Source organism: Miniopterus natalensis, chromosome 8 (genome assembly GCF_054644295.1).
Source record: "Miniopterus natalensis isolate mMinNat1 chromosome 8, mMinNat1.hap1, whole genome shotgun sequence".
Lineage (NCBI taxonomy): Eukaryota > Metazoa > Chordata > Mammalia > Chiroptera > Miniopteridae > Miniopterus > Miniopterus natalensis.
This window is the reverse complement of record NC_142088.1, coordinates 46361748-46505926: the sequence shown is the minus strand read 5'-3', so window position 1 is coordinate 46505926 and position 144179 is coordinate 46361748. Positions and strand designations below refer to the sequence as shown.

General features: G+C 37.6%; 1 protein-coding gene across 1 annotated transcript; it reads right to left on the bottom strand.

Moving 5' to 3' along the window:
* Positions 1-36107: 36107 nt before the first annotated feature.
* Positions 36108-133597, bottom strand: GRB14 (growth factor receptor bound protein 14). Its single transcript, XM_087819811.1, has 14 exons — positions 133410-133597; positions 132075-132207; positions 77420-77576; positions 61150-61271; positions 58909-58983; positions 56067-56204; positions 51808-51918; positions 51519-51614; positions 45878-45958; positions 40208-40324; positions 40048-40120; positions 39824-39911; positions 37706-37799; positions 36108-36490 (listed from the first exon to the last, which is right to left on the bottom strand). The coding sequence occupies exons 1-14, from the start codon at positions 133595-133597 to the stop codon at positions 36344-36346; spliced, it is 1620 nt and encodes a 539-aa protein (XP_087675937.1). The 3' UTR covers positions 36108-36343.
* Positions 133598-144179: the final 10582 nt, after the last annotated feature.

Here is a 144179-nt window from a genome sequence, read left to right as displayed (position 1 = left end):
TTGAGAAGCACAAATATGAGCGAAGAAAGACTTCTGTACATAAAGTTTTTTTCCTGAAAATCAGGAAAGCCATCTGAATATCAGCATTTCTACAAAGTCTCAATTGTTTAGCTCATGAAATCCCTGCTCGAATGTCAATTTTTAAAAATCGATGAATCAGTGGCTTGCCAATATTTTGATTCAGACCCTCAAGGATGTCTTCTCTGCTTCAGCTCAGCCAACTTCGATTATTCTTTTTTATGTATAATTTATTATTATCATTATTGATTTCAGAGAGAGGAGTGGAGAGGGAGAGAGATAGACACATCAGTGATGAGTCATTGATCGGCTGCCTCCTGCCGATCCCCTCCTATTGGGGATCAAGCCCAAAACCTGGCGTGTGCCCTGATCGGGAATCAAACCCTGACCTCCTGGATCATAGGTCAGTGCTCAACCACTGAGCCATGCCAGCAGGGCTTTATTATTTTTTAATGCAAATTACCACCCTACCCTTATTTGTCCACACTCAAAGACTATGATATCACTGGTCAGTACTTAGAATGTGCTGTAAAGCTGTTCTCATGTACCTGTCCTTGCATTTGTCTTCCCAATTAGATTATATGATCTTCAAGAGTAAGAGCAATTCATTTTATTTCTTTTGCTATTTTCACTTACCTATGTAGCCTTTTACCTGATGTTGAGCTCAGCAGACATCAAGTCTACCGCCCATCTTATTTCTTATTGGGTTAGATATGGAAGTTTGACAAGAAGCTGAGATATTCTATACTAATTAAATATAACCTTGAATTTAAAACCTGTACAGAGTAGAGCAGCCTTTTTCAACCATGTAACAATTTTCTCAATTCTCCCAAGAACAACAGTACAGAGCAAGTTGCATTCTAGATGCATATGAGATAAGTGAATTCATTACATAAGATGAGCATTAGGGCTTAATTCTCAGAACTTGTTGAGAAGCCTGGTCTAGATTGTTTTTACTGATTCCTTCAACAAGCTCTCAAAATCATTAACAAATAAGAAAAGTCCTTTCTTCTTTCATAGGCATTGGTGATGTAACAGCATCCTTCCTGAAAATAAAGTGCCAACCAATTTTTCAAGACATCTCACAATGCCACCTCCTCATAATCACTTTTGTAAATCCAAACACCATGGCACCTTACTTGTGCTAATGGCACACATTTCGCTCTTTTGTCAGGTACCACTACTAAATTATGGGCATGCTGGTAGCATAATTCACTTATGAACACTTTTCTACCCTGTCAGCACCTAGCACTTAGCTTTTAATGTGTGAGAGATTACAGTAATTAGTAACTGAATAAATGAATTAATGAAATCAAGAGAATGATCTAGTCCTGCATTTTTTTCTATTTCTCAATCTCCATTTTTAAATTTAAATATGAATGAAAATAGCTGCCCAATACAAGAGTACCCATTAAGGGTTTATGACACATTTCTTTCTTATATGGGCATAAAAATTTACATTTGCAAACAGATTTCTGATCTTCCCATCTTAGTTGATGGCAATTTCATAGTTTCAGTGTCTTAGGCCGTGACCTCTGAGTCATCCTGGACCTTTCTTTCTCTCATACCCCTTATCTTATCCCCCATCAACAGATTATGTCAGCTCTTCTGTCAAAATAGATCCAGACAATTTCTCACCACCTCCATTACTATCATCTTGTTTCAAGGTACCATCATCCATTCCCTAGATTATTCTTTTTGCCTTCTAATGTTTCTTGGTTTACTGCCAGAGATACCCTTTTGCAGTACCACTTGGTTCTAGTCATTCCTCTCCCCAAATTCTCCAATGATTCCCAATTTTCTTAAAATGGCCTACAAAGTCCTACAAGATGTGCTTACCCCTCCTCCCCCTCCTGTCACCAGGCATTCAGGCATCCTTGCTTTTCCTCCTACCAAGCACCCTCCTGTCCATGAAATGCCCTTTGCACATGCTCTTCCCTCAGCCTGGACAGCACTTTGCCAATATAGATGGAATTAGAGATTTAATCCCTCACTTTCTTTAGATTATTATTCAAATAACTCCTTACTATTAAGACCTTAGAGATATATGAATCTCTGTGTGTTTTTACAACTAGTTTAATCTCCCTGATTTATAAGGCAGTTTTAAAATGGAGAAATCACAAAAAAGTTGTGAACTATTTATAGAATAGCACCATATTGGAGGAAAATCCAAATGTTGACATAGTTTGGGTGTATAATATGGGCACACGGTATAGAAATGCTATGGATTCCTACAAGGAGACTGCTAAAAATGCATTTCCCCCTGCTGTTTCTTTCTGCCTCAGCCCTTTCACTTTTCACAAATGGTAAGAATGGCTGAAAAGGGTTGTCCGAAGGTTATTGACAACCAACTGAAATGTTTTCTACCATTCCACATTAGCTTTGAACACTGATTCTGTCAAACTTACTTTTCTAGAAAGAATAGGACAGGAAGGAAGGAAGGAAGGAAGGAAGGAAGGAAGGAAGGAAGGAAGGAAGGAAGGAAGGAAGGAAGGAAGGAAGGAAGGGAGGGAGGGAGGGAGGGAGGGAGGGAGGGAGGGAGGGAGGGAGGGAGGGAGGGAGGGAGGGAGGGAGGGAGGGAGGGAGGGAGGGAGGGAGGGAGGAAGGTTAAAAGAAAGAAAAAGACTTTCGTTTACTAGTTCTTTATACTGGGATAAATCAGACTGACAAAAATTTTATTGAGTAGCAAAAGATTTCCCTCAAGTTTTTGTTTTTGTTTGTGCCTTTATTTTTCACTGGTTCTTTCCATATGCTATAACGACAAGGAAGCAACACAGCTGATAACAGCTGTTGGCATTAAAACAATTTTTGGAAAATATTTCAGTCCTGTCAAATTCTTACAGTGTAACACGTTATGGGACCTGGAGACCAAAACTAATTTTTGAGGTTGAAGGAAAAGACTTGGTAGTAGCAAGCCTGATGAAAGGTTTCACATATTTAAAAAAAAAAATTTCCAAGGATTCCTAAAAAGGATTCCTAAAAAGATTAGGATTCAAAGGCTTGGTGAGATTAAATGATCTGCCCAAGGCACAAGATTTGTTACCAGCTAGCTGAGAATAAAATTCAGGCTCCTTGACATTCCTCGTTCCTCTGCTTTGCTGTGTTTGTGCCTTTTTCATGACTGTGCCATTCTGGCACTCACAGTGAAAATCCAACTGTCAGCCCTACTGCTTAAGAAGTTGTAATCTCTAACTTGCAACCAAATGGATAACATGAAAATAATCATAAATTTAAATTATAATGATAATATATTTTCCAGTTTCCAATTTATAATCTTCAAAGTGTTTTTTGAAATCTATTGCCTCATTTTATTCTCAAAAGAACACTCCAAAAATTATAAAATAGCAAACGTTGCATAAATATTAATAGGTATCATTTAAATACTCCAATGTGCTCTCTGGGGGACAGTCAGGAAAGAAAAGTCACTGTGGTTTCTTACATGTATGAACAAGATGATGCTCTCACCACATATGCTAGATGCCACTAACTTGGTTTTATGATCAGCCTTTATATATAGATATATGTGTGTGTGCATAAGTGTATATACACATATGTATGTGTGCATATATGTGTATATATACACACACACATATATATATAATTTCTCTTCTCTTTTCTCATAGTTATACTTGAAATCCACTAATGCTCTTTGCTATATCCCATGTGTCAGCACAGACGAAAGCCATCTCAGGGCTCTGGAAATGGCAGAAAGTGAATAATTAAGATCAGGCATCAAGACATTGACATGTCATTCACTGGTAACACGGAGGGACGGGATGCCAATAGTACTTTCTAAATATGCCACCAAGGGAGGGATTTCCTAGATCCTTAATAAAATTGGCCCCCATACATAATGGATACAACCAGCCAGTGCCTGCTTTCCAGTGCATAGCTTATGTCAAAATTATGAAGGGAGAAAAGAAGAAAAAGGTGTTGTCCACTTGCTTATGGAATAGACAACTGTCTATTTTGTGAAATTTGAATGAAGTCAGGCAGAACCTCTGGCCAAAATTATATCCCTCAATGCCTGTCATACTACCCGAAACCCCACCGTTACTGACTCTGTCCTTTGTCTCTTGGATCTTTTTTAGGCCTTAAGCAAATGCATTAAAATGCATATACTTTTAAAAGGGCCACAGTCTCCCCAGAGATTAGGCCCTTATTAAACGGGACCCAGGATAAACCAGGGTGAGGAGTGTTTTAAAAATAATACAATACAAATACATTTCTGGATATGGAAAATTTGCTTAGAGCTGTTATATGTATCAGAATAGTGAGTGGGACCCTTCTGGTTGCCTCCTAAATGGGTGCTAGGGTGCACATTTGAAAACAGCACCACAAAAATTTTAAAAGGAATCACCAACAATGGGGCCAGGCAGACTGGTCCTGAGATTGCAGGGCTTTGGCACCCTTAACAAAGAACTGAAACCTGGTTTTGGGGAGGAGACCCAGAGCAGATCTTCCATAAACACTTTAAGCCCCTGTGTCCCCTTGCTGGTAGGAAAAAGTCCTGATTATTATTTATTTATTTATTTATTACTTACCTGCATGAGTCCCTGTCTGAGATTCTGCATATCCCTACCAACATGAGCTGGCTACACAGTGATGCATGTCCCTTATTTTTTTTCCATAAACGTCAAATGTCACGGTAGGCTCACCAACAGGGAAGACCTAATTCTAACTGACCCAATATCATAAATGCTCAAATTTCTAAAACCTGCTAGATTTAACTAACATGCTAGAGATTGGATATAGACAGACAAATCATTTTGTGTGCGATTAAGAAGGTATTATGGGGAAAGTGCTATGAAAAATCCCTAAGGAGGAACCGGCAGCAATGTGATAGGAGATCTGCTGTGACCCCAGCCACTCCACAGTACCCTATGAGCCGGCAGCCCACTGTGTGTGCCAGGACAAGCCAAGACCAGTGTCTTCACGTTTTATTGCATCTGTTCACATGATCACTGGTAAGTGGGAGGAAAAGGTCATCCAGATTCTCTGTAGGAAACCCATCTTATAATTGGATAAAACCTTGGCTGGGTTGAGGACACCTCACAGTATCACAGAGAGAATAGAGAAAATCCTAAATGCAATAGCACCTAATACTCTTTCTGACAAAAGCCTGTCAGTTGGGCTGAACCATGATGCATCCTGGGAAGCAGCAGCTCATTTGTAAAAGAAAAAAAATAGATGTCTTATGACCCCCAAAGGTACAGCATTGCCACCCGGGACAGATTCTACAAACCTAGATAGACAGAATGGGGAACAGCTCTATTCGCTCACTGGAATTTCCTGACACTTCCATAAATGTCAATAAACACTAGTCGAAGGGGTCTATGATGTTTCAATATATTTTGCTATAAAAGTTGTAACCAGGAGAGTCTTAAAATAAAAGTATTGGAGGGAAATATGTGCCTCTGTTGAGAAAGGTTAGGCGATTCTCAAAGGCAACATCTGACTGCAGAGGGGGGTTTGAATCCCCGAAGCCAATCAAATAATCTGTTTCATTGATACAATTAATAAATCATTGATTAGTGTGCTGAGTGGTCTCTATGGGTGGTCTTTATCACAGGTGAATTGTAGCCATTGCCAGCTGTTTCTTTGGCAAGTTTTCAGCTACAGAGAAGCTGGCATTGTGCCCAGATGCAGCCTGGGAGACCCACTGTTTCAAAGTGTTTTTTCTTTCCCCAGCCAGTGCTCCCCCTGTCATTACATGGTTTCCCTGAGCTCTCATCATTACAACAATAGACTCCATAAAACCAAACACTGAAATAAAAGGATAACTTATTGGCAACTAATGAAACACAGAAAGATTGTTCAAGTGGTGTAAATGCAAAAGGCTTTGAACCAGTTTAAACAACCTACTCGTTGCACCCCGTGGTTAACACAGGTGCGAAGGCAAGTGTCTGGGCTTCATAAAAATTACACCTTCTCCGTCTTAAAGGTTTGCTCTCTTGTTGCTCCACATCTCAAACTCTTTTTGGAGTGCTGGTTTGTTTTCTGTCCACTTGTCCAATTTCTCTCCATCTGTCAAAACTGGCTTATCTCTCAGCTTTTCTAAGAAAGTTTTCTGGAACATGAAGACTCTCCTGAGCTTTCCTTTCTCTTCATTCCTCCAATGATTTAGGCAGGCGCTAGGACAAGAATGGGAAAATTCAAGAATCTGTGCTACATCACACATAGACCAAGGCACTTCCCTCTGATCCAAGATGTGCACTCAGAAACTTTCTCAATGGACAACCTAATTGGCTCTATCAATTACTCAACATTGGCAGCTGAGATGAAACTTGTTTGCCATTCTTGGTGCTCAGGAAATAGGACAAACCTTGGCATCTGAGGAACCGGTATCCAAACCCCAAATCAAAAGTTTACTATGTGTGTAACCATGGATTTTTTTGTTTCTTTTTAATCCCCTGAGCCTCAGTGTTTTAATCCAAAGAACAGAACTGATATGATCTTTTTCACCTGTGAGTTATGCCCAGTAGCTGGTATAGAGTAAACACCTAATATATAAACCATGTCCTATCCCTCGTTCCCCCATCAAGGGCACTCATTGCTGCACACCGCTAATCAGGTCTTCTAGCTCCAGGTAGGTTGTAAGTTCCTTGAGGAAAGGGCTATGGAAGATTCTCTATGCTAAGGCTAAATCTGTATACATAGACTATAAAGTTTTTGGCCCCTTCCCCTAAACTAGTAGGTATAGATTGGAAGAACTTTAAGTGCCTTTATGAATGAAAATAGGGGATTAATGAGCTAGCACTTTCAGATAGTTGATTCCAGCATTATGCTCATTTTCTCTAGATTCCATGATATAAAAATGTTATAGAATAAAATAAAGTCCTGTCCATTTTTGACCCAGAGTTATAACAACATTCATAATCTGCTTGTAGATTCCTGTCTGGGAGAATTCTGATGCATCCTTTTAGTGTCTCCATAGAGTCTGCTCAAGTAGGGAAATGAGCAACCCCGGTTGGGTCAGGCAGTGTTGATAAACATCTACCATATTAGCTTGATGCATTCTGCCAAATTGTGTTTGAGAATCATTTTGAAAGAAGATTGGTGTCAGCACAGAAAGCAGGTTATTCTTCTGAAAGAAGATCTAACCTATCATGAATATGAAATTGTGCTTCTAACCAGGGCCAGCAGGATTTTTAATGCTTCTGTGTCCTGTCCCCATAATGTATCGCTAAATGGGCAGGTTGCTATATATGGCCCAAAATATTAGAGGTCAATTTTTCAAATTCAAATATCTCTGTTCCATCTCTCTTTTGTAATCCAGCTTGTAATACAAATAAAATTTCAAATTTTCCAAGTTAAAAGCCCCCTTTGCTTCTGCATATAGTAAATGGAAAACCTCCAGTCACTAAGAAATAGATTAAGTAATCACAGAATCATAGACTTTTCAGTGCTGGAATGGACCTTAGAAATCATGTAGTCCAACCTTCTCATTTTAACAGATGAGGAGACTGATGTCAGTGGAAGATTATAGCTTCAGGGGCAAAACAGAGTTCATTAACTCATCTTAGAAAAAAAACCACCTGTTTTTGTTGTTAGAAAAAATGATTAAGTGATTCCAATTTCATGCCATTTCCTTTATTCAGAAAGCTTACTATTCACCTTTTCCTTTTGTCAGTGTAACCATGACAATTGCTAGAAATAATATAGCTATCAGTATAAAAATAGCCTCATTAGCATCAAGAAGGAGCTCACCAATCAGCTTGGACCTATAAAGGGCTGATAACCACCTTCCCTGCCTTACAGTTTGCAACACACACACTCTCTGGACTCCTTTCTTAGGCTGGCTCTTTTCTCTAAGGCTCTGTCCATCACATTTTGACAGCTAGGATTTACAAGTGGAATCCTACCTGAGAAAACCCTGTTCTCAAGCAGGCTCAAACGATCTTACCCTGGGATTTCTGTCCTGCCTCTGCTTTCAAGAGCCCCTAATGTCATATCGAAAGCAAACGTGAATATTTTCCCTCTGTGTATACAGTAGAAGACAGAGAAAAAATAGACATAATTTAGAAATGGACACATTCATTAGTAGGAATTCTTTAGCGAGGGTTTGATTTTTTTTCCGGGCTCTTCATTTGATCTTTCCACTGCCACTTCTTTTCCCACCATGAGCAATTTGATAATTTATGCCAGTTTCTAAAGGTTTGTATGTAATAAAATATAGTATTCAATGTATTTTCATCACATCTGTACCCCACCCCAAATAAGCACAACCAAGTAAAAGTGAAAACTGAAAAACAAAACTAGCAAAGGGTAGAGAGAGAGACTTTAACACCATTTTAAATTGGTCAAATTCACTTTAGGTAAATTTCACTAAAAGATAAAATTAAACTGAGTTGGCCAGTTGAGCTATATAGAAGGAGGGGGAGACTGATGGAATGGGACTCAGCAAACTGCCTTGAAAATTAAAATGTTACAAAATATGCCATAGCCTTAAAAATAGATAAATGGATCAATGGACCAGAATGGAGATTCCAGAAAGAAGTTCACACACATATGATCAATTAATTTTTGACAAAGGTGCAAAGGCAATTTAATGCAGAAAGAATTGTGTTTTCAACAAATTGTGCTGGGGCAATTAAATATTCATACCCCCAAAGATGAACATTTATCCATATCTTTCACCATATAAACATTTTTACTCAAAATGGATCAGAGTTCTTAATATAAAAGCTATGGAAAGCATGGAAGCATGGAAAAAACTTTGTAACCATGAATTAGGCAAAGATCCATAAAATATAAAATTGATAAATTGAACTTCATCAAAATTAAGAACTTCCGTTTAAGGCATCATAAAGACAGTGACAAGACAGCTACAGACAGGAAGAAAATATTTGCAAATCACATTTCTGAAACAAGATTTGTATCCAAAACATATATAAATAACTCTTAAAAGTCAATAATAACAAAACAATCTAATATAAAAAGGGGAGCAAAATAATTTTAATAGCCACTTCACCAAAAAAGATATAAAGACATCAAAGAAGCACATGATAGCCATTAGGGAATTAAAATCACACTAAGATACCACTATACCACTTTTTAAGTGGCTAAAATAATAAAAATCAAGCATACCCAGTGCTGGTAAAAATATGGAGCAACTAGAACTCTCATACACTGATAAAATGGCACAACCACTTTGGAAGGCAATTTGGCAATTGCTTAAAAAGTGAAACCTACCATATGAGTTAGCCATTTCACTTCTATTTCCCCAAGAAAAATGAAAGCATATGTCCATACAAAGACTTGTATTTGAATGCTCAAGGCAGATTTATTTCTAATAGTCAAAAAGTAGAGACAACTCAAATATCTCTCAACAGGTGAATGAACAAATAAATTGTTATATCTCTAAAATGAATTCTATTCAGCAAGAAAAGGGAATAAATTATTGATACATGCAACAATGTGAATGCTGCTCAGGTAGAAAAGATGTCTTTCCTGGGGTCAAAATGTTGACCTTAAAATAAAACTCAAAATAATTATGCTGAGTGAAAGAAGCCAGATCAAAACCACACACACACACACACACACACATACACACACAAAGAGTACATATTTTATGATTCTATTTATATAAAATTCTAGAAAATGAAAACTTGTCTATAATGACCGAAAGCAGATTAGTGATTATCTCGGGATAGGGAGGGAGTTTGGTGGGAGTAGAAGATGGGAGAGTAAATGGAGTGATTTCAAAAGGGCTCAAGGAAACTTTGGGAGGTGATGGACATGTTTATTATTTTAATTGTGGCAAAGGTTTTATGGGTATAAATATATGTCAAAATTTATCCAATTTTACAGTTGTTTAAAAAATGAAGAGTTAATAAAAATAAATATACCATGGGCCACTCAATTGATAAAATTCCCTTTGATGATTATAGAATGTCACTTTTGAGGTAATGGGGAAGCATGACTAAGGAATATTTAGCAAGGGGGTGATACAATATTGCCAGCTTAGTTATGAGGTCCCTTATTTCGGCTTAATCTGGGAATCATTTTCTAGAGGACAGTTTCTGAAAGAAGCCTTTCCAACTGTTCCTTTCTTTAATTTCTCCTTACCACTTCCAGCATTATTCATCCCGGAGCACTTCCTCTGTGCCAGCATCCTACTAAGCACATCGCACGTGTTTTCTCATTTAATCCTTCCAGCAAGTGTTACTGTACCCATTTTACAGATGAGTAGACTGGAGCTCGAAGAGTTAAATAAGAAGTTCAAAGTTACACAACCAGTAAATGTCAGACAGAACCAGGATTCATAAGCAGGGCTGACTGCAAAACCCCGAGCTCTAAAATGTTGAGATTTATTGAGAAGAGAGAAAGATTACATTGGGTGTTAATATAACATCAAATTATTTTGGCTTACTTAATCCATCCCCTTGAAGGGGATGCCCTGCCCAAGTACATGATCTCCTCTCCATGCAGTTCAACAAAATGCACTTTACTCCAAAATGTTTAGTGAAGTTTCCTCTTCAGGGTTAGGCAGACTGGGGAAAGGCCTGCTTCTCTTTGATGGTAGAATTTAAAGACATGCAATCATGGATGAAGATCAGTAGAGAGAGGTTATACAGATAAGTAAGATAAAGACACGAGACATAGAGCCATGAACAGACGTCACGTACAGCTGGACAAATGGTTCACTGCACGAAGACAAGGGACAGAAGGGGCAAGAGGGGCTTTGCACCCTAACTTCATTCACCAAGCCTGAGCTTGCACCCTTGCCCAGGGCTTCCCTAAAAAGGGGAGGGCGCTTTAAAAAAAAAAATTGCACAAAACTACAGCATGATCTAGGAGTGGCCGTGATGAACAGATTCCTTTGTTTGCCTTTTGTTCCTTTACTGTCTTCCAAGTTTGTGGCACGTTTCTCTGGATTTTGCCTTGTCAAATTTGCTAAATAATATGTCCTAAAAGGCACGATCCGAGCCAAGGTAACTCACATAAAAAAGAAAAAAAATAACAGCATAAATGATAAATGAAATAAAGATTTTTAAAGAAATTTTATGGTATTTAATTAATCTACCAGTTTTACTAAGTTGCTTTCAAGTGAAATGGCTCTTTACCAGTGCCTTTTGAAAAGGTTAGAAGTGAATTCCCTGAGCTACCATCATTAGCATATAGATGTCTCTAAGTGTTAATTTCTGTTTTCACTGAATGAATGTAATTTAAAATGAGGCCCTTTCAAATCAGTTAACTTCGGCCATTTGAGAAAGATAAGAAAAATGGACTCAAGCATAAACCCCCAGCAGAACCTGCTTCCTCGGGATAAGTACTACATGCCACAGCCTCGCACTACTTGGGGAAATTACAGACCCGCTCAGAAAGAGAAAGAGGGGTTGAGGTGAGCAGGTTAAAAGGACCCCAAACATTTGCTTTCGATTTAGTTAATCATGAAAAGGAAATTGAAAATGAATGAAGAAATAAATTTTGGAGAATATGGGCCCATAATATTGTTGATGAAATCTAGCAATGCCGCCTTCTTATTTGTGCACAGTGCTTGGCACATAGAAGTTACTCGACACACTTTTGCTGAGTTGTTATCATTAATGGGAATATATGTCTCATAGATATCTCAAAGGTCATGAAGTCCTTTATTTTATTCATGCTCCACTTTTTATAGCAATAACCCTTTAAAAATATAAATCAGATCCTGTCCATCCTATACTTACAACCCCTTCATTGACTTACTTCTCTTTGCTCTTTCTTAGAATAAAATTTAAACTCATGCATAGCCCGTAAGACCCTACATGATCTGTGTGATCCCCTCTCACTGTCATCCCTACTCAGCTACGCTCCTTTCTCCCAGTGTTTCGCACACACATCCCTGCCCTACTTCAAGAACTCACTTTCGCTCCTCTCTGAAAGGAAGGCTATTCCTCTAAGCGTACCTCCAGGCAGCTCGTGATCATCCCTCAAGCCTCGGGTCATCCCTCATCGGCCCCAACCCCAGCACCTCAGTGTTTCTACACTTCAACATTCTCCTTCTGTCATTCTACCTTTCAAAATCTGACATTATAGTTATTTACTGTCTGTTTATCTCACATGAATGTAAGATCATTATGAGAGCAAGGAGCTAGTTTCTGTTCTTCACAGCAATACCCTTGGAGCCTAGCATACTACGTACAGTGCCTGATTCTGTGTAAAAGATCAAAGAACATTTCCTGACTTAATAAGTCAAAGACACATGGATTTTCCAAGCCCCTCTAGAATTTTGTAATAGCACATCGACCTAAAGATGCATAAAGGCCATTGCTTATGCAGAACAGATTAAATTAGAAAGATTATAGAATCACTGCCTTTAAAGTGCTATTTTTAAAAGACAAGTATTACCTGTATTCCCACTAACACACAGTATCACAATGACACTTAACACACAGTGTTGACCTGTGTGTTAGGTCAACCACCCTCACACAAGACTTACCTATTTATGGGACCACTCTCATACTCTAAATTCTAATATGTGACCGGAAAGAGATAACATCTGGTTCAACTTTGTATGCCCCAGAGTGCCTTGCACCTAGCAAATACACGTTAAATATCTTATAAGTCCCCACCTTCCACAGAGTTCAGACATGCTGCCATTTGGAGGCCTTCTCTAAATTGGCTTCCAGAACTCACTATTAGCAAGGAGAAAAAGACCAGTCTTAAAACGATGGATCCTCATAAGCATATGAAGTTATTGGTTTAGGGCTCCAGTTCATGTGACTGATTCACCTAATAGATCTCTATAAGACTAGACTAAAACTATTGATTCATTCAGTCATTCTTCATTCAACAAATGCTATTGAACTCCTACCCACACAGTATGTTCTAGACAGTAAGCTAAGTGTTGCCTACACAGTGATAAACAAAGCAGAAATACAAGAGTCTTCTTGGAGCTCACTGTCTAACAGAGAAGAAAGACCATACGAAGGTAAAAACAAAAGAACAAAAAACCATAATTCAAATTATAAACAGTTTTATTAAGATATATGTAGGTCTAATGATAGAAAATAAGATGGAGAGAGGTAAGGTGGATGGGAAAGACTTCTCTGAGATACTGTTTAAACGGATATCTTAAAGATGAGAAGAGAGCATTCATGCATACATCTAGGGGGAAGTGTTCTGGGTAGAGGGAACAGTATGTGTTGCAACCCTGATGCAGGAAACTCCAGGTGCCCTGAGGGACTTAAAGAGGCCCCTGGGTCTGGGATCATACCTAGAAGAAGTGTGGATGACATTGCAAAGGGCAGCAGGGTCTGGAACTTGGAGGACCTTGCAGGTCATAGCAGTAACTTTCTACTGTATTCAAAGTGCAGTGGATGATGGAAATCATTGGAGAAATTTAAACAGAGGCAAAAAGTCTGTATTCTCATTTTAACAGGTTATTCTAGTTGATAAGTGGAGAATTGATTGGTCATGGAGATTTTTAAGTATCTCTTCTTCACATGCTAACATTATATTGTATCAGACAAAACTTTTCCTTAATTAATGGGATCTCATCCAATATTTTCAGAAAACCCCACCGGGGTGGGGGGATTGCCTCACATTTCTGGGTGTCTCCATTGTACACTGGGACATTGGTGTTGAGCATAGTGGTGAATCCTTCATGTTTTGACAGAGTCTATAATAGGTTTCCTGGTGGACAGTGTCATTCTTTTGAGAGGAGATAATTTCTTTTTGGCTTGCGTGCTTGCGTATTTGTTTACACAGGTTCCAGTTTTATAACTAAAGGTTATATTTTTAAAAGCAGAAACATCAGAACTATGACTCCTGTCTCCCACTCTAGTGCCAAGCCAGCTCTCCCAAAACTTACTGACAAAGGTGACGCCTGGGCCACAACTCTGAGCGCGCGCGCGCACACACACACACACACACACACAGTCACACACAGTCACACTAGGGGCAATGGATAAAGGGAACCAGGAGTTTTTTAGTTTTGTTTTCCTCTTTTCTAGGGCAAAACTAGAATAATATCTTGAAGGTCATGCAGCATCTCAGGGGCTCAGATCACCACTCTACAATAGATCCTTCCCTCTGCTTCAAGGAGCTATTTAAAGGACTCAGTTCTCTCAATGTCCATCTTTCCTTTCAGTTCAGCAAACACCAGTGTATTAAAAAAATATCCATTCCCTGTGCCCTAAATAATATCTTAGGTAGCCTGAATTGATATGTGAACTAACATTGCAAATGCATTACCAAGCAGGACCCTAACCTGAAGATAACATAGATAAGAAAGGAATATGTTTCTGTGTTGAAGGTTAAGCTACAAAGTTCATGAAACAAGTGTGTCACTAGTTGGTAAATTCAGAATACAATCTGGCTCAACTATGCCCCTCATAGCTCTATTTATGCAACAAATGCTTATCTACCACTATGATTCAATAAATTCAGAGGAAATAGATAATAGTTATTATAACAGCTAATCCATATTGATCACCTATAATGCCCTTAATCCTTCTCATATAACGTTATGATGAAGCAACTATTATTATCCCCATTTTGCAGATGAGAAAAATTGAGCTCCAATAGGTTAAGTAATTTTCCAAGGTCACATTTTGAGTAAGTGGCAGATTCAAATTAGGTCTGTGGGGGCTCAAAAGAAAGATTTCCTGGGCGGGAGAAGGGTTTTAAGAGCAAGTAAAGTATGCAGAATCTGTGCCAGTATAGCATGGAGATTACAGTACCCTGCACTGGAGATATATTTCCTGAGTTTTAATCAAATAACCTGGCTTAGTGTTCTGGTTCAAGTTACTTAAGATGCCAGTGTCTCAGTTTTCCCATCTGTCAAATGGGAATGAGAATATTACATACTTTACCAGGTCAATAAAAAGGTTTAATGAGTAAAGTGATGTCACGTGCTTAGAACAGTATTTGTCATATCCTAAGCATGCAATGAACGTTACTAATTTTTATATTTATCAAAGAAAATGTCAGAGGTTAACAGAGTGGATTAGATGGTGGAAGTAATAGCATTTTAAACTGAAAAAAGGCAATTGCAAAAGCCTGTACAAGAGAGTGTGACAGAATCAAAGCATTCTGAGGCATTTTGTAGGTTGGGGTTTAGGGTTTCCACATGTACAGAAAGGAGGTATCACTACAAGACAGAATAGGGAGGAATGCAACATGTCATTAAAATAGTCTTGTATGTAATTTTCAAATTAGAGATGAACTTGGTGTTCTCACCAGTAAAATGGAAGGATTTGATTAAATTATAATATGACCCCCCCTTGCAGCTAGAAATAATTACTGAAGTCTACAATTCTTATAATACCCATTGTAAATTTCTTGTGGAATTTATTCTTGGTTCTTTTAAATCTAGCTAGCCACCTGGAATTTTTATTACAGAATCCTTAATCAGCTGATACAAATTCCTGATTTACATTTAATGTCATCATTAGTAGTGCCCATAGCCCTATAAATAGATCATCTTGATTTTGGCAACTTTTTTATTTTGGCCAAATTTTTGACAGTTAAACTTCCTCACTTAAATATTGTCAGGGAATTTTTTTTAAATCTGTGAAAAAAAATATATTCTCTAAAAATAATAATAATGAGAAATACTGAGGACATAAAGTGCTAACATTAGTTAATGCCACCCAGCAATGTTTACTTAGCAAATAGGAACAGTGTGCTTGACATTTCTCCTGGTATCAATTTATTTTATTTAGTTATTTTTTTCCCATACTTATGGTAGCATGAGTGCATTTAAATAGTAAATTTGCTTTGTGCCTAAAATGTTCACATTAATAAAAACATATACATTGTGTTTTAATAGTTTGTTGACATATTTACTGAAATGAATCCAGAGCCCAATATCCATTCAGAGGCCTGTGATTAGGGAAGTCATTTGTTTCCAGCCAGTCCAATGCCGCAAAAACAGGAATTGCCATTGTGCTGTAGATCAGACCATTATGTTATTTATAAAGTGCTGCAGTGGATCAGAGCAATGCCATCCATCAGTATCCAATCAGCAGTGAAGCTGGCAGAGGAAGCTGGGGTGTACAAGAATGCATTGGCACAGACCATTTAAACTGGCAGATTCTGAAGCTTGAACTTGGCAGTGGTTTTTAAAACTAATTTATTTGTTATTTGCGGGAAAGGGTTACCATTTTGAAACACACTCAAAAAGTTTCCAATTTCAGGACATTGAAGAGTCAAACAATGCAACTAGCATTCTTGTGTGATTTATTCCAGGACCCCCTTCACCCTGTCCACAAACCTGATAAAATGTCATTTCATTCCCTGCCATGGTGATATTTTTTTGCTCATTTCTTATTTCTGTTTTTAAAATTGAATCCTCTCCAAATTCTTTTCCATTTTAAACACCACCTGCTCTTCTTTCTAAAGTACCTCTCACACAGGTTCACATCTCCTGAGAGTCCCATTAGATTTGGAAGTAATACATACATTCTATTTGTGACTTACCATTAAAGACTGGAGTATGTATCAATTCTTTATTCAAGTGTATTAGCATTATGTAGACAAAGTCACAATGCCATGTGCATCTGTAAATTCAATGCAAATCTGATCAAAAGCACAATAGGATTTTCATACACTTTGACAAACTGATTCTTAAATCCATATAAGGAAATAAATCTCTAAAAGGAGCCAAACATGTTTGGGGGGAAAAACAAGGAGCAGGTGGGCTTTTGGTCAAGATGAGGGAGTAGGTAAACGTGGTACTCACATCGCCCCACAACCATATCAAAAAACAACTAAACTACAGAACAACCATCCTTGAAAATCACCTGAAATCTAGCTGAAAAGAAGTCCTATAACTAAAGATATACAGAAGAAGCCACATAAAGACTGGTAGGAAGGGTGGAGATACAGAAAAGACTGGTCCCACACCCAGGTGTAACTCTTAAAAGTCAGGAGGGATATCTCAGCTGGGGGGACACCCTGGAGCAAGGAGTCCCAGCCCCACACCAGCATCCCCATCCCAGGATTCCAGTGTGGAAAGAGAAGTTCCCATAATTCTGGCTGTGAAAACCAGTGGGGATTGTGGCTGAGTGATATATAAAACTGCTGGAGTCCCAGACATTCCACTTAAAGAGTCTGCATAGACTTACTCACTATGAGTCCCAGCACTGAAAAGGCACCAGGACATATGAGGAGAAACTGAATTGTCCAGCAAGGGAAGGCACCGAGGTCACACGGAGAGAAACTGAATTTTTCAGTGAGGGCTGAGGGACTTTATCCCAGACAGAAGCACTAGTAGAGGCCATTGTTCCATTTCTGAGCCCTCCCCCACAGAGCCAGCAGGAAGACACAATATCTAAGTCTCCATCAATCTGGTTAAAACTGTTTATCCACCCTGGTGATTCCCTGAGACCCCACCCCACCCAACTTTTGGGCCAACCCAAGCTATTTCCAGTGGATTTTCCATACAAATGGCCTGTCTTGGCTCATGCTCTGGACTTTTCTAAAATCTCTCAAAGATTCACAAACCCCAAACAAGCAGCATCTAGGCCCTGTGTGTCCCATACTTTTTGCTAAGTGGTCCCAGGCCAGGCACTAGGGACAGCCAATTATGGTTCAAAGCTTGACCTCTCCCAGATACCTTCATGCCCAGCACAGGTAGCAGCCACCTGAATATCACTTTGTAGCTCATGTCAGGTGGCCCTGGGCAGGGCACAAGCAGAGACTGACCTTGGCCTGCACCTTCCTGGAGGCCCAGGAGCCATGCACCCTGTGGACAGCCTCAGACCACGCCGGAGCACCACACAACCTCCTCCAGGAGGGAAAGACTCAAGGGGTGGGCTCAGTGGGCACCAGAGCTCCTGTGAAGGGACTCTTGTTCCATGGGGGTCAATTCCTGCACAACAGATCTTCCTCTTGTCCTTGTAGCTGATCAGCGTGAGGGTAAATCCCTTCCATTAATGTGCCAACAGCAATCAAGGCTCAATAGCAACAAGAGGGTGCACAGAGCTCACATGGAGGGTGCACCTGGAGGACCCAGCCTGGGTGACACAGCACCAATGAGCCCTACAGGACACTGACTGCATAAGGCCATTCTACCAAGACCAGAAGATAATCCTCACTTGGAACTATTCTCCCCTTGCAGTCAACCACAGAGCTCTGATATTCTACCAACCGTATTTCCTTGGGTAACAATACTATTACTTCTGATCACCCTTGTCTTTGTCTTCTCATCTCCTTCTTTCTCACCATCAAGGTGTCGCTGTAGCTATTAATATTTTTATATACATGGAATTGTTTAACACCTTCCTAACTTAATGGGACAGCCTGCTAAGATGAAGAGGTTTTGATGAGAAGAATAAGCATGGGAAATACCCTGTGTCAGATCGTTTATTAATCAGGTGGGGCTGGGTTTTGCTTACTAGAGAACAAGTCCAAACAACTCAAAAACTCTAATTGGTTTAACATAGAAATATTTCTCTCTCACTCATGTTGTACATGATCTTTTTCGTCCAGGAATCTAAGCCAAAGGCTTCACCATCTCCTACTTATACTATCTGGCAGATGTAATCTTCTCAGCACCATTGGTGGGTCAAGAGCAAGGGGGAAAGGCACACAAGCTTTTCACCAACACACAGTCTTCTGGCCAGAACAAGTTACAGGGTCCACTCAGCCCAGGAGTTGGTCTTCTATATGCCTGGAAGGGGAGGAAATTGGATGTTGGTGACCACTAGTGATGTCTATAGGCTGGGTTGGAGCTGGGTAGCTAAAGAAGGCATCCACAGAGGAGAGTCAATGCAAGGTTGAGAAGAGGGTTGAGAAATACAGAAGGAGCTGATTTCCCAGTTCCTGCCTAAAAGTATCCCCTAACAGATTCAAATATTTGATTAACATACAGAGAATGAAGGAAAAATAGTTTCAATCCAATGCCTCTAGTGTAGAATTCAGTGTAATAGTTACAACACGCACTGAATCAGAAACACAGAATAGGCATTTTCAGGACTTTTTTTTTGTTTTTCCAGACAATTCAAGCCAGATATCTTTTACTCTGCTGATGACTACAATTGGCAAGTAGGTGCTAAACCATCCATGGTTTGATATGTTTATGGGAAAACACTAAAATCAAAGAATAGTCATTCATTCTCATTCTTTCACTTCTGTTTATTGGATCCAGTACAAGAAAATAAAAATTTGTTGAAGTCCAAAAAACACTTTGTGAAGATTTTTAAGGGGATTATGTTGTTTATCTTCAACGATGCTACGGTTTGTGCAATTATGCCTAAAACTAACCTCATTAGAATGAGGCTCTTGATCAAATTTATTTACTATCCTTTAACTCCCATAATATATTTGATTCTCTTCTGGCCATAGCTCAATTGTAATCATCTGGGCTGGCAGATCCCTATGTGAAGCTCCATACTAAGTATTTTTATGTCCAAGGCAATTTAATGCCTAAATGTATCTATGTTCTTCTGTATCAAAGATTCTAGGTAAATTTAACAGAGATAGTCTGCTTTTTTTACCTTTTATAAAAACTATCTGTAGTTGCAAAAATAACATAATCTGTCTTCAAGTATAGTATTTAATTATTCACTTATAATTTTAAGTTCAATGCAGCAACTATAATGAGTTTGTATTCAGTCCTGCATTCAGAACCAAGATCTAGGGATTAAGTAATCTTCTTATATTTCTATTCATAACTAAAATCCAAAGGCACTATCTCTGGTTGATAAGATATAGAGCCTCAAGGAAATTGCTGTGGTAATCTAGAATCTGTAGTCTTAATTTTGATAATAGAGATAATACGATGAACTTTTTTAGGATTTTTTTTTCTTACATTGTATTTAGTAGACCTACTGCATTTCTTTGCAGATGTGTCCTTGACAGCAAACCTAGAGGTATTTTTCTGCCTCATTTTTCCCTTTTGACAAAGACAAAAAAAAAGTCAGGAGTAATCCTTTTCCTAGAACAAGAGCAGCAGAGCCTTTTAAAGGACCTTCATTACTTTATGTGGTAAATGTTCACAGCTCTCAAATTTATTGGCATAGCTGTCAACATGTATATTCAGTTTGATAATAATGTTCCAGCTTAACGAGGCCTCTTGGAATTATTTATTATTAAATTTCATTACTTTCTGCAAATGTTCATGCTGATTAAGCCCACCCTTTCAGCTTCTACCTTGCATAGACCAATCGCAGTGTGACGGGATGGTGAAATTTAAGCTAACATGCTTTCCACAGGACCTGTCTTGTCAAATCTTTAAATATAATTTAATGAAATGTCTGTTGGCATAACTATGGAAAGTGGAAAAACTCATTTATAAAATCAACCAACCATACCTGAAGAACATTTGCACTCTCTGACATGACAAGAATTACTTAAACATTTGGACTGCCTTTATGCGGGGAAAAAATTGCCACATGTGGCATTTGCCAAATATTCTGTCCATTGTAGTCTGTTATGAACACGGTACATCTTGCTTAGAAAACGTTACTACCATGGCTCAGATCTCCATTAAAATGCTGCAAAGGGCATCAAGTGATATAGAAATATCACAGATGTTTACAGTAAGAATAAATCTTGTCCAAATTCTTGATGATTTTGTAAGATAATACGCAAATGCCACAGGAGTATATGCTAAATTATCAATATTGCCATAGGAGGAGATCTAGATGGTAATTTCATGCACAGAATGGAGAAGGACTGTGAATGAAATATATATTTGTACACACGTACACACATATATTTGTAATTTCCAAAGTGGAATATAAGTGTTAAAATTTTCTGAAGTCAGTTCAATAGGAAAGAGAAGTGTGGCCATATGAAAAAGGGTGTGGGCCCACTACATCAAGATCTTCATGGGGCAAGTTGTGAGATAATATTTTTGAAAGAGTGGCAGTTGAAAGCAGGTTGAATTTGCCCATTTGCTTGCCTCCATCGTATTCCTGATTTCTATCATTGCACCACCCATAATTTTGTCCTTACCTGTTACTGGCTTTGTCTTCCTCACTTTTCATGGCTCTTTGAGGACAGGGGCCTTGTCTCATTTGTGTTTCACTTTCTTAGCAACTATAACAGCATCTAAGACATAAGAGGTGATCAAAAGACATTAAATAGATTAACTGGAAGTGGAGTAAACAATTATGGCCTAAAACTTTGAAAATTTTCTTACATACAAATTGGTGTATAATTATTTTCATATTCCTCAAGAAGAGAAAAGAGGTGCAGGTGAAAGTGGAGGTTTTTTCCAAAATCCTGGAGAAAGGCTATGTTATATTCTTTCTTTCTGATATGGCTCAGTTGGAAATATATCTGGTGTTTAAATCAGCATATATGTGAGTGCCTGCCTTACTAAGTAGCCCTGCGAGGGCGGGAGGTACAACATGAAATACACTGCTACTCGGGAGGCGGCCCGGGCAGGGCCTTCAAACGCATGCTAATTTTACAAAGCCCCCTTCAACACAGTCTCAGAGATGTAAAAATTTCAGAGAACTGTGTGCTGTGGGGATCTAATATTTTTATCTGGGAAAGTCTCATCGAAAAGGTATATTTCAAGTTGTACTTTGAAGTACAGCGAGACTGTGAATAAGTGAAGGCCTTGGGTAGGGAAAAAATTCTCCTACTTCTGGGGAAGTAGATGTGGAAAGGAGGGCCGAGAGCCTTCCCAAATAAAGAGGCAAGGATTGGCAAAAGGGGAACTCACAGAGGTTTTGGAGACAACAGGCTCACGTCGAAAACAATTTGGGAGGCAGGGCATTAGAAGATTATGATAAGAATAGAAGTAAAAATCAATGGGTTTGAAAGTTATTCATAGAGTAGCAGTCATTTATCCTTTTAATCAAAATTTATTGAATGATCATTATGTTCACATAGAAAAGATGGGGGGGATTTTTAAATTGTACTTATTTATTTATTTTTGTTTTATTGAGCACTTTTGTGCCAAGTCTTAGGGCCTCAAGTTTTATATATACTATCTCAATCCTTATGATAATTCCTTTTGTAAATGGAAAGTGAAGTACAGAGAAGCTCTTTGTGCCAAAATCACAGAGCTGTTAAGTGGACTTGAACCCCCTGTCTTTCGGGACCAAAAACACATGTTTTTTTCATCTTTCATATCCTGCTTCTTACATATGTACTGCCTCCGACAGGTCACTTCGACCCAAAACATCCAGTGACTGGGTCCTCTACACAAAGGCCTTAGAGTTTGGTTTGGAAAAACAAATGAGATATATAGATAGCTAGATATAGGTATAGATATAGATAAATATAAGATTACTAAATAGCAATTGAAAAGCAACACACTAAGCAACTGCAAAATAAAGTAGTTTTATCAAGAGCCTGGGCCAAAAAAAGGTAACACAAACACTGAAATATAAAGAAATAGAAAACAAATTATACCACCAACGTACTTATAAATGCACATCTGCTTCTAAAAATCCAGAACCTTTGTTTTTAATCATTTAACCTATTTTAAATCATTTTACAATTGCTATTTTGTTGACTCACAACGTTTACCCGCAGATATAATTATGTCGTGCTGAGTTTGGAATGACGCTAGAGCACATAGTTAACAATAACCCCAGCAAAAACTGGAGATATGAAAGCAATCTTCAGAAAAACATCTCCTGCAGGGGTAGGATTGATATTCAGCCCCAAACAGGTGATGTCCAGGGCCTAACATGAAAATAATTGGTAAGTCCCAGCGTTAAATCCAGAATCTTAAAATTGCCTTGAGGTTATTGTTTATATTCATGTTTTTTCCATCTCTACATTAAGATTGAAAATCTTTTCTTTAATAGTTCTTCTTCTAAGGTAATGAGCCAAACTTAAACAATAAACATTAATGTTCTACACAACTCTGACTCCACAGTCTCTAAAGTGTAAGGAACTAGATTCAGTCCTATGGGCGGGCACAGACAGAGCCCCCTTCAAAGGGCCCTGGAAGAGTCATGTCAAATATTTTCTGTCCAGGAGCATTGCAGCGTCAATGGCACTCACATTGCCAGCTTCTTAGTCAACTTTCTACCCATGGAACATACTCGAGCCAATGCCTGGGCCATGCCTGAGCTTTAGAAAGCAAGGCAACAGCAACGTCTACTGAAAAGAGCCGTTGTGAAAAAGACCTTAGGCATTTCAGTCAGACACTGGAGGACTGAAAGCAAGCGCCGGTATTTTATTTCTGTTTTCTGTTCTGTGATGTTAGAATAGCACAACGGACCTTCGGATATTTTTTTCAGTGATTAAATGAGGTAAACCATGCAAAGACCCTATGATAGATAGCACCTAACACTTAGCAGAGCCCCCCAAACAATAGTTATTTCTGGTGTTGTTTGATTTGCCCTATAACACAGCTAAGAAAGCAGAAGTATAATGAGTTTAAATGTTTTTTTCCGCTATCACAAGATGGAAAGACCTGGACTGACTCCAAATCTGTGCTCATAGCAAAAAAAGAATCCATGATCTGGAGAAAAACACATTTTTAAAACATGAATTTGGGGGTCAGAGTTGCTAGGGCAGTTTCATAATTTTATAATTAACTAAAAATAGCTTTATTGTAAGCCAAGGGATCTCAACAGCAATCCCAGTTTGATCTGGACATCTACACTTCACTGCTTATACTTCACAACAAGCCTTCAAATCAGGAAATTCACTGGAGTAATTAAGATTGTTAATTGGAAGAAAAAGTATACAATCCTCAAAATGTACTTAATTAGCCCTCAGACTACTCACTGATCCAACACATAATTTCCAAAAAAAAGCAGAATTCAATACATAGTCTTTGCTAAAAAGGGAATCACTTTATTAAAACAGAACAGCTAGAACTAACTTATAGGGTAAATGTACCCTGATCACATTATATTTGTACTTCTTGGCATTTAGCCCATTGCCTTTAATGTCTCATTTCTTTCTGTAATGCTTTCAAGCTTGTTTTTTATTAATTATACAAATCATTAGTATTAAAAGGCAATATAATGGTTTCAAGAAATAGCTTCACAGACTATCTGCATATTTAATCAACTGCCTCTAAATTTTTAATCATCTGAGTCCAGGTTCTTGTCTTGAAGCTTAACTTGATAACAAACCTACCAACTGGTAGAACTAATTGGTACAGAACCAGTCAATAATTTATAAGAAAAAGAAAAAATAATGGATGTTACTAAGGTATAAGACCATCAGCCTCAGTTATTTCTGAGAGGTAACAGCAAAAACAAGGCTTAGTTCTACAAATCCATGGCGCACTGGTGACATCCACTGGCTGTCCCTTAGCATCGTTCAGATTCTTTGGATTTTCACTGTGACTGACAAAACAAAAAGGACTGGGTTTTACACATTTGCTCTTTCATTCGTATTAACATTAGTTAGATTAACCTATACATCCATTAAATGCATCACATGTCTAAGTTTTAAATGCTTAAATTATTCTTGTTTTATGAGTTAGAGTGACTCAAATGAAGCTTGTCTCCTCTGTGAGCTGGAAAAAAGGCAAACTGAAACATAGTGAGAGGAGAAAACATCTTCCTTAGTTATATGATCAGTGAAAATCAATATTATCATTTTATAGTAATGAGAATTTGGTCAATTGCCTTGTTGCTATAATTTTGAAAACAGTGAGGCATCTGGCAAAGACTAGCACTGGGCAGGAATGGTCAAGAGCACTAAGATAGCGGCTCTCAGAGTTTAGCAACATCAGAATCATCTGGATTGCTTATTACAGACGCAGATTTCTGAGCTCTGTCAGAATCACTGAGAGAAGTTTCTAATGCAGTTGCTTCACAAACCACACTTCGAGGAACACTGCACTAAGAGAAAGGACCTCTTATCTTTAATTCTCCAAACATAGATTTCCACACAGAATGCAGAACACAATTTTGGACAACCTGTTGGGGGCAACATGAGAAGAGGTTCAACTTTATCAGCAGAACAATTCTTTAAAATTGTCACTTTCCAAAATTAAATCATTAAATCATTAAAAAGAAAAAGAAAAAAATATTCAAAACTCCTAGGCCGTGCCCATAAAACAGAAATAACTTGTGATTGTTTGTAAATAAAAGTCAGATACCCAGAAAAAATGAGGTTAAATAGGCAGAGGATAACTAGTGTGAAACGCTCAAAGGCAATAATGCGTAACATTCTCACTATACATGCCAAGGTGCTAGCAGTGTTTTATTCTCTGTTGGCGGCAAAATTACAGGCAAAGTTTTTCTGCTACTTTTGTCTGACTTTCTGCAATGAAGATGTGCTGTTTATGTATTTTTATTTTTTTTTACAAAAGTTAGGTAAACATACCCTGCAGGTACTGAGGAAGTCAGGTTGTGCAAGGAGGTCTCCACGAGCATCCAACAGGCCTGATATTTAACCAATCCTCATCATCATTACTATCATCATCCCCCTGAATCCCAACACTAAGCCTTCAATCAACCAGAAGATTCATGGATAATTTCAAGAACCAAGTTACTGCAAAAAGAGTTTGGATATTTACTTGGAAGCTATGATTTAATAACTTTAAGTTAATAATTGTGACCTGGAGTAAAGGACAATTTTGAGACGAACCAAAAAGGTAAGAGACATACGGCCAAGAAAGCGCAAAGGCTAAGCTGTGTTCTCTGAGGAACCAAGGGAAAGGTTTGATAGAGATGGGTAATAAAATGCTAAGAGCCGCAGAGACAGCCTCCAGAACTCAGGGAAAGGAAAACTCGTTGCCCGCTTTTTGAAGGGACTGAAAATTAACCAGATAGGTTACAAGTCCAGGTACGTTTTTTCTTTCCCTGTAGTAAAATGTCACAATGTTATAATGTAGAACAACAAAAAAGTAATGTCCTTTCAGGAAACATGTTCAAACAATCTTCAGGCTCCCAAGGACCTGTGTAGGTTTCCTACGTGTCCGGGGATAGTGTCCCTGGGAGAAGACTTGATAGCTGAAGCCACTTTGTGATCCTTACTAGTCTTTCAAAATAAAAGCTTAAAGCTAGCCTAGCTTCAGGAGATAAAAAACAGGTCCCTTTTAGTGAAAGTTCTCTAGTTTCTTTGAGTTTCAAAGACCACAGCCTGAAGAGAGAGCCTAAATTTAGACTTCTCTTCTTTCTTAAGGGAATTAGCAGGTATCTGCCAAGATGTGCGTTCACAGTCCATTGAGAATTAATGTGAAATAATGAATCCACGTTTTGGCAGAAGAGTAGCATGCTCAGACTGAAACACTAGATGGGAGGAACAAGGCATCCAGTAACCCACACGTGTATTTTATTAGACGAGAATGCCAGTTCCCGTTAAGAAATGGCAAACAATCGAAGTAGGTAAACTCAGAAAAGTGGAGAGTATAAAATGACTTAAAGTATTTTCTTCTGTGTAGATATCTATCTTTTTTCTCCAAATTGAAAAGAAATTTGTTTTCCTGATTATAAAACATAGACTCATCCTTTAAAAGCTATAAAAAACAGAAAGCCAAATATAAAGTCACCCCAAAATCTCACTAATTTTATACTATAGGGATGGCACAGTCAACTACTTCGACTATCATTTTTGTGACATCTTTCTCACACGTGCATGTCAGCATGCATGTGCACATGTGTGCATGCACCCACTTTTGCTCAAAAATTGGGGCTGTTTTTCCATCTCAATAATTAAAGATATATAATACTCCATTATGGTGATTGTGATCAGTCCCCTGGGTGTTTTCCTGTTTCCACTTTTTCTCTATTATAAATAATGCTGGAGCCAATATCTGCTCTTGTCCACTTCTAATCCATTATCCACAAAGCTTCAAGAGTGATCTTTTTCAAATATAAACCCTATTTTGTTTGCAGAAAGGCCACCGATGGCTTTTTATTACCCTTAAAATAAAACCCAAACTCCTCTTCATGGCCTCACAGGGCCCCTATGTCCTGAATGTTATCTGTCTCTTCACTGTCATCTGTACCACTCCGTCCTTACACACCAGGCCCAATCGTCCTGTCCCCCAAACATGTAATGCTATTTCCCCTTGAGCTTTTGCACATGTTCTTTTCACTGGTTGAGAAGCTCTTTATCCACGGGGCTCTCACCTAACTCTCTTTTAATTGCTTGTCTCCCCTTAAGTTATACTTCCTCAGGGAGGTCTTCTCTGGTGTTCTTATGTATTGAACATTACCTAGTCCCTTATTCTTGTTAGTAGTTCCTTACAAGTAACTGAAAGCTATTTTTTAAATTTGTTTTCCAGCTTTTTGTCTGTATCCTTGATCATAGCACAAGCTCCACAAAATCAGTGACTGCTGTCTTTCCTGTGCATCCAGTTGTTCCTAGTAAAGACTATAGTGGGTGCTAACACAGTATCTGTTGTGGAAATAAGGGAACAACTGAACAAATGAATTGATGGGTACATTTTTTTTATTTTTAATCTTCATAGGAAGATATTTTTTGCATTGTTTTTCAGAGAGAGTGGAAGCGAGAGAGAGAGAAACATCGATGTGAGACACATCGATTGGTTGCCTCCTGCAAGCACCTCGGCCAGGGCTGGGGATGGAGCCTGCAACCCAGGCATGTGCCCACGGCTGGAATCAAGCCTGGGACCCTCAGTCCACCAGCCGATGCTCTAACCACTGAGCCAAACTGGCCAGGGCAATGAGTACATCTTGATGTACATGACCGATTTTCTCCTTAGACTAAATTGCTAGAAATAGAGTTTCAAAATAAAAGGGAATTCACATTTCTTACTTTATATAAATATTGCCAAATATTATCCAGCTATAAAAAATAAATCCTGCTATTTGTGACATGAATGCATCTTGAAGGCATTATGCTGAAATAAGTCAGACAGAAAGACAAATACTGTATGATTTCACTTATATTTGAAATCTAAAAAAACCTGAACTCATAGATGTAGAGAGCAGATTGGTGGTGGGGGTTGGGAGATGGGGGTGAAAAAGGTGAAGGTGGTCAAAAGGTATAAAATTCCAGATAATAAGATAAATAAGTCCTGGGGATGTAATATACAGTCTGGTGACTATAGTTAATAATACTGTAGGTTTATTTGAAAGTTGCTAAAAGAGATCTTAAAACTTCTCATCACAAGAAAAAAATTGTAATTATGTTACAGATGTTAACTAAGCTTTTTGTGGTAATCATTTTGAAATATATACATATATCAAACCACTACTTTGTACACCTAAAACTAATATAATGTTATATGTTAATTATGGGGGAAAAAGTATTGCCCAACTGTTCTACCCAAAGTATGCAGCTCTTGAAATTCCCACCAGTAACATTGTGGAGATGTTTGATTTTTCTCCCCACATTCTTGACAATACTTAATACCAATCCATTGGGAAAACAAATAGCTAATTAAATTTAAAATTTAATTGCTGAATGCTAATGAGGCTGAACGTCTTTTTATTTATTTATTTTTATGGCTATCTCTTACTTTAATTACCAGTTCATTTCTTTGCCTTTTTCTATTGGAATGTATATGTTGCTTTTTGATATATAAAGGCATTTTGCATATTGAACTTATTTCTTATTAATAATGTTATAAATATTTTATCCAATTTTTTGTTATTAAGCCTTATTTATAGTAGTAATCTTTTTTGTATAGATTTTAATTTTGTGTGTCAAGTCTTCTTTTATTTATGGCCTTAGTATCATGATTAAATACAACCACAATTTTACACAAATATTCCTCCTTAATTTTTTCAGTTCTTTATAACAATATTTTGGGTTTAGGTTTTTGAACTACCTGAAATTTAGTATGGCAGTGATGTAGAGAGCTTTGGAATAGTAGTTGTCCCATCAAACCTAAAAAAGCAATGAGTCCCTTACTGATTTCTAAATCCATGCATATTCTAGATTCTTTTACTGGTTTCTCTTCTTCCCATTTTAAAGTAATATGAATTTGCTCAATGACACTTGAGTGCAACAAATCTCACCTTTATGAAAATCCAAGCCATGGTCCCAGATAACGTGGGCCCTGGCTTGCTCTTTTTGTCCATCAGCACCATTTGGTCCTTTTGCTAAGAAAGGTTGCTGCAATGGATCTCTTGCCATCAGGTCACTCTCGGTGCTCTGGGCAGCCTACTTCTGACCACAGGTTCTGCCACAGAAGCCCTTGTCTCTGCTCTCAAAGACAAAATACTTAAGAGCCAATTCTTACAGAAATTTTCCAATCATTCACCTATCCCCAGAGCTGTGGATAGGAGGGACACAGATTTCTGCTGCTGGAGGAAAACCTAACCACGTGCTTCTCAGTTTTGACCTCAACTATATTTCTCTCTCTTCTAGTTAAACCAGCTCTACTTCTTGCAACATAAAATCCGTTTCTCCTCCTTGAGAAATCTAGTTTTTCCTACCCTTCATTAGTCTTGAAAAACAAGGTTTACCATCTCTTTTCATATGTGTAGGATATGAATGTGTAAGGGTAGCTCAGATATTTACACTCCCAATGCTGGTCTCTGCTTCCTGAAGGAGAGGAAAAGAGTAGCTTTCTTCTCTGGTGAGTCCTCAGCAACAACAAAAATAATTTAAAACTTCTTTTGATCGCTTACTCTATGTTTTAATATCTATAGGTAACATCCCACCATTTTTTAAGTGGTTTTGGCTATTCTTGTATGTTTCTTCTTCTGGTCGATGTTAGAATTGGTACATCAAAGGGAAAAATCCAGTAGAATCTTGATGAGGGTTGTATTGAATTTATAGGTTTGGTTAGTACAAGACTCAGTAATTTAAAAGTGAAATGGGAGCGACATCATGCCATTGGCCCAGAAAAACAGATGGGAATTCTTGGACACTTACAACTGAATTCAATGTGAAATCAATTTTTAAATGAGTGTGAATTTTCAATGAAGCAAAATAAAGTAAGATGGAAGGAAACCAGAATGATTTCCAAGCTTAGGTACACGACCACAGGGTATATTTGAATTCTGATTTTTATCTTATAATGTCTAAAGCCAGGTAGATAGACAGGCAGACAGACAGGCAGACAGATAGATAGAAATAGACAGATACATTGATTTCTAGTTCTAAAGGACGGAAATGATTTCCTCATGGAGGTCCCACAGGAACTCCAGTTTTAGGAGTTCCAAAACTGACCTCAGACTCTGTTCCTCCTCCTCATTGCATTGATTCATTCAATAAATCAGTATTGAGCACCTAGTACCAGTCTTAGACACTTTCCTCAGTTCTGAGGCTCAACCATGAACAAGACAGCCTTTCCTTGCCAGGACATTACACTGAATAGAGGAAACGAAAATGACTTCATGTCAGGTTTGGGAAGATGAAAGGTTGTTAAGTTGTAGAATCACAGAGCAAACATGCTAAAAAAGAAAATTATGTGCTCAATATCTATGTTCTTAAGTCTTTTTGCCACCTAGTCTTTGGACTTTCTCAATGGCCATCCTTCTCCTCAGCCTCCAGCCTTCGACCATCTTATTAGGCCTTGATTCATGCTCTCACAGTCTCTCCTCTCTACTTCCATGACCAAATGCAATCCTTTGTATTTCTTTCTTTCAGCATCAAGTCTCACCTCCCTACATAGAGTTTCTCACTAAGGCCAGTTCTTTCTCTAAGAATTCTGATGGTATCTGTTAAAATCATAACTTTTTCACTCTTGTATAGCACCATCTTCCTAGTTTCTTTGGCCCTAAACTTACTATTTTTTACTCCGCCCTTTGCTTCTCCCTCATCTCTCTCATTCAATCACTGATGATTCTCCCTCCGTACAATCCTTCCTTTCATGCCCGTGGCTCTAGAGCAGGCTCTCCTGATTACGGCTAAGATTATTGCATTGACTTCTCCACGGGTCATCCTCCTTTGGTCCCCTTCCCCACCCTTACTCATCTTATACACAGTTGCCCTTATCCAGACATCAGCAGGGCGCTTTTACCCTCTAATTATTCTGCCATTCATTCAATACACATTTCTGAGAATTTCCAATATACAAGGCAGAGATAAAAAGATGAATAGAGCCCATTCCTGATTTCAAACAGGTAAAACTCTAATAGGGTGACACACTGAGGAACCTATGGCTTAACTAAAATGTAAACCACTACGCCAAGCAATAAAGCTCTCCCTAATGCAGCAGAAGCTTGCCTTTCTAATGCTATTTGCCATGACTTTCATCTCTGAAAGTCACAATACCCTGTATACTTCAGTTACAGTGAAGCTATCATTTACTGAAAAACTCTTACATTCAATCTATGTCCTTCCCATGCTGCCTGGAATTACCACTGTCCCTTCGATGACACTGTACAGTTCTTTCTGCAAGATTTTGTAAATGTAACTCCTATAGGGCTTTCGGGACCCACCTTATTCCACCCCTCTTTCAGCAAGTGTTGCCAATGCCTCTCTCCCATTTTATTTATAGATGCTTACCCACCCTGGCTTCTAGGACAGGTATTTGTGTATCTATATTATTCAATCTCGAGTCTCTAAAAGTGCCTTTCACATAAAAGGCACTCAATACATGCTGAAGTGAACTTAACAAACACACAAGGTAAGAACATCATTTTTTTTGGTCCTAGTCTGATCACTAACATACAAGTGCTTCTGAGGGGAGCAGAGTCCACTTGGAAGGTATGAACAGGGACACATTCATCCTGTGCAAGTTTATTAATTTCTTAGACATGTGTCAATCACTTAGTAGTTTTTTCAGTTTTCTCCACTCAGCCACACATTAGCCCGTTTTCCTGTGTTGTGCAGGCAGGGCTCTCTAAAGCAAGTTTTGTCTTCTCCATTTTGAGCACATGATGAGAAGGCAGGATTCTTTGGAAAAGACCATAATGATGGGAAAAATAGAAGGCAGCAGGGAAAGAAGCAGACCAAATATGAGATGGACTGACTCCATAAAAGAAGCCATATGCAGGAGTCTACGGGAGCTGAGCAGGGCTGTTGAGGGCAGGACATCACTCATTCAGAGTCACCAGGAGTGGGAGCCAACTCAACAGCACATAATACACACGCATTTCCTATACTGTCAGTCGCTGTTATTCCAAGGGAGGGAGATAGAAAGTGTGAGAACCCCAAAGCTCACTTCATATTTTTAATCAGCATGAAGAAGAAAGCAGGGGCGTATGCAGGGTCTGGTCCAGGCGAGCAGTTGTCCACATAGTTCCTACAGATGGTCTGGGCACCCCCCGCTCCACACTGCACTGTATCTATAGCTACTCCCATAAAAGCAGTCTTTTAGTTAGGACTGAAATCAGGGCAGAGGCCCGATGTACAGAGTACACTGTATTATTCCTGGCAGGAAAGGTACGCAAGTGGTGGCAGAGCACAGGCACTCGGTGGTGGAAAGGGCAATGTCCCGGGGAGGTGGGGCTCCTACATGTACAGTCACTAATGTAATAAAATACATATTGATGCAGATTCTAGACCACATGCTCCTCCACAGGCATGCTTTCATTTAATCACCACAACTTAAGAAGTGAATGATGATGATAGCGTTGGTGCTCTCTCCTCCATAAAAATGGAGAAACTGATGTGACCAAGGCTACATAGCTGCTATTTAATGGACTGGAATTCAAGTCCACAAAGTCCACTTCAGAGCTAGAATCTTAACTCCGGTTTCTAATGCCTTGTGTGTTATGTGGGGTTAAATTAGGAAGCTGAAAATTTTTTATAATTACAAGAGGAATGGGCATGAGAAAAGGCTAGTCAACTGATATTCACCTGCAGGAACATTTATGCTGGTTAGAAATTCACTTGGATACCTTTCTCAAGTTGGGGGATCTCTGCAATGAACTTTTGGGTGAGTGGAGTTATGTGCTCAGCCAGGTGGCTGGCTGGCCTTTCTCTTGTTCACATCTATAATTCGTGGCATGAAGTACTTGTAATTAGAGGCATGTGCCCCAGTTACCAGCATGCCTAAATGTCACAGAAGGTAAAACTGGGAGCTAGGGCTGGCAGGAGGTGATATATCCCACAAGAGGCAGGTATGAAGGTTTGGTTGAGTGTTCAATAGGTGTTATGAGAACTCTGCATTCTCAAGCATACCCCTCTGTGCCCCACTGGTGCAGGTTAGGAGTGACTGAAAACCACCCACTGCATTCTCTAGAGAACACAAAACAACACTGGAGGCCTCGTATAGGCAAGTCAACACAACCAGGAGACACAGCAGGTCACACCACAGCAGTTTCCACCTGGGGTCCACCTACACATACAATTATAGCTATGTTACTATAATTAGTTTGCTTTGAAATTCTAATTGTTTTATTTTATGCATTTAAAGACATTTTGGCAGGTTCATAAACTCTACCAGGCTGCTACATAGATCCAAGGAACAAAAAGCTTAAAAGTGCCTGGCAATGGAGAATAGTTTTCTAAATAGTGGAGCCAGCCTGAAACACCAAGATGTAACTATTACTGATGACAATCTTTCCTCTTGAGAAAAGTCATAATCCATAGTCTGATATCACTACCATCATACAACTACCACATGCAGAGTTGGCCTTGTTGGTGACAAGGCGGAGACCACATCACTGATTAACTGTTGGCCTCCATAGAGGGAAGCTAAGACAAAAATCTCCGCCTAATATACCCCAATCAGTCAGGGCTCACTCCATTGTACATGTGAAACAAGTAATTACTCTGACTGAAACATTCCCAATATTTTTATCTTGTTTAGGTTTCCTGAATGTTTCAAAATAATTACTTAATTTTTCCATATAAGAAAAATTTTTAAAAAACAACATAGACCAGATGGTCTGCTGGGTTTGTTTCTTTCTAGGAGAGTGAAGACCAACATATGCAAAGAAAACAGAGATGGCCTGTCCCAATCTCTATCCAAACTGGTGCAAGATAGCGGAGCATGGCCAAATCAAAACAAAAACTAATTCAAAGGAAATTCGTATTTTTCCTGGAAAGCCATTTTAATACTATCCTAACTATGAATGTGTCTGGCCGTCTCAGATTTAATTTCGTATTAGATTTACACACATACACATTCAAAACCCTTTATCAGGGGAAAAAGGACAGGGGACAAAGGAAAGATAATGTCAACCTTCCCTCAATAATTTTTCTTGACTCATGCTTTAAGATCAAAGTAAGTAATTACATACAAAATCTGCGCTCCACAATAACTTTAGATTATGAATGAAGGCGCAAATAACAAAGACAAGCACAAATTGGTTAATTTAGAGTCTAGTATTTAAAATACCACATTTTCTGATATTGTCAATTTGAACTGGTGCAAAATGAGAAAATGCATTTCAATTCAGAACACAAAGTATTTTTATAAATTGAAAGTAAATCAGAAATACTCAGGGTTGTTTTTAAAGCTCCTCCATTTAGAGGTCCTATGTGTCCTCCAAGCCTTTATAGACATGAGATTGATATTTTATAACATCAAGTTTCTGTTCTAAGTTTCCGTGTTTTAAAGAAATAGGTTTGTATCAGCTAAAAATAAAGTATTTTTAAAATTTAACCAATAATTCTTTTTCAGCAATAATTGATTAGCATATTATGAATGTTTTCAGATGCTGTTATAGAAAATGTATAGCTTTTATTTAAAACTAAAGTATGCAGATTTGAAATACTGTTTTTTTAAAAATCTAACTTTCAAAAAGAAATCTAACTTTCCTACAATGTTGTTCTAAGGATCAATTAGAGGAAATGGACAATATTTTGTATGATTTTAATGTTTATTTTATATTTTGTTTCTCTTATCTTTTTTTTTATTGCTGTCCTGCCCACAGAAAGTGGAAAAAGCAGAATCCCACCGAAAACTTACCACATGATCTCAGAGAGGTCATGAGAGGTTAGTATCTCACGTTTCCAAAATCTTTGGCTCTCATACTGATGTTGCCTAGGTAAAAGCTGAAATAGGAGTAGGCAAAAAAAAAAAAAAATAGCACAAATTTACCTATTTAGGCGTTAATAGATTTTGAATCTTTGATTTCACCGATTTTAATCAGGTTAATGATCTAGTAGTGTAGTAAGGACCTAAGGAGCCTTCATAACGTTTACAGCATGGGCACAAATGCGATTTATTAAGGTGACACTGTAACATTTTCATAGATTATATGCCCCAAGAAAGCATATGCAAATTATAAAAATTCCCTCTATATTTTGATCATTTTCTTATTTTTTATTTTTGTTTTTGTTAATCCTCACCTGAGGATATTTTTTCCATTGCTTTTCAGAGCGTAGAGGGAGAAAGGGAGAGAGAGAGAGAAACATCGATGTGAGAGAGACACAGCGACTGGTTGTCTGTTGGTTGCCTCCTGCACACGCCCCAAATGGGGCCAGAGAGCGAACCTGAACCCAGGTACATGCCCTTGACTGGGAATCGAATCTGAGACCCTTCGGTGTGCAGACTGACACTCTACCACTGAGGCACACCAGCAGGGCTGGATCACTTTCTTAAAAACACAGCCATGCACTGAATATGGTCAATGATGGTCCGCATGTATGACAATGGTCCCATAGATTATAATGAAGCTGAAAAATTCCTACTGCCTCATGACATCGCAGCTGTTAATGTCACAGTGCACTGCATGGCACAAATACTTACCACTGCGTTACAAATGCCTGCAGTACTCAGTACAGTAAGATGCTGTGCAGACTTGTAGCCTAGGAGCAACAGGCTGCACCATGTAGCCCAGGTGTACAGTGGGATATACCATCTAAGTTTGTGTAAGTATATTCTAAAATGTTTACGCAACAAGGAAATTGCCTAATGACACGTCTGTCAGAATGTACCACTGCCATTAAGGGACACATGACTGTAGATAATTCCAGTCAATCATTTAAATGAATTTCAAAAATGCAATGAATAACATGTCACTAATTGGTACAATACCAGCGTAAATATTATAGGACAATTAATAATTAATGTAATAAAAGTTATCCTGGAAAAAAAAAATCAATATATTTCAAAATAATTTTAAGCTGCTACTTCAAAATAGCATTTGATTTTAAGGTGACAGTAAACTCAGAAAATATATAATTCAAATAGTTTTTAGTTTTATTGACAGGTTGTGGGTAGCTTCTTTTAACTAACTTGCATTTGTAATCATGCTTCTTAAGTTACTAAAACAAACAAAAGTAGTGTGATTTAAACTCAGTCCTCGAATAGTTCATTCTGAACCCAATTTTTTTCATAGTTTGTAGTTGAAAATTCTAATGCTGCTATATTAAGGACAGAAAACTGTTTACAATATGCATATTTGAAGAAAATAATATAGTAATGTAAAATCACACAAGGCCACACCAAACCATTCTTTTTCAGAGGTTTAATTTTAACTAATGAATTTTAAATGATTAATACAATAGCAATCCAAATCTTTGCTTATTTTCAATGCACAAACTACTTTTTGTAACTTGGAGGTGAAATAAAATTCTCTTCACCAGAGCAATGCTTTCCCTCTATTTATGGTCTTTTTTTTCCTTTTTTATTTTTATTTTTCCTTGAGTCCTTTTTCTTCAACAGTTTAACAAGTCACTTCTGGTCTGGCTAAAGTGCAATTCTAGCACAATAATGTTTCAGCTTGCAAGGAAGAACGCCCTTATTGAGCTGATAAAACTCCACCAGCTGGATCAGATCCGTGAACCTCGTGTGGCCATCGTCCAGCGTGTGGAACATCTCGCCATCGTCTTCCACCTGCAGGAGGAAAAATAACAAACTGCTAAGAAGGGCAAAATAACCAGGACAACCCCATTCTACTGCATACTGTGTCTTTTGATGCCAGAACTGACGTTTATAAAACTAAAAGACAGTGAAAAGAAGCTATGGCATGCCTACTTCTTTTCTGTAACTTCACTTGCATTTAAAAGAAATACCATCTGATCCTAGGATAAGCAATGTGGCTGTGCTCTCTCTACCTCTGTTCTTGCAGTGTTCTGTAATTAGAATAGTATGACTACTCTGAATCAATATACAGTGAGAAATCTGCACTAGTCAGTGTATTAATGATCCCACTTACAGCCATTAATTTCCATTTCTAAATGTTGTCTACCTATCAGGCTCACTTAGTGTATTAAAAATGAATATTCGCATAATGTGAGTCAGTATATTGATTCTGAAGCAATCAAACATTATGTTAATGGGATGACTGATTTTTTTGTGTGTCAGTGAGATCTTCTGGCGTTAAGTAATTCATACTTGCCAGGGACATCTTTCATGTAATCAATGAAGTAGGGAAGATACTTCATATAGACTTTGGATAACTCCAAAAAGAGCCCATTCAAAAAAACACCAGCAATTTAGCAATCTCATGTAACACTTTCCTGAAAGTAGAATAATTCTCTATTCCACACTACGTGGTTCCAATATACAGATCACACGCACGCGCACACACACACCAATAGCAGAAGCAACAAAAATCCCAAAGCAAGTTGTGCCACTCAGAAGCAGAATTATAAAAAATTTTTAAATGTACTCAAAATAGTTTAAAGGATCTCCAGTTGTGCAACAACTGAGTATCCATCCACAATGATTAAAAGCAAAACTAAAAAAACAAAACAACCCATTCTGGGGTAAGAGAGAAGAAAGGGCTTTAAAATAATGGATTTTAAAGAATTGCTAGTAGAATTCAGGAGGAAGAATCTTTAGTGGCCTTTTAACAACAGGTGGCATGGGGTCTATACAATATTGCTAAATCATATTTCATGGGAAAAAGAAAATTTAATTTTTACAATTCCTGTATTTCTTATATTAATTCAAACTCTTAAAACCATTTATGCCAAACTTAACTCTAGTCAAAGCACAAGCTCCCAAATTATATTTAATAAAAGAACCAAAGAAAACCAAAGTTTCTGAAAGCTTATGCATTAAAATCATCTCTAATATACGAATGTGAAATCACAAATTACTTACTGGTATGATTTGAAAGTGCTTTATTTTTTGCGCATGACTCATTGACAGTACGAAAGTTTTGGGGTTACTCTGACTATCCCGTACCAAGAAAACTCTAGAGAAAGAGAAAGAATTTCAGTATGTTTCTACATTTACTTATGGTTTTCACAGAAATACAACATGTGACGAATCCAGAAAACCTATACATAAAGGCAGCCAGAGTTTTCTTTCACTGTGAATTCAATGATGGGATTACCTAACATGATAAACAATATGGTATAACATTACCTTCTACTATAAAACTGTGATTCGTGCTTATTTTAATAGGATAAATAGAGCCCATTTGTCAGACTGTTTGCTAACAATAACCAATATAATGCTATGGTGGCACCAATAATTAGTGCTGTGTCCTTTCTCCAGTGGGAAATTAGGTATTTACATTTAACTGTTACATTTACACATTAACTGTTTTGTACAGAGAATGGGTCATTAGCATATTGTCATTTTAACTTCTGGGTCATACTAGGCCCTGAAAGAAAAAATTATTTAAAATGAAATAATTTTTTAACCATCTCTTCTGGATCCCCTTTTTTCTTTTGTTTCTGGTTCCTACTGTTACATACACAACAGAAAGTGAGAAATGAATATATTCTCAAAAAAATCAATCCTGAAGTCATTTATTAAATGTTTGAGCAAAATATTTTAAGGTAAATAAACACCCAAAGAACATGTACTTTAACCTTGAAGAATGCAGCAGAAAAGCCTCTATAATGTCAGGCTAGAAAAACAAGACATCACCTAATGGCCTAAGATAAAAGTGCTGCCTGGTGTGGATTCTTACTCATGGGCAATACAGTGCAAAACCAGCTTTGTATTAATGTTGGCACACAGACTGTGCAAACAGTCCCCACTGGTGACTTCAGTACTAATCTCAGTGTGCCTGGGCAAAGAGGCAGCCAAATCTGAGCCACCATAGATGTCTGATGAGATTATCCATTTCACCTATATGCTGTGTGGGACCCCTGACATTACATCACTGGGAGATGAGACAAAAGGAAGTTTCACTGGTCAATCAAGTTGTAGTTCTCTCCCCATTTCCGAGTATATCACCACTGCCACCTAGTGGACTGCCTGGCAGCATCACATCTTTCCAAAGGAATGCCAAAAACACATTTTTAAAAATTAAAAATGTAAAGATACTATCATTCTTCATGCAGTTACTTGATTCAATTTTAAAAAACTGGCTCAGAAAGAAGGGAAATTGTAATCCTACAAAACATTTTATCTATTCTTTGTGGTTTGTTTTTTTGGTCTTATCAGATTTTAATTCCGCTGATTGTCCAAATTTATATCTAAAAAGAGTGTGCTCCACGAAGGAAGCATATTAAAATCTTTTCTTATTTAGAGTCTAGTGGAATTCTGACTTGCTATTAATAATCTTCCACGTGAAGATTCATTTTTATCCAAATGTCAGTATTAAATCACCTTGAAATCTTGTCATCATCTTAAGCCAACCCTTGAAAGACATAAGATCCTGTCACCCCTTGTTTAAATTGATGCTGGTTTCATTTCTCATCCAAACCTCAATACAGCCTTGTTAATCTGTATTGCATTTGGGAAGAGAATTTGGCTAGTATGATAGGAAGGACCTGAAATACTTTCAGAAAAGGAAAATTCTTTAGATTATAAATCATTCATAATACATTTTGTATTTCTCCTGTATCTTCCATGGTACCCCACTAAAATATAACATGAGCAACAGTCAAGAAGTACTCTTCTTATAGGTTTATATTACTTTAAGCTTTTAATATAGAGAGAGAAAAAAATGGAATGTAAACAGAAAAGGGGGAAAAAAAGACAGTCTAAATATATAAAGCAACTTTTTATTTAACACACCCTGCACCAAACTTTAATATTAGTGGTCATTAGTTAACAGCAACCTATTCAGTTATCTGTTCATTTCTAAACAAATAATAACAGATGAAAAAGGTATTATAAGTATTGCTAGGATACATTGGCAGCCATCCTTATAGAGCACAGTCACTTTCGTTTTAATAAGCCGAAGTCAAACTCTCTGTTGTTGAGTAATTACTGACCATAGCAGAAATCAAAACCACAACAGTTGGAAGTGAAACTTACCCGTCCACAAGTCCTTGCTGAGTAATCAACCGCTGAGCTTCATCTCTAGAAATTCGGTGGTGAAACCACGGCTGGGACCGGTGGATCGCTGAAGAAACAGAATACAAAGCAATGTATGAAAGGACCACCGTTCATCACACGAACACGGACTTCCCGCCGTAACCCTCGGTGACTCCGCCTAGATCACCCCCACGCGGTCCCGGGGAGGGGACAGGCAGGCCTACCCATGCTTGCGGCGGAGCTCTGCGAAGAGGCGGTGGGGCTACCATGAGTGCCCAGGCGCAAGCATCCTTTTTTCTGCACAAAGAAGGAGAACATTTCAACTTTCTGGGTGAAACAAACTCAAATCATCAATATTTTTAAAGAATGTGAACCAATCTGTACCCTCCATGCGAGTCCTTCTTCAACGGCAACGGAAAGGGCTTCTGTGGGATTATCTATAACTCTGCTTTTCTGGCCTGAGAAGTCCATTGCTACCAGGGAATTCTCTGATATACTTCTCTGGAAAAACAACAACAACATATTTTTGCTTTACCATGAAAATACATTTGAAGTTATCTTTCGGTGCTTTGCTGGCAATACGTTTCCATTCTAGAATGTGGTTCCGAAGGCGGCTAGCAAGAAATTAAAATGTTAAAAATGCACACTCAAGATAAATGGTGCTATAAAATAGTTTGGTTAAATAAGTTACACAGTTATTAGTTAAGGTCACTGAATTGTGTTGAGTAAGCTTTCAAGGTAAGCATGCCTTTCTCCTAAAACAACCCTCTCTTCATATTCTCTAGTAAAACAGGAAATCACCAATTTAGAAAGAAATTTTTAGCCCTTCCTGTGGCTAAAAAGATCCATTACTTCTGAACTCATCTTCCTATTATGCTTTGAGATTCATCAATTATCATTTAAATGTCAAATCTATCTACTTATGAAGCAGCTATTTATTAAGATTCAAGATACACTAAAGCTATAACAAATTGACTTATATCACTTTAGAAAAAAATAGTAATCATTTTATAACAGAACTACAATATGTATTTTGTTTATCACCTCAACTTTCATCTAACTTAGAAAATCAAATTTATTTTAAAAAATTCAGATAACTCCATACTATTAAAGTTTTATTTGAATTAATATATGAATAATTTTTTATCTTGTGAGGATAACATAGCAAAATGAGACTGCAAAAAATAAGTGAATGATGCAAGAACTGATATAAAAAGAAGACATCTTTAAAAAAATCATATTAAACAAATAATATATTTTTGCTAATTGTTTTTTGTCAGATACTTTTCGTATTTTTTGAATATGAAAATAAAATATCCAAAATCTGGACTTTATTTTCACTTTTTATTTGTTTAGGGCTCTACTTCACAACCATCTTTTTAAAAGTATGCCACCCCAAGTCATGCAGTTTTTAAGAATTAAAACTCTCCAAAGGAGCTTGGCCGGTGTGGCTCAGTTGATTGGGTGTCTTCTCGTGCACCAAAAGGTTGCGGGTTTGAGTCCCAGTCAGGGCACATGCAGGAGGCAGCCTGTTGATGTTCCCCTCTCACATCCATGTTTCTCTCTCTTCTTCCTTCCTCTCCTTCTAAAAATCAATTAAAAAAATTTATTTTTTAAAAAGTTAACTTTAAATTAAATTAAATAAAACTTTCCAAAAGAAAAACCATTCAAAAACAGCGTGGACCAATGTTTAACAGTTATTTTCCACTTGTAATAGAGATGCAAAACAAAAAATAGAAGTCTAATGGTAAGTGAGGAGCCAACATGCATCGAGAGACTCCTTTAAGACCACTTTAGCCCAACCGGGCGTGGCTCAGCGGTTGGGCGTCGACCTAGGATCCAGGAGATTGAGGTCTGATTCCTGGTCGGGGCACATGCCCATGTTCCAGGCTCCATCCCATCAGGGGCGTGAAGCAGCTGATCATAGACTCTCTCATCATTGATGGTTCTATCTCTCTCTCTCCCTCTCCCTGCCTCTCTCTGAAATCAATAAAGATATATTAAAAAAAAAAAAAAAAAAGAGCATTTTATATCTCTCCACATGGATTCAGCCATTCCCAGCCTGGCCTAACAGACCATAGTCACATGTGTGTTTGAAACCTTGTCTACACAAAAAATTGGGGGGCCCATTTATCACCGCATCACACAGTGCACTTCATTAGCAAGTGTTATTTCCTCTTTGAACAATGCTGCAATAGTCTACAATCTTATTAAGGCTCATCTTTACTTCTAGAGAGCCGGCGTGCAATCTTTCATTTGTTGCAGGAGCCTGCATCACTGACAGCTGCTCCTTCCAGACAGACGCTGTCTCCGTAATCTCTATTTGCTGTCACGCCTCACTTTGCCCTGCTCGCCCGGCATCTCCTGTGCTGGGCTCCAGACCAGTCAGATATACTTTTGCTTTGCCAACTTTAATGAAAAGCCTCTACCTGCTCAAACCACAGAGTAACTAATCTCAATCAAAATGATCGCTTTATCTTTATTATATCTCTACTTCACATGCCAAGATGGGCGCTATAATCTCTAGGTCCTAGTAACTTTAAAATACTGTTAGGAAAGAATGATAAATATAACCAGTGTTCTTTTTTTTGTTTTGCTTACAATATGACAGGCCAGAATGTAAAACAAGATCCCAAACTCCCTAATTACTTGACATAAGTAGGGAATCTATAATACAAATAAGTATTTTCATTTCCTACATTAACTACAGTAGGAGGAAACATAGGAACATAACAAATACTTTCTTCTGAATGGCAGGTGGCAGATAAAAAATTAATAGTTTACCTTTGGTGGACAAAGAAATGGAAGTGAAGCAAAATTGGACTCGAACTCAAAAGGTCATTTTCAGCTCAATTTCTTTCACGTAGAAAAGCAATGTTGATAACATTCAGAATCAGTGTGTTTTTCAAAGTATTTGTCCCTATTTCCAGCTGTTTCTTCTAGTGAGATAAACAGGACAAGCCCTAAAAGAGGGTCCGTGATTTTAAGGGCATGCCTCTTTTTTTTTTTTTTTTTAAGAAAGAAAAGGCCTGGGTACAGTCTAGACTATCCAGGCCACACAGTGAGATCAGATCCAGGCCCTCTTAGTGGATATAAAATGGTTTGCAGGCAGTTTAGATGGGTGGCAAGTAGTAGTTGTTCACTCTCTGCCACTCCATGTAAAAGATCTAGATAAAACTGCAGGGTAGTTCTTAGCAAAAGGGCACAGAATTTCCTCAGATATTGTCCCTCATCTGCTTCATACAGGAACACAAGACATCAGAGATTAAACTGATTTTGGAGATTATGCCCCCCCCCCCCCCGCCCCGTATTTTACACTGCAAGACACCAGTGACTCCATCAAGGCTGCGACAGCTTATGGTAAAAGCAGTGACAGATGGGCTCTCTCCAGGGTTCTTTTATGAACCACGGAGTGGGGGGTACAGGGAAGAAACCATGGTGTGGAATGTCTAGCTCGGGGTCAGAAGTGAGGAAGAATAAGAACTTTCTACGACTTGCTTCTCCCCGCCCCTCACTCCAGACAGGACCCTATTAACAGATGCTCTTTTAAATGAATCCTTTGTTTGCCCTAAAAAGGACTGGCTGATAGGGTTGGCTATTAAGTGCTATATATAGATAGCTACGACGTTCATGATGGCATGAGAATGTTTTTCTCCTTTCCTTTCTCAAAATGTCTCTCTGAAGAAGGTAAGATGATAATATTGTTCCTTTAAAAATATAACTAAAATATACTAATTTTTCTTTCTTGCTCTGAAAATAGTGCTGGGATGAAAACCAGTAGAGGCAGGTGAGGGGTGCTGGTATCCGTGACATAGGTGGCTGATTCTTCCACAATAATCTAGAAAAGTGGGATTCTGTACAGACACCAATGTAAATACAAATACCTCCCCAAACTTCTTAGATTCCTTCAGGTAAATTAAGAAGCATGGAGCTAAGATCTCAACTGCTCTGTGATCATGACAACTGCCATACAAGGACAGACGGGTCCTCACCACAGACACCTAAGCCCCTTCTCCTTCAATCCCTGTTTTCAGCCCGATTCACTTAAGGAGTGTCTTTTTCTGTACATGGAGTTGAACAGGAAAGCTACACTAACCAAACTGTCACACACATGCATACTGATCAACAGTAGCATCACTTTCAGTGGAAACAGGCAAGAATAATCCCATATTTGTATGCTAATGACAGTGATGAAGCTAGAAAGTTCCTTGTTTATGATAATTTTTTCCTATGATTAAGAGGTCACTAAACAATAACTGCCTTCAAATGCACATCTGCTGCTAACACGCTCATCCTAATAACTTTAGACTCTAAAAGAAACGCAGAATGATTCAGAAAAGGATTAAGATAATAAAATTCATTATTCTCGTTATACATATAGACGGAAAGATAAAGATAAGCTGACAAATTATAAAAATACCTTAACGCGACTGCTTTTATAAAAATTCATTATATTCCTGTTTCTTACTTTAGGGATTAAAAGTAATATGATACAAAGATGAGAAGCTGCTTTTCCATAACTTATACTTGAAGCAACATAACTACAGAATTGGAGTTCTTTCTCCATATTAGCCTATCAGGCTTCATAATCAACACTATTTCACGCCTCATTCCTAGAACTGAGCATTTCATCGGCTGCATTACACGTGGGAAAATACACCTGCCTTGGTCACAGGCATGAGGAGCGTATTTTTAACCGAAGTGGAAGTGCAGCACGTTAGCTGATTTGTAACACAGGCACATATGTCTGAATTCCTAATATACTCAATATTAAGATGCACAAGCAAAAATAGCAGAACATAAACTTTAAGAATCAGAGAGGCAAGGATAGATGGAACAGACTGTCAGAGGTCAGAGGTCAGAGGGGAGAGGGGCGGGGGACTGAATGAAAGAAGGTGGAGAGATTAGCCAAAAAACATGCATAGTCCATGGGCTAAGGAAACAGTGCCATGCTGGCCAGAAACAGTGCCATGCTGGTGGGGTGGGGGCTGAGTGAAGGTGGGCAAAGGCAAGGAAAATGGGGGACATCTGTAATAGGGTCAACAATTAAAAAAAAATCATTAACAAATTTCTGTGTTAATGCACAGAAAGTTAAAGTTGGTTCTAAACAAGAAAAAGACGATGTGTCTGTGTGTGTGTGCACATAAATACCCAAACTTCATTTAGTATAAATCTGAGAAGCGGTGCTAGACTTAATATAATGCACGACCTATATTTTAGCTGGCAGTTTTTGAGTTTTCTGTAGAGCAACTGGATTTTGAAAAACCTGGAATTTTAAAAGTTTTATTGTTAGAGAGCCAGAATGTGAAAGAGCTCACATGTGTATAGTACAGCTTTAAAAATTTCAAATCTTTATCATAGGCTATGACAATTCCAGAATCAATATTAAATTAAATAAATAAGCCCACAATTAGAACCAATAATTAAGGAAACATCTATAACCCCATGGAAAATATTCTATATATTATCTTATTAAGATCTAATCTTCAAATATTGTAATGAGACAAAAAGATTCATGTAATTCTTTCAAATATTTAAAATTTGTCTTGCCTTGGCCAGTTTGCTCCTGGTTAGAGCATCAGCCCAAGGACTGAAGAGTCCCAGGTTCAATTCCAGCCAAGAGCATGTACCTCAGTTGCAGGCTCAATCCCCAGCCCTATGCTGCAGGCAACCAATCAATGTGTCTCTCTCACACTGATGTTTCTCTCTCTCTCCCTTACTTTCTTTCCCTTCCACTCTCTCTGAAAAGCAATGGAAAAAATATCCTCGAGGGAGGATTAACAAAAAAAATTTAACACATAGCTATCTATTTTAATTGAATATTTCATATATATTCTGCTGCTGTGATTTTATCACATGGGCTGCGATCATATAAAATTGAAGAATAAATAATTTAATATAACATTATAGTAAAATGATGCCAAAGAGTTACTTTACCTGACCAAAAGGAAAAAATGTAAATGTACTGTAATGTGCATTTATAATATAATCTAGTTCCAAGTTAATAAAATACAAACATAAAATAAAATATAGGTTCGAAACTTTGGTCCTTACCATGGGTGATATGCTCTGAGAACTGCAGCCACTTCTACCGTGATATGGATGCATGTAATTCTGGTACAGCTGCATGCCATACTGCAGGATAAAGGAATAAAACACATTCCCACCACTGTTACTACACAGGTAATTTATAAAAATCAACACTTTTATTAATTATATATCATCCACAAAACAAATAAAAATTATAAGTATTCCTTAAAACCAGTAAGTTAAGCAATAAAATTTTTGAAAGATAAAGGTTTAGTGCCTTAAAATGATACATTTAAAAACACTGTTTTTTATTTGGACCCACTCTTGAGGTCTAGCTCACCAGTATAAAGATCTGGAACTGACATTATTTTTACATTATTTTTAGCACCAATAGCACTAAATCTGTTTAGAGGGATATGTCACCTACTGATAAGAACACTCACTGCGGAAGGGTGCCAGGCTTTATGGTACAAAGATACTACAAACACATTCTAAGCAAAACCAGGCAAAATTCACCATAACTCTTCAATGACTGATTGATGGATTACATTGTCTCTTTGACAAATCCATGACTTGGCCCCAGGTCAAAGATCTTTGGCACTGTATCATCCTCTGGTAACATTACTCTTATGATGCTGTTTCATGTGTGGCTCTAAATTAGGGGAAATCAAAATTGGTGGGGAATCAGCTGATTTCAGACAAAGGGTCACAAAATACAATGTAAATGTGGATACGAACTGCAGCATCTTTACTTTCAGGAGATAGCATCATAATGTTTGGGCTGCCAGGCTGCAACTGGAAAATGGGTCTAAACCATAATACCGATTATTAATTTGAGAAATATTAAGAATGCCAACTGCATGACCAAACTTATCTTGCAGGGGTCCCCATCTGAAACTGGAAGATAACCCCCTCTGATTTAAGTCACTTTGTTTAAAAGAGGGAGGGAGGGAGGGAGGCAGGGAGGGAGGCAGGGAACAGAAAAAAGAAAAGAGACAGGCTTTTTTTTTTTGGTCTATACTCTACAGTTCTCTCCATTTCATGGAACCATAATGAAATTTAAAACAGATTAAAAAGATTGAAGAGACACCATGGAATCCAATCTTACCTTTAGGGTGAATACCATTTAAACATTCCAACAGAGCTGTTTCTCTACTAGGAAGACTATTTCCTTAAAAGGAATTTCAGCAAAGTGGATATATTTGGTAATTAGGCAGAAAATCAGAGTGGGGTGAGGAAAGTCACTGTTTTCAAAATTTTGCTTTCAACCTGAATATAAACCCACATTCATTTAAAATTCTCTGTGTTGACTTCTTTATCCAATTATTTCTCAAATTCTAAACATTATTTTTTTATATGTCTGATTAACATTAATGAGACCTAATAAAATTTATTATAAATCAACTAAGTCTACAATAATTTTAAAGAGACAGAGAAGCTTAATTCCTAGTCAAGTTCATTTTGGAGAATATACAATAACTCCAACCAACACTTTCACAAGGCACATGCTGCTTGTCCACCTTTTATTTATCTGCAGTGAAAAGCCTGCTACCAACTAATAAGACTGTTTTCTTCAAAGATGTATTGTGCCTGGTACCTGTGGTGTTAGGTAGTTGCTTCGGGGCTGTTGGAGGTCTTTGTTAGGCACTTAACTCTGGCCGAGGGGTAGGGCATGGGTCACCTTAACATCTCCCTGCCCCTATGGAGGGGCAGATAAGGGACCAAAATACGTTAGAGTGAAGCTAGCAGAGTTTGAATTGAAGGAAAGGGAAGAAGACATGGAACTAGGCCAGTGTACATAAGCAAATCCCTTTTCTAAGTCTCGGATTTTCTGTGATTCTATATGTAACTGAAATTTTTCCAAGGAGAACAGGAATGTCTCCATCTGATGTCACAGAGAACAGGAGTCTCCACCTGATGTCACATAAAGAGTTTTTAGGTGTACATGAAAATGAAAGGGCAATAAAAATAAAGGAGGCCAAATTCTTGGGGGAGGCTATCTCTAATTAAAGTACCACACAATGAAAATAAGAGGGGCACTTCCAGTCGAGCCAGCAGAACAGACTAGTTCCTCCCTGCTCGTCCCCACTACGTACAGCAGTTCCTCCAATAATGTTGCTTCATTATAACGTTGATGGGGGGAAGAAATCGACTCCTAGCAGGGCCACTGTCTGCGTGGAGGTTGCATGTTCTCCCCATGTCGGGGGGGTGTTCTCTGGGGACTCCGGTTTCCTCCCACATCTGAAATACGTGCACCTGAGGTGAGTCAGCGTGTCTACGCTGTCCCCGTCCCCCGTCTGAGTGAGTGTGTGTGTGAGTGCCTGCGATGGAAGGGTGTCTGGTCCACGGTTGGTCCTGCCTTGAGCCTGGAGCTGCCGGGATGGACTCCACCATCCTTCATTGGAAAATCATTATCACACTTGTTTTTATGCATCTTTCTTAAATGTATGTATAGCTCACATTTATTTCAGTGTGTAAATATTAGAAGTGTTTTGGGTCTTTCTTTAGAAGTTTGATGATGTTTTTGTGACTAGAAATATGCCATAGGAACTTAACTCTTGTTTTTATCAATTAGATTATGGTAAATTGGTTTTGTTATACATCGTTTCTAAAGTCACAATTTCCAAGAACCTATCAAGGACATTAAGTGCAGGCTTACTATGCAATGATAAACTCTGGAAATAACACAACAGACAACCAAAGAAGACAATCTAAAGATACCCCTAACACCAGGTGAGCCCGGCTGCACCAGCCGAGGGAATCCAACAGGTGCCCCACTGACAACCTGCCGGGGAAACCAACTTGGCCCCCTGTAGTGTATCTCAGCTGTGCCTGTGCTGACAAGCCCAGACTCCTGGACCTGGGTATTTTAAAGTGTAAAACAGATCACACCACATTCCTGTTCGAAACCCTTCACCGGTTTCTTGCTGGCCCCAGAATAAATGTCCTCACTGATGCCTGCCTCCCTCTCCAGCCTCACCTGGAAAAGCTTTACCGTAATTGAAACAAACAGGGAACACCACTGTGGTAGCAGAATAATTGCCCCCACAGATGCCCACATCCTATTCTCTGGAACCCACTGCGACTATGTTAGGCTACATGGAAAAGAGGAACTCGGTTGCATATGGAATTCAGGGTGCTAACCAGGTGACTCTGAAATGAGCTGAGTATCCTGGACTATGCAGCTGGATCCCGTGTATCACAAAGGTCCTTAAAAGTAGAAGAGGCAGCCGGAAGAAAGAGAACCAGAGATAGGGCAGTGGGAGGACTCGGTGCACGCTGCTGGCTTTGAGGGGAGGAAGGGGCTTATGGGCCAGGGAATCTGGGTAGTGTCAGAAACTGGAAAGGGCAAGGAAACAGATTTCCCCGTAGACTCTCCCAAGGAGAATGCAGCCCGGCCCACACTTTGTTTTTAGGCCAATTAAGACCCATTTCAGACTTCTGGATGACAGAGGTGTAAGATAAGAAGTTTGTATTATTTTAAGCCACGACTTCAGTGGTGCTGTGTTACAGCAAATCTAACACAGCATCTTTAAATGGACATTTATGACTTCAAAGTGGCATTGAGAAGAGTCATATGAGAGAAAAAAGAAGGGGACAATCTCCCAGAAACGAAGCATTCTGTATATAGATCAAAGACAGCTTTTAGTATATTTCCTAAATTCTTAGACACACAGTTCTTTTTGGATTTAACATCTTTAAATTTGTTAAATTTAAATTTATCTTATAATCTATGGCATCTTATATTCACTGTGGACCCACCGTCTTGTCATGGCCTGAAATGGGTAGGATCGAGAAATCATTAGCATCAAACCTTGCAAAAGGAATGTCAGTGGCTAGGAAGACAACCCCCCAGACCATGGCAGGTCACTTGTCTGAGAAGCTCAGCCTTCGCAAAGGTTTTGAGAACACAGAGCTGGATAGTCTGTGGAAAACATGGATATCCTTGACTCTGAGGTGAGAATGATTCAGAAAAGCCAGGCTTAGAACATAAGGATACCTCAACTAATTTATTTCACATATCCATTTTCATTTATCTGTATATAGGTATATATCTCAGAGTGCATAAACAAAATTGATAAATGATGAAAATTTAGGTCTACATAAATCTAACCTATTTCAATGAAAATAAAAATCATAAGTAATATGATAGCATCACCTAATCTTATTGGTATAATTCTTTTTTGTAGTTACATAAAAAATAATGGAGTATCCTAGTAAAATCAGCCGTGTGTCAGATTCACTGGAAGACTGATTTAAGCAAGTGGGCTTCCCACCTGCTTCTATGTTGGGTGCCTAACTCTGAGCCCAAGGTAGAAGGGAGAAAGGCTTGGCTCACAAGGTTGGAAAGCATCTCCGCTACCAGCCTAGCCTGATCTCCAGGATTCTGATAGAATGGGAAAGCCAGAAACCTCAAGGTATTTTCTCTACTCTATTCACAATAGTCAAAAGGTAGAAATATCCATCAATAGATAAATAAACAAATTGTTTGTTTAACATACATATACATACGGTGGGAGAGTATTCAGCCATAAAAAGAAATGAAGTACTACTGACAGATGCTACAGCATGAATGGGCAACAAAACATTATGCTAAGTAAAAGGAGCCAGACACAAAAGGTCAACTACTGTATGAGTCTGTTTACATGAAATACATAAATTCATAGAGACAGAAGAGAGACTGGTGGTTGCCAGGAGCTGAGAGTAGCTGCTTAATGGGTACAGCTTCCTTTCTAGGTGAAGAAAATGTTTTGGAGCTGGTGGTTACACATTTTGAACACAAAAAATGCCACTGAGTTGTTCACATTAAAAAGAGTTAATTTGGTTAATTTTACATTATGTGAATTTCACCTCAATTTAAAAAAAAAATTAAAAGAATAAAAAGTAAAACTCTCTTCCAAACCCTGCATGACAACTAATCTGACTCTGATTATCCCACCCTTCTTCAAAAGGAAATGGTTCACAATTTTATAATTATAAATTTAAAGTTGTGTTAAATTTACTAGCATGGAGGTTTCAAAATAAATGCTTTCTATACATTCTGGAAGAAATCAGTTATGTGTCTCTCTTCTCTACCTACCTTTAGAACACTTACACCTTTCAAAATGCTTACTGACAAATTATACTTATGAAAAGTCGTGATTTCTACTTAACACAAAGGTGGATGTTTTAATAATACATCTATAGTAAACTTTACATGATAATTTGAGTTATAGAAATAACTTAAAATAGAAAGCAATTTATACAACACTTAAAACACAAAACCACTACACTAAGCCTATCTAGGTAGGCAGACTTTAAAATGTACTTCATATTGAATCGATGGCAACGTTTTTAAAATGCACACTAAGTCATGCACAGAAGTTTCAATCAGTTATACTGGCTCTAGATGTAATATTCTTAGACAAAATTAAAATCAGAACATTGCTAAAAAGGAATACTTCACACACAAAAGATAAAGATTAGGTTACTCCACTCTACTCTGCCAATGTTTATCTTTTAGATAAAAATAAAATAAAATACACATATTGGGTGGTGGTGATTTTTCTTCTTACTCACATACCCACAAACTCATAGTGAATTTCCACACTTTGAAATACAGCTCTTTCAAACCCCGATGGCATCCCCAGCATTTAACAGAAACTCACAACGGCAGCGAGATTACCTTAAGCAATCTAATCGCGGTCACCCAGCACATCCTACTCTGTTCTTCTTCTGCACAGAGCATTTTCAGGTCTCGGGGCCCTCGCGCTTTGTTAGGCTAGAAGGCCACAGCACATTGTTTATCGTTAATGCATATCTTGAAGGTAACACCTGTTGAAATAAAAGCCACTAAAATTCTCCCATATGTGTAAGAGAAAACTGTCTCTTTTTAAAAGAAATTAAAAGAAACTCAAGCTTACCTAAAAGGCTGAGGCTTGCTTTATTCATCTATCAAAATATTAAGCCTGTACCTTAAAGCAGAATCCACAGTTAGTTGGTGCTCCATGTTTTTTTTTGCCTGCCAGTGACACATAAATAGCACTATTGCCAAAGTCGCTGAAAAACTGCAAATGCCGTGGTTCCTAAAAACAGAAAATATGCGAGTGTTGACCTAGGTACATATTTTACACTATCTCTTTTGTATTTCTACTACATTACATCATTTATACCTTGGCAAACATTATCCCAAATAATGTCACATAAAAACTAAGACACCATATCCTTAAATAACTAGGAGCTTGACACAATATCATTTAATTTGAGAAGTAGCAACTTGTTTATAATTTAACTTCCAATATACAAAAAATACATCTTCCTATTGTAAAATTTAACAACAAAAACACACACAAAATTATTTCCTTCAACCACCATTTCAAGGATTCCAAAGGAGAGAAGACAGAAAGAATGGCTTTTGAAAATGTTTTCCTTTCTGGGTTTCAAATGTTAGTTCATTCAAGGGAAGAGGGTTGGTTTAAGCTTTTGCAGCAGTTAAGAGAAGAAAAAAGAGAATCAGACAATGATCCCTGCTTCGTTCACAAATAACCATCCCTCTGGTCTGTGTACTGCCTAACAGCACGGCAAGCAATGAGATAGGAGGAACGACTGCCTTCCCTTACTGAAAGAAGGAAGCCTGTACCCATGAGTTCGGGGAAGTTATCCAGCTATGGGATGTGTCTGATTTTCAAGGCAAAGTGGAATCATGAACAGATATTTCTTCTCTGCAAAATCCGTGAGATTTAGAACTGGTCATGGAAAATTACTGGGTCATATTATTCTGTGATAGGTTAATAACTTGAAGAAGTGTTTAATTCTGGGGTTGAGTATATAATCAAAACTGACCGAAATACATTTGTTCTTTAAAACCTTGCTCCTAGTAGCGTGGTCTCTGACCACACCAGCATTACCTCGGAGTGTATTAGAAATGCAAAACCTCAGGGCCCACCCCAGGCCCACTGAATCAAAACCTGCATTTTACCAAGCTTCCAAGTGATTCCTATACACTGAGATTTGAGAAGCAATGCTCTAGAAAAAAGGGACGGACGGACGGAGGGAGGGAGGGAGGGAGGGAGGGAGGGAGGGAGGGAGGGAGGGAGGGAGGGAGGGAGGGAGGGAGGGAGGGAGGACGGACATAGAAACAACATTCAGCAATTTGAGCAACCCATTCAAATCCAAATCCAAATCTAGTCATTGAACAGCAGGCTATCCTGTCCCTGATGACTGGCACAGTGAGAATTTCTATATGTGTCACCATTTCTCTGTTCTTAGGCATTTTGATCTAATGAATGACTATAGTTCCAAACTCCATGGGAAAATAACACAGAAAAGAAAATTACTAAAACAGGCCCATGGAACAAGTGAGGAGAAAGGAGAAAGATACTCTTATCAGCATGGCCTTTAAAGTTTAATTCCTAGATAGAAGTTGATTTGCTAGAAAAAAATTTTCTGATTTCTATGAAGACGGAATAAGACCATGCTTGTCCACTGATACACTGCACAAGGCAATTCACTGAGTCATTCAAATGTGAGAAAAGGCAGCTTGAGAAACACTGGAAGGCCGTAGAGGCATGTAAATGTCCTCTTTTGATTGACTTTTTTCCCCATTACTATCAGTATATCAAGGCTTAGGAAGTTATAAGACTACAAGGCCGAGTTGGCATGATTAGCAAAAGCTCAGCATGCACCCGTGTACATCAGAGGAGCTGGAGAGGAGGGTAATTAGATGTTACTCTACAAATACAAGTCACAGTCACATCTCCAGGGCTTAGAGCAGTGGCTATCCAATTCCCATGCAGCCTACATTTTTAGAAACTAAAATAAATTGAGACCAGTCTCACAGAAAAAGAACAGGATATTGTCTCCTTAACAGGTAGAAATGTCAGTATTAGACATTAAATAATCTATATAATTTGTATCAGTCACAATTCTTGAGGTTATTCTTTTTTGAAGGAAACTTAAGATCATTTTCACGTATAGACTATGGAACATGAGCTCACTAGGCACAGACTAAAGAGAATATCATGCACTGATGCACAGCAAAGTCAGACACTATGCTGAAAAGAGCTAAGGTCTAGACTTCGAATAGGGATTTGATACTTAGGATTTTGCCTAGCCAAGGGGAAGACCATTGCAAGGATAAAAGCATGGATCCAGTGGAAGGAAGAAGAGCTGTGTTTTCTAATGGAGGGGAGGAAAAAAAGGGGAAGGGGAAGTAAAATAGAATGGGCAGTTGATTTTTGTAAGAAATCTGCTGCAGAAATAAGAATGTAGGAACTAGAGAGACATTATCATATCCAGTGAAGAATCGCTGAAATCAAAACAAAAACCAGTAAGATAAGCATGATTACTAGATTTACAAGCTACTTTTCTCTCATTTTTAAAAGCAAAAAGATGATCCACCACACAATTGTTCAAAAAACATCTTCATGTAATTTCATATATTAGAAACATTGGGAAAAGAGCAAGCTCATTAAAGTGGTCACAAAAAAGTCTAAAACCTTAATTACAAAAATGGGTAATTAATTATCCATTCTAATATCATTTATGATAAAGAAATCTGAAAACTAATTTAAATGGTCACAAAAAAATAGTTAAATGCATCTGTATGATAAAACACAAGCAGTCAAAGAATACATACTTCAAAGTAAAAGATTTCTGTAAGGGGATGGTTTCTAAATTAGTAAAGCCCCATTCCATGAAACAATCTACCCAGGTTAGGTCCCATCACCTCCACCTTGAATTACCAAAATTATCATCTAGTTAGCATCTGCGGTGCTCACCTCTCTCTCTTTCCTCTCTCTCCCTCTCTCCCTCCTCCTCACTCTTTTTCTTTCTCTACTTGATTTTTTTAAACTCACTTTGGCCATACTAACCTTACAACTTAATCATTTCACTCTCTTGCTAAAAAATTTTCACTGGCTTCCTATAGTGAGTTGAATAATAGCTCCCCCAAAAATATGTCCATGTCCTAAGCCATGAGAAACTAAGGCTATGACATAATTTGGGAAAAGGGTCTTTTAAAATGTAATTAAGTTAAGGATCTCAAGATGAAGTCATTTTAGATTATTTGGTTGGGACCTAAATCCAGTGACAAGTGCCCTTTTAAGAGACACACAGAGAAAGAGGGGAAGGCCACAGGAAGACAGGCAGAGGCTGAGGTTCAGCAGCCCTAAGAAAAGAGGCACCCGGAGCCATGACTGTCCGAGACAGCTCACCCTCCTAAAAATGTAAAGGATCAAAGAATGAGAATGAGAAATAAGTAATGGATGAGCATTCCCAGCATAAAAAACAAACCAAAAAACCCCCAGGAATCTGAAGATTGAATGCATATGTTGAGAATCAAGCTAATTTTAAAAGAATATATTTGAATGCACCTAGAAATATAGCAGGGAAATTATTGAACACCAATAAATATAATAATATTGGAAAACAGCCAGAGAAAAATGACTGAAGAATCAACAAAGTTGTCACTAACAGATGCATGAAAATACAATTAAAATAACCTCTCATGAAAACTCTCAAAAGTAGTTTTACTTGAAAGATATCACTGCATTGCATAAAATGTCAACACTTACAAAACACAGACCATATGGCATAGTCTGCATCAACTAGACTACATCAAAACACAGGCTGCATAGTGCTGAGCACTGTGTGAATTACATGTGTGAGAGATTATGTGGACATCTGCACATGTGTGTCTATGCAACTGTATACATAAGTATACATACACAAGCACACAAACAAGTACATCTACCCCTGATCATATCATAACTTCCTCTAGGAATTTACAATCTAGCTAAGGAGAGAAAACCAACAGAAACAAAGGAATGAAAGAGCAATTACAGACTCAGCTGAGTGTTACTAACTGCATCAATATCAACAGAAGTTCAGAAGTGGGCAAGGTCAGCAGTATGACCTGGGGTGAAAAGAAAAGATGTGAACTATATTGGGCCTCAAAATTCACGCCCCAGGGTAAGGAGAAAGGAGGTGAATTCAGAATGGGAAAGAAATGAGCAAAAGATATGGTACTGAAATAAGAGTATCTAGGTTCCATCAAAGGATGTATCTAGTGGGAAATAAAGCTGAATCGTTAGTTTTTAAACAGATTATAACAAATGTTTGGAATCCAAAAAAATTAACAACTCTTGAGATCAAGTAATAAAGTAATAAAGAAAACCATTTTAACTTATAACATATATGAGTAATAAAACACATCATTGATATTTTCAATTACCTTTGATGTCCCTTTGGTAGAAAAATATAAACCAGATCTTCTTAGAAGGAAGTAAACCTTTTTCCAAGACTTCTTTCCCTGTTCTTTTGCATGTAAGAAGCCATGGATTTCAGGATATGTGCTTGAACTCAGAAACATCTGGAAAAAGAAATTAGACACTCCCATACTGATTTTGAATCAATGATATTGCAGCCTTATATCAATCATGTTCAGATTTCAAATACAAAGATGTAAAATCTAACAGTATGAATACTACCTATATACCATTAGAGAAATGACAATATATACACAACAGGAAATAAATCAGTCTTTCAAGTTCCAAATGAAAATATGTTCACAAAATATACATTCTAAATTATCAGTACTTAGCCAAACCAAAATTACAAGTTATTTGAATGTCCATTTGAAAAGCTGGATTTATCTATGAAGTTAAGTCCTGACACTTTTCACCCCTTTCTATGATTTTCCCTGACAACTTATCAATTTCAACTTTATCATGGTGAAGGACCACAATCCTGACTTCAGTTATTCAATTATTAAGAAAGTTAAGCCAAGTTCACATCCTTAACGAGGGTAAAGCAAACAAACTCTTCTTTGTCTCGAGGGTTCTCAGCTGTGAGTAGGTATGCCAGATTGTGTTTTCCAGAGAGAACTACAGTATCTTCCATTCCACCTGCTCTACTGCAAAGTGATCCAACCACTGAACCATAAAGAGGTAGAGCCTGTTTCTTCACGCCCCCTGAATCTCAGCAAGGCTTATTTATGACTCCTTTGACCAACAGAATTGGCAAAAGAGACAGACAGCCCATTCTAAGTAGAGTCCTTAACTAGCTTGATGGCTTCCACTACTTAAAGCTTGGAGGTTAGCTGTCACATAAGAAATGTGACTACTCGGAGAAGCCCTGCCAGATGAGACACCATGTGGGAAGAGACAGAGAGGCCAAGGAGGACCAGGCACATGCAGTGAAAAGCCAGTTTATAAGGGGATCTTCAACCCCTCTGTGAATCAATGTGTCTCAGAAATGACCCACCCAGCTAAACCCTTTCAAATTCCAGCCCCACAAAATTGTTGACAAAATGTGAGTGGGTACTTAAGCCATTAAGGTTTGGAAAAGTTTGTTACACAGTAGTAATTAACTGACACATATGTTGGTCAGGAAAAGGAGAATGAAAAGGAATAGCTCTGAGTGGTTGTGCTAAGTATCTTTAATTAGACAATGGAAATACATTAGCGTCTCATTAAAAGAAGAAAATAAAAATGCCTGTGAATAAACAAATGTAAAATGGTAAAACTGAAAAGAAGAGAAATTATTAGCTAAAACAATGTAACATTTTAAAAGGCTACTCTGGGAAAGGCTGCTAGTAGATACTTAGGATTTTTAAGTAAATTACTAAAAACAATTTTAATTTAATGAGCCAAAGATATTAATTAATTGACATGCAAAACAGGCAAGTGCGTTTTTTAGTTTGAGTGCTTTCCAAGTTATTAGAGCAAACCAATTAAATTTTAAAAAGGGAGTCATAGAGGTCACACTAGAAAAAGAAGAAACGTTTTAAAAGCTGGAAACATTGCCTCAGTGGACAGAAGAGGTCAGGGCCATATGCAAAACTATCTGATTCCAAAGCTACGATTTTTCTTGTTTTTATATATTAACATTAAAGTAATATAACTACATTATAAGAGAATTTGGGAAAGGAGGTGGAAAAAAGACTCCAACCTACCACCCTGTTACATCCCACTGGTGAGGCCCTGAGAAGGCTTGAGAGCTGGGGTGCTGGGAACTGCTGCTGCCATTTACCCTAACATTCTGGTGGGGTGTCTGTGAAAACTGGTAGCATATAAATAGCTTTGAGAAAAATGTCTTGAAACTAATCATTTTTTAAAAATATTTTGAAGTGCAAAAATGAAATATAACCTATTCAAAAGCGCAAAAAAGACAAATCTGTCATACCCAATATATTTACAAGTATATTTAAATATCAATATATGTAAAGTAGTATCTATACTGAAAATATTACAATTTTTCTCCATTTAATATTGAGTGGGTTTGGGGATGCCCAGGCCTTAGATCAAACAGCACCCATTATAAAGATATTGCTCAACATAAATCTAGTAACAACTCTAGAGCTTCTGTTGTAAAATCTACTAATGTATCAACAATAAAATAAAATAACTAAAATCATTCTTTTAGTGTAGTAAAAATGACTTGGGAGATGATCACCTAAAATTACAGCCAGTTTAGGAGAAATCAGCCCAATAAATGCAAAACCAAGGAGATTTTTAATTAAATAACCAGTACTGTTAATTCAACTAAGACATTTCACAGTCCTACTCAAATATTTCCGTCATAGGTATTACAAATGTTAGTACATGAAATAGATACATTCTGTATCTTTTTTTTCTCCTTTCATTTAATTGCTAAATATTACAAATAGGATTGAGGGCATTTGCTATAAAACTTAATACTAAATACCTATTAGTAAAATGCTTACAATTTACTGGAAATTTTAATTTTTCAAAGACTAATATAATCTTTAAACACATCGCAGAGCAAAACTGCAAGTTTCCTTTCATGATACACACTTTTGAAACCTTTAAAATCCTTTGACAATTGGCCAAAACTGGGAAGAATAGTAATATTAGGGAGCTTTACTGATTCAAGAAATTCTTATCCAGATTTTGCTCTTTCCTTTTTTTCTGTTTTTCTTTTCTTTTCAGTTTTACCTCCAGCAAAAATTAACCATTCAAAGCATACCATTTCAAATTCTAGACATTTACAAATATGGACCTTAAAGTTTCCCTTTATTATTACTTACACATTTTAATGAAAATATAGTTTACCTGCAAAATCTGTGTGGGGGATATTTCACCATTGGTTTCAGTTGTAAAAGACACCATATGCTCTGGAAAAAAATACTACGGAGAAGATACAGGTTACATTACCCCAAAAACTGTGCTGAAAAAGATTCAATTATAATCTAAAGCAAACGTCCTTTAAATCAGTGTGTTGAAAATTCATTCAAAGTACTTTTTAAAATGCCAGTCCCTGGACTCTACCTTCAGGTATCTTAATGAAAAGGTCAGATTACAGCCCAGAATAGCAAATACCTTCAGATGATGCCCTCACATTATGAGATTCACATACCTCACCTTACACAAAACACTGCCCTCGGGCTAACAGTGTTCGTGCTCCTACATCTCTTCCCTGAGTCCTGCAACCACTCTAGCAGGTGCTAAAGGACTATCAACTCCATTTTAGAAAGTCAAAGCTCTTATAAGAAAGGGCATACTCAAGGTCACAGCCCACAGTGCAGAGGAGCCAGACTTAAACTAGGGCTTGAGAGCGAGAAGTCCAGTCCTTTCCACTTACTGTTTTTCCAAACTTGTTTAATCATAAAATTCACTCAGAGCAGTGCCTTGACATAGGAATTCCTGGGCGTCATTCCTGAAGAGCCTGGTTCAGAAGTTCTGGGTAGGTCCTGGATCCTGTGTTTTTAACAAGCACTCTTCCACCACCCCCACCACCCCCGGGAAATTTTTGTGATCAGACAAGTTTGGGGAAATATATTCTACACTACTTCCTCTACGATGGGTTTTTCAGTAGTAGTTCTACGAACATTTGATCTGATAATACTGTGTTGTGGGGAGAGGGAGGAGCTGTCCTGTGCAATGTTGGATATTTAGCAGTATTCCTGGCCTCTACTTACTAGCAGCTCTCCCTACCCTTTTATGGCTTATGACAAGCACAAACGTCACCAGACATTGTCAAATCACCACCCTGGTTGAGAACCACCATTTTGCTCTAGGTCTATAAAATGAATGCATAGCCTGTTTAAATTTTTAGAAAATAGATAAAATCCAAAACGACCACTAAACCATAGGTCTATAACTATGACTTTCAATTTCTTGCTTTTTATAAAGATTCATAAGAAAACAGTTTCCCTTCAAATTCTATTTAATTTTTATTAGAACTCTCATTTTCTCTGTCAAAGATCATCCATTATGTTTCTAGTAATAGGTTCAAATAAAAGAGAACGTAAGAGGTCTTTAGGGGCTTGAAAATATTCTATTATGGTGAGTATCATATATTCTCCCTAAAAGATCATTTCAATCAAATTATCCAAAACTTAGTATAAAAGTAACCTATAGTTGCAGAAACAAAAACAATTTAAAATAATGATCCCAGAGGCTATTCTGACTTCTCCAGATTCCTAGTCTTCATTGGAATGTGACACACATTTATTTTCTTTTAAAGAGAACTACAAAAAAAGTAGTATTTACTAAATAATACACTGGACTTAATCTAATTTCTACCTTGCTCAGTGATTACTGCACCAAAAACAAAATAATTTGCACCAGCAAGATTCATGACAATCTTTTTTTTAATTATTGATCCAAGAGAGAGAGAAAAGGAGGAGGAAAGAAGGAAAGAGGGAGGGAGGAGACAGAGACAGAGACAGAGACAGAGACAGAGACAGAGACAGAGACAGAGAGAGACAGAGCAGAGACAGAGGCAGATTGATTTCTTGTTCCATTTATTTATGCATTCATTGGTTGATTCTTGCATGAGCCCTGACCGGGGATCAAACCTACAACCTTGGCATATCAGGATGATGCTCTAACCAAATGAACTATCTGGCCAGGGCCAGATTCATGTCAATCTTAAATTTCTATATTAAGTTACAACACTTCCAACAATCATCAATCTGTTATTACTTTAGAAATTTTATATTTTAAATTTCCTAAATTCTCTGAAAAAGTGTTAAACTATAATATTTTGGAATCTGCTTAAGGATATCTGATAATTCATTCCCTAAATGAAATGTATAGGGTTTTTTTCTTAAAAAGCAAGAAAAAGAGTTCTTGAAAACTGTGTATTTGAACTTCTGTGATGATGCTGATGAATCAATGATACAGTAAGAAGAAATGTGACTATAATTATAAAGAACCAGAATTCTTACCTACAAGTTACCAAATAGGGAATTATATTTTATTTACAGTGACACTTTTCTTCACATAAACTAAGATAAAATTTAACAAATTCATTTCTTTTCCATGACTATTAATGGGAATTTCACTTACCATTGGATTTTTAAAGAATTCATATTTGGCATAATTTTTTCTAAAGTACAGCTTATTTTCTTCTTCCATGCTCCAGTTAGACAGCACTTCCACCACCAGCTCATGGTCTTCTATTATTCTTTCTGTAAAGGATGTTTCAGTGAGTATGTGGGTGGGTGGATGGATGGATGGATGGATAAGTAGATAAAATGGATAAATGGATAGGCAGGTAGACAAATATATATATCTATGGATATATAAATCCATACAAATACATAAAATATATTCTGTATGTATGTTTACTTATTCAAGATAGAAAATTTCAACTCAATTCTGAAATAGGCAGATTGATAAAATTTTCATCAATTTGGAATTAGTAATAACTGATTTTTATACCAAAGCAGACTGTAACCTAAAGAGAAAAATGACATTAAATATCACAATGTACTTTTAGCTATTTCTGAATCTCCTTTTCTTGCTATGTAAATTATAGCATAAGTTTGATAACAAATCAGCATTAAGAATATGGGAGCTATTCTTTTTCTCCAACTCATCATACTGCCAGAGTTAAAATATTTGCCTCAAGGATGAATAATTCAGCCCATGAAGAGAAGAAAAATTTTGACAGGTTCAATATGCATTTAAGGCATATAATCTGGATAATTAAGAAAAATTAAATGCTTTACAAGGAAAATATTAACGGAAGTACATAACATTTTTAAGAAACCTGATTTCTGTGGCACTTTACACTTTAAAAACTGATATTCAGGGAAATACATTTTGTATTAACAATGAAGATAATTAAGTAGGGTGGGAAGGCACTTAGGAGGAAAGTCACTTAAATACAAGAAGCAATTACAACTTTAAAGAGGTGAACATAACATGCAAAATACCTGTTTAATAGGAAACTGTGACATTCTTACCAGCATTATTCATAATAGCCCCAAAGTGGAAACTACCCAAATGTTTATCAGCATGAGAATGAATAAATAAGTTCTGTAAAAGCACCCAGGGGAATATATACTACAACAAAAAGCAGCTGTATGGAAGAATTTCACAAACATAATGTTAAATAAAAGAAGTCAAACAGCCTGGCCGGGCGTGGCTCGGCGATTGAGTATCGACCTAGGATCCAGGCGATCGTGGTTCGATTCCCAGTCAGGGCACATGCCCGGGCTGCGGGCTTGATCCCCAATTGGAGGCAGTGACTCTCTCATCATTGATGTTTCTCTCTCTCTCTCTCTCTCTCTTTCTCGCCCTCTCCCTTCCTTTCTCTAAAATTAAAAAAAGAAGTCAGACACAAAGAGTACATATGACATGAGTCCACTTATATAAGGTTCAACACAGGTAAAATAAATCTATGGTGTTAGAAATCAAGGTAATGCAGACTGTGGGTATGTGGGAGTGTGGGGGGACCCACTGGGCATAGGAAATATTCTGTCGATCTGGGTGCTGGATATTCAGGTATATGCAATATCTGAGAATTCATCGAGTTGTCCACATATGGCTTGTTCACATTTCTTAAGGTATGTCATACTGCAATAAAATGTTAAAGTAACTGAAATTACTAATGCAAAACAGGAAACAGAAAACAGCCAAGTAAGGAGTACAGAAATCCTCTGCTTTTTCTAGGACCTTTTTGAAAAGTATCTGTGTCTCAGAAATTCAACACTCAGTAGCGATCTGTGACCTATAACACCCGAACCCTTGAAAGTAATGTCATACTTAAATAGAAGCTTATTCTTCTGAAAGGAAGTTCTTGTAAGAGTGCTCAATGAATATGGATGAGTTTGAGCTAAGTGTGTATCCACATTCCGCGTTCTGTTTCTAACTCCAACTGCTCTTTTTCTGTCTCGTTGACTAACTCCTGTAGCTCCTTCTCCCTCCTAAGATGCAGTGTTGGCTCCACTCTCTTCTTCCCTTTCTCTAAACTAATCCACGCTCCCCTCTTTAGCCATCACGTCTGTCAAGTTCCTCAAAGTGAAATCTCCAGCTACAGCTGCTTTCACTCACACTCCAGTCCTGACTGCTAGACTCTCCACTCCTCAAACACAGTCTGTCTAAAAATCACAGTCAGTAAGGCAGTTCCTAAAAATATTAAACAATTCCAGCAATTCCCTTCTAAGTATATAACCAAAAGAAGTGAAAGCATGGACTGGAACATATATTTGTACACCAATGTTCGTAGTAGCATCATTCACAATAGCCAAAAGGTGGAAACATCCTAATGTCCATCAACAAATGAATGGACAAACAAAATGTAATATAGGCATACGATGGAAAATTTAGCCTTAAAAGGAATGAAATTCTAATGCATGCTACAACATGGGTGAATCTTGAAGGTATTACGTTATGTAAAATAAGACAAACACGAAAGAACAGACACTGTATGATTCTATTTACATGAGGTACCTAGAATGAACAAATTCACAGAGACAAAAGGAGGAATGGTGGTTGCCAAAGACTGAGGGGAGGAAGAAATGAGGAGTTATGGTTTAATGGGTAGAGTACGAGGAGATAAAAATGTTCTAGAGATGAATGTTGGTGATTGTATAACAATATGAATATACATAATTCCAGTGAACTGTACCTCTAAAATGCATAAAATGGTAACTTTTATGTTATGTATATTTTACCAAAATCTAAAAAAAATCCAAAATCCTCTTCATTTTTCTCTCTCAAACTGCTTTTTCCTAAATTATTCTATCTTCCTTACATCTTTTTCCATATCTATTTCAATATTCTCTACTCTTGTTATCCCCAGATATCAGGCATTCTTCCTCTGAGTGTCTCTCACACAACCAACAAACCCCCACCCATTACCACTATTGCCATTCTGATTTAGACCCTCCTCTTTTCTGAATTAATCTCCAACCCTCTACTTTCTTGGTCTTCCAACCCAACCTGAGCACTAATATCACAGCAAACCAAGTAAGACATTTATGTCAACTTGACCCCTAGCCAAAAAGCTTGCCTACTTCCTACTTGTTATGAGACAAATCCATGTAGTCTGGCAGTTATAACTCATTCATTTATTCACCCATTAGACAAATACTTATTGAAGGCCTACCATGTGCCAATCATCTTGGGGCTTAGAATTCTGTAGTGAAAAGACAGTAAAAAGTCACTGCCTCATGGAGCTTTCATTCTAATGGAAAGACATGGACAATAAATAAAATATGAATCTTAAAAGGTGTCTATAAATACTACACAGAAAAATAGAACAGGAAAGAGGGACAGAGGAAGGCACAAGGGAAATAAGTCATTTTCAATAGCTTGCCAAGGAAGGCCTCTTAGAGAAGGTAATATTTGAACAAAAACCCAGAGGAGAAGAGAGCATGAGCCAAGCTATCTAGAGGAAGAGCAAGAACAAAGCTCTGGAGGCAAGAGAAAGGCTGATATGTTTGAAATACAGCATGAGGTCAATGTGGCCGAAGCAGAGTGAGCAAAAGAGAGAGAGTACCAGAGGTGGTTAGAGAAGTCACACACCAGGGGGACTGGGAAAAGCCCTGCAGTTCATAGTAAGGATCTGGCTTTTCCTCCAAAGTAGGAAGCCATTTAAACAGAGAATATGTTTAAAGATAAGAAGCCATTTAAACAGAGAATATGTTTTCATTGGACTACAATGGTTGCTGAGTGGAGAACTGATCTTAAGAGGCTTAAGGCTGGAGGTAGAATATCGTAATTAACAAAGGGGGGGATTAGAGTAGTAGCAGTCCACATATAAGAAGTAGGCAGAATATGGATGCATTCTGAAGATATAGCCAACAGGATTTGCTGACAAGTTGAACATGGAATGAAAGAATAGTTAAGGAAGACACGAGGGTCTTTGCCTAAGTTCTTAGAAGAACTATGTTGCCATTCATGAGTTTGAAAGACTGGAAGAGAAGTAGGTTGGCGGTGGAGCAGGGGAAGGTGGAGGTAGATCCAAGAGTCATTGAGATGTTGAGTAGGGCCCGGCCGGGTGTGGCTCAGCAGTTGAGCATCGACCTAGGATCCAGGAGATCCAGGTTCGATTCCCAGTCAGGGCACATGCCCGGGTTTTGGGGTAGGTCCCCAGCAGGGGGTGTGCAGGAGGCAGAAGATCAATGACTCTCTCATCATTGATGTTTCTATCTCTCCCTCTCCCTTACTCTCTCTGAAATCAATAAAGATATTTTTAAAAAAAAGATGAAGAGATATTGAGTAGGAAATTGCATCCCTAACAATCTTTCTATCCTTATAGTCTATTCTCACACAAACCTATATGGTATTTTGAAGCTTATGAAACATTGGTTTACATTATTAAACATAGTATATGCTAAATACTAGATCTATATTCTTCATAAATACAGTGGGAGAAAGTTTCAAGGTATTAAGCAAGGTATTTGCTTGTTTGTTTCTTTGTGCCCATTACCTCTCTCTATCACTAAGAAAACAGCATGTACCCCACTCACAAGATACACTATACAAAGGGGAAAATAATGACAGAGATGGATTTTCTTTTCTTTTGAGCTTTAAAGTAGACTTTATCAATCTTTGACAGGTATAACTCTTAGGGAGAATCATACTTAGCCAATCCACCATTGCCTCATACAGAAATCCACCCTCTGTCCCCTGGGAAAGATGGAGTTAAGGGGTTAGTGGAGGAAAGGGTGGAGTAGAGACTGAGAGGGACCTAGATAGTAGGCAGATGGTGTAGGTCCTAAGTGACCTTGTACCCTGCCCCCTTCCAGAACTAGAACCCCAGGGTAAGGAGTTGATGGTGATATAACGCAAGGTAAGTTTTTGTGTGGTTCAAACCACATTGTAGCCTACGAGACCTCTAGCCTCAAGTAGAAGCCCTGCATCTAGCATGGTAGAGAAGCAATGGCTGAGTCGAAGCAATGGCTGACATCAAGGCAGATGAGTCCATAGCATCCCAATATGGAGAAAGAGCATTGCAGTGGTACCAAGTCCCCCAGATGGAGCATGTAAGGGCCAAGAGAAAACCATGAACTTAAGGGTATATGGTTTAGTCAATAAGCATGAGAGAAACAAGAGTTTTCAGAACATGAAGAGTTGGACAAGAGTTAGACAAATATCCCTTCTGGGACTTCAAAGCCCCAATAGGGTGCTGGAGGAGTAAAAGTAGGTCTAATCCTTCAATTGAGAATAGTTTAAACTTGTATTTATCTCCTTTATAGAAACTAAATTTATTGTTTACCCCAATAAGACAGAACAATCCATAAAGCAAACAAAGATTAAACTGTCTGCCGTTAAGAAGGCAGGAGACTGAAGATCAAAAATTAATCAGTTATAGAAACAAAGAAAGTTATATCCCTGCAAATCTCAATCTGAGACCTTTATCATTACTGTATTTAATTCTTATAATATCTGCAGTAGGCTGAATAATGGCCCCAATAATGGTTCCTAATATCTGTAACCTGTAAATGTTACTTATATAGCAAAGCCTTTGTAGATGTCATTAACTTAAAGAGACTGAGATGAGAAAATTATCCTAGATTATCTGGGTAGATCCTAAATCCAAACACAAGTATCCTTGCAAGAGAGAGACAGAAAGAGATCTGACACAGACAGAAGAAGGAAGGGCACTGTGACCACAGAGGTAGAGACTCAGGTGATGTGGCCACAGCCAAGGAATGATAACAGTCACCAGCAGCTGAGAGAGGTAAGAATGGATTCCCCCTAATGCCCTCAGATAGAGGGTAGTCCTGCCAACACCTTGATTTTAGCCCAGTGAAATTAATTTCAGACTTCACCTCCGGAAATCTTAAAGATTACATTTCTGTTGTTTTAGATTTTTGGTATATTGTTACAGAGGCCTTAGGAAACTAATACAATAATCTAATGAGCAAGTTATATCTCCATTTTATAGAAAATGAAACTGAAGTTCAGAATAGCAAAATCTCGGGATCTGAACAGCATTACATGTCTAGTCCCAAGTCAATGCTCTTTGCACAGCGTTGCCTCTGCCTTCACTACAGTTCCCACCAGAGGGGCATCCCCACCTCCTCCGCTGCATCTATTTATAGCCTGCCCATTTTCTCTGTTTATTAGCTAAAATATCTCTCATGTCCCTGCAATTCGTCACCTCCAAATCTTTTATTTTGAAATGTGTTCATAAGTATTTACTAATTAAGTGAAAATAAACAACCACATTTTCAGTGGAAGGGGAAAGAAAATAATGAGCAATATTTCTAATTATATCAATATTAACTGTACATAAAAGTAACATAAGTCATTTGAATCTGGACAGTATCAAAAAAGGGAATAAAGTAGAAAGGGTAGAAAAACCAAGCGCACCTGAACAGCTATGACAAACGTGTAACAAAAGGAGAACTAGCGAAATATATGTGATCACCAAAGAAGCAGCAGTCTAGTCAGGGCAAATAAAACCCAGCATATTGATCTAAAAGGGAAAAACAAGGGATATGTTATCTGTAGAAAATTTCACAGAACTATAACAACAAATGTTTAAATAATACTAGCATCAGAAAAACCTACTGGTAATCTTAGGAAGAAAATGTCCTCAAATAAAGCTAGCAAAAACTAGAGTGTGTAAGAAAGCAAAAGACATACTTTCCATTCCTTCGAAGAAATTTTCTGATACTATTCTATTGAAAATTCAGATGACATTTAAGAAAGCAAATATAGTCCAGAGGATCAAATGCAGCTATAGGTTCTTACCTCATATACTCTTCTACTAATAGAAGTAACACTTTCTTACTACAGAATCTGGCTTTTCAAAAATATTATTATATTATATATTATATTATAATATTATATTATTATTTTATTATTTTATTTTATTATATTGTATTATCAATCTTTTTAAGTGTATGTATCACCATCCCAATTTGGATGCACTGCACATACCATCTGCCAAACATGTCTCATTATGTTAAAGGATTAATACTACAATAATCCAAATAACCCCAAGAGGCATAATTGATAATCAGTTAATCACATCTTACAGAAAATTAGTGAGTTTTTTTAAAGGCAGACATCTAACTAAGTACAGGCCTAATAGAGAGAAAGTTCAACATGAAGATATAGGATGCCTAAATGGATGACACTTTGAGAAGAAAAGAAAAAATGCTTAATGGAGAGGTAAAGAGTTACAGAAGACCAGCTTTGCTTTGCCTAGGCCTAGGCACAAGACATCATCACCAAGACCTACGAAAAAGAAAGAAAAAAACAAAACAAAACAAAATACTAGTCTAGATGGTTTACAATACACTCTTTTTCCGCTTCTTTAGCCCCATCCAAAAACCAAGCATATTTTAATCAACTAAGTAATCCTACTAAGTAATATTTTAAATATCTAAACAAAACAAATAATTCTATAACCAGGGGCTCTTTGCTGCAACATCTGAAAACAGCGATACTAGAAACTATCACCCAGAATGAACACAGATACTTTCGTGTGTTTTTTTAAAATTACCATTTGAAAAGCGACCCCAGGCAACTTCCACATAAATTCATCATGATTATTTTAAAGATCTTATTTTTAAAACTTCATAAATCCATCTAAAATACTACCTTAAAATATTTTATTAAAACTTCAAAGATATATTTATCTTTTTAAACATTTTTAATTTAAAAAAAGGTATTTTTCAGGCATTGGAAGGTGAATTGCAATGATCAAATACCACTCTTATGTAGGTAAAAAAGATAGGAGAGAGGCCTTCTTAAACACTTCAACATAGCAACCAAAAAGGAGAAAAAAGGAAAGAAAGCCTCCAAAGAGTAAAAAATATCTGTTACAACAAAAACAAAAGCTTCATATTGCTTTAAATTTAATTTTTGTTTCTAATAGATCAGTGTATTATTATGGTAACAGAATGAAATATTAACAAATAATGCTAACTACGTATAATAGTTTTCTATTCAATTTTCAGAAATTTTTTCTCTTAAAAAAAAAAAAAAAGAAGAAAAGAAAGAAGTTCCTTCTGAAACTGTTGATTTAACTCAAAAGTCCTTTTAAAAACCTCAATCCTCCCAGTATGGAAAGTGTTCACCTGTGACCTCCTGCCTGGATTTCTTCGCTGCATCTACTGAAAGTACGGCATGGGGCTCAAATAGAAACCTGAGTCCCTACTCTTCTCATCACTTGATAAGAGAAGAAACAAGAGTGGCTTTTACCTCTAATTCACCCAGAAAACAATTCTCTGTATACCTTTGTTACAGGAAACTCCAGGAGACAAATGGTCCTTGTACTTCTCTGTGCTGGGCAGAAACTACATACATTTTGTCAATCTTATTTTCAGTAAAAAATGAACAGCCTCTGACCAAGCAAAACAAAAACTAGAGAAGCAAAGAATAAAACAGGGCTCAGTTTCTGAAAGGTTTCTTAACCTAAGAAAACTACTTAATACCAACAAGATCCCCTGGAAAATTGCCACCACCAAATTCAGCTCCCCAAGTACAATAGAAGGAAAATCTTGACACTTCAGCTTGATGGGTATAAAGGCCTGTGGATCATTCCTCAGCATATCGAAATAGTCCTCATATTAACTCAGACTCAATGATCACAACCTGTATTCATAGAAAGCCTTATTTTTCCACAGTGCTTGCAAATATATTATCTCAAGCTGACTGGTAAATACCTAAAGAGCTAAGAAACGGCTTCTCTAAATTCTGTTACCTAATGCAAGCTTTAAGGACTCAGTAAATTTCCATGGGGGCATGGCATGTGATTTCCTTGGTTTCTTTTCTAAGTCTCTGCCTTCTATGTATTTATAATCCACAATTTGAACCGTTTGATAGAAATACCATCCAGTTTGGTACAGCTTAGTTCAAAAGCCATTTATTTGTCCTGAATCCTGGGTTACAAACATGTACGTATAAACAGAGTCCCAGCTCTCACAGAATTGCTGTCTAGTTGTAATAATATGATCACTATGGAGAGCGTTGCAAACATGTCACAGCAGACAGAAGATGGGTACTTGCTCCGACTTGGGACTTTGGGAAGATGTCTGAGTTGAGTCTTTAAAAATCTCTTCAAACATTTTTAAAATTGTGTTTATTCCTTTTTTTCTGATTACTAAAACAACACATTTCCATTACAGAAAATTTGAAAAACACAGACAGCTGATCATCATGATCCATCTGTAAGCCTGTCAATCAGGAATAAGCACTAGCATTTCAGTGTATTCCCTTCTTGCCGCCTTTTTCTCTGGCAAATATATAGAAGGAACTATGTATATACTTTAAACAAAATTTAGAAAATGTTGTTTCCATGTAAACATATACATAAATATATATACGGTTCCTAAATTTGGTAAAAAATATATACTTTTATTCAATCATCACTATAATTTTACATTAGCCCACATCAGTCATCAAAGGAAGAACTCCAAAACATAAACAGAAGAAGCTGCATAACTTACATCCTATGGGTATGCAATAATTTATAGCATTCCCCTATGATTATAGCACTAGGTTTCCTTTTTCTAATTGATATTACAAATAATCCTGCTTAAAGAGTCTTATGATACCTATTTCGTGTTCAAAGTTGCTTGCTTCCAACACCCATGTGTAGCAGGTACCTGTGGAAGAGTTACCTCCCAGGACACCATTCATCACTATCGCTCCCAGCGCTTCCCACGCCACTCCTTTATTTGGGGGATTTGCAATTTCCTAAAGGATGTATGACGGGGTGGTGCCAGCAAGTATCCTGATTGCCTCAAGAAACAGCTTTTGAGCAGCAAATGTCTGTGCCCAGGGGCCGGGCACATGAAGGTGCAGATGTGTCTCCCTGCCCACTCTCAGATGGAAAGGGCGACTCTACTTCAGAAATCTGAGTGTGGAACGACTCCCATTGCTCCTCTCTCTCCTCTCCCTAGAGGATGGCTATGTTAGCTGTCCATTAGCTTGGACAGCTGAGGGTTTTCATCTTACCTTGTCTTCAGACACATTTTTAGGAAATGGCTAACAGTTACACTTTCCTGCCATTTTTAAGTACAATTCCAAGTAAGCCTTGGAAGATGCACAGCAGTTAGCCAGGTAATGAGGGGTGATGAAGGACGTCCTGAGACTCTCCACAGCACAAGCAAGCAAACGTATGAGTAGAAGCCGTAGCGTATGCAGTTGACTACAGGCAGTTCTCTAATAAATAAACTAGAAGAGGGAGGGAGAGATACAAGGCTGGGCGTCGGAGGGCAGTCAGGGCATAGGCGCTACAATTTCTGCAAAGCACCTTGGACCCTAATGCACAGAGAATCAGGCCTGCATGCAAACGAACAGCAGTACAACCAGAGGCAAGGGGAAGGGCTGTAAAAGGGAACAACAGGAGAGAGACGATGAGATCCGGACTCAGGCTGTAAGGACAGTGAGAAGGAAACACCAGGTGGACCAGGAGGGAGATTTAGTTATGAGCACTCTTGGCTGGTTTCATATTTTCCGTCTCCAACCTTAGTGGGCTATCAGGACACTGTGTCTCCTCAAAGCTAAGGTCAGGGCCCCAGAAGCCCCAGTAGAGAAGCTAACACAGTGCCGCGTATCCTTAAAGCCTCCACAGTTATTTCTGCTGGTGATGAGGGTAGTCACAGCCTGGCGGCTGGTAGATTCCAAACAGCACAGAAAGAACAACTACATAGCAACTCCAGAAACAAAACAAAACACTTGAGCCGCTTTTGTAAAAGAGAAAGACGTGAAGGAGCAGCTTCAAAACAGGTGGCTGAGAAGCGTCCCCTCGCTGCCACTGTGCGTCGCTCTGTCTTAAAGAGATCACATGGGCATAGCTGCACGCATAAAAATGGAATCATTAAAAGCTTCCAGTCATTCATTTTGCTTATTAAAGCCACTCCACAGTGAAATTCATAATGGAAATCTCAGCTGTCCCTAGCAAGGACGCTAAAATACAATTAATTCCTCCTCCCGAGGAGTCTAGAGGTATGCGCTTGAGGTATTGTGTTAATTGCCACTGCTTTATACCATGGCTTCAATTAGGAATCAGAATGGGAGCATGACAAGTATGGATCCCATTAAGTTCCTGAGGACTGAAAACTGGAGTTTTCTCCCCACCATCCTCTGAACAGTGATTGTAAAAGCTGAGGACTCCATCTGGGGAACTACAGTGACATCCAGTGGCTATGAAGGAAAACACACCAGTTGCAAAACTTTTGTTTATTACACATGAGAAGGGGAAATGTTTGCTGATATACTGATTATTTTAAATTCAATGCCTCTAAAAATATGTATATGACTAGAAACTCATCACAACATGATCCAAATCAGGCAAATCAGCAATTCATAACAAAATCAGGATGTTTAGCTGCCTTCAATGATTTACTCCACTTATTGAAATTTTCAGCAGTGTTTATTAATAATTATGGGCAGAGTATATAATATATTGCTATTGTATCCAAAGTTCCAAATAGCATATCACCATTCATGTTGTGTATAAATTCAAGAACAAGTCATTTCCAAGGTGATCCTCTTAGTCAAAATAAACAGCTGGTATCAAGTGAACCAGGTTGGATCCCCTTGATCCCAATAGTTTCAATACTACCTCTGTAAGGAAGATTTATGGGAAAATTTTCTGGAGAATTCAAAATTTCAATTTGTCTTTATAGCATGCATGAGAGAGACAGGGGGAGTGTGTGACAGAGACAAACCAACCACAGAATCCCAGCAACATTTGCCTGACCTATTGTGGTGAAGAGAAACCTACGTGCTTCCATGGAAAACGTGTACACTTTAGACTCTGACAGAAGTTAGATTTGTGCAATGTTTGACTCGAGGCAAAGTATTTCATCGCTGAGTCTCTGTATTCCTCATGTAAAGTGGAGATTAAAAACTTTACATATCTTGCAGGGTTCCTAAGAGGCAAAGTATTTAGAGCATCTCTCAAGATTAATGTAAAATCTCTCACTCAGTGCCGTGTACATATAAGATGAGCATTAACAGCAGCTATCACACATATACAGTCGTATTAAAAATGCTAAGAAGACTGAAGTTTCCTTTGCCACAGAAACTACTCTGAAAACAGACTTTAGATTCCATAAACATACTATATTTTGAATGTCAAGTGCTCCTCTTTCTGACTTTAGTAATTTGGAGTTGTGCTTTAATGGATCAGGAGAAAGATCTATTAACAAAGAATGTCTCTGAAACTTTCCTAAGCTTATCTCCGACACTAAAGTGTACTAAAGTGCAGAAAACCCTCACCTCATCTATCCCAGAAGCCAAAATGTTCTTGCCTGTAAGGCTTCAGGACCTCACAAACACTAAACCTCATAAGTGTGCAGTCAGCATCATGAAGATGGTACGACGGGGCCTGCGCAACTCGCAGAATGAGAGATGGGCAAAGACCAACACAAAAGAAAGCTGCTTAGCTTCCAAAAGGTCAAGACTTGCATTCTGGCCTTCTTAGTAGTGGACTGTAAAACTAAATCAGATCATACAGCTCTCTGACTCAAAGTCCTCAGATTCTTTTCCTCTCACTCAGTGTACAAGTCAAGTCCCCTCCAAGCCCTGTTAGACCCTCCATGAACTTGTTTGACGGCCGCTCCATGAAGTCCTCTCCCATTACTTCCCACCTTACTGGCTCCTCTCCAGACACACCAGCCTCTTGGCTGCTTCCTGAACACACGTGCATTGCCTCATGCAGGCTTTTCCCCTTGCTGTTCCCTCTGTCTAGAACAATCTTCTTCCATTTAACTGCAAGGCCTGCTGCTGCAAGCTCCAGGTCTCTACTCAAATGTCTCATTGTCAGAGAGGCCTTCCCAGGTCCCTCTATTTAAAGTGCATCCCCTCTCTCCCGCCCCCTTGCACTCTGTCCCTCTCCCCTGCCTTCCTTTGCTTCCCAGTCCTTATCATCACCTAAGGAACTACACATTTTAGTGTCTTTCTCTCCTCAGCTCGAGTGCACTCACAAGGGCAGTGCTATTTGTCTATTTTGTTCATACGATACCCCCAGGATCCACACACAGAATGGGCTTGGTACAAAATAGTCAATAAATATTTACTAAATTGTTTGAGGGAGGCAATAGGGGAAGCAAAGTTAGGGAGAGTTTCTGATTTTTGTGGGATCTGTAAAGTGAAAAAAAAGTGTAAAAATACTCAGGATTTATTTTTAGTGCCCACATACACAAAAGAAGGTAGTCTACTAAAGTGAACACACAGTATAATTAGAGATGTTAAAAGAGATACAGTAATCAATGTCATCTCAATGTTGTAAAATTATGGATAATATTGCTTCCTTCTTGACATTTTTGTTTCTTAGTGACTTGCAATGAGCTCAGTTATTTTTGTATTGAAAATGTTTTGGTTTTTGTAAATAATAGGTACCACCTCCTCTCTTTCAAATTCTATTTATTGAAAGCTCATTATATTGATCAAAGAGAGGTTAAGAGTATCTCCTGAACAATATAGAACTGACTAGCTGGTCACCAATGCTTTGGCAAATCATTTGTCCTTTAGTCCTTTATATCAATAGCACTCACAGGTGATTTACAAGTGATGGGGTCAGCGGTTCATTCCATTGACAAAGAGCATCTGCACCTTCACATCATATTTAAGGGGGGAGGGGGGACCCACTCTAGCTCTTTTCATTCATTTTAATATGCAAGTGGAGAAAAAGTTACTTAATATCACTATTAGATTGAATAGATATTGCAAGAGTATTTGTAATCTACACAAACAAATTAAATGTGTATAAATACACACATGGCTTTATAGTTTATTCTGAGGAAGGCCAATAGTGGTTATTGATAAATTGTTAATGATAATGTTGTTAATGATAAAGAAATGGAAGCTGGTAAGTCAATTACACATTAGTATTTGGGCAGCATTCGTGTCTACAAGTTTTCTACTGTTTTAAAATATAATCTGCGTTAAAAAAAAAGCACACAAGGAAGCTCTGGAACTAAATTTCTTTCTCATAAGCTTTGGTCTAATGCGTGGTTGATGAAGCCATGAGACAATATTCTCACACCTTTGATTTTATTTCAGTAGTTTCCAGAAAATATAGTAATGGAGAAATGTATTTCTATTTGATGTCTAAAAGTTTAATTTAGTATGTAGCTCAAATTAATTTTCAGTGTTCCATTTTAAGCCTCTACATTTAAAGACTTGTGCACGTTACTCCTTAATATAATTCTGCAATGGTCTCAGTGAATACTGCTGCTTGAATACAGAATAAATTTTTATTACTTCAAGCTATTTGTTAAGGATATATTGGAGTGACTATAAAAAAAAATGTTTTAAAGTCTCCCCAAAAGAAAAATTTAAGAGTATAAAATACTGTAATAACATATTATTCTAATTAAGAGCTATGTTCTGACAAGCATAAGTAAGTGAAATATGGCAGATGGCAAATATCTACTGAAAGTTAACACCATATTTCTAGGAGATGAATTATCATGAATAGAAGTTAAATTAGTCACAAGTGGCAATGGAGAAAGTATAGGTGGAGCCTTTTCAGCCCTAGGAAAGTAAGACTACATGGCACAAGCCAATATAGCATGTCCTCAGAATTCAGGTTTTCTTGGCAGGTATATGCTCAGTTGTCAAGATCAGCTGACATATTGTAGCTCATCGACTATCAGCTGGGACTAGGGAGAGATGGGCTGGGGCTCAGAATCACTGTGGACATGTCAGACTACAAGCTCCTTTTCCACGGGCTTCACTCCGTCTTCTCCCTGAGGTTCTGACATGTCCTAGGACAACAGTCTTCAAATTGGAAGTACACAAAGTCTTTCTGAAGGGTCCGTAGAATTCAGGGAGTTTTAAATGAACCATTTCCCAGAACCTTTTAAAAGAAGCACACACCTTTGCTGCCAGCATCATCTCTATTCCATTTCATAAAACAAAAGAAAACCTCTCATCTGAGCCGAACCTTACTTTGGTTATTGCTCTGGGGCATAAGTATAAACCCTCTATTTACCAAAGGGAATACTTTATATAGTAGCTAGATTTGCAAGAAAGTAAATGACTCATAACCAGGTATAAAATTTTCAATTCTTTAAACAAATTGAAGGAAATAATTTAACTGCCACTGACAAATTATTTAAAATAACTTTGATAATTTATTAGTAAAAGTTTTAGACATATAATGCGAAGGAATTTATAGTAGGCTAAATAACAGCACCCCCCAGCCCCAATATCTAGATTTTAATCCCTGGAACCTGTGAATGTTACCTTGCATTAAAAAAAAAAAAAAAGACTTTGCAGATATGATTGTGTTAGGAATCTTGAAATGAGGACATTCTCCTGGATTACCTGGGTAGACCCTAAATACTATTGTTCTTATAGGAGAGAAGAACAGGGAGATGTGACACAGACAGAAGAGACGGCAACATGACCACAGAGGTAGAGATCTAAGTGATGCAGACACAAGCCAAGGAACGGCAGCTGCCCCCTGAAGCTGGAAGAGGCAAGGAACAGGTTCTTTCCTGGAGCCTGCAGAGGAAGTGAGTTCCTGACGATACCTTCATTTCAACCCAAGAATCAGTAATGCGGCTTTCAGGCCCTTGGTCTCCAGAACTGAGACAATAAATAGTTGGTTGTTTCACACCACAAAGTTTGTGGTGGTTTGATACAGTGGCCACAGGAAACTAATACAGAATTCAAAGCACTGAACGGCACTGCCATAACTTCTTCCTTTCTCATCTACTTATTATGGGAACATGTTTTTTAACACGGATATATGTAAAAATAAGAAAGGGGAGATTAAACTGTTGCCAATCCTGTCTCACTCTTGCAAAAGAAATGAAAATTCTTTATAACTTATTAAAAGATTTGAGAAAACTAAACAAAAACCCTCTACAAGTCACAATACAATGATGCATTTTCCATTTAAAAAAAATTAACAAGTTACTCTTTATGTTTATAATTTTAAAATGTGAAGGAGTTACTTATTTTTTCAAGAAAAGTTTTGGGTGTATGCTCCCATAAAGATAACCACGACTATGGATATTCCCCATGTCTGTTCTACAATCAATTAAAAAACTAATCAAAACAACAGTTTATTTATTAACTTCTTTAAAAATGTTAACTGTGCTACTAAACATTACTGTGTAATTTCTCTTTTCATCAATTTAGACTCAATGTTCTAGTTCTAAAATTCCCATAAATCATTATTTAAACAAAGAGGGTGGCAAATGTATCATATTATTATTCTTATTTCCATTATGTTATATACTACTTTCATCTCTCAACCACCAATACCAAAATAAAAAATAATAAAGAATTATTCACTATGTTCTTTTATTTTTTCTATATCTGAAGAAAATGTTTGCCATACGATCAAAACTATTAGGGACAGGAAAGTAATGATGTGACTATGATTCTGTATCCTTACCTAGACCTAAGAGAGGCAGATGCTCAAAAAGGGTCCAACTGTGGTCATCAATGTAATGATTCTTCAGGATCAACAGCTGGCAAACATCTCGGGCAGTTATATCACTGGGTACCTCTAAAGCCCTGCTGGTTTCATCTTCACTGTAGATTTTAATTACCTGTGTAGGGAGAAATAGGAAAATGAGCTAAAATATTTTACTAAAACATGATAGTAAGTCATCAAACTTATTAAACTCATTACATATTGCTTATACAGTTTCCTCTATATCTAGTTTCTTTATACATTAAGTGAATGATTTCTTATCCCAAGACTTGTTTTTTAATATGTGTTAACCCTTTGCGGTCATTTGTCTACTCTCAGCCACCAAAGCTTTTTTACCGTTCTGGTCGTATGTCTGCTCTCAGCCACCACAGCAAGGAACCGTACGAATCTTAACTCTATTCATTCGTGTATCAGTTCATAATTTCTCTGAAAGCTCTTAATTCCAACCAGTACGACACCCATGTCCTAATTTAATACGACCGCAAAGGGTTAAAGTCACTTTGTCCAGCAGCTTCCACTCTTTTCTTCCATGTCTAAACTAGAGGCCAATGACCATTTAAAGCCATCGGACATTATTAATGATGTAATATTATATATTAATTAAATTAATTATAAGAAGATGGCCTTTCCCTACCACTCTAGTCTATTCAAAAGTTCTGTATCTCGTATCAATATTTTATATTTTATATGCCATATTTAAATCCTGTAAATAATTCAAGTAATATGGGTGATTTATTGCCAGGTACACTCGAACAGTAAAAGCAGTAAAAAGAATCAAGATTTTGCAAAGATTTCTCCATTTCAGGTATGGCAGTTTTGCCAAAGACTTGCTAGATGTTCACCAAATGCTTTTTCTTTCTCCCTTGCAATTAAATGTGTCCATGGGATTGCGTTTTAGTCAGTGGAGTGAAAGCCCATGCAATGTTACTCTTCCAGACATAGCCCATAAAAATCTCCCAAAACTTGTCCTCCACTCTCTTCCACCACCCTCCCATTGACTGGCAATGACATCAATAACCGAGAAGAGACAAAGAACACCGTCAAAACCAGATGTGACTGTCTGAGCTTTCGTTTTCTGCTCACTTATTTTGTGGTTAATACACATGGTTCACTAAGATCCCAAGATCTGTGTTGGAATCTCAGTGTCACCCACGACTGCATCTGGGTAAGCTACTGTTCTGAAGCGTGCACCTTCAGTATCTGTATCTGTGCTGGACAATGGACGGGACTCTGAAGGATGCTGTCCACTGTGTATCCATGCTGTTGTGATTAATGACCGGGCAGAGCACTGGAGGGCACTCCTACCAAAAGCAACGTGAATCTGACCACTCCTGAGAGGGCAAGAAGATCCAACCCTGGGCTGCCCCATCAGGGAGACAAGGATGAGCCGCGCTTTCAGTTCCTTCAGAAACCAGCTGCACATTCCATGACGGGAAATGGGGCGAGGGAGAGACTGGGAATGACCTGGTGGCTGCTGAAAAGATCCCCTGCACTTCTTGACCACCACATGTTTCCGTATGGTAAATCCCACACCTGGAGTAAGGGAAGCGTGCCTCTTATTTTTCAGGCTCTATCTTTTATACCAGAGGGGCTAAGAAAATGAAAAATTGGAAACATTCTGAAGCCAAATTCACAAAGAGGGCAAGAACACAGCAAGAGGTAAAGATGGGGAAAATGAAAAACATATCTAACCAATCCGGAAAGCCTGTGTTTTCTTCAAACTATGCAGCTGCAAATATGAAAGAAGTTGCCAAGAATCAAGACACATACATTTAGAAGAGATAGGCCAACTTATATTTCTGGAATAGGTACATGTACATGTACTCATTTTTAAAATATATAATACCTGCTGAGAGCAAAATGTAATACTTTTGTTGGAGCTCCATTTCAAACCCATATTTTTTAAAAATCCTATTTAATTCTGACATTTGTCCAAAATACACATTCATCTATGAATAATAAAATTATATTTTGGTTGATATTCCACAGCAGTAAATCCCTGTCATCTCTTAGATCTTTTTGGTAATTATGAAAAATCCCTCATACTACCACTGGGATGCCTTTGTTAAAAGTCTCATTTTATTTTGTATATTTCTCCTTAAAATTTATGAAAAAAGGGAAAGTTAATCTAAGCCTTAACTCTCTAATAGAGTAGAATGTGCCTCTTGCCAAAAGTAATTACTAACACTAAAACTTCCTATGAAAGAAAAGAGTCAAGTCAGCAGAAAAGCTACATGACTAGTAGTTTTTTAAACCAAGCTAAAAAATTTTGTGATCATGTTAAAACCAAGTATCAGAGAGCCGTTCTTAAGAATCATTAGAGCAAAGTACTGATCTCCTGTTTCCAATTCTCAGCTTACTTTATAAAGTAAAAAATAGGGTGAGAAGAATATTAATCATATCAATTTATCTACAAGATTATTTGAAATTGTACACCAGCAGGAAGAAATCCTGCCTGGAACCCAAAGAATAAAAACTTCCTTTGTCTCATCAGTGGACAAATATTTGACTAGCAAGAAAGACATGCACTGATAAGGTCTGTCTACAACATCCCACCAGCATAAACAGGGAGCAGCCAAGGACAGCCAACAGTGTAGACACAGGCTGTGTTTTGGAAGCCCTTCCATGTCACTGCAATCCTGACAAATCAGAGCAACCTTGGCCTTTAGAGTAGTTTACAGATTCAAAAACCTCTGGGAGCATATGGCATGGAACAATGTACTACACAGACAGAGCAGTCCCTGCAGGGGGTATGCTGGAATGTGGGTGGAGCAGGTCGCTGTTTTGGCTGACATCCTGGGCAGCTGATATACTTGATACACTCAACTCCCTTAGACTGCCTGCCATAAAATGTAACTGTGGGCAAGAGATAAAAAATCAACATAATCCTTTTTTAAAACAGTAGACACAACAATATTCAAATATAGAGACAGCAAGACACAGTTAACTTTTCAGGAAAAGGCTTGAGGCCTCTGAAGTTTTGAGACTAAAAGACAGGGAATATTTAAAAAATAAGACAATGGCCATTTCTGAAAAAATAAACAAAACAGATCAAGTTTGAAAGTCAATTCCATATGTATCACTTTGCTCCCAAAACACACCAAGTATTTATCTCTGCAATCACCAGAAACTCTGATTCTCAGAACAGACTACACGAAATGCCCTGGGAAAGCACTGAGCCAGGGCTAAAGTCCCCTCCTCCCTGCAGACCCCAGGAATGTGATGGCAGGGATGGCCCAGTCCTTTTCCAACCCGGTTCATGCAAGGATATGTGAAACTCAGGGTTGTCATCTGGTCATCTGGCAACGTCATCAAGCAGAAAGGAGCACTGGACCCCTCGGCAAGTAATTAGCTACTGGAGAGCTTTCCCCCATCTATCCTTTGTTTCTCCACAGGAAGGAGGAGAGAAGAGGGATAATCATTCAGCAAATTTTTTAAAAAGCTAAACAAACAAAAACAGTATGGTGGTTACCAGAGGAAAGGGGGGTTAGTAAAGAGTAAAACGGATCAAATATATGGTGATGGAAGATTTGGCTTTGGGTGGTGGGCACACAATGCGATATAGAGATGATGTATCACAGAATTAATTGTACACTTGAAACCTATACAATTTTATTAACCAATGTCACCCCAATAAATTTAGTTTTAAAAGAGCGTTGATTAAACATAAATATATGAGCCAGAAGCCATATGATGAAAGGTAAGGGAAACAAAAGAAACAATATATATATTAATTATATAAGGTCCATAGAAATTTGCTCTCGACTAGGTCCCAAAGTAAAGCTTATTTCTACAGCTCTCTAAAAGTTTACCATCCAAGTACAGTGGGATTATAAAGCCATCTTTACTGTTTAAGATTTTTTTCTCTATTATTTTTAATAGATATGCATTCTAAGTCTGTGAAATATTTTTATATCAAGGTCAGAGTAGCCCTGGGTTTTTACATTCTTCTAAATAAGGAACACAGTGTCCTAAGATAAGAGAAAACATCTCAGCTATTTTGAATTAAGCAACTTAATGTGATCCCTTGAAGAGAATGGAAAATAATATATTTATTATTACTTATTCTTAATCTCTAACAGAATGTTATATTTTTTAAAAAGCGATTGTTCCAAAAGACCCTAACAGCTCAAGAAAAGTTGTTGCTTCCTACTACCATCCTGTATTATTTTGCTAGCTGTCAAATACTCATCTAGAGCAAAATAGTACATAGTTAAGAAAAATCAAGTAGTAGTCTTAAATTCTTTCTACCAAAAGAAATATTCAACAATACATTTTACTTGAGCATGAGCAGTACATGTTCAATTAGTTATAAAATATTAACTTAAAACAGGTATCATTAATAATAAATATTGATTGAATAAATAATAAAAATTGACTGACACAAACAAGTCCATTCCATACCCCCATGGCCCCTTTCAACTTTATTCCCTATGATCCCTTTCTCACTCTCGACCTCTGACCATACTTTTTCCCTCAAGTTTCTTGAAACAGCCATGCTCTTTCCTGTTACAGGACATTTGCACATACTGTTTCTGCTGCCTAGAACAGTCTCTCTACCTTCTACACCCATCCCTCAGATAACCCATTATTTCTGTCGAGAAGCTTTTAGTGACTCTCCCAGTTTATGTTCAGGCCCTTGGTTCCTTGTATGCACATGTGGCTTTGTAATTACTATCCATGGGCCTCCATGACTCAGAAAGCCTCATGAACACAGGAAGGATGTCAATGTTTGCTTCCCATTTATATCCCCAGTGGTTAGCACAGCACCGGTCATGTAGTGAACAAACAAACATATTCTTTTAGTGATGACTGAAACTATCATGTGTAGCCCTTTGGAGACAATATTAGGAATTCCAAAATACCAGCTAGGAAACCTCACAATGTCTGAACACCTCTAAAGAAAAACAGAACAGTATGGACCAAACAGAAAACATTGGCAAGGTTTCATGAAATATGTGAATTAAACAAAGGTGGACCAGGTGACTTCTGTGGTCCATTTCAAGTCTGGGAGTCAGTGAAAATTAAAAAAAAAAAAGAAGGTAGGAGGATATCTGAGTGGGACAAATATTATGAGCAAAGGTGCCAAGGACTGAAAGAGCAAAAACATGCAGAGAACAGTAGACAGAGCATTCCGCCAAGATAAGAAGGAAAAAGTTACAAGGACCAGCTGAGGAATCGCAGGTGCCTGTGGAAGGAGCACCTTCACCCAGCACTGCTGACCACTGGTTTCCATCAGTATAAACTAGAGAGGGGGCCACTACAACAAGGGGTCCGTTTTTAAGATACATAAATGACAGGGTACCTTTTTTTAATGGATAAAAATACAGAATCATGTTTTAAATGGCAGTTTTACAAGAATATGATTACGAAGAGAGAGAAAAATACGAAAAAATAATCATATGATGATTTAATAATTTAGGAACAATCCAGCTACATATAACAAAAGTTACGCTACAAAATTGAGGTTTGGATTTTTTTTTCCCCCTCACATTTGAAACCAGAGGCAGACAGCTCAGGGTTTTGGTGATGAAGTCACCACTGACCCAGGTTCCTCCAATAGTCTACAGTCTTCAAGGTCACAAAGAGGATCATCCCCACACCACCTCTATAAAAACAGAATTGTGAACATTTGCACATAACTACATTTCAACAGGAAGATCACAGGGCACAACTGGATGAAGAGATGAACTAATTCAGAGTTAATGGGCCTGTGTTACTGGGATCCCTATAGATTTTCCAAGAGTTCTGGATATGCATTAGTATCCCAGCCAGCATGAGGCCAGGCCAAAGAGGCCCGGTATAGCCTCACTACTGGAAATGCCCCACACTTGGCCGGGCAAAGGATTTAGCACGGCCACACCTGGCAACTCGGATCAGTGACACTACCGACTCATGCCATGTCTAGGCTTCCAACCAAGAGAAGACAGACAGTCTGCAGGTGAAGGGAGGCCCAGAAAGTTCCTTGCAGCCCCTCTGCTCTACTCTCTTCCCTGACTCTGTTCTTTACCTTTCTGCTCTCCTTGCCTCGGGCCAAGAGCCTTGCAGACTGCCCCTTCCTTGAGACTTCTTTCTCCCTAGAGGGTAGAAGACCCTAACTCAAGTGGGGGTGCAATATTACAAAGAGAAATTCGAAGCTCTTTGAGTTAGTTCTGTTATGTAGTTTTGAATAAAAGGCAAAAACAATTAAAAAAATTAAAATTAAAAACAGCTCCATTTTCATTATAAAAGAAGGAAATTTTTAAAAACTAAGTCCAAAAGTATCCTAAACCATGGATGCACAGATACGCACACCTATACCTATGAATATATAAATGTTATACTAGGACCTAAATACAATATGAATAATAAAGGGGTTCAGCCTGGCCAGGCGTGGCTCAGCGGCTGAGCATCGACCTAGGATCCAGGCAATCAGGTTCGATTCCCAGTCAGGGCACATGCCCGGGTTGCGGGCTCGATCCCCAGTTGGGGATGTGCAGGAAGCAGCCGATCAATGACTCACATCATTGATGTTTCTATCTCTCTCTCCCTCTCCTTTCCTCTCTCTGAAATCAATAAAGATATATTTTTTAAATTAAAATAAAAAAATAATAAAGAGGTTCAAATCACAAATCCCACAGTAATAACTCCTTCAAAAGTGTGTTCTCTGGAGCCTTGGTGTCCTTGAAACTCAATTCAATCTCTGCAAAGATGCCACTGTTGACTATTTCACCCTTGAAGTGAAAAGACCTTCACAAGTGCTAATGCTTATTCATATTTAAAACAAAAAACCACTGGTCATGCTTATGTTGGACACAGTCTTGTTCCAGTATCTCATTTCAGTTTTTAAGCAATCATTTATTCCCAGAATAACCATGAGACATGGCTAAGCAAAAAAGTTAAAAACTGTTTCACACGATGAGAAAGGCCAAGTTGCGGTAGGGGGAAGAAATGTTTAGAAGACTGAAAGGGAAAACACGAGGAGATAAAAGAGATTTATTAGAACCCAGGACATATGAGACTTTTTTACAGTTCTTCGGCTGGCTGGCATCAGCTGAAGCGCTTTTAGGAACTACTTTATTTCACTGATTCTTAAAAGCACGTTTTCTCACATTTAACTTCACTGAAAGTTGGATGTAATTTACCATCAATGGTATGTCATAGTTTAATTGGAAGCATATAAAATAATGATGCATCTTGTAATTTAAGGTTTCACAGAATCAATGAAATATGCTGTTTTCAGTCTTTCTGGGACATTTGGGGTATTATTTTATAAACTTGTAAGAGCGAACAAAGTATCACTTTCTAGACCTAACACTCCCATGCTGTGACAGCCTGACACACAAAGGACTTGTACAGATTTTGTAACTTTACCATCGCTTCAGTTTTCTAAATATTTGTATCAGTGTAAAACATGTGTAGAGCATATTCCTGTAAAAGAAATGGAATCAATACTGTTAGAATCATAAAATGCTAACGGTTAGAAGGGCACTAAAATCCTCTCGCTTTACAATGAAAAAGCTGAGGCTGGAGAGGGTGTGACTTGCCCAGGGACCTCCAGCTGGTCACTGGCAGAGCCAGAGTGGAACCCGTCTCTGGGTTCCCATTGCATCCTGTTCTTTCCACTCTACTCATCAAACTTCCATCCTGCTTTAAGCTGCTGCTTCTGCACACATCTTGGATAAAAGTATTAGATAACTAAGCACCAGAACGTAAAAATACTTCTGTGTGGCAAAGGCCTACCTTTCTGAATGACAAAAAAGGTTGTTTTTTGTGTTTCACTTTTCTTAGCATAATTTGCCCCCAAAAAATTGCATATACTGAAACAGCCAGCAGAGGGAGCCTTGATTTCTCAGTGGGTACAAAAAGGGAAACAAAGGATGTTTCGGAAATTACCACTTTAACACTATTAATCCTATGGAGGTCCTGCTTAATATAATTACAAGTTTTATAATAAAGTTTCAATCTATTTTAAATATTCTTAATTCCTTGAATTTTTAAGATAAATCATGTCTACCTCTTATTTTAAGTTCAATAAGAGGAATTTTCTGGTATATACTGTGTGTGTGTGTGTGTGTGTGTGTGTGTGTGTGTGTAAGTCACCTCACCAGGATCTCAAGTGGAGGTTCTCTCTGGCATTTAGAATGGTAACATCAAAATTTTTCTTCAAATCTTGACAGAACTACCCAAACTAATTTGACTTCTGAAACAAAGAGATTATATGCCTGACATTTTGACAAACACAACTGAATGTATATGTCCAAATATGCATGTCCAATTAGGAAGCCATAATCACTTACTGACAGTGACATTTTTGCCAAAATGATTCTTTAATTTCTCTTCTGGAGCAGTCTTGGAGCAAGCATTTTTAATATCCTACAGGGGTAGAAAATCTTTATTCTCTCAGCGGGTTTAATATCTGAAATTACCAAAGGTCTTGCTTCCCTTTTCTGCCAAAGAGATTCTTCTTTTCTAGACTTGGCTCAGGGTGCTGGGGCACAGCCAGGAGAGCCAGCCCTAAGACTGCCCCAAGCCGGAGTCTGAGACTGTTAATCAGCCAGCTATTTTTAATCCGCCTTCACTGCCAAGCGTGGACCGGGCACTGTAGTTTGCAAAACGATACGGGGCACGAGCCCTGTCCTCCTGCAGGTTCAGTGCAGATGTTCACGGCAATGATGGGTGCTGGAGTCTGCTCTGTGAGCAGATCCCAGACCACCAGCTCAGTTATGAGCTTTAGATTCCTCGTTCTGCAAAATGGACCAAATGCTGGCAAACTGATAGCACTCAGCTGATATCAGAGATGTGTTTTGATAACAGTGTTATACTTTGGGTGAGACACTTAACTTCTCCAAGCCTCACTTTCCTCCTCCGAAACCTGGTTTGTCCCTCAACCTTGCAGGGTTCTTAGGAAGATTAAAGAGAATATGTAATCAGTGTTGCTTTTACTTTTATTGGTGTGCATGGAAGGCAGTGAGTACACCAACTGAAAACAGCAGCAAGCTGGAGCCAGATAACAAAAAGGCCTGGTGGACCAGCCTAGGTGGGCCTTGAGCTCATGGCTTTCTACCACAAGATATGAAACCCAAGAGACATGATGTGAATGTAACAGAGAGAAAAAGGTAGAGAAGGAAAGGTAAACAGCACGTGAGTATGAAAAGAGCACAATTTTGTTTTGTCAAAAATTGTGTTTATTGAACTAATAGTAATTTATACTGGCTCTGTACCTTCCCTGTGCAGGGCACTTAAGTCCAGTGATGATGAAAAGTGGCCCAGTTCTGCCACCACATCGCTAACATTATAGAAATGTCACCATTATCTATTGAAACAATGTCTACACGCTAGGCACGATTTTACTTCTTTCAGATACACAACCCATGAGTGCCTGCCAGATACTCCCTCGGATAGTGAAAGGAGAAATAATATAACCACCTATTCTCCCCTAACCACCACTTCTCAGCATATAATATAGTTGGATTAATTTTTTAAAGTTCAAATTAGAGTCCATCAAAAGTTGAAGGAAGGAAGCAAAGGAAACAAGCATTTGAAAGACAGGCTATCTTTCTCTCCCTGACTGCGTTATATCAAGGACAAGTACTTTTTGTTTGAGTCATTTGCTACATGGAAATTTTTGGATAACCACCTTAATAGGATAGGGCACAAAAAAGTTTAAATTCATAGAAACGGAGATTTTTAAGTGTTTATGGAACTAGTAATGCATGCCATTTTACAGATGCGGGGATTCACATTTGTTGAGCTTCTACTATGTGGCAAGTACTTCTAAACAGTTATCCTATTTATGCCCACAACTCTTCTGTACGGAAGCAATTATTATCTCCAAGACAGAAAAACAGATTCTCAGAAAGGTTTGAAAGAGGAACCGTAAGTCAGCCCCCTTGGTCAGGGACAGAGCTGAGCTCACACGCAGGACTTCCTGGCTCCAAAACACACGATCTCTACTACACCACACTTCTGAAAAACTCATTTCTCAGGAAAAAACACATTTTGTGAAAACACAAAGACCATTCATTTCTGTGGCACCCTCCCTTCCTGGGTGAACATGCAAGTAAGTTACCCTGAATAAAAAATTAAAAGGGCAGCAGAAAGATCAAGGTTTGGCAAGAACGAGAACTCTGGATAAACAGCAGGAATACTCACTACCACATCGCGGTCACCTTCCAAGCAAGCCAATCGTCTGAGCTCAGGGCACTGTCTGTGGATTTCCATTAACCTCCCCTATTCAGGAAACCTGCTCTCCCCCCATTCAGCATACCTTCTACTATCTGCATGCAAGAATAATAAAAAATTTGTTCAAAAAGCATAACCATATTTTGCATCTGTCATGACAATAATAAAAATACAAGGGGCAAATATATACTAAATGCCTAATACATCCAAGGCACATGCAGTGGAGATGGCTAGTTACCCACCAGGAGCCACCCTGCCCCTCTCCCTTCCTAATGAATCCTGATTCTGATGAGGAGGGCAGTGAGTTGAGCTCAAGACCTACATTTCCTGGCCTCCCTTGTGCCCAGGTTTAACCATATTTCCTGGCCAGTAAGATGTAAACAGAAGCTCCTGGTTATTTCAGAGTGGCCCGTTAATGTCCTTCAGAATTGGCTGGTGTGCCCTAGGTCCTCCCTACACTGTATGCCAGGAAGGTGAACAGGCTGACTGCAGATTCACATTTATCTTTCCATAAAAGGAAAAGGGATACATGGTAAGGAAGATATAAGAGAAAGCAAGAAGCTTAGCTGCCTGAGGACACTGTGAGGCTGCCACATTACTGATTCTTCCTGTAAAGTAAAAGAAAAATAAATCTCTTCCCTGTTTAATATGTTTCTTTTGAGTTTTATGATAACATAAAATTAAATTCAGCCTATCACTGACAAAGTAGTTTAAAAAACCTTTCCCTTATATTTTATTTTATTTTTTTAAAATATATCTTTATTGATTTCAGAGAGAGGAAAGGAGAGGGAGAGAGAGAGACAGAAACATCAATGATGAGAGAATCACTGATCGAGCCCGCAACCAGGGCATGTGCCCTGACCGGGAATTGAACCCTGATCACCTGGATCCCAGGTCGATGCTCAACCGCTGAGCCACGCCCGGCCAGGCTCCCTTATATTTTAAAAATCTAGTTGTAAGACAAAAAGACACAAATCTTTAAAATCAAATAGCATAAGATATACCAAAAATACACAAGATACACAGAGAACAAATGAAGTTAAATTTAAAAAGCCAGAAAGCGTAAGACACATGCCTATGGATAGCTAATAAGAGTCAAATATCAGAAAAGGTAACAACAAAATTGATGTCACAGGACAGCAGTTACTGAATTGAGAAACAAGTAACAAAGGCATGTCCACTGACACTGAATCAAGATACCATTAAGATAAAGGAAAAAGTATTAGAAGGCTTCACCCTGGTACCACAGCCTGAGCTCACACAGGTAATGAACAACCTTCGGAAATGCAAACAGGAGCCTGAAGTTGTCTCTAGGCCACTGAGCACAAGACTGGGAGCAGAAACAGAGAGAGACAAACAGCGAATGCTGTTCAGAGCACAAGGAGAAAACAATGTGTGGAGTGGAGGCTTCATACGAAGCTGGGGAACTGCGGTATGTTCAGGCCCTCAAGCACAATGACTGTGACATGCATTTGGACTGATTCTGTACGTACTTTAAAGGTTCTGGACTAAATAGTGATATGATGTTTCATTTTTTGCAAAATCATTTTTTTTAAAAATTATAGCAATGATTCTAACTGTACGAAGGAAATGAATATAACATAAACTATTCTCTTGTGTAGATGGGGGATTGAATCTTCTCATAAATGGTATTATTCCATATTATACTCACAACTTTCACATTTTCAAAAGGATGTGAATCTTAAGAAAAATATATTCCAAGAATTATCCTTTTTCCTCTGAGATTTCAGAAGACTCTTCAGGGTCATGTGTGTTTTATCAACATCTCTGAAACTATAGTATGGATAAAGAATGCAGAAATGCCTGCAAGCACAATTTACAAAACAACGTTAATCTGACAGAGGCATGGAACATACCTACCCGCAGAATCAGTATATGGACCTTGCAGGCTTTCTATTTCTTTAAAATGGGGATTTTATATTGCATTTAATTTATACCTTACAGTGCTGGAGTCTTTTGTTAACTCTTTGGGACCTTAAAATGTTTTCTTGTTGCAATGTACCAATCTAGAGCTCTAGTTATAAATTGTTTCACTTTCTCTCTGTCTCCCTCCCTCCCTCACACACACACACACACACACACACACACACACACACACACACACACACACAATCACACTCATTTTGTGGCTTACATTTGCTTTCTGAATAAGATGTTTTCTACACTAGAGCATATGGGAGTTGGTGGAGGTAGAAGGGAAGATGAAAGAATTTGCCTAAACTAATTCCAGACTAGAAGTTGAATAGCACCATAAGGCAATTTCATTAACATATTAACTTCAGGAGGTAACAAGTATCTAGGAGAAACACACTGAAAGTCACAAGACCTCCATTCTATTTCTAGCTTTGCCATTGACCTTTTGGGTGACCCTGCATAAGTCACTCAACACCCATGAGGTTCAGTCTTCTCATCTGAAAAAAAAAAATGCATAACCTAGTAGTTATCTGAGAAAATGCTATGAGATAAAGGATACACTCAAAACCTTTGGTGAGGATGTGATCATTTATAAGGGATATGATAAAACCCTCTACACTAAAACCTTGATTCACTAGAATCAAGGAAATCAGTTCTAAATGCAATTAGAGGAAGTCAAAAAATTATTTCCAATTTGCTTGATGGGGAATCTACCAAAACACTCTGTTCCTCAAAAATCAAAGTGTATCTGATCTGCTACAAAAAAGGACCCATACAATGTTAAGAGCCGTATTTAAAATTCAAGTTCCTAACCACTCTTAGGAGGCTCTTATGGCCAGATAACAATAGCTGATTAGAAATGTAGTCCTTAGTGTTACTAAGCATTTTCAGAAATGCCCTCAGATTTTCAAATGATTAGGATTCCAGTCGGCAAATGGTTTTGCAAGAACTACTCATTAAGGATGAGCAAACTTGCCCGGCCAGTGTGGTTCAGTGGTTGAGCATTGACCTAGGATCCAGGAGATCGAGGTTCAATTCCCAGACAGGGCACATGCCTGGGTTGCAGGCTCGATCCCCAGTGGGAACATGCAGGAGGCAGCCTATCAATGACTCTCTCATCACTGTTTCTCTCTCTCCCCCTCTCTCTGAAATCCATGAAAATATATTAAAAAAAAAAAAAAAAAGAGGGGATGAGCCAACTTTATGCCAAACCTGTGGGGAAAGTTCCTGCCTTCTTGGGAAAATGAGAAGCTATCCCCAAAACCCTCTGATAAATGCTTGTACTGATTTGTAAGATCATCGTATTATGGTGCATATAGAAAATGACAAGTTAATTACATTGGGGGGAAAAGCATGGTGTAACCAGAGCAGATGGATGATTTTGGGTCAGAAAAAATACCTAATTTTTAAAATAAGAGATACTAAAATTTTCAGAACAATGGGTCCTTTGGGGATTAAAATGTCAGGTGAAACAAACAGCGTAAGTACTTTCTGCAAATGATAATGTGCTAAATTATATGAACACTTAATACATGTACTCCATGGAAAGGAATAACATAGATTTGGACTTAGAGAATTTTGACTTATGTAATTATTATAATAGAAACCTAGAAAGAAGCTTATTATAAAAAGACCAAGAGAAATCCTAATGATGTGCCCAGTGGCAGCTCAGAACCAACATCAATTATAATCACAGCCTTCCAGAGTACTCTTGGTTTGCTACTTAACAGTCAGAGCCAAGTTGTACTCATATCACTTTCCCCTAGACTAACCTTCCTTGAAAATGGTAGCATCTTTCTCTAACATTTTATACTTTAAGAAAATAAAAAATGGTTTAAATATTTTACTATAACTATGAAAATACAAGATAAATTATTTGATTCACAAAATTAGATGCAAATAAGACTTACGAGAGCATTTAATGAAAATCTCTCAGCTATTATCTTACAGGTGAGGAAATAATATCTCTGAGAGTCTAAGTTCCATGCCAAGCTCACACAGACAGTAAGCGGAGAGTCCAGGTGGTTTGCTTTCCACCACCCCAACGCACCGTCCAAAAAGACTACATGATGGACATTTCACGGTCAATCTAAATTGTAATATTAACTGGATAAAGAAGAAAAACATAGGTTTGATATATGTTAATATGCCTTTTTACATTCCCGATGATTAAGAAAACCTATACGGTCATTACCAATGTGCTGCCAACTCTAAATCAAAATAAAGATTCAAGCTCAAAACAAAATATGTTTAAATTAAATTTGCTTAAAATGAGAGAAAGGCATCAAGAAAGATTACGAACAAATGTTGGCAAAGTTACCATATACTATTCAAGTGCCAAGTAAAGTGTCCCTGGTGAATAAGTGGTGGACAGAATAAGAAAGCAAGTTGAAAACCCAAAAATTAAAAACAACAAAAAAGAGAGGCTTCTGCTTTTAAAATCCACCTTAGTTGTTAGAGTTGTCATTTTCAAATAAATTAAACCATGACCTCTGATTTAATGGAATACACTTAATAGTTAACTAACAGTTAACTATTAAAAGTCAGGCATGGAAATAAACACTGACGTTTCTAGTAGCCCCAAAATCATTCAGAGAGAATACTGCAAAATAAATAAGTAAATGTGTTTGGGTGCTTTCTTTTTCTATGCAAGAGATGTGATTATTTAAAGAATCCAATACAATAGTCTTACTTGGTATATTTTCAATGGAAGTTTCTTTCATGTATTCATGTACAGTTTTACTTAAATGGTACATTACACAGTGTATTTATTACCTTATAAAATACACTGCTGCAAGACATGAAAATAATCTTTGCAGAAAACTATTTCCATCCACAGGCTCGACTGCATTAATAATTAACAGAAAGCCCTTTCACAGGGAAATTTACTGGAAAGTTTTTCTTAAGCAAATACGGAGAAACTCAATAGAAATTGGTAAAAACCAGAGGATAATAAACTGGTGCCACATGTGTAAACAGTAAAACAATTATATAGTCCATTCAAAAATGAAGATGGATGTATTATAAATTATAGAGAAATTATAAATTACTGTTCCTCAGTAAACAAATATAAAAACATAATAGCTAGCAGACTTCTACTGCACTGAAGGCAAAGAAGCCTGAAGTTACGGGGGGGGGGGAGGGGGGGCGTAAAAACTTCAATACAGTCTCTAAATCACAATGCCCTGAAATTGAGACCACACTGCTTTTACAAGGAGCTTTTACTACAGAGATGTTCTAGCTAACGCAGCATGTTATTTCCCCACCTAGTCTAAATCCAATAATACATTCTTTAATTACCTGTAGCCTCAACGAATTATATAGTCTCTCCCGGGATATGTAACTAAAGTTTCCAACATATTAATAAACACACAGTAACAGAAAAAAAAAACACAGCAAGAAAAAAGGGCAAAAACAGCCACATACCCTCTTCTGTAGAACTATTGGCGTTATTGCAGGTAGAGTGACTCTTCTCGCACTCAAACTCATGCCTGCTCGTCTTAGAATGATCCCCTCTCGTAGATCATGGACGAAATGAAAGAAATCTTTTATAGTTACTCCTTGGGAACCTCAGGGCTCAGTGCAAAGAAACAACCAGGAAAGCAATAAATGTCACCCTGCTTATGTGATTCCAATCTACCCAAAGCCAATTAAGGATGGCTGTGGGACAGGACAAGGCAGGAACCAATCAAAGCACAGAAAACTCTGCCTTTGTCCTTGGAAACACATTCTGATACTTTTGTTGATGATATTTAAAGAACCAGATTAACAGGCATCTAGTTCAGTTACTTTTTTTTCCAAAACAGTGCAATTCAATGCCATCTTTGTTGACAGGGCAGTTCTGTCTTTACTTTACTAAAAGATTTCAACATATGGCAGATAAGAAACTGTTTACATTGGTCTATTTAAAGTATATAAATAGGCAGATGAACTAAATTTACTTATGCTATTCATAAAATTGATAAATGAGTCGACTGGAATGTATTGTAGAGTCACAAAAAATAATCCTGAAGTTAGAATTGTTCCAAAAGTGTTAATTTACATATTAAAATAAAAGATTCTTAATATACATATATGCATTTCATCTCCTAAACAGCTAAAATTTTAGTATTGTGGACCTTTCAGCTATCCTTGAGGTTACACATTCAACCATGGTTGTTAAAGATTACCTAAACAATCAACCTAAAAATGAGGTTAAATATAAAAGGGGCATTAAATTATAATATGTGAATCTCAAATGCTTGTTTTTAAAAAGCACAGATCAGTGTAACTTAGCATATCTCATTTAATGAAAAACACTTAAACAATAATCACTGCTAAAAGCAATATCAAAATTTTAATTATCACTTTGCCTTTTTTTTACAATAACTAAAAATTGTATCGTATGCTTTGGAGAGTTGGGGGAGGGTCAAAACTAAACATTGTTCGCTAACAAGGAAACTTAATAAAGTCTAAATAAAAACTAAAAGAAACACTAAAACATGATAAAAGGCACTGCAATATTAAAACTAATCTGAGTTTTTATAATTACAAAATCCTTCCTGAACTGACGTTTTAATAAGCACCTACTCAATGCTCTTCAACCACGACACACGGAAGGACCCCCCTGCCATCAGCACGAGGGGAAGTCCTAATTTCTAGATCACAACATGACTGCTATAATCACAAGGCAAAATGAAAGACTCTTGGCCACTCAAACACAAACTTTCCACTTTGTTACCCAGGTTGTTATTAGGCAGGTTCACTTTATGGCTTTACACTTGGGTGTGTTTTATGTGCATGGTGATCTCATATGCCTCAAAAAAAAAGAGGAACACTGCCCACTTTACAAACTCTAGGGTTTCCTACTTTGAATTTCAAAAACTATAATCTCTCACAATGGTAACTGAGGGGAAGAAAATTCATTTACTGTAAGAAGTCACAGACATACACCAATAATGAACTATGAGAAAGGAAAACTAAGAAAAGAATCCCATTTACAATTGCATCAAAAAATAAAATACCTAGAAATAAATTTAACCAAGGAGGTAAAAGACCTGTACTAAGAAAGTTATAAGATACTGAAGAAAGAAATTGAAGAAGATACAAATAAATGGAAACATATACTGTGTTAATAGATAGGAAAAATTAACATTGTTAAAATGCCCATACTACCCAAAGCAATCTATAGATTCAATGCAATTTATATCATAATACCAAAGGTGTATTTCACAGAACTGGAAGAAATAATCCAAAAATTTATATGGAACCACAAAAGACAGCGAATAGCCACAGCAGTCTTGAGAAAAAAGAACAAAGTTGGAGAAATCATGCTGATATCAACTATACTACAAGGTTATAGTAATCAAAACAGCATGGTACTTGCATAAAAAAAGACATAGATCAATGAAATAGAATAGAGAGCCCAGAAATAAACCCATGCCTATATAGTCAATTAATATTTGACAAAGGAGGCAAGAACATACAATGAAGTAAAGACAGTCTCTCCCATAAATGGTGTTGGAAAAAATTGGACAGCTACATGCAAAAAAATGAAACTAGACCACCAACTTACTCCATACACAAAAATAAACTCAAAGTGGGTTAAAGATTTAAATGTAAGACTTGACACCATAAAAATCTTAGGAGAAAACAGAGGCAGTAAAATCTCGAACATTTCTCTCAGTGATATTTTTTCTGATATATGTCTTCAGACAAACAAAACAAAACAAAAATAAACAAGTGGAACTACATTAAACTAAAAAGGTTTTGCAAAGCAAAGGAAACCATCAACAAAATGAAAAGACAACCCACTGAATGGGAAGACATATAGTATTTGCCAATGATACATTTGAGAAAGGGTTAATATCCAAAATTTATAAAGAACTCATACAACTCAACACCAAAAAGACTCAAACAATCCAATTAAAAAATGGGCAAAAGACCTCAACAGACATTTCTCCAAAAAGGACATAGCGATGGTCAATAGATATATGAAAAGATGCTCAACATCACTAATGATCAGAGAAATGCACATTAAAACTATAATGAGATATCACCTCACAACTGTCAGAATGGCTGCCATCAATAAGTCAGCAAACAGGTGTTGGCGAGGGTGTGGAGAAAAGGGAACCTTTGTGCACTGTTAGTGGGAATGCAAATTGGTGCGGTCACTATAGAAAACAGTACAGAGGTTACTCAAGAAATTAAAAATGGAGTTGCCTTATGATCCAGTGATTCCACTTCTGGAGATTTATCCGAAGAAGCCCCAAACACCAATTCAAAAGAATATATGCACCCATGTTCATGGCAGCGTTACTTACAACAGCCAAGCTATGGAAGCAACCCAAGGGCCCATCAATAGACCAGTGGATTAAAAAAGCTGTGGTACATATACACAATGGAGTATGACATGGCCATAATAAAGAATGAAATCGTACCATTTGTGACAGCATGGATGGACCTAGAGGGTATTATGCTAAGTGAAATAAGTCAGTCAGAGATAGACAAATACCATATAACTTCAATTATATGTAGAATCTCAAGAATATAAACAAACAAAACAAAAATTGACTCAAAGATGAAGGGGTTGAGAAGTACAGACTGGAAGTTACAAAACAGTCATGGGGATGTAAAGTGAAGCATAAGAAATATAGTCAATAATATTGTAATAACTATGTATGGTGCCAGCTGGGTACCGGAAATATAAGGGAGAACATTTTGTAAGGATAGGACTGTCTATCCACTATGCTATATACTATACTGAAACTAATACAAAATAATATTAAATGTAAACTGTGATTGAACAGAATTTTATTTTAAATATGAGATAAAAATAAAAAAAGAAAAAGATCTAGTTTGGGGCATTCATTTGATCCTTATCGAGTTACATTTGTCATGGTCTTTAAAAATAAAACTGCATACTAACAAAAATCTACTAATACTGGGAAGGGAGTTGCCATTTGTGAACTAAAAGCATCCAGTTTAACCTTTCTGGCAGGCCAACAATAACACAGCCCACAGTAACTACATAGTCTCAAGATTATTGCCTATATTTGGCTTTTTCTTTCTTCTTTTCTCCATTTAGTCTTTGAATAATCCAAAGAAGTATGATCTCTGGTTTCAAAAATGGAGTGTCATCATGATCAAAGCGATTCATGAAGCAAAGTACCTACAAAGTGCCAGGCACTGAGTTAGGCAGTAAAAACATATTGATGAAAAACATATGGTCACTGCCTCGTAGTGGAACAGAGATATTTGTTAACAAATTTTTTAAAAAATCACACTCAGGAATGGGCTAAGTAAGTATAATAATGATTAAATGCCAAACACGAGGGGTGCGGCAAGGCAGAGAAACCACACATCAGAGGTGAGATCAGGGCAGGCTTCATGAAGGAAATGGCATTTGCTTTGAAATGTGAAGAGGGGGAAAGAATATGCATAATGCGATAACTGATGTGGAAATAGTGAGGTTCTCAAAGCTGACTCCAAGGTATGTGGAAATCAAAGATGCTGTTTGATGTCACACTATGGAGCTTTTTAAACGCTACACTGAATCCTTCAAGTCAAAACAATTTCCATAGTTATGTCTGTATTTATTACGCAGCATACTTGCTCTATAAGGGCTTAAAAAACATTTTACAGACAACTAACTGCTGATGTGTGATTGTCATCTCTTCGGAACACTAGAAAATTGAAGTTCCTCAGTTTTCAGTGAAAAGCACACAGAGCAAAATGTAACATTCTGTGACTCTCTGTTACGGAAAGGGTATCTGTCTTTGAAAAATAAAACTCACATATACTTTTCAGAGTCAACAGGCTGAAAGACTAATTGGGTCTAAGATGCAATCTCCTTAGACTGTCTCAGGTCTTTATTTCCAAAAATGAAATTTTGACATAACAGTGTTTTGAACTTAATATAGGAGGGTCAGCAATGAAGTACTATAGGCTAGTACTGTCTATTAGTTTATTTTTTGCTCAATTTTTTGATAGAATGAGTGTGAATTTTGCCACTCAAAATGTGCATATCAAGGTTTCAATGTGAATTAAGAACAAACAAAAATAACTATTATAATGATTATTAATAATATTTATGTAAGCACCCAATATGAGCTAGGCACTGAGCTAGTTTTTATTTTATATTCACAGCTCTATGAGGTAGGCATTAGCTATTCAACAGATAATGAAACTAGGTCAGAAGAGCAGACAGCTAAGAAATGGTCTCAGATAAAAGTACATATTGAACAAGAACTTGCCCAAGTTCACAAAATACATAAGCCAATAAGTCAAGGTGAAAACCGCATCTGGCCATCTTCAAGACACTCTACTATTCCACCCAACAATATTGTCTCTGGCATTGTATTACATAGTTTGATATACTATCAGCATAAAATGTCATCCTTTACAGCTCTAGTTTCTGATGTACCTAAGTGTTTGTTTTACTAACTCAATAAATGTGTATTGAGGGCCTTACTATGTGTAACATACTATGCTATTTACCATGGGGAACCCAAAGGTAATCAACTTCTGATTCCTGTTTACCAAAGAAGCTGACACATTGTGACATGTGAACAATTAGTCAGAGTAGTGTACAAGCTGGGATCTGGGCAGAAGAAGAATGCCACATAAGCACAGCCAACATCCAGGTTCCAAGCCTGCCTTTCAAACCACTTCTCCCAGTCAACATTAACAAAAGCTTGTTGGAGCTCCCAAAAGCACATTCTGCATCCCTATCTCTTCATATGTAATGTTCACTCACTAAACTCCACAATCTTTCAAGGCTCAAGACAAGCCACACCACTTCTGACAGTTTCCTTGATCATGCATCCTTCAAGCATCTCTTTTTTCCCCCACAAGTTACCCTGGAATTGAGAAGTAGAATAGGAGAGAGAGACAGCAAGCACATCAATTGCCTATTAAGTGTGAGACAGTTTGCGTGCAATTTCATTTTATTCTAACACACTTATCAAGAAGATACTATTTAATCCCATTTTACAGATTCCAACCATATACATCTTTTCCATATTGTCTCTTTACCCTTTACCATATACTAGTTTAGCCAAGCTTCAACTACTGTTTCTTATATATATGTGCACATTATATCATTTGAAATGTAGGCTCCTTGAGGGTAGGGACATGTCTAACTTTATCACACTGTCTACCTGGTGGCTTTATATAGGAAAAAAATGCTATAAGACAGAAAAATGCATTACTAAGTCCTACAAATACTTCTTTAGCCAGCCAATCGACCAATCTCCTGTCATATATAAAACACACTTGCACTGTCCTTCACTTTCCCCTGTATATTGTGCTACCCACTGGGGTAGCTCATTGCCTATTCAGATCCACTATCTCCCTCAATGACTCAGATCAAAATTCACCCCTCCAAGAAGTCATTCTTTCATCTGAGTTGCATCATTCTTTGTTTTGGACTTTTTTTAGGACTTAAAATTTTCCATTTTTCATGTCTTGCTCTGTATTTGCTAATACATTGCTTTGATAACGAATAAACCCTTTCATAGGCCCTTTTTTTGGCCTAACAGAAAATATAATCCTTAAGGGTTGGACCCAGGCTCCAATTTCCTCTGCTGCTCCCAGAATACCTAGCAAAGTGCCCTCTCTGTACACAGTAGGCATTATGTTCACGCACAGTCAATGTGGAAAGATTAGTCACTCTGGTTACACAGAGAACAAGCCTCCTTTCTCGTCTTAACAATTGCTAGCCTTATGATTTATTCTGAACGAAAGCACAGTCTTTTTCACAGGAACATTTGGATATTCTTTTGCTATCTGACAGTTCAGCTACTGGTCAGTAGTGTGAGACACTGAATTTAACGGTTATCCTGAGAACACCAGTTTCACAAAAATCTTAAATATTTTGTTATAGTAATTAACAGTCTAAATCTTTAGACCTAAACTCAGTACCTATAGTTCTACCTGCTCAACTTACTCAACTAAGGCCCTTCGCTTCCCTAGGTATATGACATGGCATCAGTCTTCACACTTGATGAGCCTGATCTAATCTACCTCTATCCTATTTTCCCCTCCACTTTGACAGCTATTTCCTTCTGACAGGATTTCTCATTGGTTTGAACTCTAATGGAAAATTTCTTCTTTCAGAGAAATCACTGAATGACTTATAAGCCCAAGTGATGGTAAATATTAGCAATCCACAGCTCATTCAAGTATTTAAAAAGCGCCTATGTTATTCTACACCTGACACTTTTCTAGGAGCATTATGATGACCTACCAAGGAATTATTATCAACAGGAGGGCAGACAGACAGTTGAGTTCTGTAACCAAGTATAAATAAAGTTCTGGAACCACAGAACTTGGTTATCAACAGAATTATTATCAACAGGAGGGCAGACAGACAGTGCTGAGTTCTGTAACCAAGTATAAATAAAGTTCTGGAACCACAAAAGAGAAAGAGTTGAACTTCACCATGAGGTAGCAGACAAATCCCCCAAGACGACAAAGGATTCAAGAACGAATATAATTCCAGGTAAAGGGAAAGTATACAAAGACAAGTCTGGAAAAATATGGAGGGGGTAACCAGGCAGGAAGAGGCATGCTGAAGAGTTTAACTTTTGTCCTCAAAGGTAGCACTATTTGATAAGTTGTGAATTTTACCTCAGTGTTGAAGATGAGCTGTGTTATTTCTCAGAATAGTAACCAGAAAAAAGGAAAACAGAAAGACTTAAGTGAGCCAAAGAGAGAAACCTACCAAATTAGAAAGTCAAGATTTCAGAGATGGCAAGGAGGCAGAAACAGCAGCATCAGGCAGCCAAATACATACAAAAGTCATTCACTTTTTCCTGTATATAAGCTTACAGAATAAGCTATAATTTTTAAAAGTACAGACTATAAGAGATAAACATCTTGTCTAAACTCTTTAGATTTTAGATACTTTAAGGTTTTCTTAAGAAAAATAATTGTCAAAATTTTGCAGAGATTAGGTGAAGAGAACAGTCAGAAAACAAGCACCCTTCTTTCCTCATATCCCCAAAACCTTAAAATGACAAAAGAAAAAGAAAGAAGAAGATAAGGAAAGGAAAAATTATCTTCTTGGTAAGAAAGAAAAAAGCTTTTTTAAAACTGCTGGGGTTTAAGAAAGTTACCGTCAGTAAACTATTAATTTAAAAAATTTCTAGAACCTAGAAAGTTATTAGGACTAAACTGATAAGAATATATGAAATTACAGCCAGAATTTATATATCAGAGAAATAAGATGAAAGCAGATTCAAGAAATTATACTTAGAGTATATCTAGAGAAAATATAAGCTCATTGTAAATATTATAATGCAGAGGCAGACGCAACCCAGAACTTCCAAGAGACCAAAATATATATATATATAAATAATTGCACATTAATAATAGACAACCAATGTTCACTAAACATTTGAAGAAAACAAACAGCATGAAAATGAGTGTAAATATGAACCCCTTCAAAAAATGAGAGATATTTCAGAAAAAAATTTAGAATTTTTTAAAAAGTCTAGCTGAACTCCTACGATAGAGTTAAGATTCAAGGTGCTTAGTACTGATAAAATAGAATGCTCTGTTATGTAAAAGTAGCAACCAAAGAAGCACACCATTCTTGGATATTATAAGTAATATGGAAATATAATAACATAATGAACAAAGTTAAAAACTAGTAAGTAGTATGGGAGATAAATTTCAGTCTCATATAATGTGAAGGGAAAAGTCAAAGAAATGAAAAGAAAAAAAAAAATCTCAAAAGACCAACACATACAGAATATGAATTATAAAGAGTAAAAAAACAAAATGGAAAAATAAAAAAGAAGAGATAGAAGAGAAGTCCCATGAGGTGATGAAAGTTACTATACAGATGGTTAAGTAATTTGAATGAAAAAATACTGGGAATTTGACAACTTCAAAGAGAAAAGAAAAATTCTCAACACTTCCTTAGAGAAGAATTAATGTTTACCTGCAATGTATGAGAATCAGACTGGTATCAGAATATTATGTGATTTCTCATCAATATCCCTCATGAATATAGACATGAAAAAATAATAGAAACTAAAGGATACCAGAAACTTATCTCTGCAGGGAACACCATACCTCTGTAACAGTGGAAAGTCATTATATTAAAAAAAGCTTCATATCTTCCCATTTCCACTAGCTTAAAGAAATAAAGACTTAAAAAAAAATTCAAACACACAAAAAGAAAACTCTTTCTATTTAGTACTTGGACCATGACTGTCTTCCTCATGATTTTCCTATAAATATGTTCCCAAAAAATCCCACCCCCTTTAAAAATTAGTACTAAAACAGAATCATCATGGATCAAACCTGTGCAAACATAGTATGAATGAAAACAAAGGAGAAAAGGTATAGGAAAAACAAATGGCAGATGAGAGGTACTTGCAAAAAAAGTGCTGCCTAAGATAAGATACAAATTAAGATCACACATTAAACCAAGAATAAAAGTAATAAGCAAAATCATATCTGTTCACATACAGAGCACAAAATTAAAAGCATAAGAAACATTGAGATGAGAAGAGATGAAACATCAGATGGCAGAGCTCAAGAGATTTAACTGCTATGTACTGAAATCTATAGTGAAATCAGAGTAATAGTGAAACAGATAACAGATGCAAGAACAGCAGCCAAAGAGAGAAGAGAAACTGCTACAAATTTAAGAAGTATTAGAAATGGAGATCTAAAGACAAGCAAAGGATATACATATATAATACATGTAACTAGAATCTCCAGAGAAGAAAACCAAAATAATGGAAAATAATAAATATATAAAGATAAAATATGAGAAAATTTTTAGTAAGAAAATACTTATTGAAAGGGGCACCCAGCTCCCCAGAGAAACTCCCTTTAACAGTCAACAGTAAGACACAGAGTAGTTACTGGACTTCAAATTTTAAAAATCCTTTGGAGATCAGGGCAAAAAATTCTAATATCTTATAAATGGGGGGGGGGGGGGGGGGCGTGTAAGATCAGTCTCTTGTATTTCTCCACAACATTCAACAGGTTCAGTAGACCCCACTAGTTATTCCACTGGATGGAGTAATGTCCATGAAATCCTTTGGGAAAGAAAACTTATATGAGATTTTCAAACCCAGCCAAACTCATTAATTATAAAGACAACAGACAAAGGCTGCACAAAGGAAGAGGCTGTGGACCTTAAAAGGGAAGGATTTCACTGGTGTAAACGGGAGGCAGGGAGAATTCCAGGCATGGGAAGGGAACCTGGGATAGATTTGGTAGCAGAGCAATATATTTGGATTAGACTGAATGAATATGAGAATAGCGGGATGCAAGACTGGAATGCTTCCCTCCAGTCAATCTTTTGGACAACTTGAAAATTAAGTTTAAGAATCTGATGTTCATTTTGTAGGCAATGGGGGTCCAGTGAAGATTTTTAAGCAGTGATGTGACTAAAGCTGTCCTTCTGGGAATATTAATCTGGCAAAATTCGGCAGATGAATCCTTAGAGCCCACTGAACTTCCATAGACTCCTACCTTATAATAAACTGTTGTCACCCTGTTATTTAACATTCTATCTCCTGTTTCCACATATGCTTTGACTCCTCTTGTGCTGACCTCTGAATTTGCCATATAACACAGGCTACAGTATCCAAAGAAGCCTTCAGGAGTGAGCCAGTGCTGCCTTGAAGAAGAACAGAGGAATGTCCAATAACCTTCGTGCTAAAAACAGCCCAGGCATCACTTTAAGAGCCAGAAGTCTATATTTAGATTCAAGGGCCTTGATCAAAATGATAAGCTTAGAGGAGCAAGGCATCTGAAGGAGAAAGAATAATTACCATATTGGGTACTGGCCTCCTGGGGATCATAACTTCCACTTTATAATAATGCAACTGATGATCAAAGATGTTAGAGGTTAACTTGCTCAAAACCACAATGCTGACATAATGCTTGGCAAAATTTGGACCCAGAAGGGGAAAGCAGAAGAAATGCATAATGTTCTCTTAGCTGAATACAAGACTGCAGGTTTGAGATTAAATGAGCCTACCAAGTACAGAGCAGGAATAGTGAATGTTTTAACACAATATTTTAAACATTTTAGTGAAAAATCGTAACTCCAACAATAAGAAAAAACTGCAAAGCTTCCAAAGAGAAGATTAAGAACCAATAAACAAATCAAAACAAAAAGTTACAAATAAACAGAAATCAAATTGGCAACAAACTTTTTATCTTCAAAACTGGATGCTGACGGACAGGGGATTAATAGCTTCAAAGTTCTGAGAGTAAACTTATTTTGAACCTATACCTAGAACAATTATTAAACAAAAGTGGGGGTCAAGTGAAGACATTCTTAAAAACAGCTTTCTTCTCTTAATTATAAACAAACACCCTATGTGTTTCAGGCATGGTATTCGGCAGTCATTATTTCACATGCATTGCTCTGACCAAGACAGTTTTTCTGCATAAAAAGTTGTCTTTCAGTTAACTTTTTCAAAAATTCAGTTTATTAGCCCTGGACAGGTGGCTCAGTTGTTTGGCGCATCATCACATACACCAAAAGGTTGCAGGTTCGATTCCCACTCAGGGCACATAGCTAGGCTGTGGGCTTGATCCCAGGTCCGAACATATTCGGGAGGCAACAGATCGATGTTTCTCTCATATCCTCTGGTGCGGATCAAAAAAATAAAAATTCTGTTTATTAGAATGCTGTATTTCCCAAACATCCTCATCTCCAGTATTTTTATAGATAGGTATTTTTAATACTGGAATTGACAGAGTAATGTCAATTATTGTTTGTAGCTATCAATTTTCATACCACAAATTAACAAACTTTACTGACGGGGTAGGAAAGTAAGGGAAAGGAAGGGAAAGGAAGGGAAAGGAAGGGGAAGGAAGGGAGGGGTCGGGCAGTCAATAAGGTGAAACTCCAATAAATAATTGAGGGCAAAGATATTTATTCACTTTTATTTCCCCCAATTCAGAGTCTGCTAAGCTTAACAATCAGAAAATGACACTTAGGATTATCTCCCAAAGCAAATTTTTATTCTAGATATTAGGACCCACTGTAAAGAAAACTGCAGCTGCCATAAAAATTTTCTCACAGAAGTAAAAAGACCACATGAGATAGGCAGTGATGTGGAATCACTGCCCACAACACCAGAAGGAGGTGAGGGTGTGAAGGGTCTTTCCAAAGATGGTGTATGTCATGGCAACGCCTGATATAAAACAGAGAGTCCCAAAGAGAGCCCCTGTACTGTTCAGGACTTCACTCCTACTCAATCCAATCCTCCCACACTCAAATCACAGTGGTCACCAGAACAGTTCTTTTTCTTTCTTTAATTTATCTTCATTGTTGAAAATACTACAGATGTCCCCCTTTTATCCCACTGATCCCCTCCACCCTGCACCTGCCTCCCCCTGCCAAAATATTCTTACGACAAATGAGATGGTCAAGTTCTCATCAATGTGTTTTGTGCCTTCACAATTTCTCTAGGTAATAGGATTTAAACCTAAACAAGCTTTTAAAAATATTACACCACATGGAAAAATGCATTTAATATTTAAGTGATTCATTTAATGGTTTTATGAGGATAAGAAAACTTCCGACAGTGCCCAGACAAGGGTACGCAAGAAATGCAGAAATGCTGCCAACGTACCTCCTCCTAACAGCAACATCCTTATGTTCTCTCATTAGGCTCTCCTGAGCAGACTGGGTAGAACTACTGAATTAAATAACGGCCAAAGAATTTCTCTATTCAATTCAACAGACCATCTGGCCGGGTATGCTGTTTCTGCCAGTGGTCACAGCAGAAACTTAGAGGAAGCAAATGTGGACATCATTATAAAGCTGTATGTAGGGAAAATATTCTTAACTGTAAGTGTGGGAGAACATGAATTTTTTGACCACATGCTCAAATATTTATGAGGTGTGACTATGTGATAATGATGCTGATTTAACAAATATACCAGAATATACAGGTGCAGCAAACCTTCCAAAGCAACTGTCTCTGAAGTTATACAGGTAGATCCCATCATGTGGCATTACATTCCAAATTATTTTTAAAAATAAACCTTTTTTTCCCCCAGTCATCTTTATACATTTCTTTATTAACAAAGATGAGACCCTTATTTTCTGGCATAAAGGGGAAGAAGTTATAAGCTATTTTAGTAACATGGTTCTAAAGTCAATGCAGTAGTTTTGAATGTTCAGCTTCCTGCAGGGAAAGCTATTCTGAGAAAAAGACAGTTTCTGTTTAAACCTCCCAGAACTTTATTAAAAGTCCCAATTCAGATAAATCATTCCAAAAATTTCTTTGAGCTAGCATTCATGTAATGATACATATCAATTGCAGACAAAATTGAAGTAGAATTACACCTTTTACACATTGAATGTAACATTACAGTATCTAGAGGTCTCTCCTGGAGCCAATGTGTACATTTACAGACATTTTATAGGAGCTGAATTATAAGGGGGTATTCAACTGCTATTTATAGGGATTTATGGTTATTGGGTTTTTGCTTTCATGATGAGATCCTGTAGGATGTATTTAGTTGAAATTACAACTATAATAATACCATGCCTCTGGAAAAAATACTATCCTAGTTAAAATATTCTACTTTCCAGTTCCATGGAAGATGTCACACAAAAAGTTTTAGACATCCTGTATTCTCATTCTAACAATGTGCCTCTCTACAAGCAGTTTTTATATTCCTCCTAGGGACCAACAAAACGTTCAAGTCAAGCAGGAAACACAGAGCCTCATTAACTGCTTCCTACACTTCCTAGGTTGAGGGCTCATGTCATTCTCCAGAATTGGCTCGCAACAACTTTTTGCTCTTTCTCAAAATCGGATAGTCACAAGGAATTAAGATCAGTCACCAGTGGGAATGTTTGTTAAGATTGCTATCAATCTCTAAAAATGAGTCAGTTGTTCCAAAACTACTGCGTAGTAACAACACTCCCTAGAATCAATGTCATGTCCCAGTGGCTACCTTGAATGAGACCGAACTCATCTTGATGTGTCAATTCCGGAATAAAAAACAAATTGCGCGATGGTAAGCCACCCCCAAATGAAACTGAATTGAATAGTTTGGAGGAGGGAAAAGCAACAAAACTATTATTTAGATTATGATCTAGTGCAAATTATTCTCTATATATAGCACATAGCACCCTGGCCCTGGATGACTCCTACAAGATTAAACACATCTCTTCTACAGCACTGTTTCACCTGCTCCTATGACTGAAATTACTTCGATAGTGCTTTATACCAGTAGTTGCACTTTCTAAAATTTTACAAACAAGACACAATCATATTCTTCATTCTTTGAAAATATTAACTCCACTATTTTGCTATTATAAAACAGAGACAGACTCAGAGAGGAAGCAGACAGCTTTGGTTGGGGAGGGTGGGGAGGGGTGTGGAGGGACTGAGCAAAAAAGGAAAAAAGAGAGAAAACTCATGAACATGGACAACAGTGTGGTGATTGCACAAAAGGGGGTGGAAGAGGGCATAGAAGGGATAAATGGTGATGGAAAAAATAAAGAAAAAAATTAAAAAATCATGGTGATCTGATCTATTCTGATGGTGACCAAATCAATGGTGACTGATCTATTCTAATCCATATTTGCAAAACTGCCACTTGATTTATTTTGCAAACAGCTACATCACATGTGTAATAATAATATGGCAATACTTGGCTATAATCCTAATCAACTCCGCAATTTGTTAACCCAGTACAATTATTTGGCCTAATGAATTTCTATCAACCCTAAAAAATTACTTTCAGTTCTAATATTAAGCTGATTGGAATTTTCTGTATATTTCAAGGAGAGCAATGAATGACATAAACTGAAACTTAAAAATACTCTTTGGTTTTGTTTGTAACAGCTTCATACTGAAGCTGAGACTTACTATATACAAGTCAAGTGGCAAGCCTTGTATGCTGTCTTGTTATATAAAGCTCTTGCCAGAACCTTAGTAAATATAATGTTTTAAAAGCTCGTCTTTATATATTCATAAAAAATTGTGACACGTTAAACTTAAATGAGAATTATATTATTGTTCTTTCTGTATCATTTTACTAAGATTGTGGCCTCATATCTCCTGCTAAATTGTTTGCTAGTTATGTTAAAAGGAATTAATATATCATTTTCACGTTACATTTTTATAAAACCAGGTAACATGAGGTATAATTTGATGTATAATTTTTCCTGTGTGCTAATTATAATGGTATATGCACAAAACACTTTGGCATGACAAGAGGTTGAATAAATAGCTATTTTACTTTAAAAAAAATACTCTCCACATCAGTCTTCTGTGCAGAATGGTAGGCTTCCTAAGACTAGGGATGGGAAAAGTACTCAGGCAGGTTACAAACAATACTAGCATTTGCTTCTATTGTCAGCATCTCATTGAGGTGGCCTTTTGCCCAGTAAAGTAAGGGGTTTTGACCAAAACATTGCATTGAAAGTGTCTACTGAGTACCAAAAGTCTTGGGATGTTTCAAGACTTTAAAAAAAAAAAGAAATCATCATTTCCTCCCTTTCCTTGCCTCCCACTCCCCCACATCAATAACACCTCAGGCAGAGCCTTGGGCACAATGTATCTTAATAGTAAATAAGAAATACTTTCTTCAATAAAAAAGGGAAAGTGAAAAAGCTATTCTGCCCAGATCTAACTGCATCCTGCAACACCATCCTGTTAGTCTGCTAATTCTCAGAGAACTAGAGGACTCATATAGGAAGGACTGGAATCCTTCAATCCTCTGGGTGGTTGGTCTGGAGGCTAGAGGTTTCCAAAGGCCTCAGACCAATTTACTTCCCTATCATTCTCTCTAGTCCTCTGAAACTATTTTCCTGATCCCACTGCCTTCTCCAAAGCAGCAGCTATTGTTCTGGCCAGCTGCGCACACGCACCTGGTAAGTTTGGTCCAAGAACCTCTGCTTCATAGGCTACTACTGATCTCAGGGAGGCCTTTGGGACCCAACCCTGAACAAGCCAGCTCTGACCTAGAGGCCCTGTCTCTTGGGCACCGCCAGGCTGGGATCCAAGCAGGTGGCTGGCACCAGCCACTGGGCACACTGTGTTCATGCTGCCTTCGTCTTCCCTGTCTGGCATTCGAGTGCATGGCAACCTGCTAACAATCTGAGAAGTTAAAGGAAGAGTGGGACCTGCATTTAGTGACACTGTACAAAGATCAACTCAGGTTCTCCTCTTGCCTCCACTCTGTTTGATAAAGGATTTCAGCCAAGTATTGGCAAGCAATTTAATTCATTTGGATCTCAGTCTCTACATTTGTAAAACGAGGAACAAATCATTAATAGACCTCTTCTGCTAAAAACTTAATGACTCTAGATCAATATACAGTACTTGATCAAAAATTTTAAAATTACGTTTAGATGTATTAAAAAGGTAGGAAGGATGGGGTACCCAAGACATCAGCAGGAGTTATTTCTAAGCAATGGGATTGTGCTTTTAGATTTTCTTCAGTGGTTCTAGTTTTATCTTTTATGCATATATAGTTTCTAGTTTTCCATAATATTTAATATTCAAATAAATTACTGAAATGTGAATAATTTTAAATTAAAAATTTTAAATAAAATTATATTATTTTACAAATATAGATTGATGTAAAAAATCAGGCAACGTTTTTCCAAATTACCAAACATTTTTTGTATTGCTTTATGCTGTTTTAGTAGAGCTTTCTTATTTACGCATACAGGAAGCCTGATTGAACTATTTATTCAGCGTCATTAACTGAATTCCAACCAGCAAAGTCTTTGAGCAATTGTTTTTGCAGAATGATGATAAAGGTGGCTGGAAAATAATTTCCTTGAAGATGCATCCTCATTTTTAATCACTGAATGCATATTTATTGCTGAATATACATGTGTAACACAAAAATCACAGAAATCCTTTAAGAGTCTCACGTCAATCAAAATTTTTCAAGATGTGTATAGATAGGTATTCCCTTTTGGAAATGGCAAAACTTTCTGATGCAAACTTTGCTATTCATTAGATATTCTGGGAAGCTTATGGCACGACTAACCTTCTTCTCTTTGCTCACTTTGCATGTGCTCTGTATGTAGTGTAGCACTGTACTATAGAAACTATTTTATTATAAGCATGTTGCTTCTCTCTCCTCTGCATCTCATGCCCCTGCCGCTTTGACCTGTAATTCCCCAGTCTTCTGCATTCCCCTGTGATCAGCCTTGAGTTTCATAAATACGTGATTACAGTTGGGCAAGAACCAATCTCAAATTATAATTTAATACAAATCACTTCATGCTATATAGTAAGTAGTTTGTACCTTTAAAGTGTTTTCATTTAAAGATATCCAGAGAAACTGTTAAGCCAAAAGGTGAAGTAAATAGGGTATTCCTATAGACAAACACATATTTGTAGTTATTAATAAATGAATACAGGGAAACATATAAGATATTAATAAAAGTGGATCCTTGTAGGGATTGGGGGAGATGTCGATGGATTCAAAAATGGGAGCAAGATTTCACTAATAATTTTATGTTTTTTTAATGTTGTGACCTACTCAGATAAAATTTAAAATTAAGCGAATGGATAAATGTGTTTTCAGTGGATTTAAAGTTTTAAGACCATAAAGTAATGCATTTTCTCTTCCTTTTCAAATTCCCCAAAACAAGAACAATAAACAAAAACACTAACTCTATCTACAAAGAAACCAGGAAGCAGACTTAACCGTGAACTTTAATATACGAAAACATACAAAGGCGAGAAGAATGGTAGATGACTTAGGAGAAAAAAGTGAGGTCAAACCTGAGGGCTAACGCAACAGAATCCATCCAATGTGTCCTGCAAACCCCTGAAATGTTCAGAAACTAGAAATATAAGACATATACAGAGCAGGTGCTATTACTGGATATATATTTTTTAAAAGATCATGGCCTGAAAGTCTCTATAAATGGTCTTTACACGCCCAAGTCTCCCCCTCCCCACACTACAGAGTCAGGCCACTACTTCTACCACCACCCAAGAGATATAATCTTAAAAGAAATGGAGCTGAAGAGGATCCAGGGCCAGAGAAAGCTGAGGGTAAAAATCTACATCCCAATTAGTAAGACACCTTCTCTCCAAGCACTCTATCCTCACCTCGCTTCCAGTGGCCACCAGGCTTATATCCCCAAGCAAAATATTGGAGGACCCCAGTCTGGATGACCAAAATGGCCTCAGATAAAATACCTACATGGTCATGAAGATTCCCTTACTAATAAGCTTGATTAATACCGCCCTACCATGACAGCTACCAGCCAACAAATGGATCTTTTAATAATCAGTTTATGGCCTCATTTTTAAATATAAATGAGCGGAGAAAACTCAACAGACATTTGATGAATATCTCCATCTCAGAAGACAGGGAGCACAACAAATAAACAGGAAAAAAAAATCAGATACTATAAATGAGACAGAAAATAACTTCAAAGAAGTCATAAATAATATCCTGAGAGAGAGATGGCAGAGATAGATCCAGATACTATAAAAATAAAAAAGGCATATTTAGAAATAAGAAAAAAAATAAAGATAAAATTACTAAAACACAATGGTTACTTCAAAATGGAAACGTACATAGAAAAATCACTCACAAAGTAGAACAAAAAGACAAAAAAGGGGTGAAAAGAAAGAAATGATTAAAATATTCGGTTGGTTTAATAGGTTCACCATCTCACTTATATAATTCTAAAATAGAGAAGAGAAAGCAAAGGGTAGGAAATACCACAGAATACAGGAAAAAAAATGCAGAAAAGGATTACCTCCAGATTAAAAGGTTTACAAAGTGCCCTACACAATAAATTTCTTTTTAAGACGTCCCACATCAAGACACTTAATCATGAAATTAAAGAACATCAGTGATAAAGAGATGATCCTAAAACTTCCAGAGAGGACAAAGAAGGTCACAAAGAACTGAAATCATGAATGAACTGAAACGCTCAACAACAATCTACAGACAGACACCCCAAAAAATAGAGAAACACCTTGGAGAGAGTAAAAATGACTAGAATTCTGTATTTTGCACAGGTTTTAACTTATCTACTAGACATTTTCTCTTCTATATTTACAAAAGTAAAAACTAGGCTTAGAGAAGAAAAAAGAAGAGAGTACTCCTACTGTTTTCAAGGTCAGACTCACAATAAACCTCAAAATCAGCTTCTCTCAGGCTCAGCCAAAGGTTCTTTAGGAAAATGGTTTTAACCCTCAAATACCAAACACAATATCAGACTATTAATAAGTCCATACCTGTTTAATTCACCAGATCCTAGCTTAGTATTTATACATACAGGGAACAAAACACATATTTATTAAATAAATCAATGAAAGAACAGAACAAGCCCAGATGATCAAATAACTTGAGAACGTGCAAAAGGTTTTATAATAAATCACTGTGTGTGTATGTAGTCAAGTGGACATTTTCAGTTTGATAAGCCCTCTCATTCTCTCATTCAATAAACATTTTTTAAACCCTGATGTGCCAAGAGCTATGTACTAAAGATCCATGGATAAGAAAAACATAATCTCTAATCTCAAGAGCCTGATGGTATAGTGGTTTAAAGGGGGAGACCTTAAAACTGTAAGACCAAAGATGGTATTGACGCTGCAAAAACAAACGCATAAGATACAGTGGGGCCCAATGAGAATGTGATCCATTTTTCTTAAGGATAACAAGACATGCCCTTTAGGAAAGGTGATAATTCATTCTGGGATTACAAACTATGCCTGGAGGGGAAAATAAAACATGACTTGAGATGAGACAGCAGGCAAGGGAGAGGATGTCAGAAGTCAGATCACAGAAGTCCTTGTAAGCAGTAATAAAGAGCTTAGACGCTACTCTATAGGCAGTGGAGAGTCACTCAAGAATTAACAGCCCTGGCGAGTGTAGCTCAGTTGGTTGGGAGTCGTCCAGTGCACCAGGAGGTTGTCGGTTCGATTCCGGTCAAGGGCACATGCTGGTCAAGGGCATATGTCGAGTTTCGGGCTTGATCCCCAGTAGGGGGTGTGCAGGAGGCAGCTGATCAATGTGCTCTCACAGCGATGTTTCTCCCTCTCCCTCACCCTTCCTCTCTCTCTAGAAGTCAATAAACTATTCTTAAAGAAAAAGAAAAAAGAATTAACATAGAAGAAATGTCAAGTTCAGATTTAGGTTTTGAGCACTAAAAGAAAAAGAAAAAGGTCTGATCAGGAACAACACTGGCATTCAAAGACTCCTGCAATAATCAGAATAAGATCACGATTCTAACTAGCATATGCTTTCGTGAAAAATGTAAACAAAGGCTGCATTCTATATTTGGTACCTACATATCAACCTCCAACTTGGAACATACTGTAGGTATTCCACTCCATGCATGGTTACAAATGAAATTTTCCCAAACTAAAGTGATTACACAGTGATAAAAGCAGCATAGTAACAGTTGCTTTTTATAAAATCTGTAACATTAATAAGTCAAGTTTTAATAAAGCAAATAGAGTTAAGTTCTTTTGAAATACTAAGTTTCTAAAGAATTTGTGCCCAACTGGATGTCTGAAGAATCCTGAACCCTAACATAAGAAGGTAATTAATATCCAAGTCATTAAAATGCCAGTTCTCTTAAAAAAACAAACAAAACAAAAAACGAGGTATTGTCAAGAGCCTTAATAAAAAGTTTCCTTATATATTCTAAGTCTCTCTTAAAATTACTCTTTGGGATTCTTTCATAGCTGTGTTTTCCTTCTTGATTACTTGAAGAATTATTTAAAGTACATTTGGTCTAGAAGATAAAAATAGCAAACAGTTTAGAATAGCAAGAGCAAAAAACTGATAAATACACAAAGATAACATTTTGTGGAATAATGTGTTCTTTAATTTGGGACTTCTTGGCATCTTATTTTTACACTTCAAATCAGGTTCAAGGAAACAGAAAACAGAAAAATTACCTTGAACTTTTAAACATAATCTTTGTCTTATCCTTGAGGAAAGCTGGAGCTGTCATAGCGCAAATTGTTCTGTTTCAACTATAGTTCACTTGTGGTTAAAAAAAAAAAAAAAGCTGAAAAAATATTTCCAATATCTAGTCTTTAATCCTTGAAGTAACCTACAAAACTTTCATTTCTTTAATCTTATTCTAAGGAATAGAAATAAGGTCAGATACTCCCCTTATTATTAATGAGTTAACTACATCACACCTATGCCTTTACACAGCTCCACAGTTTGAAGGTATTGTAACAAGAGTCAAGCGGTATCACCAGAACATCAGTGAAAGTGAAAAGTAACAGTAAAAGGGAAAACCAAAGACAAAAATTGACTTTAACATTTCATATACACTTGCATTAAATACACAGGCTAGAAATGTGGGAAATGCGCAAGAATTCACAGGATTTCAAAATAATCTTCAGTACATTTCAACCCTTCTACGGTATCTCACCATTTTGTGGATCAAGAGGGCAAGGCTTAGCTAAGCAATTCTCTAGTTCTACATGGTGTCAATGAAGGCCAGAGGTATTCAGCTGGTGCATGGGCTGGTCTGAAGGATCCAAGACTGCCTCACTCTCATGTCTACCATCTTGGCAGGGATGGCTGAAAGCTGGGCTTAGCTGAAACTGTCAATCAGAGAGCCTATATGTGGCCGCTCCAACATAGTGATCTCAGTATAGTCAGACAGGGCTCAGATAAGAAAGCTGAGGTTTCCCAAAGTACTCAAAGAAACAGGATATGAAAGCTGCCAGTCTTGCAAAGCCTTGGACCACAAACTATTACAGTGTCACTCCCACTGTATTATATTGGTCAAATAATCAGGTCCTCCAAGATTCTAGAGGATGAGATACAGATTCCAATCTATAGTCATCTTTAATCCACCATAACCTGTATCTAGAAATTGACACCAAAAATAACACTCATTACTCTCTCTGTCCAATGTTTCACAGTAGAAACTAAAGAGAGAAAATAAAAAGGTCACAATTTGACCAAAAAAAGGGAAAAGAAGGCATTCTTTTCCTGCTTAATCTAACTCAAGTTGATTTATTTTATTATTACTATAAGAGCATTTATTGATGAAAGCATGTATGAAAAAATGCCACATAAAAATGCACATACCAAGATATAAACAAAATATTTGCATGTGCACTAAGTCTGGAAGGAGAGAGGAAAAGTTGAAGGGTATGGGATTCATTTCCAATTTTTAAATCATATAATATGGTCTGAATTACTTTAATTCTTAGGCAAAGCATTATAAAATTTTATTCAATAAATAATCTATAGGACATATATGTCAATTCTAGTTTTATGGTGAACTAACACTTTAACATATCAGACTCTTACAACTAAGAATAAAAGCCCAACCTATAAGATATGGTAGCTAGAACCATTGTTCATAATGTATTATGAAAATGTGAATAGAAACCAGAATTATTTAAATATATGATTAAAATACTTTTCTTCAAATACTTATAAAAACTTCTGATCATACGGTCCTTTCTTAAATCATTTATTTCAACAATTGATACTTCTCTAACAGTCTAAATGAAGTTAATTAACAATGCAATCCAGAATAATTCATACTGGAACAATCCGGTCACCGATTCTCTGGGTCATTTAAAGCATGCCCCCTCTGCTGTCTGTGTTTAGAACTTAACCACAGACAAAAATATATCTTAACAGCGCCCCCCTGTGTGATCTACTTCAACAACCACTCTCGCAGTCATGGAGCCCTCACAATTCCCATTGCCACTGAGGTTCTTTTCAAACAAATACACTTTATTTTTAAAGATACTGCAATTTAAAGTTCAAGTAAAAGCTAATGAGGTTTGAGATAAAGGAAAAAAATATTTAGGCAATTTTATCCTTTAGAAAAAATATTACAGAACCACAAACATATATAAAGTATGTGGATATTCAAATAAGAACACCTCCCGAAAAGAAGGTAGATTTTCTGATTCTTCCCCTGTAAGGGAAATGTCCTTCCAACTCTTGTTTCAATCAGATTATGCCATGGTTTCCTCAAAAGTGGTCTACAGGCAACCTGCATCAGAATCATAAGAATCGTCTGGTAAGTGCTTGTTAAAATTCTAATAACTCAACCCCACTCCAGACCTATGGAAATAGACTCCCCAGGGATGAAGACCAACAGTTTGCACTTATATCAAGTACTTTAGGTATGTGACATGCCCACTGGACTTTGAGATTTGCCACCCTAAAGCATTATAAATAAACCAACTTTTCGAAGATGGAAGGATAATCATACTGATAAGTAAAGGATTGCTAACTTCTTTTTTAAAAATGAAATTTAATTTGATCTCTAAATATTTGAATCATTTTTTAGCCCATGCTTTAAAAAACCATTATTCTCTTTACTGATATTTATTCTAATGATGGATGTTGGACTTGCCGATCGTGACCTTGTAGTGACCAGACAGGTCCACTACCAAACAGCTACAATTTCTGAGGTGACCTGGGTTCTATCCAAGAGGAGAAAAAAAGGAAGATAGAATACATTGTTCTTCACTTCATGTACTTTGCCCAGTTGTTCTCTGGGCCACAGGGCAGGATTTTTACTAACTTAACCCAGGCAAGGGTCTGTCAATAAAAATTAATTTAGCAGCGCAGAGTATAACTAAACTCTTTCAGTCAGAATGCATTCTGATTTGGAAATCATCCAATTTCCCTAGTAGTTTTTAAAAATCATCCAAAACCCTACAAATTAAAAAATAATAATAAGGATTTCTGACACTTCCTGAAGTGATAATGAGAAGGATTTTTTAGTTTCCCGAAAGCAATATACCATTACCATCGGAGGAAATGCTGGAGCGCGGGGGAGACAGGAATATATTAAGGTTGGGCTTCCTGTGCACTTTAAAAGACAACTCTTATTATTGTCACACACAATGTTTCACCATATAAAAATCTGCGATATTGAAAGGCGGTCTTTTGTGTGTAGTTTTTGAATACAGTTCCACCTATCAATTTTGTGTCAGGTACTCAAGACTGGAATTGAAATCTGAAAATCTGGGTTCAAGTCCTGGCTCTGTCATACAATACTGAATGATTTAACCTTTGATCCTTGACCCTATCTCTTTCCATCTGTAAAATTGGAAATTTAAAGTTAGTAAGTACTAACTCATATACTTACTACAGTCAGATATTAAAAGGATAAAAATGATAACATATTCTAAAGGACCTTGAAAACTGTATCATCACTAATAAAGGCGGGGAATATGCCCCCTTAGAAGCCAGCATAAGAGAAATCACACTGCTTTATAACTGCACAGACCTCCACAACCCAGGATATAGTCTTAGTCGTTTTGAAGAATCATTTTTCTCAAAAAAGTAAAAAGCATTTTTATATTTAAATGTTGTGTGATTACTATAATTTTATATGTATAGAACTAAACTAATTAAGTTCAAGCTAATGCTGAGTGAAAGAAACCTTTGGATAAATCTAAAACGGGTTCTGTTCCATCAGGCACATCGGTAATACCATGAAAGAATGATGTCTCAGCAATGCCTACCTCTAGAATTCAACCCTCTGATAGCATTTATAGTATGGAGCAGACCTATAAAAACATTCCTTTTTTGTTTTCAAAAATGTTTTTTAATACTTAAAAAAAAATAAGGAAAGAATGAAGGAAGGAAGGGAGGGAGGGAGGGAGGGAGGGAGGGAGGGAGGGAGGGAGGGAGGGAGGGAGGGAGGGAGGGAGGGAGGGAGGGAGGGAGGGAAAGAAGGAAGGAGGGAGGGAAGGGTATCAGGAGCCTGCAAATCTCATTAATATAGGGCAGTCTGAGTTTGGATCCTGCCTCTGTCACTTCCCATCTGTGTAATTTTGATCAAATAATATCATCCTTAAACCTAAATGTCCTTTTTTAGGATGAATATCATGATAGTGTCTATCCTATTGATATACTGGAAAAAGTAGTTGTTATAAAACTTATCTTCTTAGCAGAGCAACTGGTCCATTGTAAGAGGTGAATAAATACTACTAACAACAGTAATAACTGCTAAGTTACTACTTTTAAATAAGCCTCTATCTTACTGATAGGTCAAAGGACTGTCTACAACTGAAGATACCTTGATTTCTAAAGAATAGTTGAGAAATAACTCATGACACTCTTGATAGGCAAGATAAAACAGGACCCAGATGATAACACAATCATATATGACTAGTACAAAGGAGACACTCAATAAATATTGGTCTGAATGGATTAGCAATGCACTGAGAAAACTTAAAGTGTTGGCTAATCCACTAGCATCCCCCTTGAAGGCAGGCCAGCTTTGTCTTCCAGTCTTGAATGAAGACACTGGTGCCTCCTATACCTATGTGCCAAGGAAACATCAAAATTAAGATTTAAATAGGACAAGGTAAAATATTACAAAACAGTCTGCAATTCTTTTTCTCTAACAATTATATATAACCTTGGTTTGCATCTAGTTCATGAGAAAGCATTTACACATGGATTTTTATTAAGCACAAGAAAAATAAGCTCATTATCATTGAAAATACTCAAGGAGACTAAATAGATGATCATCTATCGAGCAGATATTTCAGAGATCTGAACCATATGTTCATTCAGCAAGTATTTACGGAGGACCTACAGTGTTCCAGGCACAATGCTAGATCTGGAAATGCATTGATGTCCAAAGCAAATTTGGTTCCTGCTGCCCCAGAGAGCTTCCTGGATGGTGAAACACATGAGTAAACAAACAGATAATGCAACATTGCTGACCTTGTAGATTATCTCTAAGCAGGGCACCTAATGCAGATGGGGTAGAGGAAGAGAAGACTCTCAGTGGAGGCTTCAAAGAAATGTATATGAAGCTAGCTATTTAAAGATCAAGGAGAAAAGAGATGCAGGAATATCAAACATCTTATGTACAGGCTTGATCATCCCAGGGTCAGATAAGAGAGAGAACGATGTACTAGAAAACTAAGAGGAATTTAACGTGGTCAATGCACAGAGTCTAAGAAACAGGATCAGAGAGGTGGCCCAGCTATGCAATACCCCAAGAGCCCTAGTAAAATCAATATTCAAAGGGTAATGAGGGAACCCATGGAATGGTTTAAGAAAAGAATGACATAATCTGATCTTGCCCTTGAAAACTCTCACTTCACTATAAAAAAGAGAACTTGATACATGATCAAAGAAATGTTAAAACGCTCTGGGAAAAGAAGAGGTGATTACTTTAATAAATGGCACTTTTATGAGTATTCATTTGGGAAAAAATTAGACTCCTATCATACATAAAAATAAATCATGCTGTGTTAAAGGCCCAAGTATGAGAAGTAAAATGTTAAAGACGCAGAAGAAAGAAAAAATTTCTTAAATAAGATACACAAAAGTACAAAACTGTATTTAACAAAATTAAAACAAAAATATTATGCATCATAAGAGACACTGTAAACAAAGTTGACAAATCACAATTACTGAGAAAAGATCATTGTAATGTTTATAATTACAAAAAGATTATCCAAACTATATAAGGACTCTTACAAATCAATAAAATGACAAACACAAGAGAAAAATATACGTAATTTACAAAGAAGAAATATGAATGGCCAGAAACAAATGAAAAGATGCTCGACCTTACAAGCAGTCAAGCTAATGCAAATTAACACTGTAATGAAATTTGATTACACTCACCACATTGGCAAAAACTTTAAAATCTGAAAATACCAGCTGCTGAAGACAAAGTGTGGAAACGAAGACACTTGTAGTGTCAGTGGGTACAACCGCTTTGGAGAACAATTTGGCAATATCTATTACAACTGAACATGCACCTGCTCTATAGCCAAGCCATTCCACTGCTAAATACATAGAGAACCCCTTGCACGGAGACAGGAGAATGAAAGGGGGGGTGAGGAGAGGTAGAAGAAGGTAAAGGGGGGATAAATGGTGATGGAAGGAGACTTGACTTGGGGTGGTAAACACACAAAATAATACACAGATGATGTATTGTAGAATTGTATACTTGAAACCTATATAATTTTATTAACTAATGTCACCCCAATAAGTTTAGTTAAAATCAAAAAATGCTTAATTTTATGTTATATGTATTTTAGCTCCACAATAAAAAGAAATTAAGCATAGGACACTTCTAGGTGTAGAGCAAGACTAAAAACAAAGCAAAAAGCGAGGAGACCCTAAATAATAATTATGAGACAGATGACTGTGCCTGAACTACTGCAATGGCAGAGAGGTTATAAAGAATGGATAAATTCAAGAGCTGTTTTTCCAAGACTTTGTTACCAATTGGGTAAGGCAAGAGACAAATAGAGGGGAGCCAAAGATAAACTAAGATTTCTGATTTTCTAGTATAAAAAGAGAGTGTGCCATTCTATATGAAGGAAAACATAGAAGGAGCAAGTTTAAGAGGGAAAAGATTAATTCCGTTTGAAATATGCTGAATTTGAGATGTCTATGGGCTATTTAAGTAAAGGTATCTAGCAGACAGCCCAGGATAAAGACCTAGTCTAGACTTGTATGAATACTGCAATTGAGGCTATGGGAGGAGGTAACTCCAGCAGTAAAATGAAAACAGAAGTTCTGGGACAAAACCTTAAGGAACACCAACACTACAGCAGACATCTATAAGAAGTAGAAGTCAAGAAAGTGTTTTAAGGAAAGAGTAGTCAAAAAAGGTCCAAAACTGCTGAGATATCCTAATAGAATAGAAGTGAGTCTCCAGGAATAAGATGGTATTCAGAGGCTTTAATGAGAGAGATGTCCTGCCACGCTGCAAGAGAGTAGGAAAAAAACACTTCAAATGTTTGACAGCCCAGTATCTTCAGCATTAATGATATAGGTACCAATAAAATGAGAGAAGCTTTAGAGAGAAAGAACTTTGACTAGAGAAAAACTGAGACGGAAAAAGGAGATGACAACTAAATCTCCTGAGGATTACAAAGAGCCACTTCCCACAGAACTGAAAACAACACTAGTGTTTCTCAAATTTTTCCACCAGATCTACTGAAAATGCAAAAGAAAGTAATCACGCATAGCCCTCTCCATCTCAGGGCAGGCAACAACTCTAAGGTATTTAATTTGTTCTTAAATATACACATAAACTATGCATTCTACTCATAAAAACAGGAACATTTATTTTAATATAAAATTATTTCCCCTCTATTTTCATTTAAAAGTTTTATTCCGGAAAAGTGTCCCATGTTCATCATACAGCTTCCCATATGGCCCTCCCACAATCCTCACACACCCCATGTGCATATACAAATCTTACACTCCCACTTGGAGAAATATGCAGGAGGTGCTTCATTCCACAAGAGTGATGTCCTCTGGCAATCTCTACAGAGAGCATCTGCCAGAGCACAAGTCCCATGACCTGCTCCATGACTTGTTGACATTTCTTCCTTCCACTTTTCTTAAAACTACCTCCTCCAACATTCAAAATGGGTTTCAGATACCATGAAATTTAATGGTTACCTCCACGTTGAGGAGACTTTAATTATGCCACTTCTTTGTCTTTCTTGACTCAAGAGCCATAATTTATCAAGTACTCTTTACATGGAAATTGATCCAATGCCTTCAAACATTTTGGTCACTTTCTCTAACCCTCTCCCAAGGTGCAGACTTGGTTTTGTAAAGGGGCCCTTATGCCTTTGGAACAAAGGCAGGTTCAGCCTAAATGAGGTCATTAAAACAAAACATCAAGTTCCCAGTGCCCTAAGATTCCAAGCCAATGACCTACAGAGTGTTCCAGCTGATCTTAATTTCCCTGGCACAGCACAGTAAGAGTACTGTAATATAATGCAAAATGTCTCTAAAGAGAAACTAGATACTGGCCCGAGTCTTGCCAATACACAGTTGAATAATACCAAAGTACCCTTTCATCTGAATACTGGCTTCACACGCATATGTCACCCTTCCCAAGAATGAAAGTAATCTTCCACTGTGAATGTGGGTGATTGAAAAGCTTTTACTGGACTCAGCCGCATAAAGTATAAATGGGCTGGTAAGACTGAAAATGCTTACAAGGGGACCAAAGAGACAAAGAACAGAATTTGTTCTGAGCAAGGGTAACCCAAATTTAGAAGGTGCTAATAATGGCAAATCAATACTCAAAGGTTTATCCTGACCAGGATTTCTTTTAACATCTAACGATATCAGACCCCTCTTAGTAACTAAACTAAATTTCACTTTTCTAAGTTTCCTTGCAAACTCTTCATCATTTATACTAAACTACTAGTATGTTCCCAAATATTCCCTCATTTCTGTCCTCAGTAACAACCACTTCTCTGGTCCGTCGCCATTCATTTATTCACTCATTTATTCTTTCATTCGGCAAAATGTACTGAGGGTCTATTAAAGTGCCAGGCATTGCACTCTCCATTGATTCAGTGGTATATAAAACAAAGTCCTGCCCTCACTTAGGGCTTATGTTCTAGTGAAAAAAGGCAGAGAATGAACACATACATGTGTCAACATACCATGTGCTAGAAAGAAAAATTAATCTGGGTGAGGGAGAAAAGAGTGTAGACATGGTGAAAGGCAATGTCAATCTTTAAATTCCATCTTTTTAATTATGTATTATCTGGCAAAGCAATTAGGGCCTCTATCAGATAAAGTCCAACTTTATTTTTCAATTCAAAAAGAGATTATCAATAGGCATTTTGAGAAAAAAGTCTTTAAAACACTGAAAATTATTTACTGATTATATTTTAGAAGAGAAATAACAGAAAGCAGTCAAAATTAAAATAATACAGAACTAGGAGTTATAAGGAATATGATGAAGCGTTAGAAAGGGCACGGCATTCCTTTGTGTGGGTGTCATTTCCACCTTGGCTTTCAGCCTCTGGATGCAATGAAATAAAAATCAAGTATAAAATCAGAGATAGTTCTATTCATCGTAATTGCATCGTGATAAAAATTCCTTATGTTTTTGATGAAGGCAAATGGTATATACTTTTTAAAAAATTAGCCTAGCAGCTAGCGTATTTTTTTGTTAACAGAAAGTAGGAAATATTAGAGTATTTTATAAGAAAATAGGATGGAATTGACTGGCATTGGAATAAATATTTTGTGATATGATTTGACAAAATAGGTTTTAACCACAATATTAAATAACACACAAAATCAAAAAGAAATCATGTACACGTTACCTCCTTGGTTTTATCCAATTTATCTAAAATATTTGGTAGTGTCAGAAGTTTGTCACATTTAACAGAATCAGTTACTATTGTAGATGCTGCGACACATCATCCAAACTTTCAGGATTGAAACACTTATTCTCTCAGCTGTTAAAGTGTCAGCTGTTAAGACCTCCTGGCTAAGTCCTCCCTGCCAGCCACTGCACAAGGCTGAAGAGAGCCACCATGCTCATGGCCAGGCCCTTCCTGGGCAGCCCCAGCTCCTCTGCCCTAATTCTGAAAAATTCTGTAGGGCCATCCCAGTTCCAGAGCTCCTATGGGATTGGCTAAGTCTCTGCTGTGGCTGCACTGTGTCTGTTCCCATCAGCATTGTTTCCGAGAGCTCGCCCCAGTCAACTTCCCACAGGCAAACCTATTCTTCAAGTTGGTGTCCCTGGATCCTCACGGCAGCAGTAACCTGTATCACATCAGGTGTTTCTTGGTGTATTTTCTTTCAGCTATTGATGTGTCCCAAGTATTGAGAACAGTGGAAAATACATTTAAATACATGACAAACGCCATTTTCAACATTCAATATTTCTCGGTGATGCACTATTTGCTTTGTTCTTAGGAAACTCTCCCTCAAGGGTTATACATTCTCTGACAACAAGAGAAGGAAGAACTGAAGTCAATAACTGAAAATTGGGGGGAAAAAATTGTCATTATTCCCATCACACCATTATTTATGTAAATTCAGAACATTTCAACACTAGCCCAAATTCTCATTTCTAAACATATCTCCCTTTAACAGAAATATGTGTAAGGCATAAAAAGACAGGAAAAGCTTCTGATTTGTGGTGCTTTGATTTATTATTAAAGGAAGCTTTCCCTGTATGTGATGGATGCCCTGGAGGTTTACATGCCTCAAGGTAATGCATCAGGTGAGAAGGCTATTGTGAACACAGGTGGGTTCTCAGGAAGATAAGTTTTAGAACAAAGTACATATGGAAGATGGGGATATAGAAACTCATTCTCTTAATTCTATCACTTTGTACACCCTTGGAAAGTCTTCTTATATATTCAAGGGTATACCATTCCCCATTTCCACATTAGCACTGGCCTAAATAACTCACCTATGACATTATAGTTCATAATTAAAACATTTGCTAGCATCTACCCCCTGCTCTGAAAGGCTTATAGTATAAACACAATTTATATTTCCACTTAACTTTTCTAAATGTGTGAATTTTTGTTAACACACAGTAAGCTGGGAGAAGGTACAACAGTCCACCAAGCACTTTTCACTTATAATTCTATTAAATAAGAATAATGTATAAAGTTAAAAATATATTAATTTTATTATGCATGATCCTATGTGTGTAGTAAAAGTAAAATGTATATACTACTAAAATCCAATTGGTCCAGGATTCCAGCATGTAACTTTATCTTTGTTAATAGAATCTGTTAATAAAATTAGATATATTTTTTTATTTGATTAAAAGGAGGAAAATGATTGATCATGATTAGAATAAATATGTCAAAATACAATTTGTTAAAACTGGTTTTAACCATCCTCAATAACCCAGTTATTCATTCTTTTACCAAAAGAACCCAAAAACAACAAGCCTAAGATACTCTATTTAGAGGGAAAAACAATAAATAATTAGATCCAATAGATAAAAAAGACTATTTAGATTATAGTAAGTACAGCTAAGGAAATACAATAGAAAATATAATGGAGTGGGGAGGAGGGACAGATGTAGAGGGATACTTTAGGTAGATTAGTCAAAGCAAGCCTCCTTGACAAGATGATCTTGTGCTGAGATCCGAACACTAAAGAGGTGTCAGCTATGTAAAGAGTCAGGAAAAGAGATTCCAGGCAGGGGAAACAGTCAAGCCAAAGGCTCTGAAGTAGGAAAAAGCCTGCCAAGTTCGCAAACAGGCAGGACTGCCCTTCCACCACGGCTAGAGTATAATGAACAAAGAGCAAGATGCAGATGAGTTTTAAGAGGTACACGGAAGCCACACCTGCAGGCCAACATAAAAGTTTAGATTTCATTCTAAGCTAGCAAATATTTTTCAACCAGAGAGTGATATGATATGATCTACATTTCTAAAAGTTTATTGTAGCAAGTGAATGGAGAATAGGCTAAACTAGAAGCAAGGAGGCCATTTATGAGGCTCTTGTACAGGAGAAGACAGTGACCTAAACTGGGATGGTAGCAGTGGAGATGGAGAGAAGTTGATGGATTCCAGTATATGGTGATGAAAGATGGAGCCATACTTGACAATGATTAGAAAGACGTCTCCTAGGTTTCTCCTAGGTAAGCAATGGATGACTTGAAAGTGGAGCAGATCCAGTTACATACTAGACCTATGTCAGCCTCAAATGTTCACACCTAATGTCATATCCTTACGTCTAAATTATATATAACTGTGCCACCCAATCTGGCCCTACTTCCAAATATACCTTTTCTGACTCTCTAATGTTTGGACCTTGACTTTGACACACAATTTGTGGGTTAACTCACCCCTCCTGCCCCCATCATTTCTACAAAGGTGGTCCCTATGCTCCTTGCCTCCATGGCACCCCAAACGGATTCTTTATCAAAGGAGGTGTGGTAACCATTTGGGAAGTTCTGAACAAAGGCTGAGAATAAATGTCTGGGGCCAATGGAACCAAAGAAACCTCCCTAGACTCCTGTACCTACTACACGGAGTCATTAGTACTTCAAGAGCCATCGGAATCACTTGCTCTAGGAACAGGATGAAATCCTAGTGCTCAAAGGCTCTGAAAGTGTGGGCAATAGTCTCTTATCACATCACTCAGCAGCAGCAGGATCACATTAAAAACCAGGCTTGCTGATTCCAGTCTAACATATTTTAAACATATCATATTGACTCACATCTCTCCACAGAAACAATATTTTTTAAATGGTGTACAAGACATTGTAAATGTACTATTCTTTGGAGCCATTATGGGTTTAAAACTTTTACTGACTGCCATAACAACCTAACCACCACATGTAGCATTACATCTATGGGAAAATGTGTATGAGTAAACAACTAACTTATAAATGATCTTTTGGAATAGACAGTCACATTTGTAAACTCGTTAAGAATATTAATCCTCCTATTTGTGCTTATTTTCTCTGTCGTTTTGAAAAATACTAAATAAGTGGAATCAAAGGGAAGGACAGAACTAAAGTCTCCCCATATTGGCTCTCCCATTTCTCTTGTAAATTCATTCCAAAAGTTTTCCTTTTGCTCCCAAGCCTTGGCAAAGGTCTGTAACCATTTCCTAGGTTCTCCCTTGAGCTGTCCTTTACCTAGAGTGCCAAAAGAACAAGTCCCAAGTCTGCTTATCTGATCAAATACACATGGGTGTATACTCACACAACAGAATCTGTTACTATTTCATATACACTGACATTTTTAAAGCAACATCTATAAGACTACAGAGAGCTTTTTTATATTAATTAAGATCTACATTTATATTGAACCATGAATGACTCCAATTTTCCTTCTCTTGATAGAACTTAATATATGCCCCGAGGGGAAAACAAACCAGAAGCTGAGCTTTCAAAGAACTGAAAACAAAACCCATATTGCAGACAAAGGCTGAAATGCAGTGTACTCTGCAAATTAACCAAAACTGAGAGGCAATCTTAGAACTGGAAATAAAACCTTGACAGGGTATCTTCTAAGGGGTTTAAGTTTTAAAATAGGAAGAGACAGCTGTCTTCTGCTACAAATAAGGGTAGCTAGCATGAAGAAGGGAGAAGCTAGAGTTAGTAACTCTGTCATGAGAGGCTAAGGGATGTCACAAAAATGCAAACTCAGGACAATGGCCAAGGAAGTTTCCCATCACTGAAGGGTGCCATCAACTGAAACCACCATCAAATAAATACACTTCAAGTGAATTAAGTGAATTGAAGTGAATGGACACTACAGGCTAAGTCAGCCAAACCAATTAGTGTATCACCTCACATGACAAGAATTTGTTTCTATGCCCTTTTGTTTTTTGAGATCTTTTTTTCTGGGTCACTAGCTGTCCACTGTTTCCTCTCCACCCTTACATACCATACCTACTAAACCTGTACTACCTGTTCACAAAATGTGCTCCCACAACCCTTGCTGAGTGAGCAGTGTGGTCCAGGTCCTATGTTCCTTTGACCACAGGTGACTGAATAAGAACTGAACACTCTGGGCTAAAATCTCTGTCCAGATATAGACTCCAGTCAGTTACAAAGTGCTGACCCATTAATAGGAGGAAATATATATTCCAATCGGGGTGGCATTTGGTGCCACGTGCCCTGACACACTATCAAGAAAAGCAAGACTGCAGAGAATGTCATAAAATAAAGAAGATTTACAAGAAGCCGAGACGATGAGCTGTGCTCGTGGGAGAATGAAAGAGAATGGAAGAAGTTGCTGTGTGCTTTTTGCTGACCTTCTAGTTTCCAATTCCAATCTCTCATGAGATCATTGAACTTTTGGCCTTCAGGTACTAAACATAACCTTTCAGACTAGTACATGTGAGGTTCTGTTTCCTTCAAACAATCAATACCTGGAAAAATACTAACTAAAGTCCACTTGCGATACTCCTGCCTGTTATCAACCAAATGAAATTGTCCACAATTTTAAAAAGTCAGGTTGCCCCGGAGTCTGAAAGCAGCAGAGAATACGAGTACCCCTGATTTTGTGCATATGTTAAAGAGAAAAAAATATAAAAGGTCAAATCCATATGCCCTTCACCAGGAAGTTATTATTCAGTGGGTTCTGCAAGAGGTCCAGGTTTCCATATTTTTAACAAGCATCCCTGCTCGTTCTGAGGAAGGTTGGTCCAGCGACTATACTTGTAGAAGTACTGCTCTAAAGCCTGTTTCAATATTGCTACAAAGGTCTGTGGACTTTCAAATTCATCTACAAGGAAACTGATACTCATCAAGAGCTAATATTCAAAAGTAGAAATTGCTGTTGGAAAAACATATTTGTTTGAAACCCTAATAGAAGCAAGTAACGTTTTTATTATTCTTTTTGCATATACGTGATATTTGCATTTCATTTCACATTAAATAGAATTTTGAAAAATGGCTTGGGGGGTCTAAATGCAATTTATGGTGTTGTGTCATATGAAAATAAATTTAAATTTCCAAAGCACTAATTTAAAGACTTTGAAATACAGCCAGTTTGTAATTTTAGATTTCATGTATCATTCCAACTGAGATAACTTGATTATAGATAGTTTTAAATGATACCAAGAAATGAATGTTTTTGTTAGGAAGTAATGGCATTTTAGTTATTTAAGAAAATGTTTTTTTCAGAGATTCATACAAAGCTAGGTAAGGATAAAATCAACAGGATGTACAGAGTTTACTTTAAAATATTTCAACAAAGACAAAAACTTTAAAAAGGAATAGACGAAGTAAATGATACCAAATCTTGGTAATTGCTAAATCTGGAAAATGGGGATATGGGATACAGTTTATTGCTTTCTACTGTATATACTGGAAAAATGAGTATATGAGAATTTGGTTAATGGAGCAGCCACACAAAATTGCTATAGGACCATACATACAGTTTCAGCACTACACAAAATAAAATGATTAGTACACCGCAAAGGACTGAAATCAGAGGCCCTTAATTTTGGGACAGAGATGAACTTATCTTTTTATAGTCTTTGACAAATGAGAGGGAAAATATTAAAAGGCAGAGCATACAGAAAAGTCATATTTTAGTTATTTGGAAGATATTTTTCATTTTTCTGAAATAACAAAAAGGCTTAATTCTATATAGACTAGAAACAGTGTGGTGAGGGGCAAAGCACACTAAGACATAATCATCTTTTTGATCTCCCTTTATTAAATTGTGGATGCACTGGAAAATCACTTCTGCTTTCACTTTTTTTAAAAAACTTAAAATGCGGATAAGAGACCCACTTAATGGTGTGCTTGTGAGGTAACATCTTGTGGACCGTAAACTACATACAAAAGCTAGTTATTAGTAATACTAATAAATCTTATTTGGTGATATAACCAATTACTTGATAGATTTTTCCTATCAATGTTAGGGTGGAGGAGAAAGCTAGAAAAAAAAAACACATAAGGACACAGTTGTATTTGTGGAAGAAAGAAAGGATCCCAGGTCCTTAATATTAGAACATTAACAAATGGTATCTGTTACCCCTGCTGTTGTATTATGGTCAAAGCTATAACTAAAAACACTGACATAAGTTCATTACTTATACTACTCTTATGGTTCTTGATTTCTTTGGAAATTGTACCTTCCTCAAAAAAAAAAAAAAAAGATTGTCAAAGCCTCAAGAAACCCAGATTTCTGGTCCAGGCTGTACCACTATCAGTCGCAGCATTTCTTAGCCTCCATTTACTCATCTGTAGAAGAAGGGCATTTGACTATATGATCTCTAAGATCTCTTCCAGCTCAAACATTCCATGACACAATTTTTCTTAGCCGTCTTTTTATCTTTAAAATCTTCAGAGGCTTTATTTTGAATTAGTTATACTACATAGTCCTGGGAAGCAATTAACCAGAGCTACTATACTGGGTCCAAGCACAAAAAGAAGATATACTTTCAATCTGCTTTATTGGTGAACACAAAGAAATATGCCTGGGAAATGTATCTGATCGGTATTATAAAAATACTAGGAGGGAGGGTAAGTAAAGAATCCAGATTTTATCTCATTCTAGCTCTCAATTTTAAATAAAAATACTACATGTCAATAATACTGAATACTTTGGGACACTGTATTTGCAAAAAGAGATAAAGCATATCATTTTTGTGGCTTCATTGCGCTTTCCACTCATGCATTAGGTAGGCAACTCAAATTGTAAAAAAATATATTTATGGCCTGTAAAATGGTTTTGACTGTGGTTTCAAAAAGCCACATAAAGTTTAACATTTCTAGTCTGGATTCTTTCAAACTTTCTGGTCATTTATTTGTACATAAGAAGCAATTCTTCACTGTTTCTATGGGGAGAAAGAATTGCTAAAATGACTGGAATGGTTAAACAAACCAAATGAAAGAGAAAATATAAAGAGAAGAGGCAGCGTCTTCTAGAATGCTTCGACCATAAATAATATTCAATAGTACCTATCCCATCCTGTCGTTTACATAATCTCAACCAAAGATCAGAGACAACTGGGCCAGGAATACCATCTGTAAAAGGGTAATCTGTGTCACCAAGATACTGACCTTGGGGAAATTACTGACAGTCATGTGTTCCCAAAACCTCACTCATCCCAAAGAACTGAGCATATACAAAGGAATAAAAACAAAGGGTAAGTTCTAAATGCAAAGCCTAGGTAGGAAAAGAAAACATAAAGAAATATGAAAAGGAACCTTCCTCTCCTCAGCTTTGGAACAGCCTTCTCTTCTTAGAGACCCCAACCCTTGGATCGAAGGAAGAGATCAGCAGGAAGTGCCCTTTTCGGTGGGACCACCACTCTGGGACTGGTCTCCAGGACTCAGGCCAGAACTCTGCTCACGAAACAGCACAGCTGCCTGTGTGAGTGCACTGCTCTCTGAGGTCGCTGTAGAAACAGGGCACAAGGCCTGAGCAGGAAACCAGTCAGAGTCAATAGTAACATAGCACCCTTTTCCCATCTTGCCATTTGCTAACCCTGATCTGAAGAAATGTCATTCCCCAAGATTAGGAGTCCTTCTTACTCTAGGATGATGACTGTCCACACTTAGGGCACACCCTGCCTTAACCCTGACATTGACAACCACTCTTTCTCTTTTTATTACATTAATATTTGCATACAATGCTCCTTATCTCTCTATTCAAAAGAAACCTGCCCCATAGATGCATCTCTTAGACACAGGTATTCTCAATATCCACTCACAAAATTAAAATGAGAGTAAGCCCAAACCTCTCCCTCTACACTTCTTCCTCTGTTCAACTCCTAACCCCTTACCCTACCCCCATCTTGGTAAACACCCTTTGGATGGCTTTTTTGCTTAGCTCAGTGCCACAGACCCTAGGAGCAAGGAACGTAACAGGCCTTCCATAAACAGGGAAATCTGTTAAACTTCATCAGACATTTCCTTTTCCCATTCTGGGTCACATGGACAATCCCGAATCATTTTCTTCTACCACCATGACACACAGTCAAATTTATCATCCATGCTCCCACTTTATATCCTAAAAAGCCAAACTCTCAAAGGGCCCAGACATTTCAGAATGGCATTTTTTTCCCCTTGGGCTCTGACTTTAAACCTCACCCTCACAATAAAGTTCTCAAGAGAGTCTCTTTCTTGGTCATCTCCCCAAGTCACAGCCCCAGCCACTTAAGGACTAACTCAGAACATACCTCCACTCTGGGAATGTTTACTCCCACTTTCTCCAATCTTTAGTCCCCGTCCCCCCAAAAAGTTTGAATGCCTTGTTATAGCAGACTTCCATCAAAACACAACATTCCATGGAATGCTTCACTACTGGCTCTATTACCGCTGTATGTTATCAAGAAGTCATCTATTTCCTAGGGTATTTCCTCCATCCCTAAAACTAAAAACACACATTGTTGAACCATCACAGGTAAAAGTACAGAAAAAAAGAAAGGGAACAACAGATGGGAAAAATGATGAACTGTTTTCTCCTCTCTGTGCATTATCCCTCTCTCCTCACCGCAAGCATCTGTTTAAATTTATGGCGTCCACCCTGCAAAAACAAGGTACATTTTGCCTAGTGAAGTCTCTCTTTGTTTTGTTGACTCAAAACGGAGGAAGAATATTAAGAAGACATAGGATTATTCTAGAATACACTGATTTTTTGTTTTGTTTTGCAAATTTTATAATTGTGATGGATCTCCCCTCCCCCTAGTTGCTTCATCCTTGAAATCTAATTTGCTTAAGTCAGTTCCACACTAGAAACTCATAAAAAAAGGAAATCATAAAAATAAAGTCCTTCCTCTAATCATCACTTACATCTTCCTTCTGTGCCAGAAGCCTCTTCAGTAAGAGGAATTAACTGAAATAAAGAAGGCATCAAGACCTAAATTCCAATTACCTTTGCCACAAATTCACTGTATCACTTTCCTTTAGCAAATGAGGTTGGTTGGGGTTGAAAACGTGAAAGATGAAAGAAGATATTAAACAAACCAGCCAATCCCTTTCTCATCCCAATACCACTGCCCCCCACTTCCAATTCCTGACTTAAAATTGATAATCTAGTATCACATAGACCTCTCCCACCTACTCAGTGAATGATAATAGCTCTCAGACTCTGTGCTGTACAGATATTTTCCCATGTAAACCATCCCAAAAGCCCAACAGGTAAGTTTTAATATTCCCATTACACAAATGTGAAAACTGAGGCCTTAAGGGAAAAGAATACCAAAGAACTGTCAGTCAATCGAGTTATTTAAAATAGGCCACGTTAATCCTTTGTTAATATTGCAAGTTACTGAATATTGTAAAAACTATATGGATCTAGAACTGATATTTTTTAATTAGAAAATTTTAAATGCATACCTGTTTCTTCCTTGAATTTGAGTTGGGAAACAGGCCTGTGGATAACGCAGATGTAAATGGAGAACAGCAAAGCTCAGGAAAAGGGTTTGGAATAGATGGCATTTCCAGAACATCAAGCTCTTTCTTTTTTCTCCTACACCAAGAGAACATAGGATGTAATTTACATAAAACAGAAAGTAAAATATAATTGCTGTCAGAATTTAAAAGTTAAGGCTAACGTGCACCACTCTGACAACAGTCTGTGATGTACTTACTTTCTGTGGATTAAAATAAAATATGTTAATTGATGTACAATCATCTATAGTATCCTATCCTTTAGCAGGGTGAGGTTTTTAAAAAGTCACCAGGCATGGAAACCCCATTTCCAGCATTTTGATAATTTTCCTGAAGCGGAAATACATGCTATATATTTATTCACGCAAAAATCACCCTGAGGAATTAGGCATTGCTATGCATCCATTAAATTGACAAAGTCTATAAAAATTTAGTGAATTCATCCCTGTGCTCTTTTACTAATCAGTTTTGGAAGTTATGGTTTATTAATTATAGCTGTGGTTCATCTCACTTCAAATTTCATTCACAATGTTGCCCACACACAGTCTGTTGATTTTTCAAGTACTTATAGATACTAAACCACAAGGCAGTATTTTTGAGGAGGTAAGTGAACAGAACTTGCTAGTATAAATGTACTCTCGTCCGCTGAAAGTAATTTTAACTTCAGTGAAGTTGAAGCACTCTGAAATCCGAAACAAGTACCCATTAAATGCATGAATGTAAAGGACTAGAGATTTGTGTAGCGTTGCAGCCTTTTTCTTTTCTAAGGATGTGTCAAATTGTGAACTCCAAAGGCGCTCAGTGCTGCATGCTATGGAGACTGGGAAACCTTTTAAAGCCTCTATTCTTCCCTCCTGAGCAGCGAGACTGCTCGAATGTCAATCCGCGCTCTGCTTCTCCAGGGTCGCTGGAAGACTCTATGTGGGAGGTGAACTCATTTACGGTAGGATTTTTAAAATATATCAAATAAAAGGGCTGGTTGGTTTGTTTTTAAATACAGGGCGACGGAGGCTGAAGGGAGGCGGGTGGCCAGCCTGAAGCTCGGGCGGGCAGAGGCGAGAGAGAGCCCGGGAGGTCTCACGGAAACGGGGATGCTATTTATAAGGCTCGGCGAGACCGCGACGTCCCGCCGGTGCGGGAGCCGCCAGCTCCGAAGGATCGTCTTCCGAGACTTTCACAAACTTGGCCCAGCCCCGGGCACATGGCTCACCCCTAGGACCGCCTCCTCGCCCCTCGCCGGCGCCCCCCGGCACGGCCCCGCGCCCTCCGAGGGCTGCCTACCTGTCCGCCGCGCAGCCGCGGGCCGCGTCCGGGGGCGCCGCGGGCGCTCGCGCGCGCAGCCAGGGGGCCGCCGGGTCGCGGGCGTCGCCCCTCCCCTGGGCAGCGCCGCACACCTGGGCGGCCAGCGGCGGGTCCCGGGCTGCCGCCCTCCCCGCCGCGCTCTGCCCATCTTGAAGGGAAGTGGTCATTGTGGCCGAGCAGGGGGCTCGGGCGTCGTGCAGGACGCGGCGCCGGGGAAAAGGAGGCCGGGTGGCGGGAGGCGAGGTGCCTGAGAGGCTGCCCGAGCGCGCTGCAGGTGCGGTGGCCTCGCCGCCTGCGCTCCGGGCCCGGGCGGCTCCGACGCTCCTCCGAGCCTCGGCGAGGTGGCGGGGGAGGGGAGGGGGCGGAGGAGGAGGGTGGGGAGAGGGGAGGAGCGGCCGGTGGGTGGGGGCCGAGGGCGGCGGGCGGCGGGGCGACGCGCGGAGGGGGCGGGGAGGGCGCCCAGTGCGGGTCCGGGCCCGCGCCGGCCCGGGGCGCTCGAGGGCGCTGACGTCTGCCTGGCGCCAACCGTGCCCGGGCTTCGGCTGCGGGCGCCCGAGGCCCGGGCCGCCGCCTCCTCCCCAGGTGGGCGCCGGAGCGCGAGGCTGAGCCCAGGGTCCGGGCGGGCTGCGGGCCCCGCGCCGCCGCAGGCGGGGACCCAGCTGAGCCGGCGATCCCGCCGGGCTTGCCTGGGGGACCGCAGGTGGGGCAGGGGTCTGAGCCGCGCTGACCCCCAGACCGCCCCATTCTTCTTGCTCTGCAATCTGAGATCACCTCAACTGTGGCTGGGCCGCCATGACAGGCCCGCGGTGCCAGGAGGCCAGGGGGCATGGGGCTAGGTTTGCCCAGGCTTTCCCCGCGCGCCTCCGCCTCCTCCCGCCCTGCAGCCCAGGACGGGTGGGGGAGGGGAGGGGGGGGAGGGGAGGCTGTAAGTACAATCAGTAGAGAAAGCTCCTGAGGGGTATGAGAATTCTCAGTCAGGCATGAGTAAACCTGAGGGTGTCTTAGGAATTAGAAAAATGATTTTCTTTTCATAAGAACAGCTCTCATTTAATAAGTTTCCACTCTGCCTTGCCCTATTCCCCCTCACAGCAGCCTCATAAATTAGATGTTTACCCCATTTTACAGATAAGGAAATTGGGGCACCAAGCCATGGAGTACTTGGAGCAACACAGCGCATATAATTGGTGCAGGCGAGCTTCCAACCCAGAAGATTCCATATCAAAATCCAGACTACTTGAAATGGCAATTGCGTTATGCCTCCCTCTGCATGCAGCAGCCCTGCTCTGGCGTTCTGGGTGATACTGTGTTACTTCCCTTGCAGTAAATGCCCCCATCCCAGTGTACCATGGAGGAATTACAAATGTTTTACACCCTCTATGTTCGATGACCAAATTAGGAAACGTGCCCCTGACATCTGTTTCACCAGGTTTTCTTAACCTCTTCAACCTCTGTCCAGGGAAAGGCAAACACACTGCCTCCTGAGGAAACCCGCAAAACCCTCTCCTCCACATGGGTGCAGTCCCCTCACCACCGCCCCACCACCACACGCAGCATGGCACCAACCACTGCTGACGCCCAGGGGTCACTGATCCCAGCCTCTGAGGAAGCTAGGAGAAACTCTATGGAGGCAGAAATTCTTTGAGTGAAAGAGCTTAGTGAATCCAAGTTCTTTTATTTTCCTGATGTCAAAATTAACACCCAATAAAGAACAATACTGCCTGGATCACACGGTGGGTGTGATCGCTGGGACGCTCTACACAATGCAATGGCCAAGACAGGACAAAACGGTAGTTCTCCTGAGGGATAACATTAATCATACTAATCATGATGATAGGTAACATGCATTGATGCTCTGTGCCAGGCAAAGCCCTCACTCGCATCCAATTCCCTAAATTATGGTGTGGATTCTAAGTGTGGGCTTTAAAATAATTTATTGTAAAAGTGTACAGACATACTGAGGTCATTCCAGCAAAGTGAAAGTTATGTATTTGCAGAAAACTTGAAAAAAGACATAAAGAAACAAACTTTCATCTTCATCACCACCACCACCATCATCAGCAGCATCATCATCAGCCATGTCCCCTCTCTAAAAATGATACTGTTGGAGCATTCTAACAGGGACAATCAATGGTTGCAGTTTGTTTCTGCCCTCCCTGCCCCCACCCCAGAGGGCAGGCTCGTCTTTTTTGTTGGAGAAAGGATGGGTGAGAGTTGTTTATATCTTTGGGATCACTGGAAATACTTTTTCCCAATAGTATATCCTGCTCCTTTGCAGCATAAATTTTTAACCTTAAGAAAGAGTGTTCATGCATTGGAATGAGATCTCAATTGTGTCTCCCCTCTCTGGACATTTTCTTATTAAGTAAAAATCCAGAGAGTATCCATTTACAGGCTTTATGCTCCACCTCTAATCCCCCTGGGTAAAAATTGTAATACCTGTAGTCATCAGGGGCCAAAAAGAAAAGAACAAGTCTCTGAGGAATGAGAACCTAAATAGTTTTGTCTTGTAGATTAGTGTTAAATATTTCACTTACTCCCAGATACCGTGAGGATCTATACCAAGAATTATTGGAATTAGCTCATTCACATTTTTGAAGGAAGCCAACAAAAGAACTAGTTTTTGAGGTTTTACAAAACCTGATTCTAAATAAAGTGCTGTGCAATATAAAAGGCAGAGAATACTATCAGACCTAGTACAGCCTAAGAGAATGTGGAGACATTTTTCTATCAAAGGGGAAGTTTAGAAAGATTTTCCTTCCCATAACTGACAAAGCTTGCCGAAACAATAAGGCTCATATCCTGGCACCAAACAGCAGGTCCTCCCCAGCATGGCTGTTGTCCCTTTTACCTTGAACATCTAAAATTGCAAAGGAAGCAGTTGTCTCCTGGTTCCTCCTTTTTTTCTGCCCCTTTCTTGTCTCTCTCCAGGGATCCTAGCCTTTCCCTCCTCAAGGAAAATGTGTTCTCCATGTTTACTCTCTCCTTTTCTTATTAAATCAAATTTCTTAACCCTTTATATTAGGAAGGATAATACACATAGAGAAAAAAAGTTCACTAACAAAATTACATGATGACTTATCACAAGGCAAACAGTGATGTAAGGTCATGAAATGCATTATTGTTAGTCCTCCAACAGCCCCTCTCACCAAACCAGATTTTCATAATAATCAACTCCTAAGTGCCCATCCCTAAGCACAACAGAGTCAGTTGTCTGATGATGACCTATATATAAGTGGAGTCATATGGTATGACCCTTTTGTGCTAGTCTTGGCTCCCTTGCCATATTACTTGATATTCTCCTATGTTTTTACAAGTAGCTGTAGTTCTTTTATTCTTCTATTGCATGTAAATACCACATTGAGTTACCATTCTACTACTGATAAACATCTGGGCTATTTCCAATCTTCAGCTATTATTAACACTGCTACCGTGAACATTTTGTACACTTCTCTTGGTGCACAAGTGCATGCATTTTGGATGGTATATAGAAGGCGTGGCATCATGAGGTCATCATATGTGTATGTTCAACTTTAGTAGATAGTGCCAATTTCTTAAATTAATTGTACCAACTTTTACCATCACCAGCAATGCATAACTTTCCCAAGTTCTTTACATCCTTGACGATTGGAATATTATTAGGATTTTCACAGTAGACATTGCAGTGAGTGTATAGTAGTATCTCATAGTGAAATGTGACTTTATTACTAATAAAGTTGAGCGCTTTTTCACATGATTAGCTGCCATCTGAACATTCTCTTTTGATAAGTATCAGTTCAAGCCTCCTGCCCACTTTTTAAAATGAGTTGTCTGTCTTTTTCTTATTCTATTATAGTTCATTTTATATCCTAGTTACCAGCTCTTTGTTAATTATATTTTGTATATTTTCCCATTCTGTGTGTTACATCTTTGACCTCTTTTTTTAAAGATTTTTTAATTGAAATTTTAGAGAGAGAGAGAAACATCGATGTAGGATGAAACATAGATCAGCTGCCTCCTGGAGACCCCAACCAAGGATAGAGCCCAAAACCCGAGCATGTGCCCTGACCAGGAATTAAACCGGTAACTTTTTGGTACACAGGACAATGCCCTACCAACTAAGCCACATCAGCCAGGGCCATCTTAGATCTCTTAAAGGTATCTTTTGGTAAAAAGAAGTTCTTAAATATAATATAAGCAAATTTATCTTTTTATAATTATATTTTTATGTCTTGCTTAGAAATTTGTCCTAAGTATTTATTGTTTTGCCTTTCACATTTAAATCTGTGATCCACCTAAGCCTAGTTTATTTTTTCTTACAATATGAAGGTGGGAAGATGTATAGGTTGTTTTATTTTTTTCCCCACATAAATAGGTAATTGTCATAGCCTCATTCATTGAAAAAATTATCCTTCTTTCACAACTTTGCAGTACCTCTTTTGTCATAGTTTAATTGGCAGTCTATGCATGGATCTTTTCTGGGCTCTGTCTTCTATTGCATTGGTTCATTTATCAATATTTATGCCAATATTACATTGCCTGAATTACTATGATTTATGAAAAGCCATGGTATTCAGTAGAACAAGACTTTTGACTTTGTTCTTCTTCAACTTATTAATTGTAGAATTAGTTTCCCAAGTTCTATAAATACCTGCTGGGATTTTGATTGGATTGCATTAAATCAGTTTGGCAGAAATAGTATTTTTTAAAATAATATTTCCAATCCATGAAATTGCTGTATCTTTCCATTTGGTTATACAGTTGATTCTTGAACAGCATGGGTTTGAACTGCACATTTTTTTCTAATCAACAATTTGAAAAAACTCCCAGAAGAACTGTGGCGCCTAGAACAGATTATTATAAGCTTATGGTATGGATAAATACAGTACAGTGTTTGTACAATAAATGCATTTTTTCTTCCTTATGATTTTCTTAATATAGTCTTTATTCTCTAGATCACTTTATTGTAAGAATACAGTATATAATACATATCACATACAAAGTATTTGTTAATCCACTGTTCAGGGTACCAGTAAGGCTTCCAGTCAAGAGTAGGCTGTTAAGTTTTGGGGAAGTCAGAATTTATATATAGATTTTTCACAGGGTCAATTGTATTCTTAATTTATTACAATCATGTTTTATAGTTTTCTGAATAGATACCTTGCACATATGTTGTTAGAGAAGTTCTTAGATATTTGATTTTTTATATTATTTTAGGTACTTTTTCAAATTTTGATTTTCTATCATTTGTTGTGATGAGAAAAACAACTCTTTTCTATGTATTGATCTTTTTATCTACATAATTACTTTTCACACTTCAACTTTAAATATTTAACTGAAAACGTTTTTGTTTTCTATATACATGACCTTATTGTCTACAATTATTGACAATTTTCTTTGTATTTCTAATTTTTATATATTTTGTGTACTTATCCAGCTTTACTATACTGTTTAGAAAGTTGAGTATGATGTCGAATATGAGCGTTGTTAGCACAGATTCCAGTATTATTCCTGATCTCAAAGGAATAGATATTGAATATCATATTGTCATACTTTTATAATATCTTCTATCAGATAAAGGTAAAAGGTTCCCTCATATTCCTTGTTCACTAAGAATTTTTATCACAAGTGATGTTGAATATTATTAAACAGCTTTTCTGCACCTACTGTGCTGTTCATATGGTTTTCCTCTTTCACTCTATTAAAGCAGTGAATTATGTTGATTTTCTAAGTGGTAAACTAAACTTACATTATCAGAATAAACCTTACTCATCCTTCTTTATATATTTTTTATGTTTGTTGATATTTTGTTTTTAGTTTTTATACTTATGTTCATAAATGAGATTGGCCTGTAATTTTCTTCTCATGATATTTTAATGTAGGATTATGATGGTCTCATGAGAGGTGGGGAGTGTTCCTCTTTTTTTATTAAAGAGTAAAGATCACATTGGTGTTATTTGTTCCTTAAAAGCTAATTCAGTTTACTTGTAAAGCCATGTGGCCCTGTGGTTTTCTTTGTGGGAAAGTTTTTAATAAACAATTCAATCTTATATAGTTTAAGAGGACTATTCTTAACTCTTTTATTTCTTCTAGTGTCCATTTTGACAAGTAGTACTTTCTAGAAATGTATCTCTTTCATTGAAATTGTCTTGGCATCCTTGTCAAAAATTAATTGGCCATAAATATGAGGGTTTATTTCTGGACTTTCAGTTCTATTCCATCTAGAATTTTTTCTTATGGCAGTACTATACTATTTTTATTATTGTAGATTTACAGTAAGCTTTGAAATTGAGAATTGTGAGCCCTCCAACTTTGTTCTTCTCTTTTAAGATGTTTAAGCTGTCTGCATCCTTTGAATTTCCTCTTGAATTTTAAGATTAGCATGTCAGTTTCTGAAAAAAAGCCAGCTGAGATTTTAATAGGGATTGTATTGAATCTGTGGTTCAATTTTAGGAGTATTGTCCTCCGAAAAATATTGTCTTCTAATCCATGAACGTGGGATATCTTTTCATTTATTTAGGTCTTCTTTTGTTTCTTTCAACAATATTTTGTAGTTTTCAGATTATAAATGTTGTACTACTTTTTTAAAATTTATTACTAAGTGCCTTATTTTTTGATGCTAATATAAATAGAATTGTATTCTTAATTTAATTTTTGGGTTGTTCATTCCTAGTTTATAAAAATAAAATCAATTTTTGTATATTGATCTTGTATTCTGCAACCTTGCCAGATTTACTTATTAGCTCTAATAGTTTTGAGGTTGTTTGTAGTGGATTTCTTAAGATGTTCTGTTTACAAGATCATGCCATTTGCAAACAGAGACAATTTTAGTTCTTTATTTCTAATCTGAATACCTTATTTTTTTTGTGGCTTTCCTTTTTTCTTTTTGCCTAATTGCCCTGTCTAAAACCTGTAGTACAATGTTGAATAGAAGTAGTGATTACTAATATCCTAATCTTGTTTCTTATCTAAGGGGAGAATATTCAATCTTCAGCATTAAATATGATTTTAGCTGTGGGTTTTCATTGTAACTCTTATAAAGTTGAACAAGTTAACTTCCATTCCTAGTTTTTTATTGATTTTATTAGAAAGAATGATAAGATTTTGTTAAATGTTCTTTTCTGCTCACCTTCATATTTAAACGATATTTTGCTGGCTATAGAACTCTTGGTTGGCAATACTTTCTTTCAACACTTTGAATATATTTTTCCATTCCTTTGGTTTAATTGTTTATATCAAGAAATCAACTCAATATAATTGTCATATATTTTCAATACAACTTGACCTAATCTATCCCTCTTAAGATATACTTTTATCTTGGTTTTAAGTAATTTTACTATGATGTACCTAGGTGAAGGGTTTTTGTTTGTTTGTTTTTATTCCTCTTGCAGTTTGTAGGTGCTCTTGATTCTGTGACATAAATTTTTTTGTCAGTTTGGAAATTTTTTCAGCCATTATCTCTTTAAATAGTGCTTCCTCTCCTTTCTCTCTTTTCTCCCTTTCTGGGATCTAATTTAACATATATTACACATTATCACTCTCTACCTGTCTTTTAACTTTTTTACCTATTACCAACTTTTTTATTTCTTCATGTTTTATTCTAGGTAATTTTTCCCCTGATATATCTTTATTACAGCTGAGTCCAAGGTATTAATAAACCCATTCATTTATACATAATTTTGGTTATCTTATTTTTAGTTTCCATATACCTGCTGAAATTCTCAATATTTTCTCTTACCTTCTTGAAAATAATAGGTGTTACTTATAACATCTCTGTCTGATAATGCCAATATTTGAAGCCCCTGTGTGTCTATTTTCTGCTGTTTCTACTATATTTTATTCATGGCTTATTTTCTCTTTGAACACTTGGTTATGTATTTTCATTGTTTACAAGATAATGATCTAAAAAATAACTTTTAGAAATAATTGGAGGCCTAGGATGATGCTAACTAACTTCCTTTACAAAGGATTTTATTTCCTCTGTCTGGATCCTGGAGGCACCAGGACTCTGGAGTTACCTCATCTAGAGATGATGCAAAGCTGAGCTCTAGCTCTTCTAAAGACTTAACTATTTCTGATTTGCCATTAATGCTACAGCACATCCTTTTGGTGGCCCATCTTAGATCGGGGGTGTTAACCCTGACTTCTTTCTCCATCTTGATAGTGCTCTATTATCATAGTTCTCACAAGAGGATCAAAATTTGCTCAGACATTCTACTATCCTCTAAGACTGACAAAATTGCTTTATTTGATAATGTCTCTTCATCAAATCTTAACCTATTTTATATTTTACTCCAGGACTTCTGTACTCCTTGATAATAGCTAGCTGTGCTAGCAAAGCAACTTGTGATTGTGGGAAAGGCTTAAGCATTTTCCATCTTATCAAGGAGCCTTTTTTTCCCAGTGGATTTTAGATGAAGTCCTCACCTGAGTATTATAAAGCACAGTAGAATAATAGTATCAATTTAAGTTCTTAGATAGGAGGGTGGTGCTGTGATCAGCTAGTGAAAGACCTATTTTATAGAACTGCAATCTATTGCGAACCCCACTATCTTCTATTAAATGCTCCTCTGCCATGAATGGCTACCTTAAATAACCTTTGTGCTTAATTAGAAATTAAATTTCTAAGAGCAAAAATTGACTTGACATGCACCACTACCTGCATTTCTTATAAATTTATTCATCTCCTACCACAACCTTCAGATGCTCAACTTGATTCATGTAAAACTTTGGCATGCTTATAAATTCCTATAGTGTCCCAATTAAGTCCCATTACTAAACATATGTCAGCAAATTTGGAGTATTCATACCTGTGTTGCTGTTGCTTTGCAGGAAGGAGTCTGCAGCTCCAAACTATCAGTCTGACACTTTTATGAGCTACGTTCAGTATAATATCATTTTTTTAAGTGGAGAAGAAAGCCACAACACCAATCCCAGAGCATGCTTTATTTTCCAGCCTTGGAAGCATGACTTTTAGTGAGCGCCTTTCATCACACCTGTGCATGCCTGCCTTTATTAGATCAAAAATGTGCACTATCTTAGACTCCTCAGCTCCAGATGGGTGACTCTACCACCAACTTGGTATATGAAAGTGTAAAATGCAACTGTTTTATATTTCAACTTTTGTTACTTTCAGTGACTAGATGTAGTTCCCTTCTTTACTGCTTTTCTTTTTTTAGAAATATTAAACAAATTGGGTATCTTTTATTTAAACAGCAATGCCAGTAAAACCAAAGACTAGCCTTTGAATAAATGTCTTAAGTGATCATCAGGATTTTTTTTTAAAAATTAAAAAGCAAAAGCAAAAAGATTGGGATAGTGTTAAGGGTGTTGTTAGCAAGAATCATATCCAGTGATCCAGTCAATTCCAGGTCATTTCTGATTCTGCAAAGTAGAGGACTAGATTCTGGACTGAGATGAATTTAGACTCTAATACTGTTAGCTCCATGAAAGCAGGGACTGTATTTATTTCGTTTCTCACCCTCTAAAGTGCCTGGCCCTTAGTTAGCATTTGACATATCTGAATGAATGAAAATTCTAACCTCTCAGGCTTCTGGGTAGCCATTCAGCTGGCCTCTCTTCCAATGACATCAATCACACCATACAGGATTTCTTTTGAACTTCTTGGTAAGCTGTATTATTCCCATTTTATAGATATGAAAATCAAGACTCGAAGTAGTTAAATAACTTTCATATTCTCACAAAGCTAACAGAATGATTTTGGAACCTAGATATAGAGAATTCCAAAACCCACACCCTTTCCATTACATCATGGTGCCCATAGGCATTAACAGCTAGAGATCAGAGCTAAGCTGAAGCTATCAGATAAAGCTTCTTAGCAAAGCTTTAATTTGAACTAGGTTTTGAATATCTGGCAGTAGTACTTCAAGCTAGAGACCAGATACGCAATATCAGCAAAGGCGAAGAGGCAAGGTATTTCATAGTATAGTGGGGAAATAGTAAGTAATAAAGTTTAACTTTGTGTATAATGTATAAGTTGTAAGAGAATGGGAAATGAATCTAGATAAGCATGGCATCATTAAATTTTTGAATGGCAGAGTGGGGAATTTGGACATTCTTCCATAAGTAATCGTATGCAAAGATTTTTAAAGACAATAAGAACCATGATTAAAGCCACGCTTTAGAATGATGCTTCAAGCTGACATGCTCCTCAGTTGGAAATAAGATGAGTTAAGATGTTATGGATAATAGTGCACGTGACAATAGTAAGGAAAGATACTTAGAGCAAGAGGATTCAAAGAGCTCTCTCAAGGCAGCATAGATAGGGGAATGGAGCATTAACGGAAACAGAGGAGTTAAGTTGATGATGGAAGAAGATAGTGGTTTTGGTTTTGCAGACATTGAGTCTGTATTACTTGTAATATATCCACATGTAGATGACCAGCAGGAAGTTGGACTTTGATCCTGTAGCTTGAAAAGTCTCAGCTAGTGTCACCTATTTGGGATCCTTCAGTAGGAAGGCAATAATTAAAATCACAGAGAGAAAGAGATTATCAGAGGCAACAGTATGAAAAGTAAAGAGTGAAGACTTGAACAGGCTTCAGGAAGGAACATTTAGGGGGCCGAAGGTGGGAGAAGCCTCAAAGTAGACAGAGAAGGTGCGGTCAAAGAGGTAGGTAGTTATTACTTCCTGCAGGAGGTTATTTCTGATAGTTTCAAGACTGAGAACTACTGTCTTAGTTTAATGGTAGAAGATGATGAAAGTAGCTAGGAGGAAGTAAGTTGGTAAATATGGATTAGGCCAAGGCAAAT

Bases quoted from the DNA above. Each gene is read 5' to 3' on its own strand.
- GRB14 (XM_087819811.1), bottom strand. From the start codon at position 133,597: ATGACCACTTCCCTTCAAGATGGGCAGAGCGCGGCGGGGAGGGCGGCA. The intron at 58,984-61,149 runs GTAAGTGAAATT...TCTTCTCCGTAG, and splicing joins AATTCTTTAAAAATCCAATG to TATTTTTTTCCAGAGCATAT. The intron at 37,800-39,823 runs GTAAGTTTCACT...CTCTTTCTCTAG, and splicing joins CAGCAAGGACTTGTGGACGG to AGTTTTCTTGGTACGGGATA.